This window comes from Schistocerca nitens, chromosome 6 (assembly GCF_023898315.1).
Source record: "Schistocerca nitens isolate TAMUIC-IGC-003100 chromosome 6, iqSchNite1.1, whole genome shotgun sequence".
In the NCBI taxonomy this organism is placed as follows: domain Eukaryota; kingdom Metazoa; phylum Arthropoda; class Insecta; order Orthoptera; family Acrididae; genus Schistocerca; species Schistocerca nitens.
Window position 1 is genome coordinate 168,941,624 of NC_064619.1, and position 144,179 is coordinate 169,085,802.

Genomic DNA, 144,179 nt, shown 5'->3' on the forward strand with positions numbered 1-144,179 from the left:
TGATGGCACGCATTTCTCCTACTTACACGAGGCATCACAACAACGTTTCACCAGGCAACGCCGGTCAACTGCTGTTTGTGTATGAGAAATCGGTTGGAAACTTTCCTCATGTCAGCACGTTGTAGGTGTCGCCACCGGCGCCAACCTTGTGTGAATGCTCTGAGAAGCTAATCATTTGTATATCACAACATCTTCTTCCTGTCGGTTAAATTTCGCGTCTGTAGCACGTCATCTTCGTGGTGTAGCAATTTTAATGGCCATTAGTGTAGTAGCAAGTACCGGTAATGATGGTAGAGATGGCTAGTGATCATGCGCCCTTCTACCCAGAGTAGACAAGGGTTTAATAACGTCGAGATGTGATGATTCTGGTGGCCAGGGGAGAAGCAACATTCACTCTCGTACCGAAAAAACCAGCCCTGGACGATGCGAGCTCTGTGAACGGGGGCCCTGTCCCCTAGGAACGCAGCATCACCACTGGGGAAGAAACATTGCACCACGAGGTGGACCTGACCAGCCATAAGGGTCAAAATGGTTCCAATGGCTCTAAGCACTATGGGACTTAACATCTGAGGTCATTCGTCCCCTAGACTTGGAACCACTTAAACCGAACTAACCTAAGGACATCACACACATCCATGCCCGAGGCAGGATTCGAACCTGCGACCGCAGCAAAAGCGATTCCGGACGGAAGCGCCTAGAACCGCTCGGCCACAGCGGCCGGCCCGGAAGGGTCACATAATGCTTTTCAGTAATGCAACCTTGCAGAGTAACCACGGAGCTCATGGAATAACATGTTATGGATGACCAAATCATCACCCAACCGCCGCCATATATCAATCTTGGGGCATAAATTCAGCCAGAAGCAGGAAACAGGGGTGGAACAAGACTCATCCGACCAAATGACTTTTTTTCTTTGCTCCATACCCCACGTTTCTTGATCCGGACATTTGCATCACTGACGAATGGTTCTAGAATTCCAGTTCAACCTGTAATCCCCTGCTTGTGGAGCTGCCTTCGTACTGATTTGGTGCTTACAGAGTTCGAGAATGCGATGTTCAGTTCTACTGTGGCTTTTACAGCTGTCTTTCTCTCTTTTTTGTCGCAATTCTCTTAGGTGACAGTCTGGCGCGATCAACCAACACAAACTTTCGCCCGCGTTGTGACTTACCGTTTTTTTCCACAATTCCCTTGACATGGTGCCTCTTGGGGCACCAGATACTTCGGTCTCCATCATACGAGCACGAACAATTAGCTCACTTTCAAATTCACGTAAAATAATTCATCCATAACAGTACGGAACACTGTTCTGACCTTGACTGACGCGTCGTACTGAGAACATTGGACAACTGCCGTTCGTTGTCAAATGCAACGGCACAACCAGCAGGCTTGGCTCAAATCTGCATTTATGTTCACGCACGCACTTCTCGAGGTATTTTCACATTTTTTTCAACCCCTGAATGTCTTCATTCTACAGAAAAATATGGTTTGTCCGGCAGTTTCGTCCGAATTGCAGAGTCGCTGTGACTTACCGCCCTCTTATCAGACAGATGTAAACGCGGATGAATTTTTCTACTGCGCAGTTCTGATACAATCCACAAAGTGAAGCATTCCATGGTGCAACAGTTCTTAGTCAGGTGTCAGCTATTGAAATATACTGTCAGAACAGCCTGCCAGTATCTTAAAAAAGGAGGGAAGCGGCAATGGTATTCTACTGTTTCGTCGGCCATTGAGATATTCTCCAAGAAGGCAGTAATTCGCTGCTGGTTCAAATACTGATCCGTCAAGCATTGTTAACCCATCACGAAAATTCAGCATCATTCACGATACCACCAGTATGGTACACTGTCAAAGGCATAAGCTTGAGATAAACGTAATGCTGAAAATATGTTGGAGTGACCAAGAACTTCTTCCAGAAATATTGTCGTATTCTGCTTCACTGCATCACACCAATATATCGAGATTAGTTTCTACTGAAAGAAAAGCGCAAAAAGTAATTACAGACGTAAGAGATCTTATAACCAGTAATCAAAGACCTAGACCCAGAGTCTGTTCATGCTGCTCATTCTCAGGACAAAATTTCTTTAGAGAAATTAAGAAGCTGATAGACTTTTAAATGAAGGACAGTAGAGAGCGAATACCCCACGATTCCACTCTGAATTTATTTCAAACTGGAGTCGCTAAATTTAACGTAATTCTAGACCTTCCAGAAATACTTCCTGAAGGACGATATTCAATAAGCTCCTGTGGAAAACTGTATATTTCCCAGCATCTGCTGATGTTTTGAAAGATGAGGGAAACCTGCACAAAGTAGGACAAGCTGATAGCAAATGACGAGGTTACTGGAAGCGACAAATGATCGATGCACATTGCGTAATCCAGACACATAAAGTAAATATTAATTCTAGAAGTAGAAAGTTCTCGGAATAGATATTACTACGTAGGCTTCCGCGACCGATGTCACGATTGAAATTCTTCTGGGTGTTGTACCGCGTCATCGTATAAAATATTTTGATTGTGAATTTAAAACCAACGTTTCCGTTTTACAATGGCCTTGCTCGGGGCAATACAGTGGTTTTAAGTTAATAATTAAAATTTTTTATACAATGACGTAGGACAACACGCAGAAGAATTTTAATCATCTCGGAATAGATGTCTGGCTGCCGTCTGGATGATAACCTATAGAAATTACCTCTGAATCGGTTTGGTACCAATTACACAAAAGACGTCGATGTAGCAGAGAGTACAGAGCGGTTGCCACCGTAGCTCTCTTGAACAAGAAACCGCGCCCAGTTCTTGGAAAAAAAAAACACAGATTTCACACGTCTACGAGAAGGGTAGTAAAAGTGACCCACAACTATCATCCAGTATCCTTGACAGCAATTTGTTGTAGAATTTTAGAACATATTCTGAGCTCAAAGGCAATGAGTTGTCTTGAACAGAATGACGTCCTCAATGCCAACCAGCACGGATTCCGAAAACATCGATCATAAGAAACCAAACTTGCACTTTTCTCACATGAGATACTGAAAGCTTTGAATCAAGGCAGTCAGGTAGATGCAGTATTTCTTGATTTCCATAAAGCATTTGATCGGGTACCACATCTACGCTTATCGTTAAAACATTGATCATATGGGGAATCAATTAAATTTGTGACTAGATTGAGGACTTTTTGGTGAGGAGGGCATAGTATGTTATCTTGGATGGAGAGTCATCATCAGATGTAGAAGTAAGTTTGGGTGTGCCCCAGGGAAGTGTGTTGGAGTCCTTTCTGTTCATGTTGTATATTAATGACCTTGCAGACATTATTAATCCAGTTATCTACAATCTGAAAGAAGCTGCATAAATATTCAGTCAGATCTTGATAAGACTTAAAAGGGGTGCAAAGTTTGGAAGCTTGTCTTAAATGTTCAGACGTGTAAAATAGTGCACTTCAGAAAACGAAAAACATAGTATCCTATCGCTGTAATATCAATGAGCCACCGTTGGAATCGGTCAACTCAACAAATACGTGGTGCAACACTCTCTAGAGATATGAAATGGAATGATGGCAGACCCAGTCGTGAGTGAAGCAAGTGGTAGACTGAGGTTTATTTGTACAATGGGAAGTGCAATCAGTCTACAATGGAGACGGCTCACAAATCACTCGTGCGACCGGTTCTATTATATTGCTCAAGTGTGTGGAACCCGTACCAAATAGAACTAACAGGGGATATTGAACTTATACAGAGAAGGGCAGCACGAATGGTTATAGGTTTGTTTAATCTGTGGAAGAGTGTCACGGAGATAATGAAGGAACTGAGCTGGAGGACTCTTCAACACAGATGTAAACTATCCCGAGAAAGTCTATTACTAATATTTCAAGAACTGACTTTAAATGGTGACTCTAGGAATATTCTACAATCTCCTACGTGTCGTTTACATAGGAATTGTGAGAATAAGATTAGAATAATTACTGCATGCACAGAGGCATTCAAACAATCATTCTTCCTGCGCTCCGTAAGTGAATGTAAAAGGAAGAAACCCCCAATAACTGGCACAATGGAATGTATGCCTTGCCATGCACGTCATGGTGTTTTACAGAGTGTAGGTGTAGAAGGGCGGAGGATGGAAGACAATGCCGAACGTCCTGTCGACATAAAAGTCATTAGAGAGAATGCTCGATTTCGGACTGGACTGGACAATAACGGAGATGGAAAATTTCCGCTGTATTTTCAAAAAAAAATCATTTCGGCATTCGCCTAAGTAATTTAGAGCAATGACGAAAACGTAATAATGGTTGGCCAGAGGAGAATTTGAACGCCGCTACTCTTGAATACAATTCGTGTGTACGGGAGATCTTGCTCTGTTCCAAAAGTAGAGTGTAGGGAACCACAGGTCAGACAAGATACGCGAGCTGCCGCTGAACAGCGTTCGTTCGAGAGACTTCATACTTTGTCACACAACATCAACGAAAACTCCGTGACGGGACCTGTGTACGCAAATCGTTCATGGACCGGCTGCTATTGTCAGATCTCTTGCAGACCTGATTAGTGGAAATAGCAGAGCACTGAAGCTCAGTTATTGACAACTGGAAACAAGAAACATCCTCCAATGAGCCCATTTTACACGGTTCTGTAACAGAAAACGCTTTTACATGTGCAGAACATCTGCGGAAGGGCACAGTCCACATTGTCTTCTTCCAACTGCGAGGTCTGGAACTTGCACTTAATTTTCATCGTGGCTTATGGCCGCAGTGAAAAGAAAGTTGGAAAACACTATGGACCACGTTTTAGTTGACCTCGTTCATTCAGCAGCATCAGACGTGGGATTGGAATTTAATATGAGTTTTCGAAGCACAGTCTATAATTGCTTGCCATGACCGCTCTTTTCCTTGACAGATAAGAACGCCTCGAGAAAATCGCCTTCCACTATTGCGCGTCGAAAGCACCGAACCAGCGTATGTTAACAGTCTGAGCCCCTCTTCATGCAGGAACTGAAAGGTTATAAAACGATTGTTCGTCACGGCTGTTTGGTCAATTTTACGAAATGTACGGGCTGAACGCGTTTGCAATCTGGTCTTTCAATCAAGAGATCTCCGCCCGATAGGCTAAGATCATAGTTTCCCATCTATGTATGTGAGCACTTCACCTTCACGTAGAACCGGATAGAAATTTTCAGGAGCAGATGGATCTCAGAAAAACAACTATACTGTATAAACAAGAACGTTAGAAAGGAAAAACTCTCCAAGGAGACATTTAGTAAAATGGGTTTTACCTTTCAACACTAAACGCCTCCGTAATTGTCAATGTCAGAGGTCTTAGAATTAGGAAGGGTATTACAGACAAAGCGCTAAGGAATATCGAGGATATTGTTAAGGCTCTGGTAGGTGCCATGATCAGCCTAGCTACTCCTTTAAAGACAACTAAAGATCTAAATGAGGATAACCCGACTTTCACGCGTTATTCTCTCACCACCGAATTGCACCCATATGTTTACGTAGTTTCGGTACTGTACACAGCTGTACCCCTTTGATTGTTGCAAAGCGCAACGTAATCATGTATTTTCTTTTTATGATTTCATTAATGAGGGTAATGGATGATTTTGTATGGTGATCGTATTTGGCCCTTATCCTTGGGACCGCTGCTCGTCTGCCACTTAAATGTTCGATTTCTTTTTGCATGTAAGTTAAATGACTGATCTTTCCTTTATTATTCGAGACACAGTGATCAGCGAAAGCTATAGGTCAATACGTTCATTCATTTCGTATTGCGGCTTCGTTATACATCAAAGATTCATATATGAGCTACACAATGTTCACTTCAGATACTTTCTGGAAGGTTTCAGGTATCGTAATTCTCTTTTCTACCAAATTAACTCTGACAAGATCGTCACTAAACGTTTTCATAGTTATATTAATTACATAGTTGTCGGTATGAACTCCGATTTTTCAAAGAGAACTACTGTACATCAATTTCTGCTGCTAGTATCGTAGTTCCAACAGATACGAATTCAGCGGCGTTTCGTAGCAACTTTCTAAGTACGGTGGGTCTTTCCATGTCAACAATTCGTAAACCTGGGAACTGTCTTTCATTTAAAATGGTACACTAAAGCACAAGGCTACAAGGAATGACTTGCTTCATTTTTTTTTAACAGCAGCTCTTATTGCTAACAATGCGTACCAACTGTGGCCTTACATTAACAGGCACATATCTTTTGTTCAGTACGATCACTTTCTTTAAATCTCAGCATACTCCCATAAATAAAACAATGTCATTATCTCACAAAAGATTTGTAATCACATCTCTGAAAATATATCTATTAAACAAACAAAATACTTTAATTTCAGTTAAACATCAGCTTTTCTTTCAGTCTTTTAAAAGCAATACTTTGAAAAGGTTTAGTTAGAATGTCTATAAGTTGTTCTTGAGCTTGATAGTCTCTGTATGTCGAACCAGCCATGATTCAATTCCTCACAGATGAAATGATACTTCACGTCACTGTGTTTCTTCTCCTTGATGTTTGACCTGATCTGATCATTGCTACTGCACTTTCGTTACACAAACAAAGTGTCATTTTAATGTTTTTATTCAGCAATTCTTCTATAAAAGTCTTCAAAACCTTCAACTCTTGACAAAACTCAGCACCAGATACGCATTCTGCTTCAGTAGTAGATGGTGCAACCACACATCGTTTCTTGCAACATCGAGTGACCGGAGCACTATTGTACAAAAATATCGTATCCTGTAGTACTTTTTCTATTTTTCTTGTCACGTGCGAAATCTGTATCACAGTAAGCCACTATTTCCTGTTTTTGTATTTCTGATGAGCAGAATATTCCAATCCATGACGTTGAATTTAGGTATCTTAAACTTCTCTTCAGATTTTGGATGTCTGTGTGATTCGGATTACTCATTGACCTGCATTCATAGTTCACTGCATATGACAGCTCTAGTCTTGTTTCACGATAAAGAAGTCCGATTCTGCTGCACTGATTCCTTCAGTTTCTCCTTGTGGTGAACTAGGAATTGTTACAGTTTTTGATGCTTTCATTCTATATCTTTTCATCACTTAGTTTGCATGGTTCTCTTGATTGATATAGTACTGTCTTTTATTCTTTTGATTTAAAGTCCATGATACATTGTTCGTTCTTCATCACTTGCAATGTCAAAATTTTTCGTCAGTTTTTGCAGGAGATTTTTCACTTGACATGTCTTGTCCGAACAGAATCCCATTGTCAACATGTACAGTAAGATACATTTTCTTCTCAGTACTTGATTTGTTAACATATTGGTCAGATTTCTACTGAATGAGTTTTTCATTCTTGAAAAGTTCGTTCAGTTTCTTATTCCATTCCAGAGGTGCTTATTTTAATCCATACAGTTCCTTTTTGAGCAGACAAAATTTCCCCAGATGCACTGTGTCCCTCTGCACATTCCATGAAAACTCTTTCTTTCAGATCACCATTAAGAAAGTCTGTTTTGACATCAATTGTCATAATCATCCTATTTTCTTGGCCAGCAAGTGCAAATAGGAATCTCACGAAATTACTCTGTACAACAGAACTAAAAATTTCTTTAAAATCCAATTTTCTCTGCTCCTGTTGAAAACCTCTTGCAACATTCCGTTATCTTTTTCCTTGAAAATCCTTTTAGTTGAAATTATTTATGTTCGACGACAATTTCTTTATCCATTTTTCTTTAATGATTCTCTCTCTTCGTTCACAGCCTTCAACCAGTTTTTCTCTTCTTCTCCTTCAATGCCTTCCTTGTATCTGAGCATGACATAATCATCATATATCTTTGGCAAATTTATTTGAGATCTTGGTTTCTGATACGTTTTTTGATCTTCTTCTGGTGTTTCTCTTCTTTCTTCTTCTGGTCCAGCTTCCTTTTCTTCTTCTTCTACTTCAAAATGTTCTCTTCTTTCTTCTTATGGATCTTCTTTCCTTTTTCTTCTTCTGCTTCAAAATCTTCTCCTCTTTCTTCTTCTGGTTCATCTTCCATTTTTTCTTCTACTTCAAAATCTTCTCTTCTTTCTTCTTCTTTTTTGGTTTTCTTCAGATAGGTTTATGCCTCCCTCTTTGGTTTCCTCTTTTTTGTTTGCATACTGATGAGTAAACTCAACTTCTCTCCAGGAGCTGACTGCTAAGGGGGAGGTGACCATGAGAAAAAGACTGAATAATCAACGAAACCATAACGTTCTACGAGTTGGGGCGTGGAATGTCAGAAGCTTGAACTTGGCAGGAAAACTAGAAAATCTGAAAAGGGACATGCAGACTCTCAATCTAGATACAGTAGGGGTCACTGAAGTGAAATGGAAAGAAGACAAGGATTTCTGATCAGATGAGTATAGGATAATATCAGCCGCAGCGGGAAATGGTAAACGGGAGTAGGACTCGTTATTAATAGGAAGATAGGGCAGAAAGTGTGTTACTGTGAACAGTTCAGTGGTAGGACTTTTCTTATCAGAATCGACAGCAAACCAACACCGACAACGATAGTTCATGTATATATTCCGATGTCGTAAGATGAAGGTGAGGAGAGAGAGAAAGTATATGTGTATATTGAAAGAGTAACACAGTACGAGAGGGAGACGAAAATCTAATAGTCAGGGGAGACTGAAATGCAGTTGTAGGGGAGGGAATAGAGGAAAAGGGTAAGGGAGAATATGTGCGTGGGACAAGGAATAAGAGAAGAGAAAGACTAATTAAGTTCTGTAATAAATTTGAGCTAGTAATAGCGAATACTCCGTTCAAGAATCACAAGGGGAGGAGGTATATTTGGAAAAGCTCGGGTGACACGCGAAGATTTCAGATAGATTACATCATGGTCAGACAGAGAATCCGAAATCAGATACTGGATTGTAAGGCGTACCCAAGAGCAGATATAGACTCATTGTCAGATCATGACATAGTAGTGATGAAGAGTGGGCTGAAATTTAAGACATTAGTCAGGAAGAATCAATACACAATGAAGTGGGATACGGAAGTACTAAGGAATGATGAGATACGCTTGAAGTTCTCTAAGGCTATAGGTACAGTAATAAGGAATAGCTCGTAGGCAGTACAGTTGAAGAAGAATGGACATCTCTAAAAATGGTCATCACAAAACTTGGAAACAAGAAAATAGGTACAGAGAAGGTAACTGTGAAGAAACCATGGGTAACAGGAGAAATATTTCAGTTGATCGATGAAAGGCGGAAGTACAAAAATGTTCCAGGAAACTCAGGAATACAGAAATACAGGGTGACACAGAAAAACGGGAACATTTCCACAATGCAATAAAACTAGAAGTTATGAAGGAAAGAAATTGCATTATAGTAATTGAAACCTTACAAACTTTGCCATTTGCGACACACTGATGGCATTTACCATTTTTTTAAAAAATTACGTGCTTTAGATGCCGTCCTCCTGTACGAATGCTGCTCTTGAGATTCCTCTTTGGTCGCTGCAACATCTCAGTTGGGATACTGTGAATTGCTTCCAGAATTCTCTGTTTTAACTTATCCAGGGTTGTTGGTCGAGGAGTGTAGATTTTACGTAGCCCCACAAGAAGAAACCACAAACGGATAAATCTGGCGATCTAGGGGGCTAGGGAATGTTACCGAATTGTGAGATCACACGGTTGCCAAACAATTCTCGCACTTATGCCATTGATTGCCGTGCAGAGTGTGATGTCGGTCCGTCCTGTTGAAACCAGGCTTCTTGAACGTTTGAAAAGTTTTTCAATGCAGGTGTAACGAAAGTTCGCATCATCTCCACGTAACGATCGGCATTGACAGTTATTGCGTTTCCCTGTTCATTTGCGAAAAAATATGGTCCCATAATCCTAAGTGATGAAACGCCACACCATACTGTCACTTTACTAGCGTGTAAAGGGCGCTTATGAACGTCATTAGGGTTTCTGTTTGCCCAGTAACGGTAGTTTTGTTTATTCACATAACCTGTGAATTGAAAATGTGTCTCATCTGGCATCCACAACTTGTTTAGAAATTCATCATTTGTTGACAGAATCCTAATCGTAACAGGTAATCGTTGTCCTTCAATTGTTGCACCACCTGTAGTTTGTACGGATGAAATTTTAAATCAAGATGAAGAATTCTGGGAAAACTCTTCCGCGACGTTCCGACCACTGCTGCTTACTTACGAACTCAACGCCGTGGGCTCCGTAAGACAGACTCGCGTACAACATCAAAGTTCGCTGGAGAACACACACTTCTTGGTCGTCCTGTTGATTTCTTCTTGAGGGCAGATCCAGTCTCTTCAACGTTATTAATCCAACATTTTATCAGGTGTTTCGACGGAACGGCATCACGACGTCCTACATTATAAAAACGTCGAAACTCCCTCTGCGCCCCTATCAAACTATCATTGTTTTTATAAAACATTTTTAAGGCTAACGCACGATGTTGTACGTTACTGATTACTGAAATATCGGACTGTTTACTCGCTGTCACGAACTCGCAGTGTTGCCACCTGCCCATGGCTGCCACTACTCATTTCAAACATTCCCGTGATTCTGTGTCACCCTGTACAAGTCACTGAGGAACGAAATAAATAGGAAGTACAGAGAAGCTAATACGAAATGGCTGCAAGAAAAATGTTAAGAAATCGAAAAAGAAATTATTGTCGGAAGGACAGACTCAGCATACAGGAAAGAAAAAACAACTTTCAGTGGCATTACGAGAAAGGGTAGCAACATTAAGGGTGCAACGGGAATTCTACCGTTAAATGCAGAGGAGAGTTCGGATAGGTGGAAAGGATACACTGAAAGCCTCTATGAGGGGGAAGATGTGCCTGATGTGATAGAAGAAGAAACAGTAGTCGCTTTTAGAAGAAATAGGGGATCCAGAATTATCTAACATTCAGCGTGGTTTCTGTTTGTTCTAAGTCGTGTCTCCCTACCACTTTCGCGCAACGACGCTCTGAGCGTGTTTTTTTAGGGAATTGACTAGTTTAAACCTGGGACCTGTTGCTGGTAAGGAGACGCCAGACCACACATGACATGTAGAGTTCACAAGAGTTCAGTGAGACTAGCGATGATATAATCAAATACTTAATTATTTTAGCGTCAGCTCCACTGCACTCCCCGTAAAAGAATCTTAATACTAACTAAATTTAGTGGAAGGGGTTCAAGGCTTTCCTATTTTTAGTTAGCTGGTAAAATAACGTCGAAAAAGCAGTTAAGTTTACCATTGGAAATTTTATTCTAATCACAAAACATTGTTTATAAATTGCACTATTGATAAAAGGAAATGTTTTAATACAGGATGATAAAAACCAACTGCGTTCAACAAAAATGTGAACGAATATTCCCTGAATGGGTTTCCAAGTTCTACAATGGATCGAAGAATGACCTATGCCATATCACATCTATAATCTAGGTTTAAATTAAGCTTCACCAAAGAGAAAACTATCAAAATGGTCTACAGTGACCCTCCATTATCTTTAATTACTTATCTAACTTGTCGTGAATTACAGTGGCTGATGTGGCTTCTCAATAATTATATAACAGAAAAACAATCGCGGTTCAGATTTTAACTTACGTAGCAAATGTGAATACCATGAGCTTTAATTGACGATCGACACTAGTATTACGCAAAAAGGGGGTGTAACAGATGAGGCTTCTGCAGTTCTGAGTGAAGCTTTATGCGCTGTTATGCGGCATCGCGTGCGTTCATTACCTTGTCGTTGGTTAGACAGCGTCAGGGGGCGGCGTGCGGCGCAGCTCCACACCTCGCCGTCTCGGAAGCAACTGTCTCCTAACTTCTCCTTACCCAATCAGGGTCTCAATGTCAACCTTAAACTCTGCCTACAAAAATTCTGTCTATCCAATGAGAAACGTTATACCTTTCGTGGTGGGGCAATGTTTTTAACGTTTGCAACATAACAGAGAGACGCGAAAAAGTCTCATGCTAAAACTTGCAGCTGGTGTGGCCCTTTTAGTGTTATCGTAAGATCTATACTGTTCTTCTGGAGGGCTCTATCTTTTAACATGGGCTGGGGGGTGGTTTTGGCGGTCAGCTGGCGACGTGGGTGTCCGTCCCTTATCGTAGGGCCTCCTAACCTACTCGATTCTGCTCTCGGCTTCTGTTCTCGTTTCTCCCCTCGGAACTGCGTCTGTTTCACGGTGGGAAGGTATGACATGCATTTAGGCGTTCTTGTGTTAGTCTGTGGTATTCCATTTGCTCACTCGTTGATCGTATTACACTCCTGGAAATGGAAAAAAGAACACATTGACACTGGTGTGTCAGACCCACCATACTTGCTCCGGACACTGCGAGAGGGCTGTACAAGCAATGATCACACGCACGGCACAGCGGACACACCAGGAACCGCGGTGTTGGCCGTCGAATGGCGCTAGCTGCGCAGCATTTGTGCACCGCCGCCGTCAGTGTCAGCCAGTTTGCCGTGGCATACGGAGCTCCATCGCAGTCTTTAACACTGGTAGCATGCCGCGACAGCGTGGACGTGAACCGTATGTGCAGTTGACGGACTTTGAGCGAGGGCGTATAGTGGGCATGCGGGAGGCCGGGTGGACGTACCGCCGAATTGCTCAACACGTGGGGCGTGAGGTCTCCACAGTACATCGATGTTGTCGCCAGTGGTCGGCGGAAGGTGCACGTGCCCGTCGACCTGGGACCGGACCGCAGCGACGCACGGATGCACGCCAAGACCGTAGGATCCTACGCAGTGCCGTAGGGGACCGCACCGCCACTTCCCAGCAAATTAGGGACACTGTTGCTCCTGGGGTATCGGCGAGGACCATTCGCAACCGTCTCCATGAAGCTGGGCTACGGTCCCGCACACCGTTAGGCCGTCTTCCGCTCACGCCCCAACATCGTGCAGCCCGCCTCCAGTGGTGTCGCGACAGGCGTGAATGGATGGACGAATGGAGACGTGTCGTCTTCAGCTATGAGAGTCGCTTCTGCCTTGGTGCCAATGATGGTCGTATGCGTGTTTGGCGCCGTGCAGGTGAGCGCCACAATCAGGACTGCATACGACCGAGGCACACAGGGCCAACACCCGGCATCATGGTGTGGGGAGCGATCTCCTACACCACTGGTGATCGTCGAGGGGACACTGAATAGTGCACGGTGCATCCAAACCGTCATCGAACCCATCGTTCTACCATTCCTAGACCGGCAAGGGAACTTGCTGTTCCAACAGGACAATGCACGTCCGCATGTATCCCGCGCCGCCCAACGTGCTCTAGAAGGTGTAAGTCGCTGGTCCAGCTGAGGCGCCAGGTGGAAATGGCATGGCAAGCCGTTCCACAGGACTACATCCAGCATCTCTACGATCGTCTCCATGGGAGAATAACAGCCTGCATTGCTGCGAAAGGTGGATATACACTGTACTAGTGCCGACATTGTGCATGCTCTGTTGCCTGTGTCTATGTGCCTGTGGTTCTGTCAGTGTGATCATGTGATGTATCTGACCCCAGGAATGTGTCAATAAAGTTTCCCCTTCCTGGGACAATGAATTCACGGTGTTCTTATTTCAATTTCCAGGAGTGTACTTTGGTTAATTTAATGTCTAGATTTATTTGGAGCTATGTGACATACTGCCGGATTTGCTATCATGTCAGGGTTTTCATGGAAGGTGTTGGATTTGCCTGACACCTTACAATTAGAATCAGAATTTAAAAGAACTCTGGAGGACTTAAGATCAAACAAGGCAGAAAGGATAGATAACATTCCATCAGAATTTCTAAAATCATTGGGAGAAGTGGCAACAAACGACTATTCACGTTGTGCAGAATGTATGAGTCTGGCGACATAACTTCTGACTTTCGGAAAAATAACATTCACGCAGTTCTGAAGACTGCAAGAGCTCGCAAGAGCGAGAATTATCGCAGAATCAGCTTAACAGCTCATGCATCCAAGTTGCTGGTAACAACAACATGCAGAAGAATGGAAAAGAAAATTGAGAATGTGCTAGATGACGATCAGTTTGGCTTCAGAAAAGGTAAAGGCACAAGAGAGACAATTCTGATGTTGCGTTTGATAATGGAAGCAAGACTAAAGAAAAATGAAGGCACGTTCATAGGATTTGTCAACCTGGAAAAAGCATTCGACAATGTAAAATGGAACAAGATGTTCGAAATTCTGAGAAAAATGGGGGTAAGCTATAGGGAGAGACGGATAATATAGATTAGGTACAAGAGCCAAGAGGGAATAATAAGAGTGGATGACCAAGAAAGAAGTGCTCGGATTAAAAAGGGTGTAAGACAGGGATGTAGTTTTCGCGCCTCTACTGTCCAATCTGTACATCGAGGAAGCAATGGTGGAAATAAAAGAAAGGTTTAGGAGTGTAATTAAAATTCAAGGTGAAAGGATATCAATGATATGATTCGCTGATGACGTTGCTATCCTGAGTGGAAGTGAAGAAGACATGATCTGCTGAATAAAAAGAACAATTTCATGAGTACAGAATGTAGATAGAGAGTAAACCGAAAAAAGACGAAAGTAATGAGAAGTAGCAGATATGAGAACAGCGAGAAACTTAACATCATGATTGATGGTCACGAACTAGATGCAGTTAAGGGATTCTGCTAGCTAGGCAGTAGCCGACCGAGGTGGCCGAGCGGTTCAGGGCGCTTCAGTCTGGAACCGCGCGACCGCTACGGTCGCAGGTTCGAATCCTGCCTCGGGCGTGGATGAGTGTGATGTCCTTAGGTTAGTTAGGTTTAAGTAGTTCTAAGTTATAGAGGACTGTTGAGTCCCATAGTGCTCAGAGCCATTTGAACCATCTGAACCTAGGCAGTAAAATAACCAACAACGGACGGAGCACGGAGGACATCAAAAGCAGACTAGCAATGGCAAAAAGAGCATTCCTGGCCAAGAGAGTCTACTAGTATCATACATAGGCCTTAATTTGAGGAAGAAATTTCTGAGAATGTACGTCTGGAGTACAGCATTGTATGGTAGTGAAACATGGACTGTGGGAAAACCGTAACAGAAGACAATCGAAGCGTTTGAGATGTGATGCTACAGACGAAGGTTGAAAAGTAGGTGAACTGATAAGGTAAGGAATGAGGAGGTTCTGCGCAGAATCGAAAAGGAAAGCAATATGTGGAAAACGCTGATAAGGAGAAGGGATAGGGTAATAGGACATGGTGCAAGAGGGAGTTGTAGAGGGCGAAAACTGTAGAGGAAGACAGAAATTGGATTACAAGCAGCAAATAATTGAGGACGTAGGCTGCAAATGCTACTCTGAAATGCAGAGGTTGGCACAGGAGAGGAATTCGTGGTGGGCCGCATCAAACTAGTCAGAAGAAAAACAAAAGAAATCTCTCAGTAGTGCCGCACTTGGCGGCTTGCGTCGCTTGGACCTGTATTCTCTTAATAACAAGAAATTTGAACGAACGGTATGTTACTCCACGTGGGAGTAACGAAACGAAATAAAACTGTATAACCATGATTAATGACTAGACAAATGAATCGTCGCTGCATTGCAACACATCGCAAGCCATTCATCAAATTTCTTGAGAATTACGAGCGTCACCGATCGATCGTTGAGCGATCTACAATTTGTCCACACACGTGTGACCTACTGATAGATCGCACACCCTGTGACGGAGTGCTGCGACCCGACGCTCGTGGATAGATCCCTTAAACAACACATTAAGAAGACTCTCAGTGGAGCTGCCAGTAGCGGGGCCCAAGACGGAAGTTGTTCGCTTGTCCCCGAGTGCCGCCAACGGTAGCTAGGAAACACTGTTGCGGAATCAGTCTTTAGGTTGGGGTGCTGTGTTTTGTTTGTGTAAATCGGTGTTTATTCTGTGTTGGTTTGCAAATTGATCATCACTGATTCATCACTGGATTCATCTAATCTTCGACACCTGAGAGACGGCGGATGTCTATCATCTACAAAGGTGAGTGCAAATAGACGCAAACATTTTAGATCGCTGCAGGGAAGCGTCCTGGTCAACCACACTCCCCAGTCTAAATTGTGAGCTCGTTAAGAACGGAAGCAAAGTAATGTCCTGCTTAACGAGACTTGGAAGTTTTCGCGGCCTCATACGGGCGAATCATTCGGAACCACTAACAAGAGACGGTTAGTTGGTTTAAATTTAAAATTTTGAAATTTTTTTAAATGGTCGCCAATTACTTCAGAATTACTTTGGTATGTTTGTTTTACTAACGTTCAAGCATTTTATAGCTTGGTTGTATATTGTATGGACCAGTGCTAGTTCTTTTATATTGGAAATATGTTCAATGTTGGGTGCCGCCCGACTATCAGAACTTTTTTCCTGTCTTTTGTGTTTCACGTAGTCGGCTCAAAAAAATGGTTCAAATGGCTCTGAGGACTATGGGACTCAACTTCTGAGGTCATTAGTCCCCTAGAACTTAGAACTAGTTAAACCTAACTAACCTAAGGACATCACAAACATCCATGCCCGAGGCAGGATTCGAACCTGCGACCGTAGCGGTCCTGCGGTTCCAGACTGCAGCGCCCTTAACCGCACGGCCACTTCGGCCGGCTGTAGTCGGCTCAGAAGGTTTCAACATAAAACAGATGGATTCAACAGGTAACGCATTCGCTACACATTACAGTGAAAGATGTTTACAAGAAGCTAGGACAAAAGTAATATTTTTTTCGTTGATAGGAATTCCGCCCCTAACGATGCACGCGAAAAATATTGTTTTTCATCTCGTCAAATTTTATAGTGAATCCAATTTACTCTTGTAGGTACACACTGCATACCGGTACTGAATATCTGTATTCCGTATAAAATTGTCATTGTGGCCGAGCGGTTCTAGGCGCTTCAGTCTGGAACCGCGCGACCGCTACGGTCGCAGGTTCGAATCCTGCCTCGGGCATGGACGTGTGTGATGTCCTTAGGTTAGTTAGGTTTAAGTAGTTCTAAATTCTAGAGGACTGATGACCTCAGATGTTAAGCCCCATAGTGCTCAGAGCCATTTGAATCATTTTATAAAATTGTTTTGGGGAAAGCAGCACTTTTTGCAGTTGCTTTTTCATTATTAAACTTTCGCGAAACTGTTCAAAATTGTCTATTGTTTTATTTATTTAGTCATTCGAATTATCACTTAAACAGCCGTGCATAATTTTCAGGCTGTGCTGCAATTCTGATTAAGTACGAGCAGGAACTTAATTGTTGATTTCATTGTCAAATTCGCTGTCGGCGTCTGCATCAATGCGATCATTTGAGCTCTGAACGATCTCCAAAATTTCTTAGGCTGTCACAATCGGTGCCGTAGGCCCTATATAAATCAACAGAAAAAAATCATCCAGTGACACTGTAGGGCAGTCAAACAATGCAGAAACTTATCCAAATATTTCATTAAATTCCGGCTCGGTTTCAGTACTATTCACCGATTTCTGAAGCGTCAAAGAATGAGGTACTTCAAAGAATCCCGCCTGGTGAAAACAATTTTGTCACCTTTGACGTTACCAAATCCCTTGCGGCAAGCAAAATATTTAATGCACCTAATGGAGTTATAATGAAATCTTTGATTTCGAGTAAATATTTTCAGATCAATTGAAAACTTCATAACAAAAACAAAGCTTGCCATTTTTTCTTTTTCATTTTCGCTATTCCCGAGCATTCTTTTGGCCATCCCCGAGACTCACGAATTGTCCTAATCAGATATGGCAGAAACGTCCCTTTTCCTGAGGTATTGCAGTTCAAAAATGACGAAAACAGCCTTTGTCATTTGACAAGGGCTAATTTTGGTGAAAGCAGGCGACAGTGTAACCTCAGTACTCACTGTCGCCTACGTAGTACTTGTAGTATTATTTCAGTCTATTCACTGGTAAGTGAAAGTTCTTTGTCTGTGGGCTTGCAATGAATTCCGAAGACAGTGTTGAGTGACCTAAACAACAGAAACGTGAGGAAAGAAAGGAAAATGTAATAAAGAAAAAGAAGCTGATGGGCGAGGAACACAATTACGTCGGCAAAGGTGTTCCTGACAAACGTGTTGGAGATGATTGCAGGTAAGCACTGTTTGCGTTCTTTATTTCCTGCAGTAAATTTTCTCATCTGCTTTTCTTAATGGGTAGGTATGTAGGTTACCTAACCTCCACTCCATTTGGTTGCAGATGCAAATGACTACGGTGCTTTCAAACGATAACTGCTGAACAAAGGCAACAGCTTTTTTCAGAGTTCTGTAGAATGGACTCAAAAAATGCACAGGACTCCTCTTTGGCTGGTCCTATCACTGTTGATAATGTGAAAAAAGGTCGCGCGAAGCAGTGCGTGAAGGAGGAGCAACTGATGCTGATGGCACCGGTTCACCGGTTCACTGCCCAGTACACGTTTTGCACACATATTTTTTAAATTATAAAATCGAGTAACTGTTGATGCTACAACAGACTTACCTGCTTGTAGAGAGGTATTCCTGGCTTTTCACGCAACCTCTCGAGGTCGACTACGCACTGTCCAACAGCATCTGATCTCAGACAACCGTTCTCCAAACGATAGGGGAGGCAGGCACAATAAAAGACCTCGTGCAAGTCCTTGGCAACTCGAAGAGCTTGTTGAACATCGAGTATTTTTATTTAAACCAAGGGTTTCTTATTACTCATTTCGTAAGAATTTGTCCAAGAGAACTGTGAAGAAAATGTACGAAGTTTTTTTTTTTTCTGGACGAATATCAATTTAAAGTGCCGTGCAAACTCTACGGCGAAGTTTTCAATACCTTGGATATATCACTAGGATATCCTCAGTCTGACACTTGTTCTACCTGCGACGCTTTAGAGAAACAGGTATCCGCTGCTGACGCCAGTGACAAATCCGGATTGACTGCTCAAAAATAAGCACACTAAAGAAAAGTGGAAGTTTTTTATGAACTAAAAAGACGCTTCAAGCAGAATTCTCGACAGAGGTTAGTGACAGTTGTAGCTTACTACTGTATGAAATTTTTTATGCGACTTACCTATGGTATTATGCTCCTGGCGTTCACAATCTTGCCAGTGATGAAGCAGTGATGTTTACATATCATGCAGGGATTGCCAATGGGGCAGGCAGAACGAAGTGATGGCTTTACGCTTTGTTGTTTCATTACTTGAAAAGTACGCAACGTCTGGAGATAAATTTAGTTTTGATTTCAAATGGATGTGCCGCAGAGTAATAATTTTGTCAGGATGTATTTTCTGTATAGTATACGTATTTTCTGTGTAGTGCACAGCTTGAACTTTTCTACAAAATAACTTAAATCTTTTCCATGAGAGGTCATTCATTTGTGCCCGATGATCAAGATCCCTCCTTAATTCACATAAGAAATAGAATCAAGTCACTGAAGTACCTAGCGATTGGAACATAGTCATTACCTCTCCTGGGAAACAGCCAACATCTTGCCGGGTCTGCAAAGTAGACCAGTCAATGATAGTCAACATGAAAGAAGCTGTTGACCACTACGTCAGACCAAATGCAAAAAAAAGGTTAAATTGAAAGGGTTAAGGCTATAAAAAAATTGAAGCATCCACGAGCTACATTTTTGTGCTGGACAGTTATACAGGACCTTGGTGTACGGTTGCAGTTCGGAACCAGTAAACTTCCACATGAATTAACTTTCAGTCAGATTTACAGCAGTGTACGCAAGATTAAGCAGTCGAAAGCTCAAGACCTCAAGGTGCTTTTTATTTATTTGACGAGTGTCAGCCAATTTATTTATTTATTTATTTATTTTTTCAAAACACTGATTGGCTGTGGATGGACCAAACTAGGATATGTTTGAATCTGACAACGGTAGTGGAGAGGACCAGTGGACGTTTATTCGATCAGTTCTTTGTATCTTTAATCTAACTTAATCTCTGACACTGCACATATCGAGTCATTCCTTCATATTCCCAGCTACATTTTCTGACAAAAAAAAAGGCTATGTCAGTGAGGACTGCAACTTGAAAAAAAATCTTATTAGCTACACTGAAGGCTAAGTTAGTGCAGTGTTATAAAAATGTTTTAGAAATACCCAAGACGTCACATAAAAATATAATAGACAGCAAGATGTTAAACGGACGTTTTTTTCGCTCTCCTGAAAAATGTTTTTGTTATGAAGTCTTCAGTTACTTTAGACAGAGAAATTTCAAGTTCTGCATAATGTCTTGCACACACGGTTGTAAAACACTTTTGTTTTTCAGAGGCACTGGGCATCGAACCATGACACAGCAGCATGTCCTGATCAGTACTTCTCTGGTTCGCAGTTATCCAGTTTCATGACACGGTGTGGAACAGAACAGTAGCTTGTCACAAATGATCAGTGCAGCCAAAAGCCATCTCAGTATAGCAAGAAAACTGTCTTCTAAAAAAAAGTATTATTTAGAATGGCAGCATTCAGTACAAATAACTCCCCTTGTATGTAAAAAATGTAGGATTTTTCCTCGTCTACTTTTTGTGGTACTACACTCAGTGCCACTCATGTTTTACAGAAATACAGATAACTCAAAGTATTATCTCCTCTTCTAAATTTGAAATCGTGACGATTTAAGTCGTATCTGTAGTGCATTAACTACGTTTGTTCATTTAGCTGTCTCATTCTGCATACACAGAGCAGATAGCATCTACAGAGTCTGTGGCGCTATCTGTCGCTAAGGCCGAAACCTAATGGCTTTCCAGTGTTGCCAACCGTTGGGTCTTATCTGTCTAATCATGTGCAATATGGCAGTTTTTATCTAAAATTCAGCAAGTGGTAACTGACGTTCTAACGTTCATACAACGATGAACCGTTTAGATTTAGACGTCTAATGGCTTTGCAGTGTTGCCAACTGTGAGATTATCTTTCTAATGCTGGCAGTGTTATCTCAAATGTAGCACGTACGAAATGCTCTTTCGACGCTGATACGAAGTTGCAACGTTTATATCCAGACAAACACGAAATTGCAATAACAGTAGGTGATACTCTGCTTCTTTCATCACAAAAAAGCAAGTATCAAAGGTAAAAGAACATATTCAGTATGAAGGTAAAGTACAGAAAAAAGACTAAACAGTTTTCTGCGTACTTGGAAGACAACGAATACTTACAGCGCGTCGTTACTGACGAAGCGTAACATCCACACACAATCTACGTGAAAACTAAAATCCGCTGTAATTGATATTTTTGGTTCTTTTCTGCAGCCTTCGTCCCGTATCTATACGGGGTCTCCAGGCTAATTATTGGATTTGGAAATGTTCCTGGTAGAGGCTGACTGTATGTCCTTCATGTTGTGCGTCTCCCCGAATCGCAATACTGGCGTGCTAACGGGCGTGGCTATCCGGTCGGATCAATTGATGTAAGTAACCGATGGCAGAATTTCAATTACCGCAATAACATTTGCAGCGCGTAACATAGAAAAATTAACATTAGCATCACAATATATTTAAAAGACGTTTTCTGATTGTTACTGCACAGCGTGAGATCAAAATCATTCTACACGGTTGCCCAAAATAGCAATAATGTGTAAAATGTTTAGATAAATCTGACATGAAATAAATCCCTATTTATGAATAGTAAGACTGCTCTTCACAGAGGATGCTGGAAAAGGCCACCTTTGACGTCGACACAACGTGTGGGCAAACTGAATCGGTAATTTGAAGAAAGGAACAAGACCAAAAAGTCGATTTTGTTTTTGTTTTCACCAAACGTGTGTCTGCATATGGATGCACATTGTGAGCCATAGAACGAGAACAAAAACGACTCATATGCTGGCCTAATAGCACTTAATATTCGTTAGTTTGAAGGAGGAAACAAATCCCAGTTTCGAGTTCGTTCCTGCTCAACGCTGGTGGTCGTTTCTACTTTTCAGTTGATTAAAATCCTGGTTTTCGTGACTTCAGACTATTGTTTTGTGTTTAATGTCGGGCGCCTGAGTTTCAGTAGCTATTCTAGACGGTTTAAAAGCATGTTAGGTTGGCGTTTCTAATATGATGTCAGGTATTGTGTTGTAGGCATGCTGTTGGTGAAAATAAACAATATGGATCTTTAGATCAAAGTGCTTCACCTCTTCAGAGGTGCCTGCGGAGTTCAGAACCGCAACAGCAGCTTAGTTCGACTTCTCCTTGCACTGAGTTGCTACTGGGCGATTTACAAAGATATATTAGTGCTTCTCATGGAGAGGGCACTCCTTTCTTCAATGTGATCGCAATTTTGGAACTGCGAAAACGAAAACTAGATGACTACACAGTGTCTAAACACCGCAACAATACACTGATTTGACTCAATGCTGAAGGAAGACAGGATTCACTGTTAATCAAATCTCCACTGAAAGTATCCTTGATTTCGAGAATTGGTCGCCTAAGTTCTACAAAACCGCAACAAAGTTCAAGGAAATATTGTCATTTTACATTTGCAAGTACAGCAATGTAGAAAATTTCTTATCTAAAAGTTCTGAGTCAAATGATGGTGTGGCGGAAACATTTTCTCGCTGCAAAAGAACAACGCAGAAGCACTCCAAATTTCAATAGAAATGGCGGACATTCGAAAAATTCCAATGTAAGACAAGAAGATCCTGGGTGTATACAAGATCGTTACAAACATTCCATTTGAGTACAGATCAGTTGATGATGAGGTGTAAATGTGACCAACAACAGCTACTGCAGAAAACGATGAAAATGAAGGATAGTAATGACTGTCAGAGTAAATTTCGTAGATAATGCTTTCAAAACGTATGAGAAGTATAGATATTTCCTGTATATGTCGTATATGAATGTTTTGTGGAAATATAACTATTTTGACGTCGTAACAAGAAGTTTTAATGCCTAATTCATAATCAGTTTGAAAAAGGGAAGAAATCTTCAGTTTTTAATATCGTGATGCTTCGTACTGGACAATCGAATTCATCTTTCCGAGGTAGTGAGATAGGACGTTAATGTAAAGAATCGCGATATAACTGTTTGATTAACATACAATTTAATAAGAATGGAGAAAGTTTTTTGTGTTTCCCAAATAGAAAAATATTTTGATTCACTCCCTGCTTGAAACTACCGATTCAATTAACAGTGAGGCGCGTAGCGCAGGCTCGTATTGGAGATTTGTTCAATGAACAGCTCTTCCTGTGTGTGGGGATTATTTGAATACATTTATGCTTCACCGTATCCTCAGGTAAAAATCACAGAGATTAGGCGATCTTGGAGACCTGGAGATTTTGGCGATCTGTAGATTGTCCTCACCGGACGACCCATGAACTCGTGAGTGTGGTTGCTCCATCGTGTAGAAGATGCAAAAAGTTGTTCATCTACCAGTCAATCTATCGACAGATTAAGCAGATTTCGTTGTCACAAAATTCGGACCACCCTATGTACATGCACATTTCCAGGGGGTTTCTCTGTTATGGGACTCATGATATCCTCCCCCATCCAAAAATATCATTTTTTTGTAAAAGTGTTTAAGTGTTTATATTTTTACATGTATCAATTTCCAAATTTCTCTGCTAACTTTCGGAGAATAAAGCACTATGAAAACTAAAAATCTCAAAAAAGACAAGGAAACCTAGAAAATAACACACTATGTTTGAAAAAATATACTTTTCAGTTGCTTACCTGAGGATACGCTTGCTACATGAACAACTGCACAAAACATGCCATCCAGGAAAAGGTAAGGCCTGAATTGCCTCCAGTGACAAATCCGACACGGCTTGTGTGCCCATATTTGGACCAGCAAACCACATGATATCGAGATAGGTACGAGAGAAAGACTGCACACAAGCAAAAAAATTAACAGTGTTTACAGACGAATGGAAAAACTGGTAGAAGTCGACCTCGGGGAAGATCTGTTTGGATTACGTAGAAAAGTTGGAACACATGAGGCAATACTGACCCTACGACTTACCTTAGAAAATAGATTAAGGAAAGGCAAACCTACTTTTCTAGCATTTGTAGACTTAGAGAAAGCTTTTAACAATGTTGACCGGAATTCTGAAGGTGGCAGGGGTAAAATACAGGGAGCGAAAGGCTGTTTACAATTTGTACAGAAACCAGATGGCAGTTATAAGAGTCGAGGGACTTGAAAGGGAAACAGTGGTTGGGAAGGGAGTAAGACAGGGTTGTAGCCTCTCCCCGATGTTTTTTAATCTGTGTATTGAGCAAGCAGTAAAGGAAACAAAAGAAAAATTCGGAGTAGGAATTAAAATCCATGGAGAACAAATGAAAACCTTGAGGTTTGCCTATGACATTCTAATTCTGTCAGAGACAGTAAAGGACCTGAAGGGCAGTTGAACGGAATGGACAGTGTCTTAAAAGGAGGATGTAAGATGAACATCAAGAAATGCAAAACGAGGATAATGGAATGTAGTCGAATTAAATCGGGTGATGCTGAGGGAATTAGATTAGGAAATGAGACGCTTAAAGTAGTAAAAGAGTTTTGCTATTTATAACTGATAATGGTCGAAGTAGAGATGATATAAAATGTAGATTGGCAATGGCAAGGGAAGCATTTCTGAAGAAGATAAATTTGTTAACATCGAGTATAGATTTAAGTGTCAGGAATTCGTTTGTAAAAGTATTTGTATAGAGTGTAGCCATGTATGGAAGTGAAACATGGACGATAAATAGTTTGGACAAGAAGAGAATACAAGCTTTCAAAATGTGGTCCTACAGAAGAATGCTGAAGATTAGATGGGTAGATCATGTAACTAATGAGGAGGTGCTGAAAAGAATTGGGGAGAAGAGGTACAACCTGACTAAAAGAAGGGATCAGTTGGTAGGACACGTTCTGAGGTATAAAGGGATCACCAATTTAGTATTGGAGGACAGCGTGTAGGGTAAAAATCGTAGAGGGAGACCAATAGATGAATACACTAAACAGATTCGGAAGGATGTAGGTTGCAGTAGGTACTGGGAGATGAAGAAGCTTGCACAGGATAGAGTAGCATGGAGAGCTGCATCAAACCAGTCTCTGGACTGAAGACCACACCAACAACAAACGGTGTAATGTTAAGTGCCGGCACGCCATTCGGGAACGACAAGGAAGAGAAGGCTGTGGGAAGAAGTCAGCCAGTCGCACGCTGATCGACCCCTCTCCAGGACGACAACGCGACAGCAGCGGCCCCTATGTGAAGAGGACATAAGCGCCGCGACCGACTGATGGCGGCCCAGTTCAATAGCAGCTTAAAGTTTAGCGACTTCGACAACAGCGTCAACGCTAGTCACCTCGCTTGTACTCTCTATGTAGCACAGACTTAGGATTGTCTATACTGAGGAAGAGTGACTGTTTTGTATGTCGCTCTTTGCTTGCAACACATCTGAGTAATTGCCAAAGTTAAGTATTGGATCTTTTCTTATTGTAGTAAACCTCATTAATACGACATGTTTGTTCCTCTACCGAACCGAGTATGCAGGCTTCTAGACACTACAAGATTGACGACGAGGCAGGACGTAACAAACAGAAAGATTGATTTTCATGAGAGTAGGCGGAAAGAAACAGCCTTCCTTCTATTTACAGGCTTGCATAGTCTTAGTCTGTGTACCTGTATTCACAATCGTGGCGTTTAGTGAAGTGCTGATAATAGTGAGAGTTCCATTTTATGTTGTCTTAATTTTGATGTTGGCGAAGTTGTGAGAGATTGCTGCTGTTATACACTGATGTGTCAAACATTATAACCACCGGGCACCGCGGGACTGAACCATCTGATGGCGTTGTGGACACGTGACGCGGAAAGGTAAGTATGTAGGTGGAGCAGAGGCGACGTGCCACACGTCAACGACATTCCCAGCGCTTCATATGAGCAAATTGCTCAATTCGCGAATGAGACGGCGGTTTCCACGGCCGGATGGAGACAAGAGGCAAACTTTCCTCGTCTCCAACGCCAGTTAGATCTTACGAGCGATTGGTGCCAAAAGAACAAAGTCAAATTGAACGCTGAGAAGACAACTGCGCTCTACTTCAGCAAGAAGAGGCCTGTATTATACGACACGCTACGACTACAAAACAGGAACATCCACAACCTTGGTGAAAAATTACGAACAAAATCGCTAGCAACGGCAAAGAAACTCTTTCCCTTTCCTGAGCAGTGAGCTTAAAGTCAAAATTTAGACTATTGAAAAACACATCGAAGCTACTCTATGACATCACCATCTGGGCCGTAATGATTATTATCCCCCTCAATGAAACGCAAATGGTCGAAATAAAATTCTTAAATGGATTTTTAGAGGGATACTCTACACCGTGGGTTCCCAAATTTCTGTTTGTCGCGCCTCTCTGCTGCCACAAATGGAAACTTCTCGCCGCCCTTCACAATAATAATACTGTAACAGGAAGCACCTGAAAATGCGACCGATTAGCTCATTGTCTTGGGAAAGGGGGGGGGTAATAAAAAAATAGTAAGGACTTGGCGAAGAGAGGGGATTGTGATAGGCGAAATCCGTATGTATTAATTTCTCTCTCGGTTCAGAATGGTTCAAATGGCTATAAGCACTATGGGACTTAACATCTGAGATCATCAGTACCCTAGACTTAGAACTACTTAAACCCAGCCAACGTAAGGACATCACACACATCACGCCGCCCTTCACAATAATAATACTGTAACAGGAAGCACCTGAAAATGCGACCGATTAGCTCATTGTCTTGGGAAAAGGGGGGAGGGGTAATAAAAAATAGTAAGGACTTGGCGAAGAGAGGGGATTGTGATAGGCGAAATCCGTATGTATTAATTTCTCTCTCGGTTCAGAATGGTTCAACGCCCGAGGCAGGATTCGAAACTGCGACCGTAGCAGCAGCGCTGTTCCGGACTGAAGCGCCTAGAACCGCTCGGTCACAGCGGCCGGCTTCTCTCTCGGCACTGCCAACATAAAGGTGGCGCGACTGCCTAGTACCGATCAGCCACTGTTGTACAAATATCGAACGGAAGTAAATGGATTCGAGAAGACTCATGATTTGAGCCCCAAATTCCATGCATTATCATTTCTTAACCATGTGTATATTCAAATGTTCAAATGTGTGTGAAATCTTGTGGGACTTAACTGCTGCCGGCCGAAGTGGCCGTGCGGTTAAAGGCGCTGCAGTCTGAAGCCGCAAGACCACTACGGTCGCAGGTTCGAATCCTGCCTCGGGCATGGATGTTTGTGATGTCCTTAGGTTAGTTAGGTTTAACTAGTTCTAAGTTCTAGGGGACTAATGACCTCAGCAGTTGAGTCCCATAGTGCTCAGAGCCATTTGAACCATTTGAACTTAACTGCTAAGGTTATCAATTCCTAAGTTTACACACTACTTAACCTAAATTATCCTAAGGATTCAAAGAAGAGCGGCGCGTTTCGTCACAGGGTTATTTGGTAACCGTGATAGCGTTACGGAGATGTTTAATAAACTCAAGTGGCAGACTCTGCAAGAGAGGCGCTCTGCATTGCGGTGTAGCTTGCTCGCCAGGTTTCGAGAGGGTGCGTTTCTGGATGAGGTATCGAGTATATTGCTTCCCCCTACTTATACCTCCCGAGGAGATCACGAATGTAAAATTAGAGAGATTAGAGCGCGGACGGAGGCTTTCAGACAGTCGTTCTTCCCGCGAACCATACGCGACTGGAACAGGAAAGGGAGGTAATGACAGTGGCACGTAAAGTGCCCTCCGCAACACACCGTTGGGTGGCTTGCGGAGTATGAATGTAGATGTAGATGTAGACAAACACACACACCCATGTCCGAGGGAGGACTCGAACCTCCGCCGGGACCAGCCGCACAGTCGATGACTGCAGCGCCCGAGACCGCTCGGCTAATCCCGCGCGACCCAAAATTTGCACATCGAAGCAAAAACAATAAAAATACGCAGTACCAAAATTCAGTTTCATATTTATTTCACTTTGGCTCATGCTTTTATCCAAAACGTTGCCCGACGGGCGCTAACTCAATTTCGTAGGAAGTGCAAGTACCTGTGGTTTCGCAGTACCGTTGTGGAGCTAAGTCAACATTCCCACTCTCACGAACACGACGGCTAAACAAGTCCCTCTGCATCACGCACGTCTTTGAGGTAAGCTGCTAACTAAAACAGCGCGTACAACAACCACAACAACAATGTCCATTTTTAAAAACTGTCTTCTCATTTCATTTTGGAGCAAGGTTTTATCTTGCAATACTAGTCAGTGCAATGAGTACGCTTCGCAGTTCTACACAAATTTATACCGATGTTTACGCGTTCGTTGGATTACGAGCGGTAGAATATTTGTTACAGTACGAACATTTGAAGTTAGTATTTTATCTAAAGGTGCAGGTGGCGTAGAGCGACAGAGTACCATTGCTGCTGCGGTGAGAGGGTGACGTGAGAGCGGGAATTTTTCCCGGTCTCCGATTCGGAGCTGTCAACTGGTGAGACCGCGCGCATCGTACCAAAAAGCTGCGATGATATAAATTTGACACGGAAGAAATATAGATTCGAGATTGCGCATTATACTGATAGGCGCTCATCTTAAAATGTGTTTCTTTCATGTATGATGGAAAACGAAACTGTTTTAAAGATGTTGTAACACTAAGCAATTTGTAGGGAAAACATTTCAAAAACTTATTGAGCATTTTAGGTCGTGTCACACAAATTTATACAAATACAATTATTGCCACTAGTAACTACTTATTTCGTTATTATTTAAATTGTCAACGCCAGACAACATACCAAGACACAGCACCACTTCCGTCTATCTTTACTGCCACAACAGTAAGATTTTGACAATGGTGCCAATGGGAACAAAGAGATTTATCGATACGAAATGCCCCGACTTGTTCAGACACGCCACATGTGCGTACTGTACTTCCCTCGGGCACTTTTCTTTGTCGGCTGACAAGGAAACATTTTTGCTTCGTCGACTAGCATCGTAACATAGGCATGGGAAGAAAATGATTTACGCCTATTGTGTTGAATTTTACATACAATTCTATGAAAGAAAGGCCTCTACAAAGTGCTAAAATTTTTCAGTTCTAAAACAATAATTAGTTCAACGAAATTCCCATAAATTTTACATAATCTTAAGTTTGGTTATACTTCACATGAGAAAAGAGAGTACCTATGATGCCTGTGCAAGTTATTGTAACATTTCCATGGAGACCAGGAAAATTATTTGTATTAATACACGCATTTGCATGGAAGTTCGGGCTCTACTCATTACAGAGATGGCAAGTTTCAAATGCGGCGCTTATTTCTAGCAAATATTGTGAAAATAATTAAGTATATTGGAAAACATCGCAATGGACAGAAGAAAAATGGCGACTGCTGATAGATCGTTGAGATTGCGAGCACTATGAAAAAGATGACAGCTCACACAAAGTGCTTCCAAAGGGTGTTATATTGGTCGACCCAACTACGACCTGTCGCAATTATTCGCGCGGCTAAGAGTAATGAGCAAAAAAAAGTTCATAAACTTCATTATATAAATATTTTATTATAGACATATACGATTTACATACACATTTGTTAATAAATAACAAATAAATGTGACGGACGAGTTTGGACATTTATGCAGAGATTTTCAGTTCTTGGTTGAAGAGAAGAAAGTGCACAACGTAAAGTGCTAGTAATATTGGGTTTGCTTCTTTATTTCGTTTTCATTGCTACAACAGCTGAAAACGCCCTTTCCAACAAACAAGTGCTTGAAAACGGCAAGCATAGTTGCAGTGCTTGCTTTGTTATGCTGGGATAAACGTTCAGATATTTTACACAAAATACGACCGGTACTGCAAAGAGTATCCTACGACTTCCACATCGCTGGCAACAGGTTACACAGAATGCTGGTGACTACTTTGAAGGTCAGTAAAACTTTGAAACACGTATCTGTTTTGTACGAGCTATAAATAAATAGTTGCCAGTATTAAAGTGCAAACCCTCGTACACAACATCAGTCGGTTCTATTTATAAATGTGCCAGTGGAGATGAAAGAAGTGATCACCAATAAATCCTTTAAGCGTCTTTGGTAAATTGGCATTTTCCAAGTTGTACATGTTTTTTTTTTTTAATTGCAGTAGACTCATCGTCCTGACGTGGATATAGCTTGGGGATTCAATCGCATGCTGTAACATGAGACTGTGGCTTGATTTTGGTAGTCATGGTACACCGAATGTGCCCCTGGTCGATACATAACATGTGTTTCGTCGAAGGTATCTTTCAGTCTCACATTGTATTCTTCACTGCTGATGGAACAAAGTGCCTGCTACTTTGGTGAGAGTTGCTCAAGGTGTGACATCCATGTAGACAATTATTATGCGCCATATTCCACAAAAGATGACATTCACTTTCTTCGCTTGGGTACATCTGTTCTAGAGAAACACAAGCGTTTTTGGTTCAAATGGCTCTGAGCAGCACTATGGGACTTAACATCTGAGGTCATCAGTCCCCTAGAACTTAGAACTACTTAAACCTAACTAACCTAAGGACATCACACACATCCATGCCCGAGGCAGGATTCTAACCTGCGACCATAGCAGTCGCGCGGTTGCAGACTGTAGCGCCTAGAACCGTTCGGCCACCCCGACCGGCAAGAGCGTTTTTCTGTTGCTTAGAGGACAGGAGGATTTGCACCCTATATGCTCCAAACAATGTATTTCATGCTGCAGTTTTCTTGGCTGTATACCCAGAATGAGACTTACGGGTGAAGCCCTTCCACCAAAAGGTTGCAAAAGCCTGGTACGAAGGGGTATATCACAGATAAATAAGCGCCAGTAGCCACAAAAGAATGATCTTCAGTCTGGTTGTAATTGGCGTACATTCTTTCGAATTCGCATTGGTCTCGCCAGTTCTCGGACGATTTGCTTTTAAACGATATATTGAAAATCGCGTTTCAGCACTGTGAAATAAGCGCCAGTAGCCACAACTTAAAAGAATGATCTCCAATCTGGTTGTAATTGGCGTACATTCTTTCGAATTCGCATTGGTCTCGCCAGTTCAAAAATGGTTCAAATGGCTCTGAGCACTATGCGACTTAACTTCTGAGGTCATCAGTCGCCTAGAACTTAGAACTAATTAAACCTAACTAACCTAAGTACATCACACACGTCCATGCTCGAGGCAGGATTCGAACCTGCGACCGTAGCGGTCGCTCGGCTCCAGACTGCAGCGCCTAGAACCGCACGGCCACTCCGGCCGGCCTCGCCAGTTCTCGGACTATTTGCTTTTAAACGATATATTGAAAATCACGTTTCAGCACTGTGAAATGGCCACAGTGTGTCTTACACACTTCCGGCCGGGAAATGTGTTGCCGAACATATGGCTGTGATGCGTGTGGCCCAACAGTGTTGGCGGACTGTATTGTCGGTAATGTGTAATTTATATGGCCTGTTGTGTTCCCAGTTTTCTTAAAAACTTGTACCTACGCATCTCACTTCCGCAATGAAACATCCGGCAGAAAATTCGACTCATTTGCTAAACCCTGTCATTTGTGGAATACACAGTCGTATTAAAAATTGGTACTCACATTCTTAATGTTCCACAGCGATATTTATTTATAAAAATAAATCTTCATTAGTATTGTTTGTTTCACTTTTTAAATCTTATGTTTCATGTCATACTAAATATTAGAAAGCCGACACAATCATGTTATAGACAAAACATCTCAGTTGCGTTACAAAAGTAACCCGCAAACTATCACCGCTTGTGGCAGGGATCCCCAAAACTATTGCTTTTCACCGGCGGAGTGGCCGAGCGGTTCTAGGCGCTATAGTCTGGAACTGCGCGACCGCTACGGTCGCAGGTTCGAATCCTGCCTCGGGCGTGGATGTGTGTGATGTCCTTAGGTTAGTTAGGTTTAAGTAGTTCTAAGTTCTAGGGGCCTGATGACCTCAGAAGTTAAGTCCCATAGTGCTCAGAGCCATTTGAACCATTTTATTACTTTTCCGAATCCGTCAATTGGTTTTTCACAGCACAAGAATACGCTGTCTGTCTCTGAAGCGAAATAATGAAACAACAAAAGAATTAATACCAACATATCCTTTCATGATCTGCACCGATTTGCTGCATCTCATTTTATCTTACCATGCTGCTTTTTCACGAAAGTCCTGGCTGACAGTCACGTGGCCGGGAATCAACATCCAGGCATGTAGTGCCATCTGCCGTGCGCCGTCGGAACTTCGTCCGTCGGCAAGGGTGCCACTTTCTGCAGCTAACTGGAGACTCTGAACTACCTTCCAAACATTGTTTATTGCTCTCTAAATCATGGTACAGTGTTACCAAGAGAGGTATGTGTACAGAGCAACAACGACGCATTTTAAAGTATATGGCGCAGAGGAGCCAAGGTAGTCAGGCTATTAGAACTACGTGAAAGGAACAATTAGATGTGCGAAGCAACAATAATTATTTTTGATGTTGCGAGAGACGGACTCGCCAGTATAAAAGCAGGCGAGTATTACTGTGTTGTTAGTACAGAACCAGTAACAGGAGAATAGGGCGATCAGGGGAACTCTGACCTCGAACATCGACTAGTGACTGGAAGTCACCTGAGTAGCAAATGCATCACGGACATTTAAACCCCTCTAGAGCTGTCCAAGTAGGTGTCTCCAGTAGAGTTCATAACGTCATAAACACTAAAGGTGGACACATTCCATATTAATGTCCTCCAAATCGTGTGCGGACATTGTTGATCAGATAGTGTAAGGCTATCGTCATCCTCGACCAAACATTTAGCTTGCTTAATTTTCATGTCTTTCGAGAATTATAATTTGTAACTGCATCACTACATACGCAAAAGTGCGAAACACCAAGTTTTTCGCGCACACACTGCGACCAATGACAAAAATTTAACGGCAGCTCGAAAGTAGACTCTTTTATGCAATTGTATCGTAATTCCATTAAGCTTCATTATTCTCATTGCTGTATTGCGTTCCTAAAACGAGCTCATGTACACTTTTGTGATAAATGAGGCTTGTTTGGGACGTTTTATGTGTTTCTCATTAGGACACCAAGGTAAACTACGATTTGAGTATTGTTACGTATTACGTGGGAAGCGCGGCTGCTGAACGGGGAGAGACTGTTCTATATGGTGCCCCCAGAGTTTCGCCTCAAAATTTTACAGATATGGAGTATTGTAAACTAACACACGGTAAAGTTAGCTTTTCATTTTGATAAAAACTGACACCTTATAGCAGCAACTTAGGATTATAGTTAATGTTCAAATTTACAACAACCAGTCTCAGTGCAAGCAGTGCAACAAAGTCCATTGACAGAATTGAACTCTGGGCTCAAAATCAATAGGTCCCGTTGCTTGTACCTGTTGTTAATGATGGAGTGTATTTGCTGCTCCACTTCATAGGCACGCCTACGAGTGCTTATTGTCAAATCTCGCACACAGTCCAATCTCGTTTCCTCAAATTATACCGTGAGAACAACTCGAAAGAACCCTGGACAGCTCTCAGTAATTTGTGCAACCCAGTTTCTTGTAAGTTTCCGCCTAAGTCGATAAATTTCTTCTAATTAGAGCCCTGCTTGAAACCCTTTCTCTCTGTAGATTCGTTCAGCTTTCCGCGTATTAAAACCTGCTGCATCACGCACTAAATGCATGTCTGTAAGCTTCTGGAACGGCTAATGCTCCGTCTACAATAGCGCGTTGTGAAGTGTAAACAGGGCTTCCACCGCACACACATCACAGACGATTTTGTATCGTTTTATCACGGTGGCACCACCAACGTCGAAGGACCAGCCAGGTGTTCTTGTTTTGAAATAAAAGCAGCATTGCACATTCAAGACCTCGTACCGCCTCAAATATATTTTCTGATCATTGATACCTTACTTCAAAAATTCAGTTGATGATCCTCAACTGTCTGCGTAATTTTGTCCCTAAACGTGTGGGACACCCTGCATATAACCATCGAACTGCTCCTGCTTTAGTAATCGCAAAGATGCATGTGTCATAAACTTGTAGAGCTGGTCTGATTTCCGAGAACTACAAATTTCAAACCATAAACCATGCTTGAAAAGACTTTTGAACACTGCCTTGATCAAAGTTATAAGAAAGAGAAAATAAGTGAAACGTCCATAACGTAAGTCCAGATCTAGTACGTTCAATGTTATTGTAGCATTGTTAATAGAGATACACAAAAAGTTGCCACCCCTTCTCTCACTGCGGGAGAAACCACTGTCCCTGCCGACCGGGTGAGAATCTTTTGAATGCATGCTACAAATGGCGGTCTTTCTTTTCTGTCAGATAATTCTATTCCTCATCCCAATATTATGCTACTGCTGTGATTACCACGAATCTCTCGATACTACAGCCAACTATAGGTCTGTTATTTACGTTTTTAAGTTCTTACATTTATTTCTTCCTACACAACTTTGCCAGGATCTTCTTTTTATTCTTTGGACATAACCACCACCCACCCCTCCTCACAAACAATAGATATGTTACTACATTACCTGAGAAATGCCTAAAGCAATAAACAATTGTGTTCTTTAAGCCATGCAGAAAAACATTACACTTTCCTAAAGGACAGTGGCCGGCAGGGTTTTATATCTAAAATAACCCGCCAAAGAGAATATCCTTTCTTCTTATTGAGAACTGCATCTACTGTTATGGCCAAGATTTCCACCTTCGTCCAATCATTCTGAAACAATTTCTTCCGTATTTTCTATAAATCACTTTCGATGAATGCCAGAGAAATTATTTTTCTTATTGAGCGAATAAGAACTTCGTCTCTTAACGACCAGGCCGTTGAAGTATGTGAAAACTAACTCTTCTCCCCTAAAGCACTTCTTCACACTTACTACATGCACCGTAAGAAATTGTTTTCTCATCCGAACAACGTGATATCACTGAAATAAAAAATCTCGGGAATGAAGCTAATAGAAAAACATTGTTACGACGAGGAGCCTTTGAGCTATTTTGTTTCTTATTTGTCAGTTTGAAAAGGACTATCAGTAAAATTCGCGGTTTTAGTGCTTACCGTTACGGGCTAAATAGTGTGACTTGCTAACAAACTTTCCACATTCAGATATTACTTGTGCCTATCGTTCTTAACATTCGAGTAACAAGCAAGAAAGGCGTAAATTCTAACAACTGTTGATTCCACGTTTCTTTCCGGAGGAGCAAAATTATAGCAATAATCGCGAGCAGTGTATCAACGCAGATGTTATTCTCCCATGAACATATCATCAAATGTACCATCATGTAAGAACAAGTCTGCATTAGAACCATTACTGAACAGATAAGCCCCCAAAACAATTTTATCCACTTAGCTTCCTGGTAATGCTCGCGGTTCACCTATATACGACACTTCAGGCATGTATAAAATGTATGAAATATAATATGCAGGCAGAAATAACCCATTAACGTTTAATAAAAATTTTGAAGAGATGAGCCAACACTGATATAAATATTTTTAAGAGTCAATTATGCAAATTTACTAATGTTACCGACAGTCGTAAGAAAATTCTGCGTTATATCTATTCTTTGACGTTATTCTAACAATTGGGACCAGAATTTATCCGCAATTAATGACGTCATAAAATAGTTCCGTCGTTATCCCCTTAATTTGAATGTTAAATATGTTTAGCATTTTAAAAACCTGTACAAAATTCCTCAAAATGAATAATCAAACCTCTCTCTGTGCTCTGTTTCGGCAGAATGGCTGAGATTCCTGTAATACATTTTCTTTTGTATTCAAGCGCCAATAGCTCTTGCGGAGCTTCTATTGTTTAATGTGTTAAATCATCGTCAGACCTGGCCCACATCAGATCAAAATTTTTCTAGTGTATTACTCCCAACCCCATCTCCCCCATTGAAATTTATTATTTTTTTTCGAACTCTAAACCACCAAAAAAATGCGTGAAATTGTACATATCCAGGCCGGGCAATGCGGAAATCAGATTGGTGCAAAGGTAATAAACTCGGCTTCCACTGACTCTAAGATACATCTCCAGTGTGTCGTTAATTAAAGAAGTAATTTTGTTGATTTGTTTCAGTTTTGGGAGGTAATATCTGACGAACATGGGATAGATTCCACAGGCACTTACAACGGCGACTCCGATTTACAGCTGGAACGCATAAATGTCTACTACAATGAAGCAGCAGGTAAATTTCCAAAATTAATTGGTAGATATTGATAAGTTCGTTTATATTCTGCTTTTTAGTTATATTTAGAAAACATACAGCCACACTGCATGTTACGCAAAGTCGAGGCACGTTCTTTCTAGAATAGCATGTGTGGTCCGTATTTCATAGACTCATTTACGTCGGAGGTACAGTCCTGTTTTACCAAATTATGAAATTTAACCGATGGTGGCTAAAGTAAAGCTGACTGTGCATTAATGAAAAATTGTTTTACTACGTCCCTTTTTAAGTTATTTAGTATACACAGGAAAAATGCTACTACTGTTCAGAAATTTGCCAGTGACGTTATCTTTGCTAGTCACCATATACCTCATGCTGCTAGTCAGTTGTTAGCTGTTTTTACAAGGCAGGAAGTTCCACTGCGGCATTGCCGATCCGTACGATTGTGGTTGTCTGATCAGTAAGCAAGAGTGGCGTCACAAGCAAACATAATTTTCTGATAGTCAAGTCTCATGACAACATTGAAATAGTTCCAGTGTCGCCTGCTACTATTTGCCAACGTCACAGTCATCGTATGATAGTCGTGTGACTGGCTGTTCCAGATTGGGTTGCTTTTGCCTCTAATATGTAAAAACCGCTGTTAGTGTCTCCGAGCTTTTACTGTTAATTTAAATGGACTACTTATCACAGTTCCGTGTTTTCCATTTATTGCAAATTATAAATAACAGTTCAGATACTGTTTAAATTCAGTGAGTAGCTCTAATCGCATTATGAATCTACGAAAACGAAAGCAGTTCAGTTGGTGATAATTCAGAGAGGATGGAGGCGATATTTGTCGCAATATAGGCGCGAAAAAGCTTCCGAATGGTTGCAAAACTCTCAAAAAGCATTTAAAATTCAACAAGCTAACGATGGAATAATGGAATTTCAAAAGCCGTGCAGCACTTCAGCAATGCAGCTCAGGCAAACCATTCAGTTGTGTATTTCTAAAACAAGGGACATCCTTTGAAAGGTATACTGATTTAAATTTTATATCCCCCTTCTCAGAAAGAAGGAAGTGCCCGAAATAGCTGGATACGTCGTTCGAGAAAATGGCCATGGTCTTACGTGAATCCATACCTAGGATACGGAACTTCAAATGCTACCGTCTTAAATAGCGAGGTATCTGTACTACATGTTAACTTTTCTTGATTTACGAGGGTTGGAACATAGTGGCAACTATTTATTGACAACCGATACAAAAGAGTTACATGTTTGCACCTGTTACTTGTTACTGCCCTTCAAAGTAGTCACTAGCGTTGTGCAGAACCCGTTGCCAGCGATGTTGAAGGCGTAGTATACCGCCTGTTCTGTTGATGGTGCGAATGGAGCGGTCTACTGCCTGTCGAATCTCTGGAACAGTCCTGAGGCGAATGCCGCGAAGTGGTTCCTTCATCTACGGAATCAAATCAAAGTCACAAGGACTTAGTCCGGGGAGTACGGTGGATGATACAGTACTTCCCAGTCCCATCGACCGAACATAGCAGCCACAGCTTGCGCTGTACGCGCCCGCGCATTGTCGTGCAAGATGATGGGTGGGTTGCGCAGAAAGTGTCGCCACTTCTTTCGCAAAGCTGGTCGCAGGTGATGCTCCAAAAACGAACATTAATACTGTGTATTGACGGTCTGACACTGTCGTGCTGGCACATTCAATCTTGATCCAACTCTTGTTCCTGTATGGAAAACGTAGTGACACCGTTACGTTAGACCGCTCGCTCACAAGTGACTTTCCCTCGATTGTGCGCACGCCGGTGGCGTGGGACGGGGGAGTCCATTTTCCCGGAGGTAAGTTAGGTATGTCAACAACGTGTGCTATCAGCGACAATAGTGGATTCCATTGCATAGCGTCTCCATAGCAGTGTTGCCACTATTTAAGTTCCAACCTACGTATAATAGAGTAGAGTGCGGAGGAAGTAATATAAGACAATCATTACGCAAATGTTCCTACAGTGTTACACCCAGCTATGTCGCCCGCCGTAGTGAACGAGCGGTTCTAGGCGCTACAGTCTGGAACCGCGCGACCGCTACGGTCGCAGGTTCGAATCCTGCCTCGGGCATGGATGAAAGTGACGTCCTTAGGTTAGTTAGGTTTAAGTAGTTCTAAGTTCTAGGGGACTGATGAGCTCAGAAGTTAAGTCCCATAGTGCTAAGAGGCATTTTGAACCAGCTATGTCAGATCACTAAAATTAACAGCAATCAGTCTTAACAACTTTTGAGTGTTCCCGCTAGTGTTGCCTTCGAATTAGGGCGTTGAGCGCTCAAAAAGGTTTACAAATTACATATACTTTCTGCCAATGTAGACCGACAGGGGAAAGCTGAATATGCTCTGCATCTCTCACAATGTAAAATTAGTCTGCAATGCATACTGACTTAAAATATGTTTCAGTTGTGTTGTGGTCTTCAGTCCGAAGACTACTTTGATGTAACTCCCATGCTAATCTATCGTACTAAGGCCCTCTGATCTCTGCATAGCTACTGCAATCTGAGTCCATTTGACGCTGTTTACTGTACTCTAATCATGATCTGCCTCTACAGTTTTTACTGCCCACACTTCCTTCCACTACCGTATTGGCTATTACTTTGTGCTTCACGTCGCATCCTTCCTACCAATCCCTTCTTTTACTCAAGCTGTGCCATAAATTCCTTTTCTGCCCAATTCGATCCAGTACCTTCTTACTAGTTACTCTCTCTATCCACGTAATCTTCAGCATTCTTACAGGAGCACCGCATTTCGAAAGCTTCTGTTCTCCTCTTATCTGAACTGCTCATCGTCCACGTTTAACTTACCCACAAGGCTACACTCCAGACATATACCTTCCAAAGAGACTTGCTGACCTTTCAGTTTATATCCGATGCTAAGAATTTTTTTCTTTCAGAAATGCTTTCCCTGCTACTGCCAGCCTGCGTTTCACATCTTCCCAACTTCGGCCATCGTCAGTTAGTTAGCTGTGCAAATAGTGACACTCACATGCTCCTTGTAGTGTCTCATTTCTTAATCAAATGGCTCTGAGCACTATGGGAGTTAACATCTGTGGCCATCAGTCCCCTAGAACTTAGAACTACTTAAACCTAACCAACCTAAGGACATCACACACATCCACGCCCGAGGCAGGATTCGAACCTGCGACCGGAGCGGTCACGCGGCTCCGGACTGAAGCGCCTAGAGCGGACGGCCACACCGGCCGACATTTCTTAATCGATCGACTGAACTGTATAGATATTACCTTGAGAAGATATTTGATGAATTCTGCTTTCAACGTAAACACATTGTCGTTTTTACGTTATGAACTTCATTTGTCGAGTCAAAATTCGGCTTGTTGTAAGAGGATACGATGTATAGTTGATTCACACGGATGTCAACGAGCGCAACACTGTTAGTATTTTTTTTTTTTGACAATTCTCGAGCACCTCAGCTAAGAACAATTGATCTTATTTATGGCGCACAACAGTGACTGCTGTTTATTACCCATCCCAGTTTCTAGCATATGAAATAGGTTTTGCAGCAACTGAAGCAAGCTGACTGCAAAAGTGTTTTCTGTTTTTTGTGCCTACCACTGGACAGTTGAAATACGTATTCTCTCCAACATTAAGGCCATTTCCGAAAGTTACATTGGCGCATTTCAGTGGAATTTTGCTATAAAATTAACTTTTCCGCGTAACGGAGACCTTCACTTGCGCACCTCCTCAGTATCTAACTGAAAGGAAACAGCATGTATGGTCAACGAATGGGCGAGAGATTTTTGTTTTCTCTTAGCAGAAACCTTGAGCTTCTTTTTGCATCAGTTTACAGTGTATCCGCAACATTTCGGAACGGCATACAGTCTTACAGCGAAGGTTGTTGTGGGGGAAGTCTGATACTCTCCAAGTTTTTACAACGAACCAACAGATGGCACTAGGGCTGGGCAAACGATACTCGCGTTCGAACGGGCTCGAGATTACCCGATATGCCGCAGCAGTCGATACCGTATCGAGCCTGCTGGAACAATATTTGACTCACAGGGCACAAGCGCAAATCACAGGCGATAAACCTCGAACTAGCCACACCAGGCTATTGCTCTAGTGAAACATATGAGGAATGAGCATTAAATCCTACTACCGTAGAAACTCCTGTTGAGTTTGATCAGCAAATCTACAGAAAGAATTCTTAGGCGGTATTACGGACGATATACAAACGTTTAGGCTGATTTTTAAGTTACGCCAACAATCAGGGGCAAAAACGTTGTCCTTCAAAAAAAATATTACTTTGATGCGGACTCAGTGCAATATTTTATTCGATTATTAGAGATGATTTGCCAAGTAGACTCATATTAGAATAACTGGTGAATGTATTACCAGCTTTTAATCAGCTTAAATAAGGGATGATATCATTTAAGATGAAACAAAAAAAAATCAAGAATTAAATGTCTAATAAAAGAAATAAACCATATTATACTGCCTGAAATTGCGATCACAGGAATAAAATACAGTGACAAGTCCCAACGTGGAGATATACCAACAGATGTCGCTAGGTCGTGGGGCCACCGAAAGATCGATTAGAACCCGAGGTTTCTCATGCTGTGACGTAAGCTTCTGGACCAGTTCGAGTCGTGTTCAAGCACAGCAGTAGATGGTGCTATTGTGATGCTACGCTACTGAAGTTTTAAAATTTGTTATTTAATATTATTAAAGCAATGGCAGTCCAAAATATTGGGCGAGGAGTCTGTATAGCTCAAGTGTTCAAATACACAGTAATTTTGAAAAAAAAAAAATCGGAATTTCTCGTAAAAGTTACCGTAGGAGGACAATGCTTCGATTCGCTTCGTTAAACCTTTATCAGCCAACTTAAGAAATAGAGAGTTTATAATTGGTTTGCAGAATTTCGTCGTGTTTACTTCAGCAATGAATTTCGCGAATATCTACTTAAGTAGGCCGTTGGGGCATTCATACGGATATAGAAGATTCCAGTACATTCGATTCTGCATGAACATTTCGCTGTTTGGAAAAAATGCCGTTTCAGCAGAGAAAACTTGCACATATTCTTACAAGCAGTAAACTAAGCAGTAATCAACTGTTTTGGTGTTTGGAAATGACCGCTTATTTCTTTGGTTGCGCTGGACGTGTCGCAACCATTGTATTAGAAAGTCGAACAATTAGTACTCAGTGATGTACAGTATGTTTTAGCCCATTCATTCACGAAAGTAGAAACAGCATCAGAAAACGTCACATCGTTCACCCCATGACAATGCCAGCCGCCACACAGTATATAAAACAATATCACATTACCTAATATATGGCGTAACAACTACTTTTTGTTTCTTATGACAAACAAAATATGCGTCGACAGCGATTTTCTCACCGCAAGAAACTGGTGACTCCTTCCAAAACCACATTCTTGAGGTACGAACGGGTGTAAAAGACTATCAATTATATCCCCCCCCCCCAAAAAAAATCTAGATTTGCTTCTTAACAGCACTTAAGTAGTGTATATTCATTGACAATTATCATTATCATCATTGTTGTTATTATTCGAATTTGTCTAATCAGGACGACGTGAAACAACTGAATTATGACATCACAGTCTTTTCCTTTTCCTGGCATCCCAATATTGCTTGCTCTCTGTTGTTCTTTCTTTTGCCCATGTCTTTCTTCTATGCTTTTGTGTTTCTTTTGGAAACTCTAGATTTTTCTCTCTCTTCCCTGAATTCGTGTTTGTTTTCTATGTCTTTGTCTGTTATTCCCAACTCCTGTATATCATTCTTAATTTCTATAAACCATAAAATTCGGATTTTTGTTAAAGAATTTGGATATTTTTGTCGGTCGCTTGTTATCCATTCTTTTTCAGCGACGGTGAAATGTAATCCTCCACCTTCTCAGTGTATCTATTCCCAGTTTTTCATACGCTCCGTTGCTGCTTCTCAATTGTCAAATCCCATTTTCATACTTTGGACCCAAACATTTTCGAATTATTCTTTTCTATTTCTTCTTCATACTTAACTGTTAAGCTGTGTCCATGGGAAGGCATTCGGAGATTAAAGACACCCGGTTTTAATCATCACATTGTAGTTCCTCGCTTTTGTATTAATAGACGAGGAATATCCATTGTAAATGTTCTTTGTTAAGTGAAATGAAATTTCAGTCTTTTCTGTCTCTATTTATGGTAGCTGCTTTGTCCAGAGAATTTGGCTGGATTATTCGTCTATAAATTATGATTCCACATACTTTGGTGCAGCTTTAACCCGTTGGTCATGTATACAATTTTGTCAAACGAAATTTGTGATCTAGCTGTTCCTGCTACTTGGAGTATGTCTATCACTTTCGTTGCTTGTGGTAAGTTCTCTTCTAAGATTGCTAAACCATGAGCGAAAATTAAGCAGTCAGTTTCAAGGTTCTCAAACTCTTTCTTCCAAGTTTCACTTTATGTATTCCCTCTTCTTCTGTTCATTTTCTTCACTCGTTTTACTTTCTCCAAAACGCAATTGAATGAAAATGGAGATACACCATCCCCCTCCCTCACGTTTGCTTTAATTTAGAAAGATTTTGATATTTCACCAAAAAATAGAACTTTAGAAATTTTGTTATTCAAAGTTTGCTTATTCCATTGTTTGTTAGCTCCAGATTCTTCTGGGACATGAATAGTGAGTATGGACAATATTATTTTAAATATTATTTTTCATTTGTGATGAAATAAGTGTATGATTTCACGAGAGATGGCTCCCGGTAAACTTACTTCTATTCAGCATCAGTTATATGCCTTGGTTTTCAAGTGGTACGGAATACATAGGTCTGGTTGTTCGGCAGGGCAGGAAGCGAGTTTGATTTGCGCACTTTCTTCTCTTTTTAGGGGGAGGAGGCAGCTTCCGTCTTCAGCACTTTGTTGAGTATGCCTTTGGTTATAGTGCTTCATTAAAATAGCACACAGCGTCTTGTTTAAAACTTATAATGTTTCCGGAGCTACTGCATTTGACAGTTTTGGTCTCTGAAGCCAGAGAAATATTATGAAGCATAAACACATGCCAATCTCAAAAACCGAACAACTTTTATATGGAAAACGTTTTTCTGTAGTTTGTTTCAACATGCATGACACTATCAATAATGATTCATTTATTGTCCTTAATATATATAATAGACAACAATTGCGCTGTTCTGTAAGTTAGCTAGATAATGCAGTTGCAAGCCCGCATACCCGCATCCGAGAGCCAATTTAGGTCTCCTCTAATTCACCTAAAGTAATCAAGGCAAAAGTAAGTATAATTCCTGGATATAGAGGATAGTTCGATATGAGTCGTGGGATTTTCCTCATCAAACGTGCTAAGCTACAGGTTAGTCTGTCACCAAAACAAGGGTTTTTAGTATCGATTTCCTTGGGTTCGCCAACTCACGATCAGATTGTTACCTTGCAACCTAACCTAGACCTCGGGCGACACTTCAGATCAGACTGTCACCACAATCGGGCTTTTAATTATCACAACCAAAATGCTACCTAGAGGTCGGGCTAAGCTACTTATCAGTGTCACCACAACTAGTTTTTTTTTTCTGCCAAACGGTGACGTGGCACTATGAATTTACGGCACTCACCAAAGCCAACAACTCGTATCGAACATCCTTCTAGACCCCATTTCCTTTTAAAATGACACGACTGGGTTCCTCCCTTATCCTGTCTGGACTCTGGCCTAAACTTTTAGGCTGGAGGTTTTAGTGTATTGCAAAGTGACTGGCTCCTCCCTTTCTCCTTGCGGTCAGCCAGCCACTACCATCTGCTATATTGTTTTAGCTCCCTCTACCACTTTCTTCCTGGGTTGTCCATGTTTTACTGCTGGCAGCATGCTTCGTCCCACGCTTCGGTGTGGGTAGGCACATATTTTTCCAAGCTAGTTTCCTGTGTCTTACGTTCTGTTTTATCTTATTGTACTGAGTCTTTTCTTGACACCCATCTCAATCTGTTACTGAGCGGGCGCTAAAGACCTTGCCGTTGTGCGCCCTTAAAACCCTCTCCATCATCCATCTTATCCTTTACTAAGACGAGCTTTTACTTCTCTCTAATGACATCGTTGGCGGCAGGACATTTTAGTTTATCGCTTGTCAAAGCATTATTAAGCCAAGAGGAAACTTCAACGTAAAATGCAATGCCAACCTTCGTGAATGTTTAGTAAACTTTCTCTTTACGTAGTTGGCTAATGATAATTTAGTTCTGAACGAAATATAATTTTAGCTCGTTAAAGATATACTACTTTTGGTAAGAGAATCTACTTTTTCACTATACAGGATGTATGCCTCTGTTACCGCAGGAGGAAAGTACGTGCCACGTGCCATACTTGTGGACTTGGAACCTGGAACGATGGACTCAGTACGATCTGGCCCCTTCGGCCAGCTCTTCCGTCCGGACAACTTCGTGTTCGGACAGAGCGGTGCGGGCAACAATTGGGCGAAGGGTCACTACACAGAAGGCGCCGAGTTGCTGGAGTCCGTGTTGGACGTGGTCAGGAAGGAGGCGGAGAACTGCGACTGCCTCCAGGGCTTCCAGCTGACCCACTCTCTGGGCGGCGGCACCGGCTCCGGCATGGGGACGCTGCTCATTGCCAAGATCAGGGAGGAGTACCCCGACCGCATTATGAACACCTTCAGCGTCGTGCCATCGCCTAAGGTAAGCTCCTAACACCATTTCAAGTTAAACTCTACATTCACGGCGGCCCAAACTGTCGGAAATGTCCCCAACCAATCCTATACCCCACTCTCACCGAAAGTTACTGTTTAGACGGTAGCATTTTTCACTACTTAATAGCACACGTCACTCGGCGGCTCTTTTAAAGTTCCAGACTATTGATCCAGACGTCTTCGGTAATACTCTAGTCAGTCCAAGGACTTTAATCTGCAGCTTTTCACTTCTGGCAGCCTTTGTTGATGTGGAAAATGCCAATTGAACCGTGGTTCGGAATCCGCTTTAAACTGTAGGTCTTCCTACAACTGAATGGGTAAGTCAGCTCAAAGATTAGAGGAAGGCAATGGGCATACCGCTTCTAATAGAAGTAAGCCTAGTGAATCACTGTGGTGTTAAAACCAACCTTCGTGTTGATGGTAGCTTTACCATTACCTTAGTGGCACCTGTAACATGAAGAGGCTAGTGTTAATCAACCTCGCAGCGGATAAAGAAGGAATGATGCATTCAATCTATAGGACGAATCATCAAACTATGAAAGAAAAAATCACAACCGTGAGGCTCAGGAGCTGCAGGAATAGCACGAGATTGCTTGACTTGCTCACAATCAAGCCGATGAGGTCTTGTCATTCTATTGTGAAGAGGCTAGTGTTCGTACATTGGCAGAGATGTCAGTTATAACCGTCAAGTACAAAGTGTTCACAACTATGATGCACAAAACTTTATTTCAGACTACATCGTAATGATAACTTCCATTTTTTTAAAATTTTTTAACGCCTGTGCTTCTCCTCAACTATAGCTTGAATCTGCACTGGTGTGCAAAACATGTATGTAACTTACTTCGATGAAACTCGGGCCACACATAGAAAAAACTGCTACAGTATGTTACAGAAGACAAATAGAGATAACAAAAAAATGTTCAAATGTGTGTGAATTCCTAGGGGACCAAGTCCCTAGACTTACACACTATTTAAGCTAACTTACGCTAAGAACGACACACACACCCATGCCCGAGGGAGGATTCGAACCTCCGGCGGGAGGGGCCGCGCAATTCGTGACATGGCGCCTCAAACCTCGCGGCCACTAAGCACGGCTACAGATGACACATCTACGAGGGGCGTTTTAAAAGACAGTGCAAAAATAAAAACTACTTACGTGTTTGGGGTAAATCTTTTTTAATTTTCGACATAGTCTCCTTTTAGACTTAAACACTTCGTCTAACGCTGTTCTGATTTGTTGATCCCTTCCGAATAGTAAGAATTGTCCAAGTCTGCAAAATAGCTATTAGTTGCTGCAACCACCTCCTCGTTTCAATAAAATCTTTGTCCCGCCAGCCATTTCTTCAAATTGGGGAACAAAGTCTGGAGGATAGGGGGTATGTGAAACGAGTTGGAATCCTATTTCCATTAATTTTGCGACAACTGCTGAGGTGTGTGCTGGTACATTGTCATGGTGGAAAAGGACGTTTTTGCGGTCCAATCACCGGCGTTTTTCTTGCAGCTCGGTTTTCAAACGGTCCAACAACGATGAATAATATGCACCTGTAATAGCTTTACCCTTTTCCAGATAGTCGATGAGGATGACCCCTTGCGAATCCCAAAAGACAGTCGCCATAACCTTTCCGGCCGAAGGAATAGTCTTTGCCTTTTTCAGTGCAGATTCTCCCTTGGTAACCCATTGTTTGGACTGTTGTTTGGTCTCAGGAGCATAGTAATATGTCCATGTTTCATCCACAGTGACGATTCTTCCTGAATCCTACGGTTTCTTCCTGAACAGCAGCAAACAATCCTTGCAACACTTCACGCGATTCCGTTTTTGGTCAAGCGTGAGCAATTGCGGAACGCACCTTGCGGATAGCTTTCTCATGTCCAAATGTTTATGCAGTATATAATGTACCCGTTCATTCCAAGTGCCCACCCCACTAGCAATGTCACGCACCTTAACTCTTCTGTCATCCATCACCATATCATGGATTTTATCAATGATTTCTGGAGTCGTAACCTCCACAGGGCGTCCAGAAGGTTCAGCTTCACTTGTGCCCATATGGCCACTCCGAAAATTTTGAAACCACTAATAAACTGTTCTAATCGAATGTGTAGAGTCACCGTAATTTTCATCAAACTTCTATTTAGTGTCTTGAGGCGTTTTGCCTTTCATAAAGTAATGTTTAATTACCACACGAAATTCTTTTTCGTCCATTTTTTAACTGTCACTCCACTTCCTTGATTCTCACGAATGCCAAACACAAAGAAATAGACCAATATGGCTGAAGCTTGGTGTGCGTTCTTTCCAAAGATGCTGCTAACTAAACATGACCTCGATACGCGCCGGTGGTGCCATCTCTCGGACTTTGCACGGACTTTTTAAACGCCCCTCGTATTCAAAGACAATAACAGCACTAAGTCACTGCAATTCATGATGGTCCCCCAGTCATTACAAAAGGCGGTACATGGTTCTTAATGCGTGTGCGATCACCACGGACAGCAGTGCGTGGCCTGAAACGTGCACCCGTGCTGGGACAAGGTTGGTAAAGAGTTGTTGTGGCAGGGCGTGTCATTCCTCTACCAGCGCGGTTAACAGCTGAATGGTCGTTAGTGAACGTGGACGTGCAGCAATACGTCTCTCTACCGCATCCCATTGATGCTCGATGCAATTTCAATTGGGGGAACGGTCAGAACAGTCCATTCATCGAATGTCCTCTAGTTCCAACAGTTCCTCCACCTGCTCTGGTTGATGCGGTCACACATTGTCATCAACAAAAGTCAAGTTAGGGACAAATACACCCCTGGAATGGGGAAGGAGTGCAGTGTAATAACAATATTGGCTGATGACTGCCCGTGCAACATTATGCCTCCCTATGCCGTAACATCTGGACTACCCAAACGATCGTGTTCAACAGTGTTCCTGGGTGCATAAGTGTTCGCACTTCTCGCCGTATAATAAGGGCACGTCCAGCATAGCGGCGACTCAAGTGTAATTATTGTCTTAGGAGAAAAGTGTTCAAAAAATGTTTCAAATTGCTCTGAGCACTATGGGACTTATCATCTGAGGTCATCAGTGTCCTAGAACTTTGAACTACTTAAACCTAACTAACCTAAGGACATCACACACATCCATGCCCGAGGCAGGATTCGAACCTGCGACCGTAGCGGTCGCGCGGCTCCAGACTGAAACGCCTAGAACCACTCGGCCACTCCAGTCGGCGAGAAAAGTGTCCTTTACGTTCGCCTCATTGCGTATTTGTTGCCTTACTAAACTGTACCAGTTCTTTCTACGTATGGTCCAGATTTCATTAAACAGCGTTACTTAGCAGTGACACATCATGCGAAAGTTACTTTCGTCCTTAAATTTTGCACACCAGTGTAGTTTCACTGATGACTGGAACAGTTAAAACCAACTAGTCAGTAGTGCTTTTGTTGGGCGTACTCTACAATTTTATTTACAATAAAACATGAAGTTAAAGGTGGGCTCTGGAAAGAACAGAACCTAAGCATCTTCTTAAGTTTCTGTTGCTGTTACAAGCCGGTACTTCCAAGGAAACACATAAGAACTTGAAAAGACTATCACGAGGGAGAAAGGATTAACATGGCAACAACCACGGGAATACTGGACAAAATCAAGAATACGAAGCAGAATAAGACTTCTATAACTCAAAAGTCAAAGTCATTATATGCATATTTATGTACAGTGATAAATTTCCGCATTTCGTAAGTGTCAGTAGTAGCACTAATGTAGCTTGCGTGTGATGATAATTTGGAGGCTCTGCATGTGCAAAATTACCAGGCAGTTATTGCAGTGGTCATAATTTAGAGAAGGCATGTGCTGTACAGTATCTTATCGTTTTATGAATGTATTAAAATTACAGTAAAAAATGAAGGTGTTCTGGAGTCTGGTCGAAGCCTGGATTAAAAAGTTCCATTATTTTTCAATATAAATAAGTATTAAGTCTGGTGAGTTAGAAACAGAATCAGGCTACCTTGTTAAAATAGGACGCAGGTTAGTAATTAAGTGTTTATATGAGCAACCAGATTGTTACAATAGTAGTTAAATATTGCAAATACGATACATAAGTTTGTTAGCAGTGAAATACCATGGTCATGTGCTAATAATTTAATGTTACTTGGGTTTACATAGTTTTTCCAGGGGTATTTGCACATTTCCCACCAACATAAAGACAGTCTTACGTATCGAACAACTAATTCGACTGCCCCCAAGTGACAGGAATGTTTTAGAACACTTTACGACAGACAGGCTCGGCATTTTAAGTATACTTATCAGGAGAACTGGGACTATGTAACTGCAACGATAATGGTTGTTAAATGTAAAACGTGCCATGAACACAGGGGCAATTTTTATGTTTGCTAGTTCAAATAAGTCCTTAGAGTTACTACCTGTAAATCGAAATAGGAGCACAAGATGTAACTCAGTTCACCGCACTCTGGGCCGATGCTTCCTAAGCAAATTATTGAGGAGCGTGAAATACAATTTCCACCGTCAGACATTAGCAAAAGATTTTACGGTATATTGATAATTTTTACTTATGGACCGTCTGACAGCAACAGAATAAAACACAATTTTAGTGCCATACGCGTTTCGCCTTTATTTTCTGCAAGGCATCATCAGTGGCAGGTTGCGTGGACAATTTCTTACATATTACGCTCCTGTTGCATTTTTGGTGTTGTTCTTCTTCTTATGAACGCCAATTTGCGGTTTTTCCACATTCCATAGCACTATGCACTGAACGCTTATTTTAATGCACTGAGGAAGACAGGACTTCAAAAGTTGAAGATTAGCAAAAGATCTTTCAGAGAATCCTAATTTCGAAGCGCCAAAGAAACTGATATAGGCAAGCGTAATCAAATACAGCGCTTCGGTCGGCTACGCCAATATAATATTATTCTTGTTTCTTATAGTTTCATAAATTTGTGTTTTACCGCATTTGGAACGCAACATAATTTCGCGCGCGGAGAGTTTGTCTTACTCACTCGCCTCGATTACATTAATCGTTTCGTTAGAGTTAACGACACATACCGTTCGTTCCACATCATGTTACAGCATCTCAACCTTTAACTGGGGATGTGGATGTTCACAGCATCCCAGGTGTAAAAGTTTATTGGTATTTAGTGAAAATGTTGGTCACACTGTTGAGCGCCTTTTTACCTTTGATGAAAGGTATGCACATTGTTGCGAAACCATTGTTCGTGTTTTTAAAAGTACACAGTACTGTACACAACAAGCTTCAAAACGCTAGGATGGTTCAAATGGCTCTGAGCACTATGGGACTTAACATCTGAGGTCATCAGTCCCCTAGACTTAGAACTACTTAAACCTAACTAACCTAAGGACATCACACACAGCCATGCCCGAGGCAGGATTCGAACCTGCGACCGTAGGGGTCGCGCGGTTCCGGACTGAAGCGCCTAGAACCTCTCGGCCACAGCGGCCAGCGCTAGGGTGCTGATAACACGCCACCTACCTAGTAGTGCGACTTCCATTGTTGAGTAGTGTACATCATGATGTGAGATGAGAAGCAGAGACGTCTTAGAAGGAGTTAAGTTTTTAATGAAGATGAAGACTGTGAGATTCCAGAGTTTGAAGATTCGGATGACAATGAAGAAGAACAGTGTGAAGAAAGCGATCATGCAACTGCAAGCGGTCAATCTGATGACGATGCTAGTGAAGATACGGCTTCCTCCTTTCCAACAACACCGGAGAGGTTTATGCTTGGTAAGGATAAAGTAACTACATGGATGACTACATCTAATCCTAATAATATCAGAACAAGGAAGCAAAATATAGTAACTCAGCTTCCTGGTACCAAACTTAATTGCTAAAACTGCAAGACTGCTGTAGAATGCTTTGATGTGTTCACAAATGAGCAAATAATTTTCTCAATAGAAGAGTGCACCAACCTTTACATTGACCGCATTGAGGCCTTCTTCAAGAACAAAAATAGATGCCGGAAAACAGATGTAATAGAAATTCGATCTTTCATTGGGCTATTTATAATTGCTGGTTCTTATAGAGCAGCTAAAATGAATTTACAAGATCTGTTTTCTGCACAGGGACTAGGAGTAGAAATATTTCACACTACTATGTCACAGGACAGATTTTTGTTCTTTATGAGGTGTTTGGGATTTGATAATATTCATGATAGAGGGCAACGTAAGGAACTGGATAAAATGGCTGCAGTACGGGAAGTATTCACCTTGTTCAACGAAAACAGCAGAAATGCATACAGCCTTATGCCACACTGGATGAACAACAGGTTCCCTTTAGAGGTAAATGTCCCTTTTGGTGTAATTTCGTAGCAAACCAGCTAAATACGGAATAAAAATGCAGACATTAAGTGATGCAAGGACTTGGTATCCATCTCAGATGGAAGTGTATGGGGGAAAACAGTCTGAAGGGCCTTTCCAAGTTACTAATTCAGGTAAAGACGTCGTTTTGAGGCTTACTGAGGGGCTTCAAGGAACTGGACGAAATATACCCACAGATAACTGGTACACTACTATCTTGCTCGCTGAAGAATTACTGAAAAAGCGGCTAACACTTGTTGGCACAGAGCAAAAATAAGCCCCAGCCTCCTACTGAATTGGCTGTCATAAAAGGGAGAGAAACTGCTTATACAATTTTTGCTTACAAAGAGGACATCACTTGCCTTTCATGTGTTCCTAAAAAAGGTAAAAACGTTATACTACTGTCGACAATGTATCCAAATTCCAAGAGTATTGACACTACAACAGGAGACAGAAAGAAATCTGAGATCATTACCTTCTAAAAGCTTACAAAAGGCGGAGATGACACAGTTGACAAGTTGTGTGCAACATACACCGTAGGAAGAAGAACAAAACGATGGCCATTAGCGGTGTTCTTTCGGGTGGTAGATATTGCTTGCATTAATGCTCAAGTTATAATGAAGAGCAACATCCCCAGTGCTGCTGCGGAAAGAAGGCAATTTATAAGACAGGTGGGGCAGGAGCTTGTGCATCCTCAGGTTTTAAAAAGAGCTTCAAACTGGGTTGTACCAAGATCCATCCGGCTGCAGGCAGCTAAGATCTCAAATACGGAAGAGTTTATTCCAGCAGTTCAAAGTAATAAACGCACATCAGGAAGATGCACAGTTTGTCGAAGAAATGCTGACAAAAATCAATTTCTTCTGTTGCAACTATAACCAGTTTTTGTTTTTAAATCATATGAAAAACATCTGCAGTAAATGTATCAATTCAGAATCTTCTTTCACTGATGATGAAAATGTTCAGTGTTGAAATGTGATTTTTCTCTAGGCTTTTGACATGAATGATTGTTTTAAGTTATATAAATATGTATGTTGCTTTGTCTGTTAATATCTCTGTATAATTTTAAAATGGTTAAAGCTTTTCTTATTTGATTAATTTAAAAAATAGTATGTATACGAACATTTGAAACCATTTCACTCATGTTATTGATTTATCAGTTACGGATAATTATTCGAGTACCTTAGTGATTAAAACTGTACTTAAATGAATTAATAAAAGACTAAATGCAATGTTTATTGTATAATAAACAATTTAAGAAAAAAATCGAAACCTCAGTATCGTATTTATGTAGGGCGCTGTGAACACCCCACGTCCCTAGTTATGTTATGAATGCTCATCTCCCCAGTTAAAGGTTAAAAGTGCTAGTCAACTGAAACGCAGAAAATAATGACATTGCCGGGTAAAACCATTGTTTAACGGAACAATACCACCTCTCTCGCTGCGCACATTGCATTAGATTAGGAAATGAGACACTTAATGTAGTAAAGGAGTTTTGCTATTTGGGGAGCAAAATAACTGATGATGCTCGAAATAGAGAGGATATAAAATGTAGACTGGCAATGGCCAGGAAAGCGATTCTGAAGAAGAGAAATTTGTTAACATCGAGTATTGATTTAAGTGTCAGGAAGTCGTTTCTGAAAGTATTTGTATGGAGTGTAGCCATGTATGGAAGTGAAGCATGGACGATAAATAGTTTAGACAAGAAGAGAATAGAAGCTTTCGAAATGTGGTGCTACAGAATAATGCTGAAGATTAGATGGGTAGATCACATAACTACTGAGGAGGTATTGAACAGAATTGGGGAGGAGAGGAGTTTGTGGCACAACTTGACTAGAAGAAAGGAGCGGTTGGTAGGACATGTTCTGAGGCATCAAGGGATCACCAATTTAGTATTGGAGGGCAGCGTGGAGGGTAAAAATCGTAGGGGGAGACCAAGAGATGAATACACTAAGCAGATTCAGAAAGATGTAGGTTGCAGTAGGTACTGGAAGATGAAGAAACTTGCACAGGATAGAGTAGCATGGAGAGCTGCATCAAACCAATCTCAGGACTGAAGACCACAACAACAACAACATTGCGGAAGGGTGTTGGTAGAGATGCAACAATGTTCCAATAATGAAGAAAACGAGATGCGTCAATAATGAGGAAAACGAGAAACCCGACAAATAGAGCGCTGACGAACGAACCGAACTGATGTACTGTACCGACACTGAGCGTAACTTACTCGTTGTTGCACAGAGCGGCGCAGTTTTAGGTCCACACCAGTAGTGCAGCGCTACGCTGGACCTCTTTTTCTGGTTTTGCGCGGCTTAACGGATGTGTTAAAAGTAACGTCCTTGTAGAGTCGTGAATAACTAATGAATTGTAGTACAGTAGTACTGCATAGGCTATTTTCCACATTATACAATGAATTATTAAGTATGTTTTTTTCCGTTTCCATGTTCCGCTTTATGCAAAAAGTCAGCGTACAAAAGTGCACTGTTGTGGGTTTCAGTCCTGAGACTGGTTAGATGCAGTTCTCCAGGCTACTCTATCCTGTGCAAGCTTCTTCATCTCCCAGTAACTACTGCAACCTACATCCTTCTGAATCTGCTTAGCGTATTCATCTCTTGGTCTCCCTCTACGATTTTTACCCTCCACACTGCCCTCCAATACTAAATTGGTGATCCCTTGATGCCTCAGAACATGTCCTACCACCCGATCACTTCTTCTAGTCAAGTTGTGCCACAAATTTCTCTTCTCCCCAGTCCTATTCAGTACCTCCTCATTAGTTATGTGATCTACCCATCTAATCTTCAGCATTCTTCTGTAGCACCACATTTCAAAAGCTTCTATTCTCTTCTTGTCCAAACTATTTATCGTCCATGTTTCACTTCCATACATGGCTACACTCCATACAAATACTTTCAGAAACGACTTCCTGACACTTAAATCTATACTCGATGTTAACAAATTTCTCTTCTTCAGAAACGCTTTCCTTGCCATTGCCAGTCTACATTTTATATCCTCTCTACTCCGACCATCATCAGTTATTTTGCTCCCCAAATAGCAAAACCCCTTTACTACTTTAAGTGTCTCATTTCCTAATCTAATTCCCTCAGCATCACCAGACTTAATTCGACTACATTCCATTATCCTCGTTTTGCTTTTGTTGATGTTCATCTAATATCCTCCTTTCAAGACACTATCCATTCCGTTCAACTGCTCTTCTAAATTCTTTGCTGTCTCTGACAGAATTACAATGTCATCGGCGAACCTCAAAGTTTTTATTTCTTCTCCGTGGATTTTAATATCTACTCCGAATTTTTCTTTTGTTTCCTTTACTGCTTGCTCAATATACAGATTGAATCACATCGGGGAAAGGCTACAACCCTGTCTCACTCCCTTCCCTACCACTGCTTCCCTTTCATGCCCCTCGACCCTTGTAACTGTCATCTGGTTTCTGTACAAATTGTAAATAGCCTTTCGCTCCCTGTATTTTACCCCTGCCACCTTCACAATTTGAAAGAGAATATTCCAGTCAACATTGTCAAAAGCTTTCTCTAAGTCTACAAATGCTAGAAACGTAGGTTTGCCTTTCCTTAATCTAGCTTCTAAGATAAGTCGTAAGGTCAGTATTGTCTCACGTGTTCCTACATTTCCACGGAATCCAAACTGATCTTCCCCGAGGTCGGCTTCTACTAGTTTTTCCATTCGTCTGTAAAGAATTCGCCTGTAAATAATTCGCGTTAGTATTTTGCAGCCGTGACTTATCAAACTGATAGTTCGGTAATTTTCACATCTGTCAACTCCTGCTTTCTTTGGGATTGAAATTATTATATTCTTCTTGAAGTCTAAGGGTATTTCGCCTGTCTCGTACATTTTGCTCACCAGATGGTAGAGTCTTGTCAGGACTGGCTCTCCCAAGGCTGTCAGTAGTTCTAATGGAATGTTGTCTACTCCCGGGGCCTTGTTTCGACTCAGGCCTTTCAGTGCTTCTTCACGCATCTAATTCCTCTTTCATTTCTATAACATTGCCCTCAAGTACATCGCCCTTGTATAGACCCTATATATATTCCTTCCACCTTTCTGCTTTCCCTTCTATGCTTCGAACTGGGTTTCCATCTGAGCTCTTGATGTTCATACAAGTGGTTCTCTTATCTCCAAAGGTCTCTTTAATTTTCCTGTAGGCAGTATCTATCTTACCCCTCGTGAGATAATCCTCTACATCCTTACATTTGTCCTCTAGCCATCCCTGCTTAGCCATTTTGCACTTCCTGTCGATCTCATTTTTGAGACGTTTGCATTGCTTTTTGCCTGCTTCACTTGCTGCATTTTTGTATTTTCTCCTTTCATCAATTAAATTCAGTATCTCTTCTGTTACCCAAGGATTTCTACTAGCCCCCGTCTTTTTACCTACTTGATCGTCTGCTGCCTTCGCTATTTCATTCCTCAAAGCTACCCATTCTTCGTCTACTGTATTTCTTTCCCCCATTCCTGTCAATTGTTCCCTTATGCTCTCCCTGAAACTCTGTACAACCTCTGGTTTAGTCAGTTTATCCAGGTCCCATCTCCTTAAATTCCCACCTTTTTGCAGTTACTTCAGTTTTAATCTACAGTTCATAACCAATAGATTGTGGTCAGAGTCCACATCTGCCCCTCGAAATGTCTTACAATTTAAAACCTGGTTCCTAAATCTCTGTCTTTCCATTATATAATCTATCTGAAACCTTTTAGTATCTCCAGGGTTCTTCCATGTATACAACCTTCTTTCATGATGCTTGAACCAAGTGTTAGCTATGATTAAGTTATGCTCTGTGCAAAATTCTACCAGGCGGCTTCCTCTTTCATTTCTTCCCCCCAATCCATATTCACCTACTATGTTTCCTTCTCTCCCTTTTCCTACTGACGAATTCCAGTCACCCATGACTATTAAATTTTCGTCTCCCTTCACTACGTGAACAATTTCTTTTATTTCATCATGCATTTCTTCAATTTCTTCATCATCTGCAGAGCTAGTTGGCATATAAATTTGTACTACTGTGGTAGTCATGGGCTTTGTGTCTATCTTGGCCACAGTAATGCGTTCACTATGCTGCTTGTAGTAGCTTACCCGCACTCCTATTTTTTTTTATTCATTATTAAACCTACTCCTGCATTACCCCTATTTGATTTTGTATTTATAACCCTGTATTTGCCTGACGAAAAGTCTTGTTCCTCCTGCCACCTTCACCAATTCTCACTCTATCTAACTTTAACCTAACCATTTCCCTTTTTAAATTTTCTAACCTACCTGCCTGATTAAGGGATGTGACATTCCACGCTCCGTTCTGTAGAACACCAGTTTTCTTTCTCCTGATAACGACGTCCTCCTGAGTAGTCCCCGCCCGGAGATCCAAATGGGGGACTATTTTACCTCCAGAATATTTTACCCAAGAGGACGCCATCATTAAACCATACAGTAAAGCTGCATGCCCTCGGGAAAAATTACGGCCGTAGTTTCCCCTTGCTATCAGCCATTCGCAGTACCAGCAGAGCAAGGCTGTTTGGTTAGTGTTACAAGGCCAGATCAGTCAATCATCCAGACTGTTGCCCCTGCAACTACTGAAAACGCTGCTGGCCCTCTTCAGGAACCACATGTTTGTCTGGCCTCTCAACAGATACCCCTCCGTTGTGGTTGCACCTACGGTACGGCCATCTGTATCACTGAGGCACGCAAGCCTCCCCACCAATGGCAAGGTCCGTGGTTAATGGGGGGAGAACTGAATGCGTCGGGACTGAAATACTTGTACGATTTGAGCAGATCTCCGAATTATTGGCTGCTCAAAGTCATTCCGCCGAGATTACCTGACACATTTTAAAGCAAGGACGTTTCAAAAACAGTATAGCGTTTACATGGGATGAAATAACATACTGTGGAAGAGGAATTCCGGCCACTCTTTAGAATCAAAGTGCACTAGGAACTTGGTTTACAAAAATCGGATTTAGGAGTGGTGATTGCGTGGCTGACCACCCGCTACCCAATGGTTTCTCAAGTGCAGCAATCACGTGCCCTTAACAAGTCGAAACCCCGTCAGTTTTTGCTACTAACTGATATGCACAGTATACAAGTCTTGCATCTGGACGCCCCTCACAGCGGTCGTTACTGCTATATGTTCTGTATGGAAATCTTCCAGTTATGGAGCCTCTGGCGCCCTTCTCAGCTTGGACCTTAAACCGGTCGTGGATAAGACAAACCTATTGCCCCTCGATCTATTTTTCCGCCTCATTTGAAGTCAAGGCTTTCACTCTTCAGTGTTACTAACTATCCATCCATTTATTCTTCTGAGTGAAATTCAGTCTGTAATGCTTTCATTAGGTGAGCTAAAGCAGTGGTAAGGAAACGGTGTACGCATACCTCCAGAGGGTATATCTAACCTAGGCATAGGTGAAGATATCGTTGGGCATACACCAAAGTTAAAGTAAGCATCACACATATTGATTTAATTATTATTTAGTGATTAGACTAATTATCCTTTTCATTAGTTAAAACTGATTAATATAATGCTGAATATTAATTTGCTCCACATTCAATTAATATGTAACCATAGCGAGTAGAAGAAAAAGTTTGCTATCTCCGCTAGTTCACAAGTTCCGCCGCGAGATGTCAGTTGCTCCGCTTGTGACCCACAGAAATAGATGTTATTACGCCAAACGCTGCACACAAATTTATTCATTCATAAAATTTATGTAATCATACGAAAATTAGATGGATTTAATTAACTTACCTCAGTAGACATCAGTTGTCAGCTAGTTTGGATAGTTTCCGGGCAGTCTTGGAAGTTTTGGAAGACTTCAACTCCATCCGAATTTGTTTAATGCCAGTGAAAAACTGGCATTTCACATAATGAAGAATCAGCTTGGGAACGATGTCCATCACATGATATTCGCAGCACCCAACGTTAGATATTTCAACATTTATGTGGCCCAAACTATTGAGGCAATCATAAAAAATGTCGCCCCATAAACTGTCCTCAGGAGTTTTACCGCGACTATATTTTCCACCTGCATAAGAACATTGAAGACGCGTTTCGATGGATATGTGAGCAATGTCTTTTCTACTCGCTATGATGTAACTAATCAAGCTGATGTGTTGTTCAGGGTCAAAGTTGAGCAAAAAGTTCACGTGCATGAAAAAAGAAGGGAACATTGCCAAATTTTAGAAACGGTTTACATTTCGTTTTGTTGAAAGGGTACTGTGGGGTCCTGCCTACTCGCTTCCTATACTGTGCCATAAGGATGCTGCCTTCTTAGATAACTATACAACAATTCAAGCAAATCACATTAAAAGTTTTTATTACAAAAATGTATCACTCCTCATCTAGGCCTCTCTGCTAGTGTCTGCCTAGTACTTCTAGTACTGTGAGGCCGAGCCTGGCAGGAGTGGCGCTTATATTCTCTTCGGATAGGGGCTGCTCATGTCGTAGTGCCGTCCTAGGTAGCAGGCTATTGGCTGACGTCGTCTCACAGCCTTCTCTGCTCTTGCGTTCTTCGTCTTGGTGCCGTCACTTGTCGATACGCCGTAAGATTCGAAGGTGTCTATTAATTAAAAATCATTTGAATCTAACCCTTCAACACTTATTCGGCCATGTATTCTTGTGGAAGTTAATGCATTGTATAAAAAATTACGTTACCGGCTAAGTATGTACAAATCATACCTGAGCGCACAAAACTGTTTACATTTTATAACTCTGAAAATTAGCAGGTATAGCATTTCACGAGCGTGAAGATGTACTACTCAACATTCCCACGTTGGTACTTCAGTTTCATAATTAAGCCTATCTTTCTCCAGCCATCACTGTAGATACTCTGAAGCCACGTTCTAACACCAACTGCTGGAAGCCATAATTGGAGTCGCTTGATGCTTGCTGTATTCAGTTCTGAGCGGAAACAATCGCTCGTTTTGGCTCTGTTAAATCTTTATTGTTGATTGCACTCTTAGTATCTCCAGTCAGTCACCATTCTTGTCTTTCCGATATCTGTTTTTTACTGAGAGCCAATAAGTAACTTTCAGTTATGTTTTTCATCCATGTATATAAACAATTGTTTACTTAATAGTGAACTTTGTGTCTGTATCGATACGTTCACTGTGGTGTGGGGATAGCATCAATCATATGACTGGGTAAAAGGTGATCAAGATAATTCAGTGTGATACACAGCACCTACAAGGATGATTCATACTCTGAAACTACATTACATTAATTCAAAGAAAAGTAACAAATGACAATCAATATTTCTTGCGACAAAAACTTCCGAAAAGTGGCAGTATATATTAAAAAACCATAAATTAAGTCATCAATTTAAAAAATGTACACTATGTGATCAAAAGTATCTGGAAATCTTCAAAAACATACGTTTTTTATATTAGGTGCATTGTGCTGCCACCTACTGCACAGATACTCCATATCAGCGACCTCAGTAGTCATTGACATGGTGAGAGAGCAGAATGGGGCGCTCCGCAAAACTGACGGACTTCGAACGTGGTCAGCTTTGTCGAGCTGTATCTTCAAACACAATTTCAGAAATGTACCTTAATCCTGTCACTGTAGTTGATATTCAAAAAATCATCATGTCTCTAAAAAGTAAGAACTCTACAGGGGTTGATAATATTTAAAGTAATTTATTGAAATGTTCTTGTGTGTGGATAGTGGACATTCTCTGTCATATTTTCAATGCTTCCCTTCAGAAAGGTGTTGTTCCCAGTAGACTTAAGTATGTCATTGTGAAGCTCTTGTACAAAAAGAGTGATAAAACTGAACTAACTATTGACCTATCTCTTTGCTGACAGCTTTCTCTAAAATTCTAGAAAAGCTAATACATGTAAGAATTACTAATCATCTCATGAAGAATAGCATTCTCAGCAAGAGCCAATTTGGCTTTCAAAAGGGCCGTTCAACAGAAGATGCAATCTATGCACTTGCAAATGAAGTCCTAGAAACCCTTAATGAAAAAATGCTAGCACTTGGTGTCTTATGTGATTTGTGAAAAGTGTTTGACTGTGTTGATCACCATATTCTCTTGCAAAAAGCAAAATTAGTAGGAATAAGTGGTGTTGCAGACAATTGGCTTCAGTCGTATCTCCAAGACAGAAAACAAAAAGTTGTCTTGAATAACTCAGATGGAGCATGTGATGTTTCCTCACATTCTGAATGGAGTTCCATTACATGTGGAATGCCTCAGAGCTCAATTCTTGGGCCACTATTACTCCTGATTTTTATGAATGATCTACCATCATGTACAAGCCTGATGTATACATTTACTTTATTTGCTGATGATACCACAATTTTTATGAGCAATAGAACAGATAGTAATCTTGAGGAATCCATTAATCACATACTCTCAGATGTGGTTAATTGGTTCAAGGTGAATGGTCTCTCGTTAAATTCCAGTAAGACCAGCTTTATTCAGTTATGTACAAAAACAGAAAGGAGAGAGAGATAAGTGTGACACATGGTAATCAGCCAATAGAAAGGATGGAAACAACAAAATTTCTTGGAGTGCACATTGACAAGAAAGTGAACTGATCTTCACATATTATAGATGTCTGTAAGAGGCTTAGCTCTGCTACATACGCTTTACAGGTTGTCACTACATGTATTGAACCTAACACTGCAAAAGTGGCATACTATGGCTATTTTCACTCACTCGTTGACTAATTTTTTTGGGGCAACCAGCCATTAGCAGGGAAAGTGTTCATTGCTCAGAAGCGAGCTTTAAGAGTTATATGTGGATTGCGCCCAAGAGACTCGTGTAGAAAAAGCTTTCGAAAACTTAAAATATACACAACTACATACCAATATATTTTCCTCTCATGTGTTTTGTATGTAAAAATAGAGAGATATTTCAACCAAACAGTAATTGTCATGAGCATAACACAAGGAGGAAGAATGACATACACAGCGAGCATAGAAATTTGAGCTTGGCGCAAAAGGGTGTCCACTACACTGGAACAGAACTCTTCAATGCTCTTCCTCCTGAAATAAAGACAGAGATTCATAACAAGCGTAAGTTTAAGAAAGCACTATAAATATTTCTGCTAGAAAAAGCTTTTTGCAGTCTGATGAATTTTTAAATAAATAAATTGTAAAATTTTAATATTATATAATACAAATTCTCATAACGCCACTAAGAATGTTATTTAACTTGAGCTCTGTATCCGTGTGTGCTCTGTATCTGTTATTCCATAGTGCTTCAGTGATTCTAAGAAAATATGTATCGTCTTTTTTCTGTATTGCTGCTCAAAGAAATTACTGTATACATTTTTATATAATTATGTTCTCAAATGTCTACGTGTGCTATAAGATTATCACATTATATTTGTAAAAAACTGACTCGTTCTGCATCCTTGTGAACCCAACACAGGTGGACCTATGGAATACAAAATCAAATCAAATCAAATCTCAGCGAGAAGCATGCCAGAGAGATAGGGAGTATACAGACCATGTGTTAATCTTGTACTTATTTGGAAGTGGACTAATAGTGTTAAAGTACCCTCCACCATGCACCAGGTTGACTTCCTGAGTATCTATGTAAATGTTGAGTTTATTGTCTAGTCGAAATGGACAGTATTTGAGACTTGGACAACAATGGAGGAGGAAACGTCTGCAGCTGTTTTTGTGTGAAGCATGTCGTCATTCTACCGCAGCGACTTATATGCCAAAAAATTATTTTAGAATGGTGGACCGAAAATTTAACCTCTCTTCACGAATAATAGTAAAGCGCTTTGCTGACCCGCTCAGCATAATTATATTGTAATAATGGTTCCAAGACTGGTAAATTTTGTGTTACTTATTTTATATGCTAAAACATTTTAACACTTCAGTGAAGTGTTATGAAATGATGTGTGTATAGTGTGTGCAGTGACTGATAGTGAGACATGAGTTAACAGTGTGACATTACATTATTTAATAAGTTATATGTAAAAAAAAAGTATTGTATACCAGGAGTAAATCTAATGAGTGCATCCAACTAGAAGACTGTAAATGTATGTGTATACAAATTAGCATATTTTAAATTGGTCTAATCTTGTAAACACATTGACATGTCCTATATCCTTGTAAAAAGAGATCTATGGATGCATAAAGCTGCTACTACTACTACTACTACTACTACTACTACTACCACTACTACCACCCTACTACTACTCCTACTTGCACCTTACAGGAGTCCGAGTGTCGTTCATTGTTACAACTAATGAGGTTCATTGTTATTGCTCTGCAGGTGTCTGACACAGTTGTGGAACCTTACAATGCTACTCTCTCAGTTCACCAGCTGGTTGAGAATTCAGATGAGACATACTGTATAGATAATGAGGCCCTCTACGACATCTGTTTCCGCACATTAAAACTGACGACGCCAACATATGGAGATTTAAACCATTTAGTATCTGCTGCAATGTCCGGTGTTACTACATGCCTAAGGTATGTATTTATAAAATGTTAACCTATATACTAGAAGAGTCTCTGAGGATGTACATCACAAGGTCTAACAGTACTGCTTTTTTTGTGAACTAATTTTGTTTCGATTATACCTGAAAATGCAACCATAATAAATAATGTTGTGGCCAACTTAAGGGAGTCACAGTTACAACCAGCACTGGCAGGTTACCTCACCTCTCCACAGGACCTAAGCATAAAAAGAATGAACTTGCAGATTTGGATCTGCCACTGGATTGGAAACAATCATATACTGATACTCAGGAGGCTGGCTTGCCCATCTCCTAAGTAATGCATAAATGGCACAAATTGCCAAAGCTACGGGCATTCAGGGGAGCACATGATGTTCCTTTCCCAAGCACCATCTGCTCAGACCCCAAGTATGATCCTGACACATCTACAGAAACTCTTGTAGGACATGACTGAGCACCACACTGCAGATAAGCGTAATTTAATACACCTGCTGTGACTGACCAGCTGGTCCCATCCCTGTCAATTCACCTGTAGTTTAGTACTTCCCATTGACACTGTTCTTCCCCTGCAATTACTTTTAACAAAAGATTTGTCAAATGTCACAAAATAAAATAAGTTCAAATATCACAAAATAAATTTGCTCATTTGGAAAGGCTGAAAAATCAGCCAATAAGTTGTAAATAAAGGTTTATTGGAATGCTTGATCTAGGTTTCAACAATTTTAAAATTGTCTGCTTGAGAAGGTGTGATGGACCTTGTTCATCAGTTGCTGATTAAGTATACTGAATAAAGCCAAATGGGTCATGTCATATTCGTCATGCATCTTGAGGACACATAATTACAAGCCATGACTTAGTGGCCCCTACACTTTGATCTGCACACATCTAATACAATATTGTTGCAGTCTTATTCACGGTTTATGGTTATTTGTGTTCTTAAGATGGTTGTATGACGAGCTGTTTGCCTTTATTCAATGTACTTAATCAGCATCTGATGTAACAAGGTCCTATGTCAAGAATTCCAATAAAGGTTTCTTTGCAACTGGTTGACTGATTTTTTCATCCTCTCCAAGTTCACTGTCACACCTTTGCTGAAGTTGCAGCCATGTTTAAGATTTTAAAATACGCAGACATAGTGAAAAGAAAACATAGTAGCATCTAGCATGTCTCACTTAACATATCAGAATAAACTTGAGGATAGTGGCTTCCCTCAGGGTGCTTCCTATGAAACAAAAGCCTCGGTCTTGAGGAAATAGTTCAATCCTAACACAGTTTGGATTTCTCCACAAGAAAAAAAATGAGTGGCACAGAGATGACATTGATATGAATTAAAATTTGTTTGTTTTGTTGGTACACGATGCACAGTAATGCACCAGTGTAACTTTATCTGTATAATTTTTTTGTTTATATGCTGGACAGGCTGTTGGCATTTTGGTGCAGAGAAACTGTAGTACTCTCTCAGTTAAATATGTTTTAGGTAGGAGATTTCTATTATAAAGTGGTAGCAGTTGTTCGTTTTGTGATTATGAAAGAGTTCTTCAATAGTTTCAAGTTTTATTTTATAAAAAATTATGCTTCATTTCCTCTACCCTTAAGAGAAAAATAACATGAATGCCCACTGACTTGGATTGTGGGTATGATCATGCTGTGAAAAAAAGTTTTGAGTATACTATCAGCAACCAATATGCAATGTAATGCTGGAAGAACCACAGCCAACAAAATGCTGACTCTCCAGTAGTTCTCAGATGTGAGAATTCCACAAGTTCATATATACTCATGAAAAGACATGTATTCTTTGGGGAAAGTCCACAGCTACAGTCTGATGGTTTGATAATGCCAGAACACTTATGAGCCAATTACAGATAAAGAAAATATCACTACAATGGAAAATCCAGGATGGAATGTAATAATATTAGTTGTGCCTATCTGCAATTCAGCACCTCTGCTACACGGTGAGTAGCAACATTCCTTTTCATAATACTGAAAATATCACTACATGTGAAGAACAGATGATTACCATATAGAGGAGACGTTGAGTTGCAGGCAGGCACAACAAAAAGACTGCTATACATTTAAGCGTTTGGCCAAAAGGCCTTGTTCTAATGTAGAAAACACACACATATTCACAAAAGCACACCACTGTCCCTGGCCACTGAGACCGGGCCTCTGTAGTCAGAGACACTGGTCATGTGTGTGTGAGTTGTGCTTGTTTGAATGTCTGTGTTTTCTACTTTAGAAGATGACCTTCTGGCACAAAACGTAATCGTATAGCAGTCTCTTTAACAGTGCCTGTCCACAACATACTTCTCCTCTATATTGTGAGTAGCAATCTAGCCAGTACATGATATTGTTATTTGAGCCTGGATTTTCCATTGTGTATATAAATGAATTGAATATTTTTAAAAGAGCTTTAGTCCACAATTTGGTGATTTTGAGCTTAGTATTGCTTCGGATACTACATTTGTAACTGCACAAACTGACATTAAAGAGGTATCTGAGTGTCAGTTTGTGTGCATCCTATAGGATTATGAAGAACAATATTATTTTTATAGAGGCATCAGTTGATGACTCATCCCCTTTTAAAAGTAAAGAGGCTTCAGTTGTCAGCTTAGAAAGCGGCACTGATGATGCTGCATATTATTTAGCATTTTCTACTCACACTCCTAGGTGGCATTACCATTAGTGTTCACTAGGAAACAATATGCTGCAGTTGTTTTAACTGCTGTACATTAACTTTGTTATGCATGTTGTTAAACATATATTGCATTTTAGGGTGCTAAAAGTGCTTACCAATTATTTGTAATACAGTGAGTGTTGCCAAGAGTATACCATACAAATACACTGAATTTTGTCTCTTCTCAGTCATATTCTCAGCAGATTTCTGTTTTACCTAACCAATTCTGGGAAATTCAACAAATTTCTACGTTAATATCTAGTGAGAGAATACAGCTTTTTACCCTGTGATAGGAAATTCAGCATCATAAAAAGGAAATTAAGGAAACACGACAGATTGCTTACTTTATATGATGTCACCGTGGTGGTTCTTAGAATTTCAAAACAGGTAAATTTCTTGTTAGAGAGGTTGCTGCTACCGAAATGCTAGACATCAAGTCATGGTGGCAACTGAACCATGCAAAGACCAGAATTTCTGAAGAAACTCTAAGCACTTGAAGACAAGAGTAGGTGACATAGGTCAATAAATTTTTTCTGATGATATTTATAAAGGCAAATGGAAAATACTCTTATCTGTACCTAATCATTCATTACCTAATCATTCATTACATTTACATACTTAAAGGACAGCTGTTGTGTGATGTAAATATATACTTAAGCAGTGTTGTGTATATAAGGACTTGCTGTTTAGGGAGGACAAAACTAAAGACTTATGATAAACAGACTATGCATTTAAAATAACAAGCAGGGATGTATCTAGGCTATATTAATTTCATTGTTTTATTATTAACTTCATTGTATTATTTTGTTTCCTACTTTTTTATGTCTATATTGTTATTATCAATGGATGGATAAATAAAATAAATAAATTAATTAACACTTTTTCACAGTCTGATGACACAAAAAAGGTTGCATTACTGCTTCTACAATCATCAGTAACCCCTGTATGGGCCTCCAATGTGATAAATCGACAGTGATAGAGAAACTAGCTTGTCTATCAGGAAAGGAACCAATTAAGTCTAATACAATCAATGACACAGAAAAACTCCAATGTTAATCTAAAGGATGAATACTTACCTTTCAATGTTGTCTATGGAATGATCACCTACCTTTCTATGAAGAAATTTTGGGGTGGCATGTGCGGAATAACAGCCAGGACAAGTGAATGAACTCCAAACACAGATTATTGCTGTAGAATGATGCATTACTATTGAGATGTGTAGCACTGTACATGCTATATTGTACATGATAACACATCACTTCAGCTTTTACCTAACACCTGCCTTCACTCTTCAGCTCAGTGCTGTATATTCTGAAATCAGTCAGTAATTGAAATATTTTTCTGTACAGGTTCTTTTCCTGTTCCATTCACAGCTAAAACAAGGGAAGCATGACTGCTTATATACACTGAAGCGCCAAAGAAACTGGTATAGGCATGCATGTTCAAGTACAGATGTATGTAAACAGGCAGAAAATGGCACTGTGGTCAGCAACACCTATTTAAGATGGCAAGTGCCTGGTACAGTTAGAAGAGTGTTTACTGCTGCTATAATGGCAGGTTATCAAGAATTAAGTAGGTTTGAACATTGTGTTATAGTTGGCGTACAAGCGATGGGACACAGCACCTCTGAGGTAGCAATGAAGTAGGAATTCTCCCATATGACCATTTCACAAGTGTACCATGAATACCAGGAATCCAGTACAACATCAAATATCTGACATCGCTGCGGCTGGAAAAAGATCCTGCAAGAAGGACCAATGATGATGGAAGAGAATCATTTAACGTGACAGAAGTGCAACGCTTCAGCAAATTGCTGCAGATTTCAGTGCTGAGCTATCAACAAGTGTCAGCGTGCAAACAATTCAGTGAAATGTCATTGATATGGGCTTTCAGAGCCACTCATGTACCCTTGATGACTGCACAACACAAAGAATTACTCTGGAGATATATGCACGTCTTTGTGTGCATTGCAAGCCTAGTGGCGCTGCTGGATAGATGGCTGACTCACCTTGTTTCTCTCTCAGAGTATTGTAGTTTGAATCAAGTGTCACACGGAAACATATCTCGCAAAGTAATATTAAGAACATATTCATCACACACACGAGTCCTCAAATGATACCATGGACGAGTACTTCTCTTTATCCTTTGTCTCATACACAGATTGAGACTCACACAGTGCTCACCACGTGGAAGTACTCGCCTCTAATTTCAAGCCCCGCACACGCTATTTCTTAAATATTTCAACTTATAGTACACACGCTAGTAATTCAGCTTAACTTAAGCACACAGAAGTATTTCAACTTATTGCTACACGTGGTTTCATTGTGACCGTTGGTCACTTCCGAAGATTACTATGATCCCATTAATATTACCTGCCTGACATTTAATTCTCCCCACAAAAGTTCCTGAAATAGAGAAATTATTATTTCAAACTACTCTTAAATATTCCACATGCATACCATGTCTCCACTCTTTTGTCTTTACGGAGCACACCTAAGACAGGTCTTAACAGCAAATGATCCAGTGGCAGAGTGCTGAAACAGGGCCGTTCTTCAGGTTCTCTCGCACCTCTGCCGAAGTGGGGGAGCACCTTGCTACCGTATTGGTCAGCCACATTTCAGGCGCTCAAAGCTCAGGTAAATTTCATCTCTTTGGTCCCATCAAAGGTGGCCAAAGGATCGTCTCAAAGATGATCATATATTCACATTCACTATCTGCGGTTAGCAGATGACCATACATTCATTCATTTCACAGATCTCACCAAACTGGATGTAGGGATTTATTTTGTGGGAGTGCACATGTGATCAATTAAATAAATAAATTGTCATTCTTTCCCACACTGGTATCCGGCTTCACTGTATTAATTGAAATTGAGTTATTATTAGAAAAAATGGTGTTGTTCTGACAAAAATAATGAAGTTTGTTGTACCTATTTTCAATGTCGCGTGGTACTGAACCCTTTCACCACCGGCTACCCATGCAGAAAAAAATGGCACAGTACTATCCTTGCAATGCGAGGGTAGTTCCAAACATTTTTTTAAGAAAGCTGTATTAGAACAAACGTAGCAAGTCATCAAAATAACCAGGAGGAGACCTTAGCCCTTGGTGACCTCAAATAGACGACCAAATGCTGTTACTTTACCAAATTATTGACACAGTTGCATTATTGTACTCTCCACAATCTGGAGTAACGTACACATACAAATTTACAACAATCCACATGACAAATAAAACATTACATCATACAAATAAAAAATAATGTTGAGATAAAAATTTGCTTAGTTACTGGGAGCTTCGTTATTTTTATGAGTAATCCAAACTTCACTAATTCTATGACAAATAAAAAAATACTAATTGTCCTCATGAAATTTTAAATAGCTCACCGTCCAAACACAGAACAAGTAATCCGACATTCATAAATTGCGTTGTAATAATCTTTTACACGGCAAAGTCTAAATACAAAACAAAATCAACAAAAGAAAAAATTGCGTACACTAGTTCCATGTATAATGTCAGGCTCCATACCATTACTGTAAAATATACATCAAACGTACAGAGAAATAAAACTGAGAAGAAAAACAATGATATATACCACAAGTTACATACTGGTTACGTGATATAGTTCATCTAAGACATCATGTCATACCTCATTAACTATCATCACTTAAGCAATTGCCACCACTACTCGACTGTGAGTTTAACCTTAGCCTTGTCCACCAGTACAAATACCTGCTGCTGAGCTAGTCAGTCCATCAACTTTGATCAATACACGCAATAAATAGTTAGCAATAAGTGCTTGAATCCACCAGTAGTTCTCGTATCTTACTCTACTGCTCATTTCTCTGTTGTTACACATTTAGATGACAAGAACTTGCATTTCGACTAGCCTTCATTACACTTTAATGTGAAATATCACCACTGTGATAATGCAAATAAGTGGCTTCAGTCAACACACCAACAAGATCATTACTGTCCACGACATCAAAATGCATCAGTTAATTCTGATATTTGTTGTGCAATGCAAACTCTTGTCCCCTGTGACATCCTTACTGACCAATGCAACAAGAGCCGCTACATTAGTATTACGCCACTGGCTAATAATTAAAGCATCATTGTACCAAATATTCTAATAAACATGATAATGAACTGGTAACCCAGAACAAACAAACAAAAAAAAAAAAAAAAAAACCACTAACTATTCTAAACACAAATGTTAATGAAATACAATTACACTTGCTGTCCCTTCAGGAATGAAACATATAAAAATTTTACACGATTACAAGTACAAATACATTATTCCCTATCTTGCGAGTCACACGGAATCATTTCATTCTGTGATTTTCTTGGGGTCAAATAAGTTGCTGACAGGTTCCCTAGAAACACTGTCTCAGTGTCAAAGCTCTCCCATGGTTACCCGGATGAAAGTCTTTAAGTCACTCAAACCGGCATTTTGAACACATTAAACACAAATGTCATAGTTACTCTCAGAGTACCATCCACACGAATCTGGTCGTCCAGAAATGGCCCTACAACTACTATTAGCCACGGTTCTGTCCTTTCAGTTCATGGTGCAATTAAAAGTCGTAAGTTCCAACAAACAGCACTTATTCCTGCACCAATTAAAGAAATGTCTCCTACTACAAATGCAAATGTCAATGTCCCACTTTAGTTTCTTGCATTCATACAATAATTAGTCACCAAACGACAACTGTCCTCTTTAAGTATACCAAGCGTCCCACATACAATTCACAAAGCACACTTAACAAGTCACTGCCAAAAGTTTATGGATCCCACCGATCAGTGGTCAAGACAAAACAAAACAATCGTCCTGTCTGCTAAAGACAAAATCTTTTCCACCACTCACAACGTGGGAACACCAGTCCTTCACTTTCCACCTTATGGAGACATACGAGCAGTCATCTTGTTTCACAGCTCCACAGTCCAGTACTAGTTAATAGTTGCTGGTAAAAAATGCCCGCCGGACTCTGCCACGCGTTGTTCATTCTGCCGTGGCGCCGCCGCGTGAACCGTTGAGCAGAAGAAACCACCCGCTGTTGCCTCCGCGGGATACTTTCCCCAGTCGTAAGGGTGGCGGAACTTATGAATGGCCAGTGGTACGTGCGTGTCGCCCCAGGCCGTTGACCTGCTGTAGCGGGCGCGTGGAGTGTACCTCGACCGGCAGTGGAGTGGGGAGCGCACCGGCTCTGTTGCCTCTCCCATGCTGACGTCTGCTTGGCTTATGTGGTACGGGCGCGTTCTGTTCCTCAGCACTACGACACCCAATCAGTCAGACCCTTCTGTACATCTCGCAACATTACAGACAAAAGGATATTCTTACAGTATTTAAATACTCATTGATTACATGTATGATCTATTAGATACATTGGTAATAAAAGAATCTTTGTTCTAAAAAAACATAAAATCATACACCCTAGTTTTCTACACATACAACATCAACATTTATCTCTATTCTATATACAGCCCACACTTGTGCTATTGATTGTACCTGTTGTCCCTCATACAAAACATGAAAGTGTTAAAAAAAAGGGAATAAGAAAAAATCTATACAGCTCATAATTACAATATCAAATAGTAGACTACTTTAACATCCTAACACAATAAACATTTTAGAAACTGATGACTCTAAATCTACAACATACAATGCACCTTTGTGCTTGTGACAGACTGAAATTAGTATCTCTTTATATATTTTACCTTTTTATTATATATAACAACATTTCTAGGACATGTATGAACCATCCACATGATGTCAGATCCTGACCTGCCATCGAGGTTCATCCAAATCAAACAATAAAGCCCAATAATGTTTTAGTTATGGATCGGTAGCATCCCCTTTACAGGAGTGTGCGCACTGATCACACTACTCTACGACTCTTACTCACCAGACATCACATTTTCCTTCTCATTCAATCCATTAATACACTAACAGAATAGGTCTAGAAGTCAGCTAACCTTAACACCACCACACTCACGACAACATACCATACCTTTGCTCCCTTATACTCAACCACATAACACATGAAGCTGTTTCGGAGATAGCATTCCAATCTCCGAATTCGTCCTTTCACTCTGGCACCTCTCTCCATCGGCTTACCTCTGCATTCACTTTACCGATTATTCATCCTGCTAAATATCAACTTAGAATTGCGACATTTCATCTAAGAACAAAAAATACACAAATTATTCATCCTGCAAAATAACTGTACACATTCTTGGTACCGTTTTGAATAGTTATACTGGCACCAGGCTTCAACAACAACAACAAAAATTACTTTTTTTTCATGTTGCAAATGTTATGGTAAGAATTAGATTTACACTTATATTACATCTTACGTCAGTATTCCACAACATTCACCACCTGGATCTCATACTCCCTTTATGTCCCTTCACGTTGTGCAGTTGTCCTCATCTCTTCATTCGTATATCGGCTCTCCGTCCGTCCATTACTCCATTTCCTGGTCTTTCTTCGCCATTCGCATCAATCTCAATTGCAGCATACACAGGCCTCTCTGTAACATACATCTAAGACATCTCCACATTATTAGTTCTACTCACCTTTATTTACCACTGTTTCATCACGTCGAATCTCTCTCTATTAATCACACTGCTTCACGTCGCTTCTCTCCTTAAATATCACCTTTATCAACTACTATTTATCACGTCACTTCTCTCACTATCTACCATCTTTATCCTCTCATTACTCATCATGTCGTTTCTGCTTGATCCTTATTCATATGACAAAAAATATGTACATACACCACTCTGTCGACTCCTGTTCATGACTCATTCAACCAGTCTATTCCGTCATACTTCCTGACATCCCACCTGAAAATTCTTATGTTTGATTTGACCCTGCACAACGTTACACGCCACAAATAAATACACTGACTATCTACCATAAATTGCCTGCTTTCGATCTATCCTTAACTTTTCCATAATTTGATGTTAGAAATGCGATGAAGCCCACGAGATTGTTTTCCCTTGATCGTCTCAATCAGTACAGCATTTTCATGGACAATCCGCCTCACTCTGAATGGTCCACTATACACCGTAAAGAATTTGCTAGTTAGGAATCTGTGCTTACACGAAAATTAAATGTGTTTAGAAAATATACAAGCTGGGAGAAATGGGACAGCCCAAGTGTTAGAAACTTTGGTGCTAGTGGCCTCTTTCCCTAACACCAGATTCCGAACAACCATACGCAGCTCCTCATTATAACTGTCACTATGACAATGATATACTACCGATCAGATGGTAGCTAATCTAAAAACTTCGGTCACAATATTGACTTTTTACATTACGTGTTAAGTACCTGCAATAGTCAAATCACACTAATTATACTGGACTCATTGGCATTATTACATAACATTTTTAGCAACTGGTTTTTTTTTGTTTTTTTTTTTTTGAGGAAACAGTCCTTTTACTTTAGTGTTCCAAATCAAAATTTGCAAATTTTGCTCTGAGAGACCAGCCTAACAGATTCCATTACTGGTGTTTTATTCTGTGATCAGAAGTATGGTATTTGCACTCCTACATATCAGCAGAGTATGTCTGCTACATAGACAATTTTCAGTGCCAGCGGCAAGAGTTTTAAGGCAAGATGCTAAGGGCTGATATGTTGGATTAGTTTCTCCTATCCATCAATCCATTATGACAAGAATGAAATGCCAGGATTCCATGCTCTCCTGTCATTCTGATAGTTTCTGCCATTCCTATCCCCGACACTGTCTGACCTATGAGTCGTGTCTCCGTTTACGATGTTGCTCTCATTACCAAGTTCCTGCAACAAGTGCTGAAATGACGAAGAATCGTCTAAGCCTCTGCCTGCTATCACTATATCTCTGCGCAATTTCACTGGCAACTTCGTTATACAGACCCTAATGAGCTCCCCAGTTTCGTGTGGCACACCCAAATACCTATTTCGTCTCAGCATTTCCTAATAGCATGACACTGGATCTCTTATACCACCTTCTTTACAATTTGGCATCATCAATATGCTTTGATTAACCTGGTCCTGCTTACTTTTCGACCAGAATTCATTGAAAAACTTGTCACAAAATATCTTGTAGCTACTACAGTCTTTAATAACTTCCTGCATTTTCGCTCTAGCCTCGTCCCTCAAATGGTTACACACAAACTTCATTTTGAGGAGCGGTCCCCACGACGAAGGTAATGAATCTTGAAATTGAGACAGCCACAGGCATGGATGTTGGTAATTATCAGGATCCGGAAAACAAGTGTACGTTTGTACCGACACGAAGTGCCTCCTACATTCTTCTTCTGCATTTATGTTTTCCGACCTTGGACTATACCCAGTTGGGTTTGCCACCTGTTTTATCTGACACAACCGTTCTTCTAACTCTCTGAGTTCGTCTTCCTCTTTCTGCCTATTTTCGTTTTTTGAATTTATCTCACTCTCCCTCTGCAGAGTACCTGGTGGTGTTTCACCTTCGCTTCTGCACGCTAATTGCAACTGTGCTAGTTCTTCCCTATGTTTCCTATTTGTTTCTAATTGTGCCTCTTTAAACTGTAATAGTGATTGTATCTCCTCCTGGTCAGCATAAACCTCTCGCTGCGTACTGTCAGAGCCGGTTTCGCCTCTTATACTGATCTTTTCTACATCTGCGCTAATCGTATTCATTCTGACCACTACCTCCGCAACCGAACAGTACAAAAGGAACACGCATAACTCATTACCTCTGAAACTACCTTGCTACTCTCCCATGCAAACCACACATACTTAAATTAGATGACATACACCACACTACAATGTGAAATACAACACAGGGAATAGTCACAACATTATCACTTTCAGCTTTCCCACTTCAATTAATATTTATCCCAGTTTCACACGACACTGCCCCACTTCGTAATTCTACTTTCCTACTATGAACTCTGGAGATATATGCACGTCTTCGTGTGCATTGCAAGCCAAGTGGCGCTGCTGGATAGATAGCTCACTCACCTTGTTTCTCTCTCAGAGTATTATAATTTGAATCAAGCGTCACACGGAAACATATCTCGCAAAGTAATATTAAGAACATATTCATCACACACACGAGTCCTCAAATGATACCATGGACGAGTACTTCTCTTTATCCTTTGTCTCATACACAGATTGAGACTCACACAGTGCTCACCACGTGGAAGTACTCGCCTCTAATTTCAAGCCCCGCACACGCTATTTCTTAAATATTTCAACTTATAGTACACACGCTAGTAATTCAGCTTAACTTAAGCACACAGAAGTATTTCAACTTATTGCTACACGTGGTTTCATTGTGACCGTTGGTCACTTCCGAAGATTACTATGATCCCATTAATATTACCTGCCTGACATTTAATTCTCCCCACAAAAGTTCCTGAAATAGAGAAATTATTATTTCAAACTACTCTTAAATATTCCACATGCATACCATGTCTCCACTCTTTTGTCTTTACGGAGCGCACCTAAGACAGGTCTTAACAGCACATGATCCAGTGGCAGAGTGCTGAAACATGGCCGCTCTTCAGGTTCTCTCGCACCTCTGCCGAAGTGGGGGAGCACCTTGCTACTGTATTGGTCAGCCACATTTCAGGCGCTCAAAGCTCAGGTAAATTTCATCTCTTTGGTCCCACCAAAGGTGGCCAAAGGATCGTCTCAAAGATGATCATATATTCACATTCACTATCTGCGGTTAGCAGACGACCATACATTCATTCATTTCACAGATCTCACCAAACTGGATGTAGGGATTTATTTTGTGGGAGTGCACATGTGATCAATTAAATAAATAAATTGTCATTCTTTCCCACACTGGTATCCGGCTTCACTGTATTAATTGAAATTGAGTTATTATTAGAAAAAATGGTGTTGTTCTGACAAAAATAATGAAGTATGTTGTACCTATTTTCAATGTCGGGCGGTACTGTACCCTTTCAAGATATCTGGTTGATGTACTGTAAGGATCTGTTGAGTCTGGGTGCAGATGTTTAGGTGGTCTGCCTGTGCATGGCACTGCATCTCTGCTATTGCCTTGGTGAAGTTTACCATTCATGTAATTAGTGTACAGGTGGAAATATCATAAAAAGTTCACACTTAACGGTAGGTCATTGACTTCTGCGACAGTTAATGCCCAAGTAAAGAGGACGTGTAAACCGAAGTTAACTGTGAAAATTATAGCATTCTGTTGTATGGTTGGATGTTGTTTGTGGCCTGGAGCTGTATAAGAGAATCAGAGATATGTGGAGGGGCTATCACCTTCAGAATGGTGGCCACCCTCTGTGCCCAAGTCAACGACGAAATACTGATTCATACTTTTGTCAAGAACGTAATAATCTTCAACTGTTATGGGAAAACAAAGCCAAAGTGGTTTGCCTCACCTGCTTAAGTTGTAACCATTCTTGAATCCTGCCAAAATCTGCGACATGTAATGTAGGTCTCAACTAGCCTTCAGGTGTGAGCAAGATGTACAGAATTTGCTAGCATTGGCTCTGAAATAAGAGTGGAACCAACATCAGTGTGCTCTCTCTCAGCCATATTTGGAACTGTGGTTGTCTGCCAGGGGCAACTCTGCTTCAATAAACTGGTCACTATGATTCCTGTGAGACAGCTCTCGTTTACATTTGGCAAGAGTGTCATGTTCCTCCGTATGTGTTCACCTGGGCTGCCTGTCACCATGATGGAGAGCTTAATGGTTGGCAGCACTGTAAGTTGCTGTTGGCGTCCTTGTAATAATGGGGTTGTTGTAGGAATAAAAAAATCCATTCAGTGACTCGTAGTTTGTCTTCTCATGTATCACCTTCGTGCAAAGTCAAGGAAATTTGTATTTGAGCAGGCAATTTACTTGACTTGCTCAAATACAAGTTTCCTTAATTTCACATAAGGGTTGCACATTTAGATCGCATCAGTGTCATCAATGTGGGATAATCCCTACAACTTACTTGCCTCTAAAAACATTTTTACATTTTTGTCATTTCTGTTATCCATTTCCTACTGTTTCAATTGTAACTCTTTTCTGCTGTCTTTATTAATCTTTTTTAACGCCATTTCACAAGTTTTCCACACCAGTAACTCCCCAAGTGTCATTATTTCTTTTGCCGCATTTTCTTCCAGCCCATTTAATTTGTTTGGGTTCTGGCATTTCAGTTGAAGCCGCTTCTTAAATTTCAACTGGCAGTTTATTAATACTGGATTATGGTTGCTATCATTCTAGATGTTCTTAATTTGATTAATGAATCTTTGTTTTATCAAAATATAGTAAATCTGCTGTCTTATTTGTTCCTGTTGTATATTCCATGTATACAGTGTTTCCTACTCACCGAGTACACTGGGCAGCCAGAACATTATGACCACTGAGCTACTACCAATATAAACCTGTCCAGGCGATAGGAGCATCACCTGGCAAGGAATGTCTGCTAGTCAGACACATGCATGGTGCATGAAGTATCAGTGATCGTGCTGTCCCTGTGTAAATGGGGAAGGCGCATGATCTGAGTCTGACCGAGGGTAGATTGTTACGGCCTGGAGGCTCGGTAACAGCACTTCAGAAACTGCCTGACTTGTCGGGTCTTTGAGGAGTACCATGATGAGGTCTTCAGCATGTGGTGAAACCATGTCCAGACATCACCGCTCATTAAATATGTCGGACATCAAAGGCTGGACAGACTGGTGAAGCAGTACAGGTGGCAAACTGATGTGGGACTAACATCAGACTTTAATTGCACCAAACACTCCTAACTTTGGGCCCGTGCATGGGCCCATGTTAACATCACGACATTGGTAACTACAACTGAAATAGGCGTGTGACCACTGGATGTTGGTGTAGTGGCAGAGCGTTGCATGGTCTGATGAATCAATCCTGATACTTCATCATGCCGATGAGAGAATGCGAATCCATCATTTTCTGGGGAATAGCTCCTTGACATATGTACTGCTCAATGAAGACAAGCTGGCGGCGACTTCATTATTCACTGGGGAACATTTCACGTTGGCATCCACGGGTCCAGTGGAGCTTATGTTAGACACAATGATGGCCAAGGAGACTCGTACATTGGTTGCAGACTATATACGCCCCTTCATGATGATCAAGTTTCCCAAAGGCAGTGGCATTTTTCAACAACATAATGCACCATGTCACAAGGCCAGGAGTGTGATGGAGTGGTTCAAGGAACACAGTGGTGAGTTCCAACTGATGTACTGCCCCCCCCCCCCGCCCCCCCCCCCAACTCACCAGATCTGAACCCAATCGAACTCATCTGGGATGCGATTGAATGTGACGCCAGAGCTTATCACCTCCCTCCCCAGAATTTATGGGAAGCAGGTGACTTGTGTGTGCAGATGTGATGCCAATTCCCTCCAGCAACCTACCAGAGCCTCATTGCTTCCATGCCATGATGCATTGCTACTATTATTGCTGTTATCTATGCCAAATGTGGATATATTAGCTATTAGGTAGGTGGTCATAATGTTCCAGCTGATCAATTGTGTATCTTGTCAATGACTCATTTCTGCATAGCACGTAATTCTACTAATATTTCTCTCCACTCATTGTAGTTACTAGAATCAAACGTCCATTATTTTCTGTTCCGTACCCTCACCAACAGCTGCATTTCAGTCTTCCTTTATGATTAAATTCTCATACTCTTTCATACTCTGTACCTTTTTGTAACACTCTGTATAGGTGCTGTATTAGCAGAAGTGCTGCATTATTGAGTGTGTGTGAAATTTATTTTAAATACATAGGGCATAGACTTTACTAAATCTAGATATATTCATTTACAAAGAAAACTTTGCCCTTGAGTGTGCACATAATTATACAGTAGTATCACTCATTATGAAACATGTCCCAAATTTTTAATTCTTGCAATGATGACATGCAATGATGACATGCTTTGTCACACAACCACTTTACGAACATTACATCATTACTGCATGGATATAGTTGTTGCATAATGTACTCCAGCTTCAGCACCAGCAGTGTGAGAAATCTTCATGCTCTCTTGTCCCATGTCATCTTCTTCATCAATTTCATCAATACTTTCCTACATGTTTTTGATTATTTCTTCACCTGTTAAAGTTTTTTCAGCCTAGCAGTTTTCCTCATTCAGCCACTTACAACATCAAATTCTCCTCCTCCTGTAAGCTTGTGGAACATGTCTGTGTACAAAGTAGTAACTGCAATTGATGATTCCAAATTGACTGGCTCATCGCTGTTGCTCAGTACTGGATCCAATTCATACTAGATCCAACTGCATCAATGGCTGACCACACTTTTCTCCAACTCTTCATTATGGTAGTGCTCTCCACTTTACCACATGCTTCAGCTGCTTGGGAACAGTATCACATGTTGACTTTCCGTGTCTTCAGTATTGTCTCTGTAGCTGTCTTCACATTTGTTCAGCAAGGAGCCAAGAAGAGCATGACAGTAATGACATGTAATTGATTCAAAAATTCCCTGATCCATGGACTGAATCAGGTCTGTCACAGTGGATGGAGAAAACAGTGCCTGAGTACCACCAGGCTGCAGAGTCACACCATAAGGACGACTGGGAGCCTTGTCAATAACAAGGATAGCTTTCAGTGGAAGCTTTTTCTTCGGCTTTCTTCCACCTGCTGGTACAAATGTTTCCAACTGCTGGTACAAATGTTTCGTGGAACCACCGAGAAAATATTTCTCTGCCCATCTCCACTTTCTTCTGAGCCCAGTATTGCACTGGTAGTGATTTATATCACTGTGTTGAAAACTTTGGGATTTCCCAATCACCTTGTGCAGCAGATTGACTCCCATTAGTGTTACTACATGCCATTAATGTTATGCGCTGTTTTTGTTGCTTGTACACGTGAGATTCCTTCTTGTTTGTGGCAATGTTTTTGAAGGAACGGGATGATTGACTGATGTGGCCTTGTAACATTAACCAAAACAGCCTTGCTACATGCTGGTATTGCGAACGGCTGAAAGCAAGGGGAAACTACAGTCATAAGTTTCCCGAGGGCATGCAGCTCTACTGTGTGGTTAAATGATGATGGCATCCTATTGGGTAAAACCTTCCACAGGTAAAATAGTCCCCCATTCAGATCTCCAGATGGGGACTACTCAGGAAAATGTTACCAGGAGAAAGAAAACTGGTGTTCTATGGATCGGAGTGTGGAATGTCAGATCCCTTAATAGGGCAGGTAGGTTGGAAAGTTTAAAAAGGGAAATGGATACGTTAAAGTTAGATATAGAGGGAATTAGTGAAGTTTGGTGGCAGGAGGAACAAGACTTCTGGTCAGATGAATACAGGGTTATAAATACAAAATCAAATAAGGGTAATGAATGAGTAGGTTTAATAATGAATAAAAAAATAGGAGTGTGAGTAAGCTACTACAAACAGCATAGTGAACGCATTATTGTGACCAAGATAGACACGAAGCCCACGCCTACTACAGTAGTACAAGTTTATATGCCAACAACCTCCACAGATGATGGAGAGATTGAAGAAATGTATGATGCGACAAAGGAAATTATTCAGATAGTTGAGGGAGATGAAAATTTAATAGTCATAGGGGACTGGAATTCAATAGTAGGGAAAGGAAGAGAAGGAAAAGTAGTAGGTGAATATGGACTGGGGGTAAGGAATGAAACAGGAAGCTGCCTGGTAGAATTTTGCACAGAGCATAACTTAATCATAGCTAATACTTGGTTTTAGATTAATGAAAGAAGGTTGTATACATGGAAGATGCCTGGAGACACTGGAAGATTTCAGATAGATTATATAATGGTAAGACAGAGATTTAGGGACCAGGTCTTAAACTGTAAGACATTTCCAGGGGCAGATGTGGACTCTGACCACAATCTGTTGGTTATGAACTGTAGATTAAAACTGAAGAAACTGCAAAAAGGTGGAAATTTAAGGAGATGGGACCTGGATAAACTGAAAGAACCAGAGGTTGTAGAGAGTTTCAGGGAGAGCATAAGGGAACAATTGACAGGAATGGGGGAAAGAGATACAGTAGAAGAAGAATGGGTAGCTTTGAGAGATGAAGTAGTGAAGGCAACAGAGGATCTAGTATGTAAAAAGATGAGAGCTGTAGAAATCCTTGGGTAACAGAAGAAATATTGAATTTAATTGATAAAAGGAGAAAATATAAAAATGCAGTAAATGAAGCAGGCAAAAAGGAATACAGACGTCTCAAAAATGAGATCGACAGGAAGTGCAAAATGGCTAAGCAGGGATGGCTAGAGGACAAATGTAAGGATGTAGAGGCTTATCTCACTAGGGGTAAGATAGATACTGCCTACAGGAAAATTAAAGAGACCCTTGGAGAAAAGAGAACCACTTGTATGAATATCAAGAGTTCAGATGGAAACCCTGTTCTAAGCAAAGAAGGGAAAGCAGAAAGGTGGAAGGAGTATATAGAGGGTCTATACAAGGGTGATGTACTTGAGGACAATATTATGGAAATGGAAGAGGATGTAGATGAAGATGAAATGGGAGATACGCTACTGTGTGAAGAGTTTGACAGAGCAATGAAAGACCTGAGACGAAACAAGGCCCCGGGAGTAGACAACATTCCATTAGAACTACTAATAGCATTGGGAGAGCCAGTCCTGACAAAACTCTACCCTCTGGTGAGCAAGATGTATGAGACAGGCGAAATACCCTCAGACTTCAAGAAGAATATAATAATTCCAATCCCAAAGAAAACAGGTGCTCACAGATGTGAAAATTACCGAACAATCAGTTTAATAAGTCACTGCTGCAAAATACTAACACGAATTCTTTACAGACGAATGGAAAAACTGGTAGAAGCCGACCTTGGGGATGATCAGTTTGGATTCCGTAGAAATACTGGAACACGTGAGGCAATACTGACCCTACAACTTATCTTAGAAGCTAGATTAAGGAAAGGCAAACCTACATTTCTAGCATTTGTAGACTTAGAGAAAGCTTTTGACAATGTTGAATGGAATACTCTCGTTCTAATTCTGAAGGTGGCAGTGGTTAAATACAGGGAGCAAAAGGCTATTTACAATTTGTACAGAAACCAGATGGCAGTTATAAGAGTCGAGGGGCATGAAAGGGAAGCAGTGGTTGGGAAGGGAGTGAGACAGGGTTGTAGCCTATCTCCGATGTTATTCAATCTGTATATTGAGCAAGCAGTGAAGGAAACAAAAGAAAAATGCTTGTGTCTGTATATGTGTGGATGGATATGTGTGTGTGTGCGAGTGTATACCTGTCCTTTTTTCCCCCTAAGGTAAGTCTTTCCGCTCCCGGGATTGGAATGACTCCTTACCCTCTCCCTTGAAACCCACATCTTTTGTCTTTCGCTCTCCTTCCCTCTTTCCTGATGAGGCAACAGTTTGTTGCGAAAGCTTGAATTTTGTGTGTGTGTTGGTGTATGTTTGTGTGTCTATCGACCTGCCAGCGCTTTCGTTCGGTAAGTCACATCATCTTTTTGTATATATATATATATATATATATATATATATATATATATATATATATATATATATATATATAGTGTGTGTGTGTGTGTGTGTGTGTGTGTATGTGTGTAACATCTGACTTGTCCCATATCATAATGATTAGTGGAAAATCTCATACAAAGATGTGAAACAAATACTAACAAAGAGATAGCGGGGCTGGCCAGTACTTACCTCAGCTCAGTACAGCCGATAGATACACAAAGAAACAGAACCAAAACTTTACGTTCCTAGCTTTCGGAACAAATGTTCCTTCATCAGGGAGGAGAGAGGGGAAAGAAAGGGAAGAAGGGAAAGTGGATTCAGTTACTCATAACCCAGGTCATGAAGCAACAGGGAAAGGAAAACAGGGAGGGTAGCAAGGATGGAGGCATGGGTGTCAGAGGGAAGCCAAAGATACTCTACTGTAAGTACTGTGCCAGCTTCAAACCAAAGAGGATGCATACAGAAGTAAAGAGGTATACAGTATAAAGATAAACACAACTATGTAGGATGAAAAGATGCGTGAATGGCTAAAGAGGAAAGGGAAAGAGGAGAAAACTGAAGAGTAAATGGGAGTGAGGTTGTTTAATGTAGGTTCAGTCCAGGGGGATGGCAGGATGAAAGGATGTGTTGGAGTGCAAGTTCCCATCTCCCCAGTTCAGAGGGACAGGTGTTGGGTGGGAGAAGCCAAATGGCACATACAGTGTAGCAGGTTCCTAGGTCCCTAGAATTATGCCGGAGGGCATGCTCCGCTACTGGGTATTGGACATCTCCTAGGCGGACAGTTCGTCTGTGTCCGTTCATGCGCTCAGCCAGTTTAGTTGTTGTCATACCGATGTAAAAGGCTCTGCAGTGCAGGCATGTCAGCTGATAAATGACATGTGTAGTTTCACACGTGGCCCTGCCTTGAATTGTGTATGTTTTACCAGTAGTGGGGCTGGAGTAGGTGGTTGTGGGGGGATGCATGGGGCAGGTTTTGCAGTGGGGTCGGTTACAGGGGTAGGAACCGCTGGGTAGAGAAGGTAGTCTGGGAATATTGTAGGGTTTAACAAGGATGTTACGGAGGTTAGGGGGGCGACAAAAGGAAACTCTGGGTGGTGTGGGGAGAATTTTGTCAAGGGATGATCTCATTTCAGGGGTTGACTTGCGAAAGTCATATCCCTGGTGGAGTAATTTGTTGATGTATTCGAGGCCACGATAATATTGGGTGACAAGGGGGATGCTTCTGTGTGGTCTGGGGGTACGAACATTGTTGTTGGACGGGGAGGAATGTATTGCTTGGGAGATCTGTTTGTGGACAAGGTCTGCAGGATAGTTGCGGGAGAGGAAAGCACTGGTCAGGTTATTGGTGTAATTGTTGAGGGATTCATCACTGGAGCAGATACGTTTGCCACGAATACCTAGACTGTAGGGAAGGTAACGTTTGATGTGGAATGGATGGCAGCTATCAAAGTGAAGGTACTGTTGTTTGTTTGTGGGTTTGATATGGACAGAGGTGTGGATGTGAGCTTCAACAAGATGAAGGTCAACATCCAGGAAGGTGGCTTGGGTTTTGGAGAAGGACCAGGTGAAATTCAGATTCGAAAAGGAGTTGAGGTTATGGAGGAAATTAAGGAGTGTTTCTTCACCATGTGTCCAGACCACAAAGATGACATCTAGACTCCTGGAAATTGAAATAAGAACACCGTGAATTCATTTTCCCAGGAAGGGGAAACTTTATTGACACATTCCTGGGGTCTGATACATCACATGATCACACTGACAGAACCACAGGCACATAGACACAGGCAACAGAGCATGCACAATGTTGGCACTAGTACAGTGTATATCCACCTTTCGCAGCAATGCAGGCTGCTATTCTCCCATGGAGACGATCGTAGAGATGCTGGATGTAGTCCTGTGGAACGGCTTGCCATGCCATTTCCACCTGGCGCCTCAGTTGGACCAGCGTTCGTGCTGGACGTGCAGACTGCGTGAGACGACACTTCATCCAGTCCCAAACATGCTCAATGGGGGACAGATCCGGAGATCTTGCTGGCCAGGGTAGTTGACTTACACCTTCTAGAGCACGTAGGGTGGCACGGGATACATGCGGACGCGCATTGTCCTGTTGGAACAGCAAGTTCCCTTGCCGGTCTAGGAATGGTAGAATGATGGGTTCGATGACGGTTTGGATGTACCGTGCACTATTCAGTGTCCCCTCGACGATCACCAGTGGTGTACGGCCAGTGTAGGAGATCGCTCCCCACACCATGATGCCGGGTGTTGGCCCTGTGTGCCTCGGTCGTATGCAGTCCTGATTGTGGCGCTCACCTGCACGGCGCCAAACACGCATACGACCATCATTGGCACCAAGGCAGAAGCGACTCTCATCACTGAAGACGACACGTCTCCATTCGTCCCTCCATTCACGCCTGTCGCGACACCACTGGAGGCGGGCTGCACGATGTTGGGGCGTGAGCGGAAGACGGCCTAACGGTGTGCGGGACCGTAGCCCAGCTTCATGGAGACGGTTGCGAATGGTCCTCGCCGATACCCCAGGAGCAACAGTGTCCCTAATTTGCTGGGAAGTGGCGGTGCGGTCCCCTAGGGCACTGTGTAGGATCCTACGGTCTTGGCGTGCATCCGTGCGTCGCTGCGGTCCGGTCCCAGGTCGACGGGCACGTGCACCTTCCGCCGACCACTGGCGACAACATCGATGTACTGTGGAGACCTCACGCCCCACGTGTTGAGCAATTCGGCGGTACGTCCACCCGGCCTCCCGCATGCCCACTATACGCCCTCGCTCAAAGTCCGTCAACTGCACATACGGTTCACGTCCACGCTGTCGCGGCATGCTACCAGTGTTAAAGACTGCGATGGAGCTCCGTATGCCACGGCAAACTGGCTGACACTGACGGCGGTGGTGCACAAATGGTGCGCAGCTAGCGCCATTCGACGGCCAACACCGCGGTTCCTGGTGTGTCCGCTGTGCCGTGCGTGTGATCATTGCTTGTACAGCCCTCTCGCAGTGTCCGGAGCAAGTATGGTGGGTCTGACACACCAGTGTCAATGTGTTCTTTTTTCCATTTCCTGGAGTGTATAAACCTATACCAGGCCAGGGGAAGCAGCTGTTGGGTCTTCAGGAAAGCCTCCTCCATGCGGCCCATGGAGAGGTTAGCATAGGACGGAGCCATCCTGGTTCCCATGGCCGTTCCCCTGATTTGTTTGTAGGTCTGGCCTTCAAAAGTGAAGTAATTATGGGTTAGGATGAAGTTGGTAAGTGTGATAAGGAACGAGGTTTTTGGAAGATCTTCGGGTGGGCGTTAGGAGAGGTAGTGCTCAAGGGCAGAGAGACCATGGGTATGTGGGATGTTTGTGTAAAGGGATGTAGCATCTATGGTGACAAGAAAGGTTTCAGGTGGGAGAGGAGTGGGAATGGATTTGAGGCGTTCTAGGAAGTGGTTTGTGTCTTTGATGTAGGATGGGAGTGTGCAGGTGATAGGTTGGAGGTGTTGGTCTACCAGAGCTGAGATACGTTCTGTTGGGGCTTTGAAGCCTGCTACAATGGGACGGCCAGGATGGTTCTCTTTGTGGATTTTGGGTAATAGGTAGAAGGTAGGAGTACGGAGCTCAGGTGGAGTGAGTAAGTCTATGGAAGCCGTTGTGAGGCCTTGTGAGGGACCTTGGATTTTTAGGATTTTCTGCAGCTCAGTCTGGATGGAGGGAATGGGATCCTGGGTAACAGCTTTGTAGGTTGAGGTGTCGGAGAGTTGACGCAGTCCTTCTGCCACATACTCCACACTGTCAAGTACCACAGTTGTGGAGCTTTTATCCGCCGGGAGGATGACAACAGAGTGGTCTGTTTTCAGCTCCTTAATGGCACGGGATTCAGCTGGGGTGATGTTGGGGGTTGTCGGGATGTTCTTCAAGAAGGACTGGGAGGCAACACTGGATGTGAGGAATTCCTGAAATGTCTGCAAGGGATGGTTTTGGGGGAGGGGAGGAGGATCCCTTTGAGAAGGCGGTCGGAACTGTTCTAGACAGGGTTCAACACTGGGTCTAGTATTTGGGGGCTGTGTTTGGGTAGTGAAGTGATATTTCTAGTTGAGGTTCCGGGTGAATGAGAGGAGATCTTTAACCAGGGCAGTGTGGTTGAATTTAGGCGTGGGGCTAAAGGTTAAGCCTTTTGATAGAACAGATTCACCGTAGCCAAACTGCAATCCCACATACTTTTCCTCCGGTCCTGCTTAACCTTTGGAATTACCCCTAAAGGACTTACCTTAAAAGTTCCCATCTCTGGGTGCAATTCCTCCTTCCACCAGTCTCTCCTGGACTTCCAGAACCTTCAATCCTTAGCCCTTACCCAACTTGTCCTGAATCTCTACACTACTTCATGTAACCACGACTCCCAACAGCTGGTATCTCTCTTCAAAGTCCTCCACCTCTCAAAACCTTGCTTAGAGAACACACTCAGGAACATCATCCTAGAAGCCAGCTGCAAATTTGAGTTCCATGCCACACACCACCTGAAAAACTATCCACAGTGCTAGTGCAACACCTAAGAAGTGGGGTCCCTCTCCCTATCCCTCACAAACACCAACCACAACAGAACCTTCAACAAACCCCCCTCATAGCCAACAAACCTAGCCTAGCCACCCTACTCAATCTCCCCATCCCAGCACATACCCCACACAGACCAAATCTCAACTATAACCACAGTCAAATGCCACATATCACCAGTCCCAATTCAGTTCTAAACCTCTCACCCAGATCCCTCTCTGCTCCAGAGACATCTGTTCTATCAAAAGGCTTAACCTTTAGCCCCACGACTAAATTCAACCACACTGCCCTGGTTAAAGATCTCCTCTCATTCACCCGGAACCTCAACTGGAAATATCACTTCACTACTCAAACACAGCCCCCAAATACTAGACCCAGTGTTGAACCCTGTCTAGAACAGTTCCGACCGCCTTCTCAAAGGGATCCTCTTCCCCTCCCCCAAAACCATCCCTTGCAGACATTTCAGAAATTCCTCACATCCAGTGTTGCCTCCCAGTCCTTCTTGAAGAACATCCCGACAACCCCCAACATCACCCCAGCTGAATCCCGTGCCATTAAGGAGCTGAAAACAGACCACTCTATTGTCATCCTCCCGGCGGATAAAGGCTCCACAACTGTGATACTTGACCGTGTGGAGTATGTGGCAGAAGGACTGCGTCAAATCTCCGACACCTCAACCTACAAAGCTGTTACCCAGGATCCCATTCCCTCCATCCAGACTGAGCTGCAGAAAATCCTAAAAATCCAAGGTCCCTCACAAGGCCTCACAACGGCTTCCATAGACTTACTCACTCCACCTGAGCTCCGTACTCCTACCTTCTACCTATTACCCGAAATCCACAAAGAGAACCATCCTGGCCGTCCCATTGTAGCAGGCTTCAAAGCCCCAACAGAACGTATCTCAGCTCTGGTAGACCAACACCTCCAACCTATCACCCGCACACTCCCATCCTACATCAAAGACACAAACCACTTCCTAGAACGCCTCAAATCCATTCCCACTCCTCTCCCACCTGAAACCTTTCTTGTCACCATAGATGCTACATCCCTTTACACAAACATCCCACATACCCATGGTCTCTCTGCCCTTGAGCACTACCTCTCCCAACGCCCACCCGAAGATCTTCCAAAAACCTCGTTCCTTATCACACTTACCAACTTCATCCTAACCCATAATTACTTCACTTTTGAAGGCCAGACCTACAAACAAATCAGGGGAACGGCCATGGGAACCAGGATGGCTCCGTCCTATGCTAACCTCTCCATGGGCCGCATGGAGGAGGCTTTCCTGAAGACCCAACAGCTGCTTCCCCTGGCCTGGTATAGGTTTATACAGAGATGACATCTTCGTGGTCTGGACTCATGATGAAAAAACACTCCTTAATTTCCTCCATAACCTCAACTCCTTTTCGAATCTGAATTTCACCTGGTCCTTCTCCAAAACCCAAGCCACCTTCCTGGATGTTGACCTTCATCTTGTTGAAGCTCACATCCACACCTCTGTCCATATCAAACCCACAAATAAACAACAGTACCTTCACTTTGATAGCTGCCATCCATTCCACATCAAACGTTACCTTCCCTACAGTCTAGGTATTCGTGGCAAACGTATCTGCTCCAGTGATGAATCCCTCAACAATTACACCAATAACCTGACCAGTGCTTTCCTCTCCCGCAACTATCCTGCAGACCTTGTCCACAAACAGATCTCCCGAGCAATAAATTCCTCCCCATCCAACAACAATGTTCGTATCCCCAGACCACACAGAAGCATCCCCCTTGTCACCCAATATTATCGTGGCCTCAAATACATCAACAAATTACTCCACCAGGGATATGACTTTCTCAAGTCAACCCCTGAAATGAGATCATCCCTTGACAAAATTCTCCCCACACCACCCAGAGTTTCCTTTCGTCGCCCCCCTAACCTCTGTAACATCCTTGTTAAACCCTACAATATTCCCAGACTACCTTCTCTACCCAGCGGTTCCTACCCCTGTAACCGACCCCGCTGCAAAACCTGCCCCATGCATCCCCCCACAACCACCTACTCCAGCCCCGCTACTGGTAAAACATACACAATTCAAGGCAGAACCACGTGTGAAACTACACGTCATTTATCAGCTGACATGCCTGCACTGCAGAGCCTTTTACATCGGTATGACAACAACTAAACTGGCTGAGCGCATGAACGGACACAGACGAACTGTCCGCCTAGGAGATGTCCAATACCCAGTAGCGGAGCATGCCCTCCGGCATAATTCTAGGGACCTAGGAACCTGCTACATCGTATGTGCCATTTGGCTTCTCTGAACTGCGGAGATGGGAACTTGCACTCCAACACATCCTTTCATCCCGCCATCCCCCTGGACTGAACCTATGTTAAACTACCTCACTCCCATTTACTCTTCAGTCTTCTCCTCTTTCCCTTTCCTCTTTAGCCATTCACGCATCTTTTCATCCTACATAGTTGTGTTTATCTTTATACTGTATACCTCTTTACTTCTGTATGCATCCTCTTTGGTTTGAAGCTGGCACAGTACTTACAGTAAAATATCTTTGGCTTCCCTCTGACACCCATGCCTCCATCCTTGCTACCCTCCCTGTTTTCCTTTCCCTGTTGCTTCATGACCTGGGTTATGAGTAACTGAATCCACTTTCCCTTCTTCCCTTTCTTTCCCCTCTCTCCTCCCTGATGAAGGAACATTTGTTCCGAAAGCTAGGAACGTAAATTTTTGGTTCCGTTTTTTGTGTATCTATCGGCTGTACTGAGCTGAGGTAAGTACTGGCCAGCCCCTCTATCTCTTTGTTAGTATTTGTCCCATATCATGTAGTACGATCTGTATATTGAATGATTGAGTGGATCAATAAAGATACAATACAACTTTAACATTATAATTTCCATGATATTCCTTTTAGATATAGCTATGGGATCCAGTTGAAAGCCAAAGTTTTGGATTTTCTTGGTAGTTTTTGAAAATGTGTGGACCTCAGTTTCAACTGGAACATTTTATATGTACTGATCAGTCTTTCAGCATTTCTTTTAAGTGTGCTGGATATTTATCTACAATATTCTTATTTTCTTTATGTTTCCAACTTTCACATTGAAGTCACCGAGAAATATTTTAACTTTGTTTTTAGGTATGTTGGAGATTTTAGATTCCAAAAGGTCCCAAAATCGATTTACTTTCTGCAGATTTCATCTATTATCATCATTTATAGGTGCAAGGCAATTTAGAAGGGTATAGCTGTTATCATTGCATTTTATTGTCAACAGGGACATTCTTTCTGATTTCATCATAAATTCTGTTATACTATCTACATTTTTTTGTCTGTATGAAAGGCTGATCCAAATACTGGCATGTTTTTCATTATTATTACTACTAGTTTCCCTTTATAAATCCTGTAATGTTATGTGTCCACTACATTCTTATCTAAGAATCTTGTTCCCTGCATTGCTAAAATTTCTGTATGATTATTTTGTGAAAATAATTCTAATTCCTGCTGTTTCTCAATTTTCAGAAGGGAATTTGATGTTCCAAACTAGAAATCTCTTCTAGAACTTAAACTTACAAGGTTTATCAATATAGTTCACCCCACCACAAATGTTCGGACTTCCAAGAATCCTGGGTCACAATGCGCTACAAGATGTAATGGTGGTTTCCTCATCAGAGTTGCCACCGGAGGTAGAACACCCATTGTGAAAACTTTACATTTTATGATATGAAGTTGCAAATTGTTGATGGCATGGAATCCAGAGTCATCCCTGAATTCCCAAAATAAGATCATGTTGTTAGACTGGAGTGTTACTGATTCAACCACCACTAACATGTGGAACAGAACCACCACTAACACATTCCATTTTTAACCTTGGATAAGAGGCTGCTTCTTTCAACAGCTCTGTTGTCCAGAAGTCTGTCTCCTCTGTCATCCAGAAGTCCGTCTTCGTGTATTCGTTGCCTTTGAAGTCTTCACTGTAACAATGGCAGGGGGGCCTTACATGGTGCTATCAGCTGGGCCAGCTGAACCAAGGTTTTTTTTTTACCTGATGTTATTCCTCCATCAGTCCTCTTTATCCTGGCTTGTGACAGGCAACCTTGAAGCCTCTAGGACCCCGGATGATGAAGTTCCCAATTATTGTTGTTATTATTATTGTTACTATTATTATTTATCAATGGAACCCTATGTATTCTTTGAATCGAGTTAACATCTGGAGTTCACTTTAATTGAGTTGAGAGATGAGATATAAGAAAGATTGTGTTGCAATTACATCTGAGCGACAATGCATTTTGTCCAAGAGACACCAGTTCTTAAAGATTCTTGGTTAACAAAAAACTTAATTGAAATTTCTTTTCACACCCCAAAAGTTTTATGATAGTACACCTTCAATTCTCAAAATCCTGCTTCGTAAAATTCATTTGACATCTATACTTCCATGATTTGTTACATTCACAATAAATTTTCTTTATAATGTGTGGATAAAAATCGTCGGTCAAGATTGCCAAAACTCCTTTATTGACTGCTAGTTTCAGCTCATTGATGAGCCTTCTTCACATCAGTGAAAATTATTATGTACTTCAGTGTGCATGAGCCACTGGGCATTACACATTGTCGTAATCTGTTGAGCTGAACTGCTCTTGCTGTTATGTACACACTTCGGCACTTTCCTGCAATCTACCTTAGCCTGAATGTGCGGATAAAAATCATTCCTTTATCGAGTACTAATTTCAGCTCATTGGTGTGCCATCATCAGATCAATAAAAATTATTACTTAATTCAGTGTGTATCAGCCACCAAACTTGAGCGATTCAGTTCAACAGCTTATGGCTATGCGTAATACCTGGTGGCTCATACACACTGAATTAAGTAATAATTTTTATTGATCTGAAGATGGCTTGTCAATGAGCTGAAACTAATAATCAGTAAAAGGAATTTTAGCTATCTTGACCTGGTATTTTTTATCCACACATTGTAACACAACAGATCACCTGTTACCAATTTGACAATGTCAAATAACAACTTTTCCTTTCCGATATTAGGCAATAAAGGATTTCAGACCAATTTAATTTTATCCTAGTGTTTCAAACCTATTTTACAGATAGTGTAGGCTATACTGGTTTCGGATGTTTGTCTACTGACTAATTACAATTTTATTCTAGTGTAATTTTGGTACATATATTTTACAGTTAGTGTAGGCAAAATTACTTCTAGATGTTTGTCTATTAACTAATTACCATTTGGTTCTAGGTTTCCAGGGCAATTAAATGCTGACCTTCGCAAACTAGCTGTTAACATGGTGCCATTTCCTCGCTTACATTTCTTCATTCCTGGCTTTGCTCCATTGACATCACGTGGGTCTCAACAATACCGATCTCTCACTGTACCAGAACTCACGCAGCAGATGTTTGATGCAAAGAATATGATGACTGCTTGTGATCCTCGACATGGACGATATCTTACAGTGGCAGCCATCTTCAGAGGGCGCATGTCCATGAAAGAGGTAAGATACCTTACATTTTATGTCAGACAGTAGTTTGTTATATAACTGAAGGAAGTTCCTTTTGTAAACAAAGTAATTTTGGGGTCTTGTTGTGAAAAGACACACTCATATAAAAAGTAATATTTGATGAATACTGATGTAAATTTTTGTCAGTTTTCCATAATAGGCTCAGGAACATTAGCCAGTAGTGAACAGCTGCTAAGCATTTATCATAACAATTGATGGTTAAAATTTTGAAATTTCACAAATTCTGCTGACTACATATAGACTATGTGATCAAAAGTATCCGGACAATGCCGAAAACATATGTTTTTCGTATTAGTTGCATTATGCTGCCACCTACTGCCAGGTACTCCATAGCACCCACCTCAGTCATTAGACATCATGAGGGAGCAGAATGGAGTGCTCCGCAGAAGTCACGGACTTCAAACAAGGTCAGGTGATTGGGTGTTACTTGTGTCATACGTCTGTATGTGTGATTTTTGCATTCCTAAACATCCCTAGGTCCACTGTTTCTGATGTGATAGTGAAGTGGAAACATGAAAGGACACATACAGCACAAAAGCATACAGGCTGACCTCGTCTGTTGACTGACAGACTACCAACAGTTGAAGAGGGCCGTAATGTGTAATAGGTAGACATCTATCTGGACCATAACACAGGAATTACAAACTGCATCAGGATCCACTGCAAGTACTATGACAGATAGGCGGGATGTGAGAAAACTTGGATTTCATGGTTGAGGTGCTGCTCGTAAGACACACATCATGCTGGTAAATGCCAAACGATGCCTCACCTAGTGTAGTGAGCGTAAACACTGGACGATTGAACAGTGAAAAAAAAGGAAGTTCCTTTTGTAAACAAAGTAATTTTGGGGTCTTGTTGTGAAAAGACACACTCATATAAAAAGTAATATTTGATGAATACTGATGTAAATTTTTGTCAGTTTTCCATAATAGGCTCAGGAACATTAGCCAGTAGTGAACAGCTGCTAAGCATTTATCATAACAATTGATGGTTAAAATTTTGAAATTTCACAAATTCTGCTGACTACATATAGACTATGTGATCAAAAGTATCCGGACAATGCCGAAAACATATGTTTTTCGTATTAGTTGCATTATGCTGCCACCTACTGCCAGGTACTCCATAGCACCCACCTCAGTCATTAGACATCATGAGGGAGCAGAATGGAGTGCTCCGCAGAAGTCACGGACTTCAAACAAGGTCAGGTGATTGGGTGTTACTTGTGTCATACGTCTGTATGTGTGATTTTTGCATTCCTAAACATCCCTAGGTCCACTGTTTCTGATGTGATAGTGAAGTGGAAACATGAAAGGACACATACAGCACAAAAGCATACAGGCTGACCTCGTCTGTTGACTGACAGACTACCAACAGTTGAAGAGGGCCGTAATGTGTAATAGGTAGACATCTATCTGGACCATAACACAGGAATTACAAACTGCATCAGGATCCACTGCAAGTACTATGACAGATAGGCGGGATGTGAGAAAACTTGGATTTCATGGTTGAGGTGCTGCTCGTAAGACACACATCATGCTGGTAAATGCCAAACGATGCCTCACCTAGTGTAGTGAGCGTAAACACTGGACGATTGAACAGTGAAAAAAACGTTGTATGGAGTGACGAATCATGGTACACAAAGTGGCAATCTCATGGCAGGGAGTGGATATGGTGAATGCCTGGTGAACATCATCTGCCAGCGTGTGTAGTGGCAACAGTAAAATTTGGAGGCGGTGATGTTATGGCATGGTCATGTTTTTCATGGAGGGGGCTTGCACCCCTTGTTGTTTTGCATGGCACTATCACAGCACAGGCCTACTTTGATGTTTCAAGCACCTTCTTGCTTACCACTGTTGAAGAGCAGTTCGGGGATGGCGATTGCATCTTCCAACATGATAGAGTACCCATTCATAATGCACGGCCTGTGGTGGAGTGGTTACATGACAATAACATCCCTGTAATGGACTGGCCTGCACAGAGTCCTGACCTGAATCCTATAGAACACATTTGGGATGTTTTGGAACGCTGTCTTCATGCCAGGCCTCACTGACTGACATCAATATCTCTCCTCAGTGCAGCACTTCATGAAGAATGGGCTGCCATTCCCCAAGAAACCTTCCAGCACTTGATTGAATGTATACCTGTGAGAGTGTAAGCTGTCATCAAGACTAAGGGTGGGCCAACACCATACTGAATTCCATCATTACCGATGGAGGGCACCATCTTGTAAGTCATTTTCAGCCAGGTTTCCGGATACTTTTGATCACGCAGTGTACTTTGTGAAAGACTAAGCAAAAGTTTGATCTCGAGTTAACCCGAAAACTATGATGACCATGAACAGTGATTTGACTAATTTCAGTGATGTTTCCTGTATGACTACCTTTGAGATTACAGACTTTCCCATTTAAGAACTTGTGTATTGCTCATTGAATACAGCTTTTTTCTTACTTAATTTACACATCACACAATAGTTGCCTATTAACCAGAAAATTATTTTCTTTCTTAAATTTCAAGCTAGTGTCAGTTAAAAATTTAGTTCTAGCCTATTGTATTACCACAAACACATGTTTACCATTAAAAAAGAAAAAAATAAACAAACAAACCATTGTATGCCTGTCAGGTCTGTAGCCAGATCGTAAAATTATGTTGATGTATTTCAGCATTCCATCTGGTCACATCTTCAGATGCTAAGCGCAACTACTGAAATGCTAGAACCTTTGCCCCTATCCATGCCACAGAACGTCCATGGCACTTGCACCAGAAGCTGTCAGTGCTGTCCAGCAGCAAAATGGACATGCAAACTCATTGCACCGATGTAGTGGATTAAAACTTATAGGGTGTAGATTCTGGTCAGTGTATGTAGGTTTGTGATACAAAGAACATATGCTGTCTCCAGATTTTGACGACTTGGCAAAAGAAATTGAACACCAGAAATCTGTGGTCAAGTAAAATGGTCACTCTAATAAGCAGATTTGATGTGCCTTGGGGGTTGGATTATTACCAGAATGTGGCTGTAACACAGTTGCTTACGTTCCTTATATTGGAGGCATTTCCGTCAAAGTTGAGAGGCTTTTTAAAAAGTTAAACATGAGGGCACTTTTCCATATGCCAGCTAAGCTTAGAGGTTTACCGGCTTGCTCAAGGATCACTTATAACTAAGGAAGCCAGTGTGTATAAATTCCTTGTTCCTATGGCAAAACTTTCATGAAACAGCCATCACGTGGTTCAGTATGGATGTGTAGAACATAGCTGCTAGTAAACCTTTTGGGACATAAGGTCTCGGTCCACAAAACTCTTCTGTTCCTAACATATCATCCACTACTGTGCTCTACATCTTCAGAGCTGTTGCTCCTCCATTGAGTCATGCTGACTCAACAAAAGAACAATGATCTGAAGATGTTCAACACAGTCCTGTACAAAACATTAGGAACAGAAGAGTTTTATGGACCATGGCCTTGTACCCTGAAAATTTTACCAGCAGCAATGTCATCCGGCTATGAAAGCCTAGATTCTGTATAGAGCATAGTCAACACACAAGACTTCAATAACTGGATAAATCTGCCAGAGATGAGAACCATCTAAATGAAGGGCAAAGGCTCACAGATAGTTGCTGACACATCTCAGTTTTGAAACAGTGTCCTTAGGAAGGTGAGAGGGATCGATTATCAGATAATCTCATAAAACAAGACAATGGGTTCCCATCAAGCAAGATGTTGAACCCAGTATGGTCTTGAATCCCTTCACAAAGCTTATGATGCAGTGGGCAGCAGATTTTTGTGACAACTGTCTTGTTGCGATGTCACTTCTTCTAACATTCACCAACAATGGCACTGCATGTGCTCTTAATAGAAGAGCAGCACTGATGGCAGCTGGCATACACAAGTTATGGGCATTGTCACAGTGTTTTAGCTTAATATTTGAAGATGGCAGTCAGGTGGAATGCTGAAACATCATGTCAGTTTGATTTTAGGATCTGCACACCTATCAGAACACAGTTTGCTTTATAATTGAGTTCTTCCACTAGGAAATTTTCTTCTGAAATATGCATCATTTTTTTGTTGACCACAACATTATTCAAGCACAAAATAATAACTAGTATTAGTACATGACAGTGGAATTACGAAGTAATTTCCACATTTTCACAGAGTTATTCTCTTGTGAGTATAAAAGATAAATTAATGTATAAGCAATTAAAATTAGAGGTGATACAACTTGGGCTAAGCATGCAGTCTAAGATTATAAGTTGGTCTGTTCTAATGATCATCACTTTAATCAGATGTAGAGCTAACTTCAGGCATGCCTTAAGGACATGTGTTGGACCCTTGCTATTCAGGTTGTATATTAATAATATGCAAAACAAAATATCCATTTTTTTTGCATTTTGAGGTTCCATAACATCTTCATATGTTCTAAGATTATAAGTTGGTCTGTTCTAATGATCATCACTTTAATCAGATGTAGAGCTAACTTCAGGCATGCCTTAAGGACATGTGTTGGACCCTTGCTATTCAGGTTGTATATTAATAATATGCAAAACAAAATATCCATTTTTTTTTGCATTTTGAGGTTCCATAACATCTTCATATGTTCTATCACTTTCTTGTTTATATGATCCCTTCAAAAATGGCACTAGTATTTCATGCTGCTTGTGCTGCAATCTTTCTTAACCTAAAAAAAAGGCTGGTCTTCATATAGATAACTACCTGTTCTGTCATGTTTCTGAACATGCTGGCAATAGCTTCATCTATTCGACACAAGATGAGCCCCTTGCATTCTCTGTGGTCAGTCTAGCCTCTTTTGACCTTTGTGATATGATGAAATCAGTGATTAAAATTATTCAGCAAACCTCAGTGATGAGCATTGGTGAGGTGTGCCTAGGATAATATACAAAGGAGTGGCAAATTATTGTTACGTGGCAATATAAAAGTTCTTTTTTATTGGCACACTGTCTGTGAAGATAATTCTTGTTTCTGCTTGTTTATGCATTAACTTTCTAACAAAGCCTTACATGATTTTGTTTGCTTGTTATGGTGTTACTCTTCACTGAACAATTCGAGAGTAGTTTGCAAATCACACATTTATTGCACTTTGAATTTACACTTTACAACATGTGACCTAGAATTCTGTGTTTAGCACAATAAGACAAAGAACTGAAAACTAAAGATATCACACACTGAATCAGATTTCACTGTTCACAACCAATGTTTTGATTGTTGAGATGTCTACACCAGAACTCCCCCTCCCCCCCTCTGCTTTCTTTTTTAAGCCAGAAACACTAGGGTTGCAAGGGAATCGTGTTTTACCATTTGTTCAGCTTGTGTGACCACTACTGGTGACGGTTGTGATTTTGTCTGCAGCCTCCACCAGTTCAGTGGAGTGGCCAAACCATCTTCCTCTTGTTCGCAGTCTGATAGTGTGTAAGAGGGAGAGTGATGTGTACTCTCCATGCTGGTGGACATTGACACTGTGACTGTGGGTAGCTGAACCGTATTTGACTCCTCTATGTGTGCCAGTTTGAGGCCTTCAATTGATGCTGTCTCTTTGGTGTTCTATTCTGTTTTGAAGGTGCGTGTACCTCTCGGGAGAACATTGGGGAGTTTGGTGTACAGTGTCCATGACGGAGTCTATACAACTACATCTACATTTATACTCCGCAAGCCACCCAACGGTGTGTGGCGGAGGGCACGTTATGTGCCACTGTCATTGCCTCCCTTTCCTGTTCCAGTCGCGTATGGTTCGCGGGAAGAACGACTGCCGGAAAGCCTCCGTGCGCGCTCGAATCTTCTATTTACTTCCATATTCAGGGATGCTGCAACGGCCTTATGATCACTGATTCCCTGCTCTGCACTTACACTGTCATCACTCAGTCAGGCTTGCAATGTTGTCTAAAGACTTTTATCTGCATGTTTCTTCAGTACCATGGAATGTAATTGTGTAATACTTCATCCACAAAGTACATTACGTTTTGGAGTTAAAAATAAATAAAGTATTGGAAATTTTTTTTATTATATACAGTTGAAAGCCACATTTAAATACTACTTTTCTACATAGTTGCCATTTAAATTAAGGCACTTATCGTAGCGATGGACGAGCTTGGAAATTTCTTCGTTGTAAAATTCGGCCGCCTGCGCCTTCAACCACGTGGTTACCTCTTCTTGAAGCTGTGCGTCATCATCAAAACGCTGCATAGCCAACCAGTTCTTCATTGCTGGGAATAAGTGGAAGTCGCTCGGTGCCAGGTCGGGAGTGTACAGCGGATGAGGAAACAACTCCCACTTAAAAGATTCGAGAACTTCACGAGTGGCATTTGCCGTGTGGGCCCGGGTGTTGTCGTGAATCAGCAAGACCTTTGAGCCCAACTTTCCCCTGCGATTGTTTTGTATTGCTCTTCTGAGGTTGTGCAGAATTTGGCAATACCTTTGAGAGTTTATTGTAGTGCCTCTTTCCAGGAAATCCACAAAAATCACACCTTTTCTGTCCCAAAAGACAGTCGCCATCACCTTCCTTGCCGACATTGTCTGCATGCATTTCTTGGGTTTTTGAGGGGAATTTGTGTGCCCCCACTGCATTGACTGCAATTTTGTCTTGCAGTTCACATGCTTAACCCATGTTTCGTCACCAGTAACGATGCGATCGAGTAATAAGTCGCCATCTTTCTCGTAAGCGTCCAAAAACGTTAACGCTGCAGCCATTCGCTGATTTTTGTGAATCTCTGTCAAGATTTTTGGTATCCGTCTTGCACAGAACTTGTGGTAACCAAGCTTTCGGTAATGATTTCGTGCAACAAACTTCGTGAAATTTGTGGAAAACTTTCCGTTATTATGAAATTACGGTTTTCACGGACCACGGCATCGACTTTTTCGACAAGTTCGGCAGTCACTATGCTGGGTCTTCCTCTTCGCTCTTCATCGTGAACGTTAGTTCAGCCATTTTTAAATTTTATGACTCACTGACGCACTCCACCTTCAGTGATTCTGTTGTCCCCATACACTTCACAAAGATGCCGATAGATTTCTGTCAGTGTACAGTTTTTTGCAGTCAGAAACCTTATTACAGCACGCACTTCACACTTCGCAGCATTTTCAATTAACGCTGACATTTCAAACTCAACGGAGTACAGCACGAACCTCTCACTAGCACAGCAGGATGCCGACTGAGCGGCGGAATGCCATGACACCAAGATGGCCGCGCTAGCCCTGCCCCTAACGGACACAAACGAAAACGTAATGTACTTTGTGGATAGCCCTCGTAGTTGCTGATTGAACTCTGTTGTGCGCTCTGTAGTTTGAAGATTCCATGGCTTGGTAGAGATGGGCTCGGCGTGAAGTGACAATTGTTCCTCATACACCAGTTGTGGTGCAGAGCAGTGCAGTTCATCTTTAACCAGTGTTCTTAACCCTAGTGGCACTTGTGGTAATGATTCAGTCCAATGGCTCTCACTGCACAGTAGAGCCACTTTTAAGGGTCTGTGGAATTTGCAGACCATAGCTCACTAGTTCTAATATGACTGCAGCCACATTGACGTCAGACATCGTGGAACAACTGAGACGAATTTTCCTCAGTTTGCTCAACATTTGATGGTGGTTGCATCTGCTTGTAGTTGTTGCTTGCAGCAGTGGTTGTTGGAGTCATTCATGTGACACTGCTGCATGTTCCAAATTAGTGTTGTGCTCACTTATGGGTTCACCAATACAGGATTTTGTGTGCTTGTTATGGTGTGACTATACTCTGAAGGATTCAAGAGTAGTGTGTGCATTGCACATTTTTCTCACTTCGTGAGCAGAGTTCCACACTTAGCACAACAAAACAATAAACTGAAAAAGTAAAGATATCACACAGTGAATCATATTTGTTCACAAACAATGTGTCAGCTTTTGAGGTCACTACAGCCTTTTGTCTTCCTGATTTCTATTACCAATTACTATAGCTAAAAGAACACTTCATCATACATAAATGTGTAAATACAAAACTTTTTCTATAAAACTATACACGTTGGCAATCATCAACCAACATTTCACAAAAAGTCATTAGGACTGTTTAAAATGTACCAAAATGGACCAAGATCAGTGATGTATACTGCTGTCCAAAGATGCAGTTTAACACTGACCAATACAAGCAAAGACAAATTCATGTGTAATTAACATTTGATAATTTACATAATAAATATTTATGAGAAAAAGTAAATAACTTTTCAAAACTATAAAAATACTTTTAACACATTTTTTAGTCTTTCAATTTACACTCTGAAACAACTTTTCATTGTATGCTTTTATAATTGAATACAAACATAATGATATTTTACTATCAGTATCTGTTTATTCGTAAATAAAAATGATAATTTAGTGTTGTGTAAGGAATGTCAGTGCATTGTGTAGTGACTTTATGAAATGGTTTGGGCTGTGTACTAAAAATAAAGAAATATCACTGACAGGTTCCATTTCATCTGACAGTAATTTTTATGGTGTTTCTGTAGTTGCAATTGAGCTTAGACTGCCTCCCCTTTCAAGTGAACCACTAGCCATGATGCAAGTGTAAGACAGGCCAAAGTTGCCTAGAGGACCAGCCCTAAAGTCAGCCTCCATTCTGAGGCGGGTGAGCCCCCACTGTTCACCCTGGGGCAACTCCTCAAACTGTGACTGGTGCATAGATTTTTGTTATAATTGTCATTCATATTTTGTCTGAACAAGTACTGACACATGGAAATAGCATTCTCCAGTCATAAAAAATGACAAAGCCATTTGGCAACTATCTGAAAAAAAGTTTTAATAATGCAATGCATAGAGTGAACCAGGAATGGAACCAACAACCATCCTAGAAGTTGAACAGGCTCTGGATATGAGTATCACAAATATATGCTATTTATGTTTGTGCAAGCCGTGAATTGAGCATTCCACAGAAAACGGTGTGGAATGTTGCCATACCACATGCGATGTGATTTCTTCACATGTGTTACTTTAAGGACATGCTGCCAATGCTCACTGTGAGAACTGCAGGAATGCATATCTGCTGCTGTGACAGACATTGATGGATAATAGCCTGTCTTCCAATAAGTGGCTGCTTTGTGGTTCATCCTGCTAGTGTCCTCAAGATCCACTTGCCAAACAAATTCAGTTTTCATGATATGGAGGTACATGCTATCTTGACACCACTGGAACAGGTGAGGTGTGTCAAGACCATGAAATTCTTCACGTGCTCTGATTGCCCGAGTGCACACCAAGCCGCACACTGCATGTACCAAGCATTACAGCCAATCCAGTCCATCCAGGACATGTTCCTTCACTTAACATTTCCTAGTGAAGGAGAAGATATTCTGATGGGTACTAAAGCATGTGGGGATTTGGGACAAGAAAACTGCAGGAGTAGCAGCCAAAGTTGTCTGCACACTGCCTACTGTTGCAAAATCTAAATGCCCTCCTCCATGCTGTTGGGGCACAGAATTCTGTCTCTGGGAGAAGGACTTGCTGGAAGTGAGAACTAACAAACTATGACTGGTAAAATCTGCTACCTAGTTGTGGTGTACCTCTTTCCAATGCATCATATTTTGGAGAGAGTTCTCGTGAAAATTTCTCTTCATTTTATGTGGTGATCTGCAGTATGTCATTTGTGTAGTTAATATTTGCTTGACTGCTAAACTTTTACACAAATTGTTTGGCACAAACACTGAGCTTTGTCATCAACCTACTTTCAACCAACCCGTTGCTCATTTTTAAAGTTTTTGGAATTTATTGTGGCTTTTGTTTATGTATCTTTTTCAAATTTTCTATAGTACTGCTTACTTTCTTATAAACTTTATAGTTTTCAACATTTCCTTGCTTTGGAATAACTATTCTTTGGGATAATAATATTAGTTATTAATTTCTAATTTAGTTCTATTTATTAACTTTTGGACACCAATGACAGTGTTATGTACCCCAATCCAAAGAGTAGCAGTAACAGTAGCCATGTGTCCCTTAATTTGTCTGATCTTCTGTGAAGACGGGTCATCAGAATGTTAAAAATATTCCTTTTCCTGATGTATGATGCCATCCTCAAGGTATCCTCTACTGTAGTTTATTAAGCATTACTATAAAGCTTTTCTAGAGGTCAAAGAAACTTTTCAAATTGGACAGTTTTCCTTTGAACATTTTTCAGTATCTGAGTCATTCCAACTTCAGGTGGATTAATAAGCATCTGCAAAAATCTGGGGGAGGGACCAGGTAAAATTCTAAAATTGCCATATTTTATATAAAGCAGTTGGTTCCATAAAACATTAAACATCACATAAAGCAGTTGGTCATTGCAAGATGTCATATAATACCACAGGCGACAAAATGTCTTCAGTTGGCTGAATGAGAGGTGTGGTGGATTCACAGGAAATCACTTCCAGAAGTATATTAGAATGGTATAATGAATAAAAACACCCCCCCCCCTCTCTTAAACTTCATATAATCATCTCTGTTGTTCATTACTTCTCACACTGTCTGTTCCTACATCTTTCGATTTTCCTGTATTAAGTTATTTTGTTTTATTGAAGTTGTCTATGTATTCCATATAGACTGTAGTTTCAATTGTTAAGGCTTTCTTTTAACTGGTACTTGTATTACTGTCCATGTTTAACACCTCTTGTAGTTGTCTCATCAAATATTGTTTATATTTTACTTGGTTCTTTTATTTAATGCAAACTGTTACGTAGCCACAGTTTAGAATATAATGTTAATGTTAAAGTTCGGTACCACCACACTCTCAAAGATTGCATTTACTGTCTGTTCCCTCAAATGCCTGCATTTTCCTGCATTTATTTATTTCTGCTTATCTTACTGATATTGCTTAAGTTCCTTATGTATTCTGTAGTTACACTGATAATTGTTTCTTCTTTTAATTGGTTTGTGTATCACTCTCAGCGTTTTATGCCTCCTCAGTGTTTTATACATCCTGCTGTAGCCTTGTCAATTACTGATTTTATTTTATTTGTTTTGTTTATCAACAGAAACTGTTATGTAGGCATATTGTTCCTATTTTGTGTTAAAGTTTTTCCTGTCTACTCCATTTTTACACTACTGGCCATTAAAATTGCTACACCATGAAGATGACGTGCTACAGACGCGAAATTTAACCAACAGGAAGAAGATGCTGTGATATGCAAATGATTAGCTTTTCAGAGCATTCACACAAGGTTGGCACTGGTGGCGACACTTACAATGTGCTGACATGAGGAAAGTTTCCAACCGATTTCTCATACACAAACAGCAGTTGACCGGCGTTGCCTAGTGAAACGTTGTTGTGATGCCTCGTGCAAGGAGGAGAAATGCGTACCGTCACATTTCAGACTTTGGTAAAGGTCGGATTGTAGCCTATCGCGATTGCGGTTTATCGTATCGTGACATTGCTGCTCGCGTTGGTCAAGATCCAATGACTGTTATCAGAACATGGAATCGGTGGGTTCAGGAGGGTAATATGGAACGCCGTGCTGGATCCCAATGGCCTCGTATCACTAGCAGCCGAGATGACAGGCATCTTATCTGCATGGCTGTAATGGATCGTGCAGCCACGTCTCGATCCCTGAGTCAACAGATGGGGACGTTTGCAAGACAACAACCATCTGCACGAACAGTTCGACGATGTTTGCAGCAGCGTGGACTATCCACTCGGAGACCATGGCTGTGGTTACCCTTGATGCTGCATCACAGGCAGGAGTGCCTGCGATGGTGTACTCAATGACGAATCTGGGTGCACGAATGGCAAAATGTCATTTTTTCGGATGAATCCAGGTTCTGCTTACGGCATCATGATGGTCGCATCCGTGTTTGGCGACATCGCGGTGAACACACATTGGAAGCGTGTATTCATCATCGCCATACTGGCTTATCACCTGGCGTGATGATATGGGGTGCCATTGGTTACACGTCTCGGTCACCTCTTGTTCGCGTTGACAGCACTTTGAACAGTGGATGTTACATTTCAGATGTGGCTCTACCCTTCATTCGATCCCTTGCGAAACCCTACATTTCAGCAGGATAATGCACACCCACATGTTGCAGGTCCTGTATGGGCCTTTCTGGATACAGAAAAAGTTCGACTGCTGCCCTGGCCAGCACATTCTCCAGATCTCTCACCAATTGAAAACGTCTGGTCAATGGTAGCCGAACAACTGACTCGTCACAATACGCCAGTCACTACTCTTGATGAACTCTGGTATCGTGTTGAAGCTGCATGGGCATCTGTACCTGTACATGCCATCCAAGCTCAGTTTGACTCAATGCCCAGGCGTATCAATGCTGTTATTACGGCCAGAGGTGGTTGTTCTGGGTACTGGTTTCTCAGGATCTATGCACCCAAATTGCGAGAAAATGTAATCACATGTCAGTTGTAGTTTAATATATTTGTCCAATGAATACCAGTTTATCACCTGCATTTCTTCTTGGTAGCAATTTTAATGGGCAGTAGTCTATTTATTTACTTCAATTTTTTTCTTCTTGACTGCAGTACCACCACACTGTCAAAGATATAACTCACTATATGTTTCTGCTTCCGTCTAAACGTATTACTTATCTTCCAATGTTGTCTGCAAATATTGTAACTTCTTTGGTAACAATACTCAGTAAATGTCTAAAGATGGTCGTGTAAGCCAAAAACCAGTTACACGATAAAAGTAATATTGTAGAACAAAAGCAAACTGGTGCTTTTCATTTATTATAATGTTGTTCTACCAAGTACCAACGGAAGATTCTGTTAACATAATAAAAACTTTGCACACCAGACTTCACTGGGGTAGATGGTTGCAAGTGCCGCTCTTGCCTCCCCCCACCCCCCCTCCCCACTTTGCAGACAACTATAGATGGATTTAAAATGAATAAGCTAAGTTTTTGTAGATTGTCACTTTCACTGATAAACAACACATCAGAATTTTCTCTGGTCCCACTTTTGACACTTATACTCCCCATTACAAAATCTGTATAGTTGTAGTATCATATACAGATTTGGCTTAACTGATTCATTGGGTTCAAAGCACTGTGTATTGACAGTGTACAACACACAAAGATAGGTGATACACATAAAGATAGAGACTCTCACCAATTTTATAAAGCTTGGCTCATGGCTCACGCGTACACTAGATGCCAGGCCTGTGACGGCCTTGTACAGGATGGCGGCAATGCAGGAGAAGAGTTTGTGTGTGTTAGAATTTGTGAAGAGTTTGTTGCTTATGAGTGTTCAGTGTGCTTTTGTATGCTGCACCTGGCCACCAGAACATTTCGCGTTGGCTTCGCCAGTTTGGTGATACTGGCTGTCCACATAAAGGTAAAAGCACAGGGCACCCAAGTGTCTCAGAGAAAACAGTGGAGTGTGTGAGAAAGATCTTTGTGTGCAGTTCACAAAAATGAACTGTTTGTGCAAGCCGTGAATTGAGCATTCCACAGAAAACAGCAGGAATGTTGCCATACCACATGCAATGTGATTTCTTCACATGTGTTTACTTTGAGGACAAAATTTATGTACTCCCCCACTACCAATGCTCACTGTGAGAACTGCAGGAATGCATCACTGCTGCTGATGGATAATAGCCTGTCTCCCAACAAGTGTTAACACACACACTCACTCACATGCACCCACCTGTCTCCCTGCACATTGATGAAAACATTCTAGTGAATGTAACGGTAGAGCTGGATAACCATCTGGAAGTGCACCAGACAAACAAGGGCACACACACACACACACACACACACACACACACACACACACACACACACACAGTGAACATTGTAGTATGCATCAGAGACTTGGCAACTGTATATATCTTTTCATGTATCACCCATCTTTGCACATTGTATACTTGTAGACAAACAGTACTTTGAAACCCAATGAATCATTTAGGCTAATTCTGTACTTATACGAATTACCAACTAAAGACGCTGGATAAATGTTACTAACTTGGAAAACAACAATAGCTAAGGACAGATTGCTGCTCACCACGTAAAGAAGGTGCTGAGTTGCAGACAGGTACAATGAAAAAGAATACTAGGAATATTTCTACTTTCAAAACTCTCCTTCAGAAGTAGAAAACTCATACACATTCACACAACAACTCACACACACATGGCCAGTGTCCCTGGGTACTAAGGCTCAGGCCTTTGTATATAATTGTTATTCAAACCTGGATTTTTTGTTATTTTGGCTTGGATTATTCATCATTCTGTATTAACAGTTTTGATAGTTTTTTGTGTGATGGTCTCGATCAATAGAAAATGTAAATTTACTTAAGTCTTCCTAGCATTTGCAAAAATGTCCTTAGGTGTTATGCAGTATTCCAGAACAAGAAAATGAAATGTTAATCTTTCATAAAACATGCTTAATTTATGGCAGAAGACAAAGTGATCTTAATGCAATTATGGGCATAACTTAATTTTTGTTTTTAGTCAGAGAAATACTGTGCCTGTCCTGTCGTATAAAACTGTTGAACTATGAGCACAACAATATTCATTAACAAAATAAATTTTAACAGTCAAAAATGATTACATAGTTACCTTATATACAACAGTTAACATGCAGACCATGGTAGTATTGTTATTACATTTCAAACTAAGGAACTATAGGTGTTGGATTAGAAAGGAAGGGGCTAATAACAGAACAGGGAGTGGGTGTACATAAGTGGAGTACAGTGGGAGACAAAACTGAGCTGCATGGGCAGCTGTACCTGTACACGCCATCCAAGCTCTGTTTGACTCAGTGCCCAGGCGTATCAAGGCTGTTATTATGGCTAGAGGTGGTTGTTCTGGGTACTGATTTCTGATTTCTCAGGATCTATGCACCCAAATTGCGTGAAAATGTAATCACATGTCAGTTCTAGTATAATATATATTTGTCCAATGAATACCAGTTTATCATCTGCATTTCTTCTTGGTGTAGCAATTTTAATGGCCAGTAGTGTAATTTACTTTTGTAATTTACTTTTATGCTTGATATAGCTTTATGCCTGCTTTTTTTTTTGCAGCGACTGGTGGAGTACAGTGGGAGACAAAACTGATTACTCATAATAATAGAAAATATTATATTTACAATAGAAACTTAAAATATTAATGACTTTAACAATACTCACATATTACTTCTTAATTGATGAAATAATTACTGGACTTTTAGCTTTGCTAACATTTATGTTAACAGCATTATTTACTTTTGAGTGGCAAGTATGCCTTCATCACAAGTTAGGCATGATTTAGTAAATACAGTAGCGTTTACATGGCTGTCAACTAGTTCTTGTGTACCTAACAAGATATATTTGCAATTAATGATGATATTTCAACAAGTAGTTAACATAAATGAATTAAAAAATAACATGAATTGCATATATCTAAACAAAAGAGAATGGATCAGGTGATTTACTATATGTGGTATCAGTCACTTCAATATAGTGTCTCTTGGTCTGCCACATTGCATGGTGTCAACTGTGAAAAGTAAGGAATCATGTGTATATGGGGCGTGGATGGTAGAGAGGTGATGAAGAAAGTGGCTCACATCCAAGATATAGGAAGTTAAGCTGCAGGAAATGGTTTTGTGGAGGTAATGGTTAATGAGAGCAGCAATTCTTTCTAAGGGACACATTAACAAAGTACAATGGGGCAGCTATGCTGGTTAAAAAGACATTATGTATGATGGTGGTGGCTGAAGTGAGGAGGGAGATGAATTGGGTGGGGTAGATTCCGGGAAGAGCCTAGAGATTTGCGTAGAAAGTGGAAGTTGTGTTGGCTTCTGATATGGTATCACTGTGGCCAGGCTTATAGGCTGTAGTCAAGACAGATGGCAGAGGTTTTGTCAGTAGCCACTGTGATTCATTGTGGAGCATTTATTTGCAGGAAGGATGGTTTAATAAATGACTGTTTCAAGAATGTGGATGGTAATGGTTTTCTCTGCTGACAGATGTGGGATATTACGAAGGAACCTAGGAAGGGAATGTAAGGCCAGGTTGGTGGTAAGGAATTCCTGAAAGGCAACAGGGAGTGGTTGGGTGGAAGGCAGTCATTGGTGGGTGTAGGTATGAACTGGAAGAAGCAATGTTCCATGCTAGATCTTCATCCAACATACTTAAAAATTTGTTTGGAGCTGAACATGAAGCCTTTGGAAAGGACAAACTTTTCTGTGATTAAGTCTCTTGGTGAATCAGTTAACAAAGTGAGGGGTGTGATGATATTTTGTTCTCTTCCAGTTGTTGAGAACAAATTCATAGTACTTAGGACAAGCAATCATATAGTAACTCATTCATATCATTTATGTTTCAGGTGGATGAGCAAATGTTGAACATTCAGAATAAGAATAGCAGCTATTTTGCTGAGTGGATCCCAAACAATGTTAAAACTGCAGTTTGTGATATACCACCTCGTGGGCTAAAAATGTCTGCCACATTTATTGGAAATTCTACTGCCATTCAGGAACTTTTCAAACGTGTGGGAGAGCAGTTTTCAACTATGTTCAAACGGAAGGCTTTCCTCCACTGGTACACAGGTGAAGGAATGGATGAGATGGAGTTTACAGAGGCTGAATCAAATATGAATGACCTCATCAGTGAGTATCAGCAGTACCAAGAGGCAACAGTAGAGGAGGATGCAGAATTTGATGAAGATGATGAGGCAGAAGCAGATGCAGGATTGGTTGAAGATGAGTGATTTCCATTGTCGCATGGCCTATGTAATTTTGCTACAAACCTAAAATATCATATATTCATATAAATCTCCTTTTGATATGTATATATGAGTTTTGATTAAATAAATATACCAAAAAATTATAAATTAATTCATTATTATTTTATTTTTACTTTTTGCCTGATGATCCATTTTAACCTGTAATATGAGGGGATGACAAATTACTCCTACATGACAAAAATGTTTGTTTTGTAAGTCAGAAAATTGCAAGTGGAGAATCTGATATATCAAGTTTGGGTTTGGTTGGAGCTGTCAACATGGCAAAAATAGAACAAGAAGTTGCATTCTTCTAGTTCAGATTCAGATTCTTTATTGGTCATTCAGCATTATTACATGCAATATACTTTGTCAATTCACTTACCCTATTAATTTTACAAAATAAATTTTTACATATTTAAGTTAATATTGGGCATTTCTAAAAATTCTTCTAATGAATAGAATGGATTAGTTAACAAGAAGTTACGTACATTTTCTTTGAATAATTTGTCAGGCTTAATGGACGCATTTTTAGACAATTTGTTATATATTTTAATTGCCATATACTTATGACTTGTTAGTTTTAGTTAATCTATTTTGTGGCAACAGCAGAGTAGTACAGGTTCTTGTATAGTAGTCATGCCTTTGATTTGTTACACTTAAATTAGGTAGTTCAGCAAGTATGTAGTTAATGTGTCAAGAATATATAAATTAATAACTTAAAATTCTATATTTAATGAACAATGGTTTACAATGTATTCTATTATCTACCTTAGCCATTACTCTGATTGCTTTCTTCTGGATCACCATAATTTCATTTATTTTTCTGCTGTTTCCCCAGAGTATTAACCCAAACCTTAAAACAGATTGAAAAAAAAGCAAAGTATGCTGTCCTTACGTACTCAAGTGACACACAACACATCAGTCTCTTCAACAAATATATAACTCTTGAAAACCTAACCACTATGTGATCAACATGAGAGTTCCATGTTAGACTGTTGTCAAGTATGATACCTAAAAACTTTGCCTTTGTTTTTCTATTTTTGTAGTCTTTAATAGACTGAACCACATATTCTGGGTCTTTTCCTCATTTAATAGTAGGCCATTTGCGTTAAACCATGATGTTGCATTTTCTTTTGCCAATTTCATATCACTTACAAGGTTATCGAGTACATGGTTTACAGATATAAAAGTTGTATCATCTGCATACATATATGTCTTTACATCTATATTTCCTGGTAAGTCACTTACGTGTACAAGGAAAAGAAGTGGTCCAAATTTAGATCCCTGTGGCACTCCATGTTGAACCTCGAGTGTGTTTGACAGATGACTTCTTGAACTCACCACCTAGTAGAGGTTCTTCTAGTAGTGATGGGACAACTGACTGGTTTTAATAGCTGACTGGCCAGTCCATGAAACTGATCTCTGTGGCCATATTGGCTATAGTTAGTTTCATGTTCAGTGAGTCATTTGGTCATTTACACAATTAATTGTAATGATGTGGAATGTCATTTTACATTCACATTACACATGTAAATATGACTACATGCTGATAATCTACAGCTGTTTTTTTATTTATTATTTTTTGCAAGGTGTAGCGTTGTTGCTCTTGGGGGGCAAAAAGAAAAAGAATTGTTATTTTATATTTTTCTTTCGAAAAAATGTGGAAAAAGTGGATATTTTGGTGGACCACTTGGCAACAGAATCAGGGATTGATTACACTATTATAATAACATACGTTGAGCATTAAATACCTGAATAAGAGAAACATTAACATTTCTGTGCATTTTTATATTCGCGATGTAGTCATACTCGGAACAACACTAAGGGACCAAAAGATTTATGGACTTTAAAAGAAATGCAACACTACACAATTAAAAAAAAAAAAAATTGGCTCAGAAGTAGTAGGAAAACGATAATGTTCCTTCTGCCTCATGCTGCGTTCGGCCCATCAGCGTGATCATAATTTCTGGTGATGAACTAACACAAAATAATTATCAATTGAGTGAATGAGGAGATGGAAATCATCAAGGTTAATTTACTAAAATAAGCACACTTATCTGCAACACACTTTTTTTTAACGCTACATACCTTTTCATATTAAATTACAATAGATGACCATTGTGGTTAAATACTTTATACGTAACAGTCAAAATGTCCTCTTGATGCTGTCTGTTCGTAATCAGTTACAAGAAACTACATGTTTTCTGATTGAAAAAAAAAATAACAATTAGCATATTCACTCAATATTTTCACATAAAATATAAAATGCAGTTGCGGAACGCAGCAAGTCTGCGTCCGCCTTTCATAGAATACAAACAGTAAAAGGTGAGGCACCAAAAGCCTCATTTGTCTTGAAACAACAGAATTCTTTTTTATCCCATTAATCGATACATATACATAGAGATTTACGGGCACCGCGCAAGAACGGCAAAGATAAAGAATAATAGACTCTGTCGCTGCTATGCGATGGTTCATTTCTTTTACTTTACAATTGTTCGATAACTTAAGGCCATCAGGCGTTTACTATTGAGCGTATATTGTTTGTGAGGTGAAAATTACTAATATTACAATTGAATATTTGTCACCGGCCATTAAATTCCTTTGAATTTCTTCATTGTAGTCTCAGAATATGAAGTATATTTTTAGATACGATATATTACATTGAATTTATCTTGGGGTTCACTTTTCATCCAGTCATCCGAATTCTTCTGTTACTGTGCCATTGAGTGTTTTGACACTTTGTTCCAAAAACAAACTTAAAACACCTCTTCATTAAAATGGATGGAAAGGTAAACTAAAATCTATTTATTGCCCTCAATAAAATTCAAATATTGGAATGACAGTAGCAGTGCTGACAGACGATAATAAAATGTAGCTAAAAATAATAATGCCAAAACGATCAAATGTTTCCACTCAGAACAGAATGCACCGAAGATCCGGGGATGCGAACTTGGTTGCAGACTTGTTTACATTGATGGCTAGAGATAGATTTAACTGTGAAACTGAAGTACCAATGCGTAAATGTGTATAATTCCTCATGGCCATGAATACTACAGGTGCTACTTTTCAGAGGCTGTCAGATGTAAATACGTTTGTGTGCATGGGCATAGCCAGTAATGTAATTTTCTGCACAATATATTGACCTTTCACTCAGATAAGTGGTTGAATACCAGTAACTGTTTAAGTGCTGGATTTAAATGGTTTTTAATTAATGATCATCACATTTGTTCAATAAAACAATGTAATCAGTCACCAGTATTTGCCAATGTGCCTTTCTTCTTCATAACACGGGAGAGAACTTTCATGGCCAACTTTGTACCCCCTATGATACATCACCTTAATTATGCAATTTTCCTTTGTTAAAAATATGGTTTTCATTATTATTTTGAATGATTACAACATTCAAATACAATTTCAGTCATGCTCATAAAATGTGTAATTTCAAGACTTAGTCACACGATCGAAAATGCTCTGTTATTTGCTGAAGCTCTTGTGATGTCATACACTAGCAGTAAGACAAAGCTATACATGTGTTACAAGAATTTTAGCTGAAGTTACTAGCTTTTTTTTTCTGTATGTTATCTGCAAAGTTTAATTATTTAGTGATGCAGCGAATTTGGAACTTTATTATTTGCTCAGACCGTGCTGAAAAGATTTTCCAGGGCATTTTTTGAAAGCCTGCACAATAAAAAGATCAACACGAAACCGAAAAAAAGTTTTCATTTTCTTAGCAAATCATTATACACTCCTGGAAATTGAAATAAGAACACCGTGAATTCATTGTCCCAGGAAGGGGAAATTTTATTGACACATTCCTGGGGTCAGATACATCACATGATCACACTGACAGAACCACAGGCACATAGACACAGGCAACAGAGCATGCACAATGTCGGCACTAGTACAGTGTATATCCACCTTTCGCAGCAATGCAGGCTGCTATTCTCCCATGGAGACGATCGTAGAGATGCTGGATGTAGTCCTGTGGAACGGCTTGCCATGCCATTTCCACCTGGCGCCTCAGTTGGACCAGCGTTCGTGCTGGACGTGCAGACCGCGTGAGACGACGCTTCATCCAGTCCCAAACATGCTCAATGGGGGACAGATCCGGAGATCTTGCTGGCCAGGGTAGTTGACTTACACCTTCTAGAGCACGTTGGGTGGCACGGGATACATGCGGACGCGCATTGTCCTGTTGGAACGGCAAGTTCCCTTGCCGGTCTAGGAATGGTAGAACGATGGGTTCGATGACGGTTTGGATGTACCGTGCACTATTCATTGTCCCCTCGACGATCACCAGTGGTGTACGGCCAGTGTAGGAGATCGCTCCCCACACCATGATGCCGGGTGTTGGCCCTGTGTGCCTCGGTCGTATGCAGTCCTGATTGTGGCGCTCACCTGCACGGCGCCAAACACGCATACGACCATCATTGGCACCAAGGCAGAAGCGACTCTCATCGCTGAAGACGACACGTCTCCATTCGTCCCTCCATTCACGCCTGTCGCGACACCACTGGAGGCGGGCTGCACGATGTTGGGGCGTGAGCGGAAGACGGCCTAACGGTGTGCGGGACCGTAGCCCAGCTTCATGGAGACGGTTGCGAATGGTCCTCGCCGATACCCCAGGAGCAACAGTGTCCCTAATTTGCTGGGAAGTGGCGGTGCGGTCCCCTACGGCACTGCGTAGGATCCTACGGTCTTGGCGTGCATCCGAGCGTCGCTGCGGTCCGGTCCCAGGTCGACGGGCACGTGCACCTTCCGCCGACCACTGGCGACAACATCGTTGTACTGTGGAGACCTCACGCCCCACGTGTTGAGCAATTCGGCGGTACGTCCACCCGGCCTCCCGCATGCCCACTATACGCCCTCGCTCAAAGTCCGTCAACTGCACATACGGTTCACGTCCACGCTGTCGCGGCATGCTACCAGTGTTAAAGACTGCGATGGAGCTCCGTATGCCACGGCAAACTGGCTGACACTGACGGCGGCGGTGCACAAATGCTGCGCAGCTAGCGCCATTCGACGGCCAACACCGCGGTTCCTGGTGTGACCGCTGTGCCGTGCGTGTGATCATTGCTTGTACAGCCCTCTCGCAGTGTCCGGAGCAAGTATGGTGGGTTTGACACACCGGTGTCAATGTGTTCTTTTTTCCATTTCCAGGAGTGTATTTTTTATGAGGCAGAACATACGTTTTAGAGGGCATCGAGATGATGGCTCTGTTTTCTCAAAAGATCTCAGAATACCAGCTTTTTTATTAATTTTCTCGTGTCCATATTCGGCAGTTTACAAACAATATAAGAACTTCTACATTGGTGGAAATTACTGTAAGGGCTGGTTTTTAAAAAACCTATCAGTTGTAGTGTTCTGGTGGTGGAAAGATTTGCCGCTGGAGTATCTTCCAACGTTGCCCAATCGTTTGGTTAATATCAGCTTTAAAGGTAACTTTAAAGAACTGATGAAATTTCATGGCGAAGAACGTGGAGATACTGAATTACGGTGTATACGATGTGTATACGCGGACAAGGAAAAAAATTCCTGGATTTCCCGGTTAAAAATACACTTTCTCCCGGTTGAAAACACACTTTTTCCGTCTTAAGTGACAGTATATTTTCCCTCGCAACTGCAAAACTTATCAATCCATGTCTAACATGGGCGTAGAATTTCCCGGCACTTTAGACATGTACGCTGAGTATTTTCGTATTACGAAAGTATACATTGGAATTCCACCAAACACCGCATGTTACTTTCCGAATCATTGAAATCGAAATTGCGATGCGCTTTTTTAAGCCAGTCATAGCTCCTGTCACGTTATCTCGTCAGCCGATGACAGCGAATATTCAGAGCATAGGATGCGTGATGTAGTCGGCCAACAGCAACATCATTGTTAAGTAGCGGTAACACACAAATTTATATACACAGTGTTGCTACAATAAAAGCAAAGCTTTCACGTATAATATTGGTCTCTAAGGTTAATAAGCTGCAAGAGAAGCTAATATTTCGCATATAATGTTTCTGCGCGAGTTCCACTTTAAGATATATCACACAAATGTGACAGTAGAATTTTTAATAATGACATAAATGTCTCATCTTCATGGTTCTGAATTCTTCTAAATGGCTCGCCATGAAAGAGTTGATTTTTAAATGAGAGTCAAACGCTCTGTGATTTAAAAAATTCATGATACATTCTCGGGCACAGTTCAACTTACATAAAAGGATATTTACTTTGAAAGTAACGCTTTTCAAACCAGCATTCGCAACATTTTTCCGCGACATGTTAGAAATAGGTTCGTTTCAGCAGTTGCCAGAGAGCGCCAGGTAACAGGCTTGCGCAGCTACCATGACGTAGGAAGCCCGTATATTCATACATACATGTAAAACATTAAAAGATCTTACATCATGTCGTAAAAGCAGCAAGACATCACAGGATACTCCATGAACATCAGAATTTCGTGAACCATACTAAAATGTCCAAATTTAAACTGCAACTTAAAGTGCACATTCATGTGCCCAAATTCGACCTGATATTAAGCTTTACAGTGTGATTTTCGGGGCGTAAATTTTCTTGGAGCACCAGTACTGTATTATATGATGTTTGGTTCTTTATTATGGCATAATGCCATACGTGCTAGAAGATGAAAACGTGCACTTGAAATGCAGTGGAATTAAACATTTCGTTTCAAATACATTGACTGCCTCTGCGGAAAAAGTTAGTAAAAGCCAAATTTCTTTAGCAAACAGACAAAAATAACTTCATTGTTCTGCAAGGCGATTAATGCTTGACTGTCAGAAAGGTGGAAATATAATAAAACCTGAAACAAATAACGTATTTTAGCCTTCCGTAATTACATGAATGTATTTTAATTCACTTGATAACTCCCGGCCACAGATATCCGTTTTGTTTTAATTTGACGTGAGAGTAAACGAAGGGGGAACAGCAAAATCACCAAACGTAAACACAGGTCACGTGGAGACTACCCACTATAAATGAGGCTGCTCTGCGCATCCGCCCCGGATCTACGATATTTGCAAACCGGGTCAATGCTAAAAAAAATCGAATTTTCAAAAATATGTGCATCTTGTAGCGCACATCTTTCTGAAAAGTCTGAAACATAAAACATATGTTTTCGAGAAAATGCAAGGCATGTTATTTGGTCTTAAGTGTGCCAAAGTGCAGTTCCACGCTGTAGTGCTACACCGATGAAAATTAATATTACGACGATGTCAAACCTTATTTTCATGATTTAAAGAAGTATTCATGATATTAAAAATTTAATTATAAATTTATTATTTTCATTTTTGTGCTCAGTGTATCAAAGACTTTCTAGTGCAGGGAATAAATTAGCATTGTTTGTACTACGAAACTATATATGATTAAGGGTTAAGCATGTAATAATTCGATGTAAGACATTTTGTTGAGTCTGAATTTTGTTCTCGTACTGGTCGGTAGAGAAGGAAAAGTTCCTTAATCGATGTGAAGGTATAAAGGCTGTAAAAAGGAGAGAGAGAGAGAGAGAGAAGGTAAATACAAGTTATTCAAAACAAATATCTGTAAAGTGTAACGTCTTGTGATTTCCTATAACTAAAAATTGCAAGGTCCAATCTGAGCCTGTCCTGAATAACAGCGAAGAACATTTATGTTGTCATATATTTTCTTCGTTTGATCACGGTTGTGATTCGCATGTTTCTTTTTGTTACGCGACATGTTATGAATATTTTCATTATACGCCCAAACGTGCACACAGCTTTAATCGAACCTGCGTCTTTCGGAAACGATAACTTTTAATCAGTACAATTACGCGAATACCGTCTAAATCGCAACCGTGATCGCAAAAGTGTTTCCTGGACCAAATAATTCTTATAAAATGTGTATTCTCCAAAGCGAGCAGCATTGCACTATCGCTGACTCGCAACAATCGAAAGAGTGAAAACAGTTTAAATAAAATTGCCACCTTTTAATAATTATTATTATCCCATTAAATAAATAAATAGAAATTCAGTGCCTATCCAATCAATAAACAGAGACGGCAGTTCAGTGGCAACCTATTGACAGGACTAGCTTATATGTGTGTGCTAATGTGTGTTTTTTCTATTTGTTTCATGCTGTAATGAGCGGAAATCTACGACGACCCTAAGCACGATATTTTTGCTGTATCATTCCATTCCAGTGGCAGCAGAACGAACACTGCATAAGGTAGGCACATCTTCTTCAACCTGGTGCTGTATCTTACTTAAAAACGAAACAAAAAACAAATTACATTTTGTGTGTGTGTGTGTGTCCTCTTAAGGAAGCTATAAGAATCAATTATATTTAAATAACTGCGAGAAGGATCAGTAAAATACAGATCAAGTGTCTTCGGTAGAGGTTAACTTAACGAGATTGGAACTGAATTTTAATCAAACGAAAGTGAACATTTATAGTACTGATTCCAATCTGGTGCACTGTAGTAATTATTTTATGTTTTGTGTGACGGAATAATTGATGTGTTGCGTGTGACGTTTTCCCGATTAGACTTGCACCCAAACATTTGCAAACATGGTGAAAACAGTGCGACGTGTAAGAAAAGCTAAACAGCAGGAAGTAACTGTAGAACATACAGAGGAGGAAGGAATAACTAAAGTGTGCGTCATATATCTTGGCGGCCGAGTTTAGGTTCGTTCTGCGCATCTGACGTCAGAAAACACAGTCAGCCAATGAACAGAGAACGACGTTGCCAGATCTCGACTGCAGTGCAGAGCATGGACGAGTCTCTTCAGTTTTAGAAACGTTCAGTCATAAATACAGTAACAGAACAAAAGCAATGTCTTGATAGCAGACTTTCTTTTATAGAAAGTTTGGAAAAAGCATTCTTTATACCAATTGCTTCATATTCTATTAATTAATTAAACCAAACAAGCAATAAGACTCCTGATTCAGGCGATAGCAAGGAAAGGTGTTCATTTGAATCTCACGAACTGCTTTTTCGCAATAAAGAACAGCGGTAATTGTTTATTTCCTATTGTACTTCGACGAAGCGTGAGTAATTCATAGTCATACCAACAGTGTTTATAAGTAGTTGCGTGAGGTGTTAGAGTCCTTATGGAGTTATCCTATTCGATGAGCCGATGTAGCGGAACAGTTAAGGTGATGGGCTGCCAAGTGAAAGGTTACGAGTTCAAACCTTGTGTAGTGCTTAATATTTTCTTTATTTAAAAACAATATTGGAGTGCCTTACTTCACGTTTTATTCGTTTGAATGAAATTTCTAGTGCTTTGCCTCTTCATTAACTTTTTCGCTGCTGCAGACACGTGCTCCCCGCATTCCGCGCTGTGCGCGATTTTGTCATCACTGCACTTCTCGCCTGTGCAGACACATGGTGTTCCCACTGCTTTGACACACTTATCATTCGATTTCACAAAAACTATTTGGCCAAAAAATTTGATTTTTACTCGTCTTCTTGACTGATACCTTCCCCCCATAAATGACTTAATTTTGTTTTGATGTGTAGCATTAAATGTAGTAAACCATTGCACGAAATTTTGAAGAGTTTGCAGAGGTAAAAGTCCATAGCGTATACTTTCCGTATGGTCGATTTTAGTTGCCACAATGTTGAGAATGAAATGTGGACAAGATACCTAAATTTCATATAATATTTACTGTATAACAATATCTCATTTAATTTAAGTACCACATAGGTGTCGTATGTAATATTGAGAAATATTGCGTCTTTCGCGACTGTAATAAAAGTTTTATTTACACAGGGCGCGTTTGGCTTTATTTTAAAGTGAAAGGTGAAAAGGTATGGCACATACACAATGGTATTCATGTTCTATTTCTTGTTTTTTTTGTTCCACAGTCGCAGTTTTACCAATGGTATTGAAATATATCCCTCTTCTGCAACTGTAATAAGCTACTTATTTAGACCAGATGCGTTTCTCTCTTTTGAAGCATCATAAGAGGACTGTATTTTGTGTCCTCCATTGCCAAGTCACCTTTCGTAGTTTTGTGCTGCGGTAGCACAATATTCAACGTTTGTGTTGGCTCTTCAGTGTTTTAGCAAATAAATGCTGTTTGTGTGTGCCACACACAAAATTATATTTGACATAGCTCTGAGCACTTCACTGACAGACGGTATATTCAACTCCTAATGTTTTTGTAAGTCCACAGTTTTGTTTAATGTATTTTGTCTACTTCCTTTTGATTGATTGAAGTGCTTTAAAATAAAGCCAAACGTGCCCAGTGTAAGTAAAACTTTTGTTACAGTCGCGAAAGATGGAATATTTCTGAATATTACATACGACACTTATGTGGTACTTAAATTAAATGAAATATATAGGTATCTTGTCCACATTTCATTCTCAACATTGTGGCAACTAAAATTGACCATCCGGAAAGTATACTCTATGGACTTTACCTCTGCAAACTCTTCAAAATTTCGTGCAATGGTTTACTATATTTAATGCTGCATAATAACTGCGTTGAACATCGAAACAAAATTAAGTCATTTATGGGGGGAAGGTATCAGTCAAGAAGATAGGTAAAAATCTAATTTTTGAGCCAAATAGTTTTTGTGGAATCGAATGATAAAGAGTGTCAAAGCAGTCGGAACACAATGTGTCTGCACAGGCGAGCAGTGCAGTGACAAAATCGCGCACAGCGCGGAATGCAGGGAGCACGTCTTTGTAGCAGCGAAAGGGTTAATGCGGCCGTGGTGGCTTTACTTCATGAACTGCGCGCTCCCCCCTAAACGTAAACTTGCGAACTATGCTATACTATGGCGCTGCTTCTCTTGGCGCGTGCGTCGTGTGCAACTGGCAACGCAGCAATCTCCCGCGTCTAGGCGGGCATGCGCGAGCCGCCAAGATAAAAGAATTGAACTATAGTGATGTAGAAATTGATAATATTTTTTCAGATCAGACAGAGGATATAGAACAGGACACTAATATTAAAGTCAGTGATCCATCTGCTGTAGAACACTCAGGCAGAATAGAGACGTTAGTTCAAGTGCATACTGAAGCAGAACCACAAGAAACACCAGTTACAGTCGATTTACCACCGGTAGAGCCAACACAAACAGTAATGGGTCCATTTTCTCTCTTAATGATGAAAATGGAACAAATGTTTAAAATACAGGAACAATCACAGATACAGCGTGAACAAGACACTGCTAAACAGCTTGCAACTGAGATTAATAATAATTTAGATAAACGTATTAGCAGAGTAGATGAACGGATTAGGACCTTGGATGAACGCATCAGTCAATTAGACGAGCGTACGCAGTTAAGCTTTTCACAGTTCTCAAAAGAGATAGATCAAAAGCTTGAAAACTGGTTAAAAGAACACGATCGCCAGCTGCGACAGCAAATAGATGCCCAGTTGTCTGCTATACAGAACAACATTTCAAGTATGCAACAAACATACCATGACTTACCACAGAATGTAAAGCAAGTAACCCAGGATGTGGACAAATTGCAACAAACACACACTTCTTTGGAAGCAGAAATACGCAACATAAGTACACGTATAGAAAACCTTACGGTTGATAATCAAAACGTAATAGAACAAAAATGCAAAGAACAAGAGAAACGCGTTGTGACCACATTCAACACATGGCTAAATGACAAAGACAAACAAATTGGTACTGTTATACAGAAGGAACTACCTGTGATGTTACAACGAGCAGGAACACAACTGATACATGAAAACAACACAAAGATTCATGAACTACAGACTGAATTACAAAACGTGCAGAAAGTGCTTAATGAAACACGTATGCAAACATCTCATAACAGTTCACCGGAGTGTGTTAGTATCACAGAAACACACCCTGATCATTATGAAACGCCTTTAACTGAAAGTAGGGGGCAGACGGGCAATAATTTCAATCCAACACTTGGAGTAACATCGGTTTATCAAGACCATACACAATCATTGGTGACTCAGGGTGCTTTAGTGAAGAATTCACAGTTTCAGAAGTTTACCGATAAGAACGAACCCCATCCAATTGTGTTTATCAAAGGGATCCGCGGAATAATGCCAAAAAGTTGGAACGAAAGGGAGAAAATTGTCTTTACCATTACCCATATTCAAGGTGAGCCAGCGTTGTTCGCGACACAGAAAGCTGAACAATGCAGCTCCTTCGATGAATTTGAAAACAAGCTTTTCTAAACAAGGATTGGTCGCGTGGGATACAAGAACGATTAAGAAAAGGAGTTTATAGTCCTGAGCCATTTAATAGAAAAGGCGGTACTTTGCAGAAATATTTCGAAAAGTATCTGGACAAAGTGAAATATTTATCCACACCAATTCCTGAGTGTGATGTGTTTTAAAGATATTAAAGGAGAAGTTACCGCGTGATCTAAAGGAGAAATTGTTTCACATTCCTGAAGGCAACGTGGAACATTTTCTATCTGTACTGGACTCTTTAGATTTGGTTATCGAAGAGGACGGACACCATTATGGGAATAATTCGTCGAATAATGGTAATGGTAATGGCAACGGGCGAAACCACAAGAACAATAGTAATAGAAACACCTACTATGGGAATCAAAATCATTGGAATAGTCCGAATTATTCAGGATGGCAGAACCACAACATGAACATAAATGGACAGTACGGTAATGCACCGAATCACAATTATCATCCACGGAACAATAGTGGACAAAACAATAACGGAAACTTTTCAAAGAAACGGAAACGAGATTTTAGAGCTAATGCCAATTACAATAATGATAATTTTTCAAATAATCAGGAAAACATGCAACCACCACATAACTGGTCAACAAAGAATTATGCACAACAGCAATGGCAGCAGCCTAGGCCACCGCAATATCATAACAACAATCATGTACAACCCCCGTACAATACAAATATGTCAAATAACATGCAGCACCATATGAATGCGCAGCCATGGCAACCACCGAATCAAAATATTAAGATCATTGAGGTAAGTGAACCGCAACCATCAACCAGTACCAGTCAGTCAAACTAGATGCGATGACATTCTGCTCCCGTGTGTCAGTCGCAGGGTGTCTAGGGGTCACTTGCATGAATGATGTTAGTAATAACGAGCAACCAAGTGTGCAGACAACCAGTCGTAGTAACAATGAGTGTACGTTTACACTGCCTGCGATGCGATGCGACGCGACGCGATGCGATGCGAGACATAATGGCCAAAGCGATGCAATGCGATGGAGCATTCACATTGCACACGATACAGCGCGCGCGCGCGCGCGATCTGGCCAGCAATTGAGCAGTCTCGGCACGATGTCGTGTTTCCTCGACCCAGTAAATTCTTTTTTTATTAGAAAACAGTGCTCTGAGAATTCAACGCAGTCGTGAATGGGTGCATGAAATCAACAAGGAGAGGAGGGCTTTAGGAGAATTTCATCATTTGTACAGTGACTTGAGAAAAGATGAGGATAAAATTTGGAGTTATTTCAGAATGAGTACAGAGACACTTGATTATACAGGGTGATTCAAAAATGCATGTAAATATTTCAAGGGTGTATTTGTGAGGTAAATATAAGACAAAAATGTTCTATACAATTTTTTCCATACTTGGCTTATTACAGAGTTATGAACAAAACAGGATAATACATTCAATACAACGTAAGGTATTTAATTCCCAGAGTTCACAGTTTAATTACAGTGCATTTGGACTAACAACGCAAACTGATAAATAAACGTGACGTAACAAACTGAAACAATTCCTCGCGAACACTGTATTAATTTAGGTCCTGTTGATTGAACTACAGCAATGCACAATAACTAAGGAAAATTGAAGCATTTTACAGACTGTACTGTACTGTACTGTATTTGCACAAATCTTAATGCAATGCATGTTCAAAATGCTGTCCCTGAACTTGCAGACAGACCCGTGCTCGTCGCATCAATGATCTCTGCACATTACACAGTCCGTTCAACTCTCCACGAATAATTTCACAACCACCTTCAATTCTTTGTTGTAGCACTTCTCTGTTCGGTACTGCAGAAGAATACACCAATGTCTTTAGTCGGCCCCATAAATAAAAGTCTAAAGGGTTCAGGTCAGGTGATCTGGCTGGCCAAGCAATTGGTCCTCCGCGACCTATCCATCGATGTGGATACGCAGAATTGAGGTACGCCCTTACGTTGCGGCTGTAATGGGCGGGAGCACCATCGTGCATAAACCACATGGTGGCTCGTGTTGCAAGAGGGACATCCTGTAACAATCCAGGCAATTCTCCCTCCAAAAATTCGCAGTATGCGTGCCCATTCAGCCGTGGAGGCAGAACATGAGGTCCGAGTAAGTAATTCCCCACAATACCACACCAAATGTTTATGGAGAATTGATGTTGATATCCACGCACAATTCTCGCGCCAGGATTCTCGACAGCCCACTGGTGCATATTATGCGAATTGATTACACCCGCACGAGTAAACATGGCCTCATCTGTGAATAATATCCACCGAATGAACATTGGATCATTCAAATGACGCTCTTGTAACCACTGGCAGAATTGCTGACGGCGAGGATAGTCTTCAGGTGTCAATTCGTGCACTTTTTGCAGGTGAAATGGATGCAACTGTTGTCTCCGAAGCAGCCGCCATACAGTAGATTGTGGAAGTCGTACAGCTGCACTAATTTGTCTCGTACTGATAGATGGATCTTGGTCTACCAGGTCCAAAACATGTTCCTCGACGTTCACTGCATGCTCAAGTGGTCGACCTGAATGTGGCCCAGGACGAATGCCATACTCCCGCATACGTCTGTCCACAGATACAAACGTCTGATGACTTGGAAACCGTCTTCCTGGAAACAGCTCGCTGTACCTTCGTCTTGCTGCAAGTGCATTTCCATCTGCTGCACCATACACAAGGTGCATATCAGCATACTCACTGTTTGAGTACATCATGTGCACGAAACCTTTAGCCTTCCGACGATGAATGAACGACAGGACGTACTTTTCCGTTACCAACAACATCAGCGCCATCTTCCGTACAGTAGGAGTAAACATCACGTGCAAACAAAAACAAACACTATTCATGCAGTTTCGAATCAACTGTTGGGAGATACGTATGTGAAGTACGTACCAGAATATGGCATCCTGCTGCTTGCACTGCCGTCGTTTTGATACGGACATGACTTTCGTATTTAACGATAACTCTGGAATTAAACGTTTATGGAAAAACATTTATAGAACATTTTTGTCTTATATTTACCTCACAAATACACCCTTAAAATATTTACATGCATTTTTGAATCACCCTGTATAATGTCGTCTGTTTCAAATAGATTACAGAATCAAAACACAAATTTCAGAATGGCTATTACCCCTGAAGAGAAAGTTATGATCACCATCAGGTAAGTACAATATTAAGTTTACAGCAATAATTTTATTATGAAAAATTTGCAAATTGTGACAGATTCAAACTTTCTTTTAATAAATTTTGACATAGTTGACAATGAGAAGTGAAATACATCACCGTTCACTCACTTAAGTATCAAAGTTTTCAGAATCTTGGTGGCTTGAAATAACAATGTCATCAGGTTGAATTTCAGAAATGACTATTTCATTCTGCGGATTTCCAGCAATTACTGGATTTTCAGGTGCATAGGATGACGTCAACGAATGTGCAGTGGAAGTCGTTGATTGTTCCAATTCTTCCAAAAGAACCTGCTGATTTTTTATCCTGGCTCTCAACTGAGCTGCTGGCGATAGTTTTCGCAAACTCACTACAAAATGATAGCTGTCATCTTGCGTTTCTGATTTCGACATTTGTTGCTCAATTAGCTTCAAATTTTGCTTCTCTATAATTAGCAACTCAGTTTGTCGATTTCTTCGATCTTTTGTTTTGGTTTGTGTGTAGGGTGGATGAGGGAGGAGGCACCGAAACGCTACCCTCTGAACTTACAGACAGTCTTGAAGAGCTGGCTTGGTTGGTTCCATCAGGTGAAACACACTCTCTCTCTATAAGAGCTGGTGAAAATGGTACGTCGTCGTGTGCGTCCTCGTGTTGCGATGCTGTTCTTTTACTGTGATGAACATTAGTCTTCGTCTTCCGGGGCGTCATTATGTCAGTCAGGAAGGTCATTAGCTCGTACCACGGCCAATTGTATTGGAAAGGCGGCATGCCACCTTCGTCTCCTGAACGTTCAGCACGAGTTTTTTTGAGTTCTGAGCGGAAAGTGTCACGTAGGTTCTTCCATTTATTCTTCAGTTCCTCGCCTGAAAATATAGACGTGAAATTCCAAAATGACAGAGAAAACAGTAGTGCTTCAAGAAGAGCGAGGAGTGTCAGAGAGACCTTCAAAAACTATGTCAACAGTCATTAACGCAAATATATTTCATGTCGAAATTATCAAATACTGTAACTATTGTGAACGTCATTTCATTATCAAAATACTATAATAGTATCTATACACAATTAAAATTAGATAATAAACGAAGTTGTTTGTGTTACTTATTTCTTGGGGTCTTGTAGCTATTTATTTTACTTTTTTGTACTTACTGTCTGTTCCACAATCTTCAGCTATTTCATTCAATTCTTGACGAACAAAATCCCTATTGTAGTAATATTTATTTTTCTGGTCCCACAACACAGGGCGTTCACGCACACTGTTAATTAGTCTTTCGATGTCCATTGCAAGCAAGCAATTACTTCAGACGCAAGCGCAAACAAGCAATCACTCCAAACACTCGCGCGAAACGCAAACTCGGTTGCGACTACAGCGGAGTCATCGCATCGCACCGCATCACATCGCTCAGCCCAGCTTGCAGTCTAAACGGGCACCGCTCTGTTGCCACTGTTAAACCAAGCCTGCCCATTGCCACGCGATTTCAGCACTTCATCGCTCCGCTCGGCTCGGCATCGCATCGCATCGCATCGCATCGCGGGCAGTGTAAATTTAGCCTGAGAATGTGTGTCGCGTAGAATCAGCAGCGATCAGGTCGAACGACGCAAAAGATGCAGTGTGTAGGAATAATTCTGTTGATGTTGCTCAGCAACGTAGTTCAACTATGCAGATGTTAAGATATAATGACGGAGTCGATATACGAGAGGAATTATGTCAAGATTTTCGGAAGAAGTGTAATTTGTTTGAACGGGAAGTTGTACAAGCAGCTATAGTTTGTGATACTTATGGTATTCAAACTATAAAATAAATAAAAATAAAATTTTGGAATAAAATATTAATGATTAATTATTCTGTATGTATGATGATTGGTTGTAATTGGTATTTGCTTATCTGGAACGTGGACGTTTAATTATTCGGTATCAGACGCTTGACAATGGCTATTTGGAAAAGGCAATGTAACTCGTAGTTGACCGTGAAAGAAAACTGAAATAATCGGACTTCGTAATTAAATCGTTTCCAAAGACTGCTGCGGTAGGTACGGACTCATGATCTAATCTCAATATTACAATGATTTGCCAGCCATGCCAATACGTCGTACAGAGGTGATTGTCTACTAAACATAAAAAGTTACACAGTTAGTTAAATCAGATATATTCAATGAAATAGCCTACAGTTCATAATCCTACTTACTTTTATAAATATAAATTCATTACAGAATCGAGTGCCTAGTGTGGTTGCAACTCGCAGTATTCTTCTATAACATGAAAATATGGCGGTGTGCCAGACAATAAAATAAAATACGTGCTTCTCGCACCACTTCTACCTGAGCTCTCTCTTCTCTAAACAGACATAAGAGTAACGTAATTATTCTTTTGTCTTTATCAGCGACACAGCGCTGCAGTTGTGTGCCATAGGCTTTATTTATTAGTCACTGATTATTTATTTAATTAATATTTCGCGTTTCCGCGGAAACTCACGCTTGGCATGCAAATGTGCCTTTATATTGCCCCCTGAATTGCGAGGCGAAAGGACACACCTGCAGGCGAGCAATTCACCTAAAGGCACAAGTAAATCTAAGTTATCTACAACTATTCACATGACTTACATTACACACATTATACACATTATATACAAAATTTGAATGACGCGGGTGCGCCGTAAAAGTTCTTATGTTGGCAGATAGAGTGCGCGCATGCGCAGAAGCGTCTGTGTGACTCCGGCAGTGCCGTTATATCATACAGTTAGATCACGCGGCACAGTAATGCAGTTCATATTGTTCGTGTGCGCGCGTATCTTAGTCGTTGCACAAAGAAAATATTCAACCAAGATTACATATGAAGACTACATTCTATAACAGGTAACTTAGTTTTAAATTTACAATATTTGTTATATCACAATACAACTCAGATTGTTGAATGTTCTTAGTTACATAGTATTGTTTTGAAATACTTCAAAGAAAAATGTCCGTATGTTTCAGGTGCGTCGACCTATTCACATCGTGTCGTTATTACAGTTCATATTCATCTGCTGCGCAATAATTTTTTCACAGGTTAGTATCATCGTTGTATAACAACGTGATTAAAACATAAGCGTGTCCATTTCCATTTCCATTATAGTCGTTGTGATGCAGTTTGTTGTGACCAAAAAACATTGTTTATTACAGATTTGACGTGACCCGTTAGTAATTGGTCCACGTGCAGTTCGTTTTTTACATTCCGTGGAAGCTTGGTTGCAGAACCTCGGACGGTACATAGCTGGCGTGGATCCTTGGACAGTCCAGGTAAGAGTGTCCGTCACATTTCGAGAACATTTCATTCCCTGAAGTTCCAACCAAAATTCTTCCACCCATCGTGTTGTTTTCTGGACAGGCACTTTGTGTCCTTTTAATCCAGTTAACATCTTGAAGTTAGGTACTGTAGTATTGTCACTAGACGATGCACGAATTATGCACTTCACATTTTCAGTTTTTTGCTGAATATAGCTCACCTAAATGTTCGTAGTTATTAATCAAAGAAATGGTTCATCGCGTTTACATAGGTACGATGCATAATGAATGTCATTAACAGTTTCTTTCACATAGGTTTCTGCGTAGTTGCAGAGTTAGTAATGTTCATTAATGTCCGTGAACAATGGTTCACTATGCAATGTCCTTTTGGCACTCGTTTTGTTCAAATTTCTTTTACATAGTAACAGTTACATTATACATCATTGAAAGAGAAGCAAAAAAAATATAAGTAATCATACATACACACGTCACATATTTTCTTAGCATAAATATAATACAGTTGCACATAAACATGTTTTCATCATCATTACATAGCTATAAATTATCTCATTGTGTCACATTTGATTACATGAATTGCAGATAATTACGTCCTCTTTAAGGGTTTTGCTGGGATTTTATCGATGTTTATTTTGTGATGTCATCTGAAATTAAGATAGGTTAGACACAACATTCATTACATCAGTAGGCAAGACCAGGCATTTTCACTACTCAATAAATATTCAAAATAGTAAGAGAGAAAATGTTTGATTCCTCGCGTTTTGTGCGTGTGTGTATAGTGTCTGTGTGGCCTTGACTACTGATAGATGCTTTTCGTGTTGAGAGATGTGCATCTAATCTATTTCTCAAAGTAAAAGTTCGCTTCACAGATGACGTCTGTCGGTTCGTCAGGTGTCACACCAAGTCAGTGATACCCACAGTCACAAATGTTCCGTGAAAAAATTAATATATCATTCACTGCTACGTAAACATAAATTTTATTTTAATATTCCGTCTTCCAGGTGGTGGCGCGCGCTGAAAGAAGAGTTCTTCTGCCTTCAACTGCGTCACTGGAACCGCTGAAATGAAAATTTCTATACTACTTACTATCTGTGTTGTAGCAACAGAGTTTTTTGGAGTTGCTTAGCAATATTTTGATGGATGTGACTTTGACATTATTCTGCATGAAATGCTCTAAGATCTCGGTGTGCGTATAGCCCAATAATTTTGTTAGTTCTACGATGTTGTAACAAATACGCACCAGGATGCGGTATGTTAACAATTATATAAGGTCCTTCATATAGCAGACGCCACTTAGCGTTGCGTCGTTTGAGTGCTACAGATTTATGATGAGTACGAAGTAGTACAAGCATTCCTACCTCGAATTTTTGTTTTCTTTTTATTATGTTTCTGTGATGTTAGTTTCGTATCTGTGCGTGATGTGTCAGCGTAGTCAAAACTTCTTTTATTTTCTGTTCAGGTGTGATTTCCTTGTCTGACAACTTAGGTAATGGTTCTATCCACTGATCGTTCTGTTTGCAATTGAACATGATCTCGTTAGGTGTGTAATTTGTATCGTAAATATTTAAGTTATTGTGTACGTCTTCGAAAAGACTTAGGTAGGACACCGAATTAGTATGTTTTGATGAAATATAGGTCCTCATGAATCGGTTTAATTCTCGGAAAAGTCTCTCAGTCGCGTTACATTGTGGACTAAACTTTGAAATAGATATACTTCTAATGTTATTGTCCTTCAAGAAATTTCTCCATTTGTACCCAGAGTAGTATGCTGCATTATCTGACAGAATTGCTTTTGGTTTTCCAACGTGCGTCAGGTAATCACTTGAGAATCTTCGTATTATAGCACTTGCAGTGGCGGATTTTAAAGCATAAAGTTTTACATGTTTAGAAAATATATCGTAAAAAGCCAAGATATATTTGACGCCTCCAGAGCTTGCTGGATGCGGTCCACTGATGTCAGTACACAGAATTTCCAGGGGTTTACTGGGTAAAATAGAATGTAAATCTGTCTTTGTGGATAAATTCTGAGGTTTTGATTTTTGACATATGACACATGTTTTCAGTTCCCTGTACATTTTTCTTCTCATATTGCTAAAATAACAGTATGTGCTGAGCTTTGCTAAACACTTCTTCGTCCCATAATGACCCCAAACTAAGTGTGTGTGCCAAATTAGATTACGTTCAGACTCTTTGGGAATGCATACACACCAGTTAGTAGCATTTGAATGTCGGCGATAAAATAACACATCATTGTGTAACTTGTAATACTTAGTCAAAGGATGATTGTGTTTTTCTACCAGTAATGTTATTATCTTATACCAGTGAGGATCAGATTTTTGTAATTTAGCCATGTTTCTGCACATATCAATATAATATTGGTGATACTGCTTGTCTTGCATTAAGAGAATCCTGTAGTCATTTATATTTTCTAAGTCACTGTTGGTTTCATTCATACCTTGTGGAAGTCTAGACAAAGCGTCGGCAATGGTGTTGTCCTTACCTTTTATGTACTTAATTTCAAAAGAGTAGTTCTGAAGTGTAACTGCCCATCGTGATAGTCTAGGATGTACAAGTTTACAAGTTAACAAAAATGTCAGGGCCTGGTGGTCGGTGTAAATTACTGTATGTTTTCCAAATAAATAATAATTGAATTTCTTGAATGCCCATACTATGGAAAGTGTTTCTAACTCAGTAGTGGAGTATGTACGCTCACATTCAGATAGAGTACGACTCGCAAACCCAATATTTCTTATCTGTTCCTTATCTTGATTCTTTACAACTTGAAATAAGCAACATCCCAAACCAGTACGTGAAGCGTCACAAGTCATACAAAAATCTAAATTGAAATCTGGATGGCTCAATAAGTTTGCATTCACTAAAGCATGTTTAATTGTATTAAAGTCATTCTGGCACTGTTCCGACCAGATCCAAACTTGATTCTTTCTGAGTAGATTTAGCAGATGTTTACTGTTCAAAAGTGGTTGTGGCAAAAAACGTCTGAAAAATGAACATAGCCCAAGGAATGATTTTAACTGCTTTTTAGTTCGAGGACTAGGAAAGTTTCTGATAGCATCTAATTTACTGGGATCAGGACGTATGCCCTGTGAATTAATGATATGTCCTAAATATTTTATCTCACTGCAACCAAACTTTGATTTTCTAAGATTGGCTGTGACTCCAGCTTGTGCAAATTTTTCTAAAATTCTTTGAAGTGTGTCAAGGTGTTCATTCCAAGACTGTGTAGCTATCAGTATATCATCAACATAGTGTGTGACTGTCTCAACTAAATCATCGCCAAGCACGGTATCCAGGGCTGTAATGAATACCCCAGAACTGACATTCAGTCCGAAAGGTAGAACACAAAACTGATAGGTTCGCCCCCCGAACATAAATGCAGTATATTTCCGAGAATCAGGAGTGATACTCACCTGCCAAAATGAATTAGCAAGATCTATTGTGGAAAAATACTTTGCATCTAGAAATTTCTGTAATTGCTCTTCTAAATTTTCGGGTTTTGTGTGAACTGGTAAAATTATTTCATTAATTGCTCGTGCGTCTAACACTAACCTAATGCTTCCATTTGATTTTTTGACAACAAGTAGAGGACTACAATAAGGTGAGGTGGATGGTTCAATGACCTTCCAGTCTAACATTTGTTTTAATTCTTGCCACACAGCAGGTCGTTGAGATAACGGTACGTTATATGTCTTGTGGTAGAAGATCTTGTGAGGCTTAACTTCAATCTTGCACGCATACGTGTTGATAACACCTATTCGTTTGGCAAAAACTTGTAAATATTTGGATAACACTTCCTGTAGTTTTATACGTTCATGTGCCCTGAGAGCTGTAGCTTCATTTATCTTATGATCAAGCAATGTTTTCAAGTCCATTAGCTCTGTGTCAAATGAGTGTGTGTGCGTGTCTTGAATGTCATTGTCAAGTACTAACTGAACCTTGTACCCTGTACAGTGTTTGTCATGCTTTAGAGTTCTCCTGTCCAAATCAATAATAATTACACTGCCTCTATCATTTAAAATACATTTACCGTTGGAGAAGTCTATAATGCAGTCCTTCTCGCTCATAATATCTATTCCTAATATGCAATTTGTCACAAGGTTTTGTACAACCAGGAATGGCCATTGTACGGTTCCATTACCTATTTTAATGTTTACAAAAACTTGCTTCGTAACCCTACATGACTTATTACCTAGTGCAGTAGTTATTTTACAGTTTTGGGCAGGAAACTCAGGCACAGGTTCCAATTCACACATCTTTTTATAGAAATTAAAAGACAAAACGCTCACAGCTGCACCTGTATCTAGAATAATAGTAGTTGGAATCCCAGCTACTACACCAGTGGTAGATGCTAAAACAATTTCATTTGTGTTTGAACGACATTGTGTACTGTCTTGTAAAAGTTCATCTGATATATTGTTATTGTGGTTGTATCTTATAAATAAAACAGGTAATTTTTGTTTAGAATTATTCGGCATATCATTATTCTGATGTTCAACTGTGGTGCCAAATAACTGATTAACATTGAAGTCGCCCCCCAAGAATTCCTCAGCCACGACCTGGGGCATAGAAGTGACTGTTTCTAGTTTGTTGGATTAGCATTTGTACTAGGTACTGACACAGATTGAGGTTGTGTGTCAGGTGTCATTTCTATTATATTCACATTCGGATATTGCCTATTGTGATCTCCAAACTTTTGCGGTTGTTGTTGCTGTTGCGCATTATAACTTACCTGTCGGTCATAAGGTATGCTCCAATTTTGTCCTGGTGGCTGCTGTGGTAAAGCAGTGTTTGAATGAAAGTACTGATCGTTACGAGTCCAGCCTTGACGCTGTCTTGGCTCGTGGTTATTATTATTTCTGTTTCTGTTTGTGTTTTTGTTGTTCCCTATGTATCCGTTGTTGTTGTAGTTATTACCGCGGTGCCTTTTGTATGGATTGCCGCATGAAGTGTTATTACTGTTGTAACTATTGTTTGTATTGGAATACGCGTGTTGATTTTGATTTCCGTATTGAGACGGCATGTGAGTTTGCTGTTTTTGTTGTACCGCGTATCCAACTGTGGGCGCGCCAGAATTGAGTTGGCAAGCCTGCATGTTTTGCATTCCACTAGTGTAAACATTGTGGCTGCTGTTTTGCCCCGCGAAGCGCTGATCTTCAAGTAACATCAACCGAATCTAAAGCTGATAGAAAATAATCTGAATCGTCATCCGGGATATGTAGGAGTTTTTCTTTAATGTTGAAAGGCAATTTGGCCTTCAACGCACGGAGTATATCGCGTGTTGCGACTGGTTCGTCTAAAAAGTGTCCCATGTTCAAGTATTTTTCAAAATATCGGCGTAAGTTGCCATTTTTACTGTTAAAAGTTTCAGGTTCTAGAATTTGTCTTCTGAGTCGCTCCTGGACGGATTGCGACCAGAATTTGTTCAAAAAAGCACGCTCAAACTCACTGTACGTGGTACATACGTCAGCTTGACTGTATGCCCAGACAGCTGCATCGCCTTGGATGTAACCGACAATATATGAAATCTTTTTCCGGTCACTCCAAGTGCGTGGAAATGCGTTACTAAAAGATTTAAGAAAAATCACCGGATGAATGGTTCGTTTTTCTGGGATAAAAATCTGAAATTGCCTGTGTTTCATTAAGCTTTCTTCTTCCTTCGCATTGTGATATGGATTTGTTCCACTGTAATTACTGCAGTGTTCAGCTGGCGAGTAATTACAATAATGTTGCTGTGGTTTACCATGATAATAGCTTGTATTTGTGTTTGTACATCGTGGTATGTGTTGTAGTCGTGGTGTGTTTTGTTCTTGTGTGTTTGTCGTGTGCGGTATGTGTGTGTCATACTCGAATGTATATTGGTTCCTGAACTGTACATTTTGACTGATATTTTCGTTACATTCAGACTGTGGTCGATCGGTGAATTGTGTCATTGGTCCAGTGACGGATTGTACTGCGTCACTGATCAGCTGTTTGTTATTAGTAATGTATTGCGCTACGGAGTCGTGCACAATTGTTGGTAAATTTTCACGTAGGCATCTATCAAAATGTTTGTCTTTGTTCACTACCCAATCATGAAATTCTTTATTAATGTTTTGAAAATGAGCTGTAGCATCAGATTGTAAGATGTCAGTCAGGTGTTGTTCAACATTGTCAAATTTATTCTGTACGTCAGTAATTCGTTTTTCAAGGTTGTCGTGTACTGAAGGATATGTTTGAATTTGTTCAGTAAGAACTTCACACGTGACATTAAGATTTTTTACTTGTGTCTGTAAAAGTGCTACGTCAGTTGTAGTCTTTTCTTGTGTCGTATTAAGCTGGGAAAATTTAGTACTGAGTTCAGTCATCTGTGTGGCGTCTATAAGTTCCACACGTTTACATAAAGTGTCATTACTCGTCTTGAGTGCTATGAGGTCAGATTTAATTTCGTCATTTTGTGTCTGTAAGGTTGCCATGTTTTCGGCGTTCTGTTTCATTATCATTTGTAACATGTCGGCAATGTTTACCGTTTGCAACGTCTGTGCCCCCGCCGCGTCATTAGACGTGACGTCATGCATTAACATGGGCTCTGACTGAGACTTTGAAATTTTTGTGGTGGACGGCCTATTGTCAAAATTTCCGTCAACACTTGCGTCAATGTTTGATAAATCGTCACTACCGGTTGCTGTCGTAAAGTCATTTTCCAACATTTGTCTCTCGTCCGAGTCGGATTGTGTCTGAATAGTACGTCTTTGCTGTTCCATTTTTGCGTATTGATTTCTAGTCATTACCATGCCACACGTGATTTATGTTTCAAGAAAATATTTGACACTGATTTTAAAATGAAATGCAGTTGAGCATAAATCGCTCGTAGCAACAATGGCTGTCCCGTTAATTTAAAAATATAAACTGAATTTGAGATTATTGGTAATGGCTGCTGGCCATGTTACATCATATCGTACAGAAGTCGGCCATATTGTACACTCGTGTATTGGTATTGTTGGATACGTTATTGTTTAGGAAAAAGTGCTAAGAATGAAATTTGTTACTGAAAACTGTTATGCGCGAAAGAAACACTACAGAATTTACTGAAAAGCTAATACACTGAATTATACGTCTGGTCAAGCCTGCTAATGCAAAGATGCTGCGTCTTACCTTATTTTGCTGGAAGCTTCATTGCGTCTTCTGGCAAAACTTTAGAATTGGAAAATATCTTCAGATTTTCATTATCTCTCATACATTCACGTCCAGGTCCAGAAAGTTGATTTTTGACATGAAACAAAAAGAACAATGTAACAAATGACAAAATAACAAGTCCGACACGCAGCGCCAATATAAAATAAATAAAAATAAAATTTTGGAATAAAATATTAATTATTAATTATTCTGTATGTATGATGATTGGTTGTAATTGGTATTTGCTTATCTGGAACGTGGACGTTTAATTATTCGGTATCAGACGCTTGACAATGGCTATTTGGAAAAGGCAATGTAACTCGTAGTTGACCGTGAAAGAAAACCGAAATAATCGGACTTCGTAATTAAATCGTTTCCAAAGACTGCTGCGGTAGGTACGGACTCATGATCTAATCTCAATATTACAATGATTTGCCAGCCATGCCAATACGTCGTACAGAGGTGATTGTCTACTAAACATAAAAAGTTACACAGTTAGTTAAATCAGATATATTCAATGAAATAGCCTACAGTTCATAATCCTACTTACTTTTATAAATATAAATTCATTACAGAATCGAGTGCCTAGTGTGGTTGCAACTCGCAGTATTCTTCTATAACATGAAAATATGGCGGTGTGCCAGACAATAAAATAAAATACGTGCTTCTCGCACCACTTCTACCTGAGCTCTCTCTTCTCTAAACAGACATAAGAGTAACGTAATTATTCTTTTGTCTTTATCAGCGACACAGCGCTGCAGTTGTGTGCCATAGGCTTTATTTATTAGTCACTGATTATTTATTTAATTAATATTTCGCGTTTCCGCGGAAACTCACGCTTGGCATGCAAATGTGCCTTTATAAAACCACGGTGATTTTAGATACTGGAGCATCTGTTTCTGTGCTGAATGAATCATTCTTTCTTCACTTAAAGAAGATTAGAAAGATTCCGGTTTCTCCAGTCACTAATTGTCGAGTTACAGGAGCCATTAGTCAGAAAGCCCAACTAGTTTGGGAACAGACACGGATTTGTATTAATTTTGGAATGGGAGCCAAAGAGTGCACCTTCCTTATTGTACAGAATTTAGCCGTGAACTGTCTCCTCGGATTAGATATGTTGCGAGAGAAGGAAGCTACAGGGTGTTTCAAAAATGACCGGTATATTTGAAACGGCAATACAAACTAAACGAGCAACGATAGAAATACACCGTTTGTTGCAAATATGCTTGGGACAACAGTACATTTTCAGGCAGACAAACTTTCGAAATTACAGTAGTTACAATTGTCAACAACAGATGGTGCTGCGGTCTGGGAAACTCTATAGTACGATATTTTCCACATATCCACCATGCGTAGCAATAATATGGCGTAGTCTCTGAATGAAATTACCCGAAACCTTTGACAACGTGTCTGGCGGAATGGCTTCACATGCAGATGAGATGTACTGCTTCAGCTGTTCAATTGTTTCTGGATTCTGGCGGTACACCTGGTCTTTCAAGTGTCCCCACAGAAAGAAGTCACAGGGGTTCATGTCTGGCTAATAGGGAGGCCAATCCACGCCGCCTCCTGTATGTTTCGGATAGCCCAAAGCAATCACACGATCATCGAAATATTCATTCAGGAAATTAAAGACGTAGACCGTGCGATGTGGCCGGGCACCATCTTGCATAAACCACGAGGTGTTCGCAGTGTCGTCTAAGGCAGTTTTGTACCGCCACAAATTCACGAAGAATGTCCAGATAGCGTGATGCAGTAATCGTTTCGGATGTGAAAAATGGGCCAATGATTCCTTTGGAAGAAATGGCGGCCCAGACCAGTACTTTTTCAGGATGCAGGGACGATGGGACTGCAACATGGGGCTTTTCGGTTCCACATATGCGCCAGTTCTGTTTATTGACGAAGCCGTCCAGGTAAAAATAAGCTTCGTCAGTAAACCAAATGCTGCCCGCATGCGTATCGCCGTCATCAATCCTGTGCACTATATCGTTAGCGAATGTGTCTCGTGCAGCAATGGTAGCGGCGCTGAGGGGTTGCCGCGTTTGAATTTTGTATGGATAGAGGTGTAAACTCTGGCGCATGAGACGATACGTGGACGTTGGCGTCATTTGGACCGCAGCTGCAACACGGCGAACGGAAACCCGAGGCCGCTGTTGGATCACCTGCTGCACTAGCTGCGCGTTGCCCTCTGTGGTTGCCGTACACGGTCGCCCTACCTTTCCAGCACGTTCATCCGTCACATTCCCAGTCCGTTGAAATTTGTCAAACAGATCCTTTATTGTATCGCTTTTCGGTCCTTTGGTTACATTAAACCTCCGTTGAAAACTTCGTCTTGTTGCAACAACACTGTGTTCTAGGCGGTGGAATTCCAACACCAGAAAAATCCTCTGTTCTAAGGAATAAACCATGTTGTCCACAGCACACTTGCACGTTGTGAACAGCACACGCTTACAGCAGAAAGACGACGTACAGAATGGCGCACCCACAGACTGCGTTGTCGTCTATATCTTTCACATCACTTGCAGCGCCATCTGTTGTTGAAAATTGTAACTACTGTAATTTCGAAAGTTTGTCCGCCTGAAAATGTACTGTTGTCCCAAGCATATTGCAACAAACGGTGTATTTCTATCGCTGCTCGTTTAGTTTTTATTGCCGTTTCAAATATACCGGTCATTTTTTAAACACCCTGTATAATCGATCTCGCAAAGGGTGAATGCAGCATGTGTTTCGGTGACACAAGAGTCAGGTTAGACTTGGTAAAGACCAAAGAATTGCATGGCAAATATTGTCAAATTTTAAAGATAGAACCGATTCGTGCACATTTATGTCGGCTTCAAGATAGTTACAATTGCAGTACATTCCCGGTCATGGAAGATGTAAAGGACGAGGAGAATATCCACCTCTCTGAAATAGAAAAAGTACAACAATCCTCTGGTCTTGACAGTCTGCGACAAAAACAATTATTAGACACACTTACTAATTATCGTAAAGTATTTTTGAAAAAACCTGGACTAATTAAAGGTTACGTGTACGACATGCAAGTTCTGGTATGATTTTTTTTTTAGTAATTTAATTGAAAGCTTTGTTGCTTTGGTAAAAATAAAATTGGTTCTTTTTGTCGTGACAGAATAAATTACTATTAATCACACCAGATTTGTCGGAGAACAGCAGCAACATGTGTAATTGATCCAGCTTTAAGAAATTCTATTACCTTTTAGCGGAAAATTCGTGCGGTACTCTCCGACGTTCGAAAAGTCGTGGTGTTCCGTTCGGAGCAGGAGGCGGCTCTCTTTTCTCATTCGCGATATCGAAAATTACTAAAAAATGAACAGAATTTTTTTTTTTTTCGGAGGAAGATCGCGCGGAGAAAACAGACAGAAGTTACATGAAGAAACCTAAGGGACCAACTAATTGGATTTGTACGAACATATAAACGGAACTGAAAGAACTTGGAATAAATACTATAACGATGTCGTCACGACAGCCTCCTGTTCCGACAGAACACACGCTGGATCATAAGCTGCATAAATCTTTTAAACAGAAAAGATTATCACAAGTACAAGTAATGAAAATAAGGTTGAGAGATTTTCTTTGAAATTAAATAAACTTCAAGGCTTCAAGTATTATATTATGAAACGGAAACTTACATTAACATGGCCACCCATTGTGGCGGTGGAGCGAATTTTCATGATATACATTCTCGTTTGTTTGTGGCTACATATATTTTTAATCACTTAAACTCTTAAAGTTACAATAAAATGATTATATCAGTATGGAGCACAATACTTTTGCGTCCGACTCGCAACACATTCACAGAACAGCTAGAGAGCGGCGCGGCTCCCTGCAGAAGTAAAAATTGGCAATTGTTATTTTGAAACATAGGTGCATCGTTTTTTTTTTTTTTTTTTTTGTTTTTACTGATCGATAGCAGCGTATAACAGTTTATAGCTATCGTGATATTCTGCGCTTTTCAGGAGCGCGGCAAAGATATCTGGTTACAACAATCATTGGTATATGTTAAAAGTTCGCACATACTGACGCGAATACAAAAAAAAAAAACTTTTACATGTTAAAAATCGCAGTGATAAAGGCTGTAATGTCACAATGCCTCCCATGTGAGACATGATGATTCCGGAAGGATCATCAGGACTCACAAAGTGTTTCCCCATGAAATTTACTGTCATCAAACGTACTCAATACCCAGCGCGAAAAGGGAAGCAGTAACAAAAGAAATTAGACGAATGCTGGAATGGGGAATTATTGAGACCTCGTTATCACCATATAGTAACCCACTTCCAAAACTAAATACCGAACCGGAAGACTGGGAGGACAAAGTTAGACAAGCATTGGTCACACTATAAGAGAATGCACAGAAACGGCAAGAATCACACAACCGGAGACTACAGAATACTCAACAATTTAACGTGGGAGATATGGTGTTAGTAAGGAATTATCCGAAGTCGTCATTATTAAAGAGAAAAATAGAGAAGTGGTTTCCGTTATATTCAGGACCATTTGTGATCTTAGGTACACCACATAAAAATAGTTATTTCTTGGTCCATCCCAACTCAAATAGACAGAAAGGACTATACAATCACATAAGACTTGAAAAAATATGTATCTTAAGTACAGTAGATGACCTTTTACATGTGTCGTAATGAGGTGAAGTCAAACATCAAAGACTCAAGTCCTGCGCGAGTAGGCTAAGTGACAATTATTAATTAATGGACTAGTGTATAAGTATTTCATGGACACACTGCGATGTGGCGTGTGGGAGAATAGGAACATACAACATTGGAAGCATCAGTACTGCTTGGAGGAAGAGACTCTCAGAATACCAATTAGTTGTAAGAAAATTTCAGCTCCAGTTCGACGAAGAAAAGGACGCCAAGCTGCAGCAAAGAGTAGAAGAATTGCTTCAAGATGATTCCACCCTAAGACACTTAATCAAACATAATACAAACTTGTTGAGATTTAGTAAACTTTCAGGAACAGTGAACAGAACTGCATATTTCACAAAACAGTAGGATATAGTGACTTTAGAAAATAAACGTTTCATTTTGTTGATTGTTAACTATTTTGAACTCACTAGGGTGAGCAGGTTATGTTCTTTTTTTTCTTTCAGACTGTGTACAGGATACACTTACAACATGTAAAGTTTACGCTAGTTACGTATAGGTTTAACAAATTTTCCACCGTAAGTTAGTGCTCGGACTTGCATGAGCTATAAACTAGGTCGAACAAGATGTTGTCCATGACTGAACAGATCATTACACAGACAAACATATACAGACTTGTGTTTATCACTGCACAATTCTTTGTAAGTCCAGGAGCACCTTTTCGAGAAAATATATGACTTAGGATTTGCTTTTATGTTGTAAATGACTACAATTATGTACTTCATTTGATATGTTCAATCATTCAGTTATTTATCATTATGTAACTAGACTGTGTAAAGACATTCTTATGGGTAGCACAAGGACTTTACCTTGTCAGACTTGATAACTGTGATCAAGTGACTACGTGGTGGAGTGAACATGTCACAGATGACCTATGAACAAAGACTTCCTGTGAACATTATCCTCTGCGCGTACGAACTTTATTTCACTGGCGGAAGAGTGGAATTTAACACAAAAGAGGACGCTCAATGAGTGCGTTGTGTTACCATGATTTCGTTTTCAAATTTTGTGCTACGAGTGTTTAGTAATGCCAAGTATTCAGAGTGTTATTGGGACCACATGCGTGGACGTAACATTCAAGGCAAACTAAAACTCACGAGTGTTTTTATCGATCAGTCAGCAACAATGGTGAGTCGTAACAGTGTTGGGGCCGGCCAAAGTGCCCGAGCGGTTCTAGGCGCTTCAGCCTGGGACCGCGCCACCGCTACGGTCGCAGGTTCGAATCCTGCCTCGGGCATGGATGTATGTGATGTCCTTAGGTTAGTTAGGTTTAAGTAGTTCTAAGTTCTAGGGGACTGATGACCTCAGATGTTAAGTCCCATAGTGCTCAGAGCCATTTTGAACAGAGTTAGGAACTGCCACTGGCTATATCATTAAACCCGTTGCAGAACTGTATCAATGTTGGAATGTAATTACATGAACCTTTAATTGCAGATAGTCAGTTACGTCGGAAGGACGAATGGACTTGCATCATGATAAAGAAACTCACAAACAGTCGAACACCTCACAAAAAAAAAACACATTCTTCTTGTTGAGTGAAAGAGTGCATGAAATATGGTGTAATTTAGATGTTAATTTAAGGAACTGATACTGCTGTTTGAATTTCATGTGACTGTATGCTGGGGTGCTGAGCACACATGTCGGTGAGGGCAGCATACTGCAGCGACATCATCAGTCATCCCTTGCCGCACCCTGCCACGTCATCGTAATCCATCGCAGACTTACCTGATGGGGCGAGACATCGGTGTTGCAGTACACCAAGTCGCCAGCCGTCGTCACCAGCAGCACTATCACGAAATTGTACAATTATTAAATGTCATACGAAGTGAATATTCAAATGTTGAAAATTAAAAGAGAGGGTATGGAAGATGTGCTCGCTCCGCCGTGGTTTTTTTCCGGGGTTTTTCCCATTGGCCTTTGCCCGAATGGGGAAACGTAACTCAAAATCCCTGAGACTTAAAAGTAAACAAAGCACATACTTCCAAGTGAAAGAACACAGTGAACTTTAAACAGAACAGACAAGGAAAATAAGCCTGCTTGGATGTCCAGTCAAACAAGTGTGACTGTACATCCAAAGGGGGCAATGTAGTGCTACAACGATGAAAATTAATATTACGACGATGTCAAACTTTATTTTCATGATTTAAAGAAGTATTCATGATATTAAAAATGTAATTATAATTTTATTATTTTCATTTTTGTGCTCAGTGTATCAAAGACTTTCTAGTGCACGGAATAAATTAGCATTGTTTGTACTACGAAACTATGTATGATTGTTAAGGGTTAAGCATGTAATAATTCGATGTAAGACATTTTGTTGAGTCTGAATTTTGTTTTCGTACTGGTCTGTAGAGAAGGAAAAGTTCCTTAATCGATGTGAAGGTATAAAGGCTGTAAAAAGGAGAGAGAGAGAGAAGGTAAATACAAGTTATTCAAAACACATATCTCTAAAGTGTAACGTCTAGTGATTTCCTATAACTAAAAATTGCAAGGTCTAATCTGAGCCTGTTTGATCACGGTTGTGATTCGCATGTTTCTTTTTGTTACGACATGTTATGAATATTTTCATTATACGCCCAAACGTGCACACAGCTTTAATCGAACCTGCGTCTTTCGGAAACGATAACTTTTAATCAGTACAATTACGCAAATACCGTCTAAATCGCAACCGTGATCGCAAAAGTGTTTCCTGGACCAAATAATTCTTATAAAATGTGTATTCTCCAAAGCGAGCAGCATTGCACTATCGCTGACTCGCAACAATTGAAAGAGTAAAAACAGTGCTTAAATAAAATTGCCACCTTTTAATAATTATTATTATCCCATTAAATAAATAAATAGCAATTCAGTGGCTATCCAATCAATAAACAGAGAGGGCAATTCAACGCCTCTTCATACAGCATTCTTCTATCACACGTCACAGTAATTCGCTCTGTGGAATTGAAACTTGTATATTTTGTAATCGATGCCATCAAACTATATTCAGGACATCGGGGAACAGTGGAAATTGAAATGTCCTGTTGTGCCTCTCCTGCTCCGAGTCGGCCGGTTTGACAGCCTGCCACTCTTTCTTTTCTTTTTTTTTTTTTTTTAATATCTCGTCATTAACAGCGGATGCTATTATTTGTAATCGGGAGAACAAGAACTCTTCAGAAAATTTGCACTCTTCATTACCTATTAGCTAATAACTTGCTGTTTTGTGTGACAAAATTAAATATAGGATACATAAAACCAATATAGACAAGAGACAAGCAAGTAAGTACACATTTCTTCAAACGTGAGCTCCTAGAACTTTTTTCTCTCTGATCTTGCTACAGATTTACGTGGCGTGCTTTCCTTTCTGGGAAAGAATCTACCATCTCACCAAAGTTCAGCAAACATTTTGCTACATGAAAAATCGGAATTTCGTTATCTAATACTGAAAAAGCTGTTAATACGAATGACACCCAAGACTGGTGTGGTTTCTCGATCTGATCACGTCTATTTTGTCACTGTCTGTTAGATAAAACAAAATAGGCCTTTCTAATATTGCAGCAATTTTGTATCACACGCCAAATAAGCGAGACTGTTTCGGCACAAATGGTCATTTTTATAACACGACAGAATATAATTCACGAAGTACCAATATCAAATCGCTATTAGGCCTACTAGAGGCAAAAAGCTTTATGTTAGGAAACAGTTTCACATTTCATTCATACGCACTAGTTCTCAAGCATGAGATCGAAAAGTAGCATTATGAAATTCTTATATAAATTTGGAATCGTCTTATTCTTCCATAATTCATTCAGAAATCAACTTAAAATGTGTCCAAAAATGTTAAAAAACCAACAGTGATGCGTTTCAAAATCATATGAATGATCGATAGATCAACATGCGCTGGATGCTATGCACTTTATGAAACAATATTTTTTTTCCCCTCAAGAATATGATTGTGGCGTCCCCTTTTCCCGGTAGCATCTAGCCACTTGTTGCGACTGCTTGCACAGCCAACAGCCACATTTCTGTAGCCAGAAGCGGGAGAATCTAATACTCAAACGCGACTCAACTGCCCATGCGCATGAGCCTGCTCGTAACTGCTAACACGAATCCAATGTAAACAGTTCCGACTTCACGCTCATCAGAGGCAATTTGTTTTGAAGCTCCATAGCCTTTGACACATTTTGCTGTTGGCAGACGCTTGCATGAGGACTGTGTGCCGTTGTTGTATATAACGCATTTCCTTGACAATTTAAGATATTTTCCTTTCTTTTCTCTCGTTTATGTTTTATTGTTGAAGTATTATTCTGCAGTAGCGGGATACAGTAATATTATTTGTTAGAGTAACGGTTCTTACCAGTCAAAATTACAAAAATTTAACTGAAAACTAAAACAATGAAAAATTCCTGGAATTCTAAAAAATTCCCGGGTTTTCCCCAGTTTTCTCCTGGATGAAAAAATTCCCGGGTTTTTCCCGGATCCTCCGGTTGTCCTGGGTCATATACACCATGTTCATTCCTTTCTTTTTCCTGAGACACTAGATCAGGTTTTTTAAATGGTTTTCGGGCAAAAAACTGCTACGGTCATTAGCGCCCAGTCTGTGACTTATGAAAAGTTTAAAAAAAGCAAACTGGAAACCAGCAGCAATGGGGGCGAGCGAAACTAAAAAAAAATGGGAAAACTAAAAACAGAAGGAAAGCTTAAAAAACCACTATAAAAGGGGGGTTGTTTGTCCCCAAAAAGAGCTTCAAATGACTGACGACATCTCACTGACACTAGTAAACAGGAGAACGCGATCGGCTGAGAGCGTGTCATGTGCTAAAATGGAAGATATATCAGGCGACAGCTGCAGACGGGCGCGTAACGGAGTAAAATAGGGGCACTCAAGGAAAAGGTGTCTCACCGTCCACAGTTGAGAGCAGTGGGGACAAAGCGGGGCAGGATCACCACTTACAAGATGTCGATGGCTAAAAAGACAGTGCCCTATCCGGAGTCTAGTTAAAATTACCTCCTCCCGACGACGAGTTTGGGAGGAAGAGGTCCAAGCACAGGCAAGAGATTTCACGTCCCGCAATTTATTATTGGGAAGTGTCGACCAATGTGCGTGCCATAAAAGAGCAACACGACGACATAAAACACTCTGCAGATCAGCGTAGGAAACCATGCGAGCTGCAGGCTGAAGAAGAGAGACTGCAGCCTTGGCTGCTATATCAGCCGCCTCATTTCCACAGATACCAACATGTCCTGGGATCCAGAGGAACGCCACAGAGATCCCCCCCCCCCTCCCCCCCCCAAGTGGGGGCAGCCCTGAATCCGGTGCGCCAGAGGGTGGACAGGGTAGAGAGCTTGGAGACTGAGGAGAGAGTTGAGCGAATCGGAGCATGTAACATACTGCATACGCTGATGGCGACAGATGTATTGGATGGCCTGGAGAACAGTGTAAAGCTCCGCAGTAAAAACCGAACAATGGTCGATTAGGGGTGTTACCAACAATATAGGCACTCCCAACACCAAATGATGTTTTTGAGCCATAAGTGTAAATAAATGTGGCATCCTTCATTTGTGCACATAGAGCAGCAAATGCCCAACGATTAACAAGAGAAGGGGTACCATCCTTGGGAAACTGACAATGGTCACGGAGGAGGCAGGTCCGGGGCC

At 40.7% G+C, this 144,179-nt stretch overlaps 1 protein-coding gene across 1 annotated transcript; it reads left to right on the forward strand.

The window, feature by feature from the left end:
* Nucleotides 1–35,779: 35,779 nt before the first annotated feature.
* On the forward strand, nt 35,780–108,084 carry LOC126263271 (tubulin beta chain-like). Its single transcript, XM_049960357.1, has 5 exons — nt 35,780–35,885; nt 44,168–44,523; nt 62,073–62,272; nt 91,174–91,426; nt 107,701–108,084. Exons 2-5 carry the CDS (start codon nt 44,218–44,220, stop codon nt 108,082–108,084), a joined length of 1,143 nt encoding a protein of 380 aa, XP_049816314.1. The 5' UTR covers nt 35,780–35,885; nt 44,168–44,217.
* Nucleotides 108,085–144,179: the final 36,095 nt, after the last annotated feature.

Excerpts from the sequence above, each read along its gene's own strand:
- LOC126263271 (XM_049960357.1), top strand. The coding sequence starts at position 44,218 with ATGGACTCAGTACGATCTGGCCCCTTCGGCCAGCTCTTCCGTCCGGAC. Across the intron at positions 44,524-62,072 it reads GCGTCGTGCCATCGCCTAAG|GTGTCTGACACAGTTGTGGA; the intron begins GTAAGCTCCTAA and ends ATTGCTCTGCAG. Across the intron at positions 91,427-107,700 it reads GGCGCATGTCCATGAAAGAG|GTGGATGAGCAAATGTTGAA; the intron begins GTAAGATACCTT and ends TTTATGTTTCAG.